We start from the raw sequence: 139,756 nt of genomic DNA, 5'->3' as shown, positions 1-139,756 counted from the left end.
GGCAGGACAGAGGAGACATTCTAAGTTCTAAAGAGAGGCATTTGTATTCCACCATGTAGAGGATGGAGCCAGTGGAGGTGAGCTGGAGTCTACAAAAGGACCTATTAAATGGCTTCCCAGCCAAATCTGTGTATTGGGTAGGGCAAGGGCCCACAGCCAACTACAAGCTAGTCCTGTAACCTAGGAACAAAGAGAACATAGTTTAGCTAGGGGCCAGTAAAAGGAGCTAAGGGGGAGAAAAAGAACGAACTAAAATGAAGTCAGCATGTGACTATGCCTGTGATTGGGTAAAAAGCACAAGGAATGTGTGAGCCCACATCAGCTCGGCCTGTGACATACCCAGAAAATAACCGATTTCAATAGAATCACCTCAGTCTTTGTTCAGTGTCTGCCGTAAGTCCAATAACATGTCCCTAAATGACACAGCTCAGTGGCAACCCTGTCTGGGGACCCCTCCCACTTTAAGAAGCTTTTCTAATTTTTATCTCAATAAACTTTCACTCTGTTCAGCTCTTTGTCCAAGTTCCTTATTCCTTATCAGCTTGAGAGACACTTTCTCTGTGTTGCTCCGATACCCTAGTCCCCTAGGTGAAGTTCACCAGCGCCAGGAAAGACTCTGTTGCTCTCAAAGATCTGACGACAGTATCTCCTGGACTCTGTCTCGTAATTTTCTATATATTGTAAGACTGCTACGGACACACAGGAAACAGCCTCTCTCTCCTCGTACATCCAAACTCGAAATGAATTCATTTTTTTAAAGACCAATTTATTTCCTAATCTCTCTTGGAATCCAGAAAATCTAGGGTGGAGTTTTATGGGCCTGAGTGTCCAAGATCAATTGCAAACATTCTCCCCATTTCTGGTCTTTAACTATAACAGAGCTCTCTGTTGCCATGTGACCATACATACATACATACATACATACATACACACACACACACACAATACATACTAACATATACTAAGTGTTTTCCCAAAGCATAAATACCTATGATAAAGTTTGACTTATGAATTAGGCACAGTAAGAGGTTAGCATTACTTAAAAATAAAATAGAACTATATATCAGAATAAAACTTCCAACTTCTCTTGGGGTTTGGGGCTGTTATCGAGTACACTAACGATTACTTTCACATGGGGTTGAGGATTTAGCTCAGCGGTAAAGTGCTTGCCTAGGGAGCCCAAGTCCCTGGGTTCGGTCCCCAGCTCCGAAAAAAAAAAAAAAAGATTACTTTCACATAAGCACTGCAGCACAACGGTCATCCATGTGATAACCGAGATGACCTCTAAATATTGACAGGAAGGTAGTGTACACAGGATGGATACCCTGGACAAAATGGTGACTCGTGTTCTGCATGGAACAGAGCAGGATGGTGCAGATTCTCTTCGCACTACTCAGAGTGTGCGCAACTTTCAAACTTCAATTGTTTTTGGAACTTACCATTTGATATTTTCAGGCAGTGGTTGACCTCAGACAACTGAAACCACATCAGATTTAAGTTCTGGAGATGGTGGGGGACTGCTTGGAAAGTATTTGTGCTTAGCTCATACAGTTTAGTCACTTGTTAAGTAAGTGGGTGAATAATGTTGTGTGTTCAATGGCTGTATATATTCTTTAATTAAAAACATCATTCCCATTGTAGGTTTATTATAGGTATATATGCTTTGGAAAAACACTTAGGATTTATCAGTATGTATGCATGTATGGTTGGTTGGTTGTCAGGTTGGCTCCAGGGGTCTTTTTTTCTTTCTTTTTTTTTCGGAGCTGGGGACCGAACCCAGGGCCTTGCGCTTGCTAGGCAAGCGCTCTACCACTGAGCTAAATCCCCAACCCTAGGGGTCTTGAAAAGTGACCCTTAGGAATGGGTTGACTACTGACGATTGAATCCCCGGAGAACTCTTCACTGCCTAGCTGATTCACGTTATTCCTCTGAGATACCAAGTGGGTTCTCTATTACTTCTCATCCTGTGGCCTGATCTGTATGTAGGATTCTCCACCAAAACCTATGCCCTTTCTTTTTGTCCACTCTCAAGCCCTGCACTGGAACCTGCCGTGTTCAGAAGGTTGGGGCAAGGTCAAAGTGGGTTATGCTGTGCTATTAGGTGGAGAGGAGGTCTGAGCACAGTGGAGTCCTCAAGATGCCCTCTTCCTCAGGCATTAGCAATTGCTGAGGGTGCCCTATTTCCCAGGCTTTGTTAGCACTGACAGGACTTTGTGGTCCACATGCATTTATACTGCGCTTCCAGAGATGCTGAGATTATATGGCCTTTCTTTGTATTTACAGAGAGATACCTGGAGAAGTTGTGTTTGATTAGTTAACTGACACTGAGTGGAAACAGAGGAGAACAAGGCAGGCCATTCAGAAGCTCTCCTGGAACCTGAATGGAGTGAGGTTTCTAGGCTGAGGGATGTGGATTTATTTGGTGACATGAGCATCTTTTGAGATGCTGATGGGTTCTGGGGCTGGGGGCTAGGATTCAGAACCCCATTGCAACTGACTCTGAGCTTTGCCTCTTTGGTGTGTTGCCATTAACTCCTCTTTGAGCCATACACTGAGACTAGGAATATGCCACTAGATGGCACTAAGTTTGTGTCTCTGCACCTCTACTCAGCAAGGAAAGCCAACAGCAATGATGATAGAGTGAAGACATCCAAATCAACACCAGGACACAGTTTTTAGGGACAGTGAATGCATTCTTTTGGAAGAAATCCCACAACCTCACTGGACAGTTTTCCATGTCATTCGGTCCAAATCTCCCTCTCATTTCTACTCCCCAGAAGACCTAGCCACTAATGTCCCCGGTGTTTGACCCAGCAGGGCTAAGCTAGGAGGTTTAGCTCTATGTCCTGGATCCAGTCACAAGGAAAATATGCCCCCTACTCCTGCAGGGGGTGTGTCCCCATGGAAGGGTGTCTCGGTCTCTACTGAAAATTCAATTGTTTGTTAATTGTGCTTGACTTATTTGCTTGTAGGCAGAAGGAGCAGAGACTGGTTTGGGTTTGAAGGTTGGGTCGCACGTGTGTGTGTGTGTGTGTGTGTGTGTGTGTGTGTGTGTGTGTGTGTGTGTGTGTTGGGGAGGGGCAGCATGCCATGGTGTGTGCCTAGAGATCAGAAGACATCTTTATGGAGTTGAACATCTTCTGGCACTTGTACATGGGCTCCAGGGATCAAACCTGCTGAACGCTGGTGCCCAGTGCTCTTTTTTCTTTTTCCTTTTCCCCCAAATGACACTAGAAGTTCTCATCTGAGAGGACTAAAGGCAATACAAGACCTCATGTAGTGTGCATGGCCCAGTGTGACACTCAGTAGAAGCTTTCTCATGATCTCACTGCTACTCCTGAGGGATCCCAGTTCTGTTTATTTACATCTGTCACCTGCCGACCATCACAGGGCTTGTCATGTGGCTGTCCTCCTTATGTGCTTTTAGCAAATAATCAAACTTGTCACAACTAGAGCTCAAGCACATGGATTTTAACCAACTATTCTTTAATCGATGAAAATGTAAGATTTGTGGAGGATTCAGGTTATATTGGGCTAACTTGGTGGTGTATGCCTGTGGTCCCAGCAGAGGCAAGAGGATCAAGAGTTCAAAGTCACCCTGAGCTACATATTGAGACAAAGCCAACCTGGGCTTACAGGATACATAAGATCTTGTTTACCTTCTTCCCTGACAAAGAAGATTATATTATAAAATTCCCACTGTGGTTCTTGTTTGCTGTACCCACCAGAGAAGACTGCTGGGACATAGGTTTAAGCCAATGGGAAGTCCTTATTAGCCTGTCAGTGGCTATACTGGATGTTTGGGGTCCCACTGTAGTCCCAAGCTTTTGTCAGGGTGAACTTTTTTTTTTTTATTATTAACTTGAGTATTTCTTATTTACATTTAGAATGTTATTCCCTTTCCCGGTTTCTGGGCAAACATCCCCCTAATCCCGCCCCCTTCCCTTCTTTATGGGTGTTCCCCTCCCCACCCTCCCCCCATTGCCGCCCTCCCCCCAACAATCACATTCACTGGGGGTTCAGTCTTAGCAGGACCAAGGGCTTCCCCTTCCACTGGTGCTCTTACTAGGATATTCATTGCTACCTATGAGGTCAGAGTCCAGGGTCAGTCCATGTATAGTCTTTAGGTAGTGGTTTAGTTCAGGGTGAACTTTTAAGGACAAAAACCATGTTCTGGGTTGACACACTTCAGTTAACAAGAAAAGTTAGCCAGAAGAAGAACTACGGAAGCCAAAAAGCAAGGTTCACACATTTAGAAATTTCCCCGAACTATGGACTTTGATGGACTAGGTCTTTGTTTCACTTTTGGCAGGCGGTGCTGTCTGTGTGCTGAATTTTACAGCCGGAACGGCATCAGAGTCTGTTACACGTCACAGTTACAGTCACAGCTGAGGTCTGTGAACCTATGAAGGTCTGGGGTCCTGTCACAGTTCTGATGCTCTAACTGAAGGATACAAAATTAAGACGCAGCTAAAGGGACCAGAGCAGTGACTCAGCTTGCCCTTGTCATACAAACCGGGGACCTGAGTCTACCCCCAGGATCTAAAGAAAAGTAGAAGATTACAACTTCACAAAGTTGTCCTATGATCTGCATATGCACACACTGGCATAGCCCCTCCCCTGTCGTGCATACTTATAATAGTAATAGTTTAAAAAACCCTAAGAGTATACACAGAAACAAATACACAGAAAATGGCTAGAATGTGGAACCTGAGATGTTTAAATGAAACTGATCTTTTTTTTTTTTTTACCAGAGCTCCAGAATGAGCTTATGTCTGGACTTTTGCTGACAGTGAGCTGGGTCAAATGCTGGAAATTGGAGAGAAGGAGGCCAACTGTGTAGCACAGACACTGGGTGGGGGAGGAAGTTTTGAGGGTCTAGACAGTAGTGGGAGAGCACTGGGCTGCCTGGAGGTGGAGTTGGGGTGCCTAGACACAGAAAAGAGATGCGAAGGAGGCACATGCCATTGTCTTGGCACCATTTGGCTTTTGATACTTTTTCTCCTCCAAGTTGGAATAAAGTTGTATAATTAAAATCCAGAAGTGTTATGGCTGCGTCCCATACCCAATATAAGAGGTCTTCATATTACATCTCAAAGTTAGAGCCATCAAATGACTACATCATGAGGCCAAGGAACTCTCTCCCTAGGAGGAAGGTCCATTCCTGCACTGAACACTTCTAAGTGATATTGATACCAACTCTCCTCCTTGTTTTTGCTCAGGGCAGCTAGGGAAATTCCAGAACCATGGAGACTGGGTTTCTTCCCTCTTCCAGGATACCAGTTATACTTAACAGCTGCTTTCATATCTTAGCTTTGTGTTCACAATTGTCACCACTGCCATCAAACTACTATGCAATGACCCCTGGCTTTTCAGCCAGCACCCAGTCTGGTTGCATAATTGGGGTGTCTCCATCCATTCCCCCAACCCCCTTCCCCTGCATGCTTTCCCCTCTGCTTTTCTGCTATGGCATGATGCAGCACTAGGGCAAGACCCCATACAATGCCCCAGAACTAGGCAAACACACCTTGATGCGTCCTAGTCCTGTATTCTTGAGTGATCAACTCCTGGAGTGATTCAGAATGACTACCCTTGATCCCATTTTGCTTTGTGAGGTGATGAGCACATCAGGTGTTTGTCTGTCCAGCATCCAGCCCTCCGTTTCATGACAGCCAAAGAGTTTTCCTCTGAAGAACTATTTTCTCAGGGGATGTCATGTGGTTCTTCTGGACTCTGCCTCTTGCAAAAGTGCCCATATTGACCAGTATGGCCAGTCCAGCTTGGAGTGTATGCAGCTATTGGAACCAGGATGAAGCAGGATGGGGACCATCCATCTGGAGCTGCTGGACAATGTCTGTTGTCACCCGAGGAGAGGCTGCCTGAGAAGGGATCTCAGTCAGAGGACTGAAGACAAGAGGCTACAGGAGAGCTCCTGGGAGCATGGTTTGTGTTGTGTATCTAAACAGGACTGAAGCCAGGAGCTTCTGGTTAACCTGTAAACAAATTAACTCTTTTTTCTTTGGCCTAGTCTAGTTTAAGTGGCATTTCTGACGTTTGAACCTGAGGATCCTAACAGGAGCCCTTGAGTCCCCCACCCTTCCCTTCTGGGGTAACAAGTCATTATGCCCTCTTGCAGTGCTTACTGGGAGACCACCACACTCTCTTGTACTCCCCTCCCCCCTGCCAATACTCTGTCTGCCTCCTTCTCTGGGTGAAATCTGGCTTTTCCTTCAGGACACCAGCTCCTTTGAAGACTCCCAGAATACTATAGTTCTGTGATAGTCACTAAGACAGTCCCTTCATCATGAATGTAGGGTCCATCTTAGCATTTGCTGTAGTATATAGTAGAGAGAAATTGGGATTGGGGTTGAGAAGAAGTTCAATAACAACAGCTACAAGGGAAGGGGCATACAATGGGCCATTCTGTAGTGATTGAAAATTGTGATCAAGGGTCTGGGGAGGTGGCTTAACTAGTAAAAGTTCTCCCTTCACAAAAGCATGAAGACCAGAGTTTAGACACCCAGCACCTATGTACATGTATGTCCACCATTCTATAATTTCAGAACACAGGAGGGAAAATGGGGGATACCTGGAGCTAGCTGGCTGCTTAGACCAGCTGAATTGGTGAGCTCTGTTTGTGATTAAGTGAGAGATGCTGTCTTAGTAGAGAATCATATGGGAAGATTTGTGTTTCAATCTGACTTGCATACATACATCTAAACTTACACACACACACATACACACACACACACACACACACACACACACACACACCCCACATATACAGGGAAAATATGTTTTAGAAACATTCTTAATGATGTGGAGAAATACATTAAAGTAAACAAGTACAATCTTTACATACCAAATGGTTGCGGGATAACAGGGGAAGAAGGGGGTATCATCATGTCAATTTTTTGTAGCTACAAATATTATATTTATGGATTCAATTAACCTCGAGTGCAAACACAGGGGTGGGGGATTATATTTGCGTTGACTATGTAGTGATCTCTTCTTGTTATCTCTTAAAGGACACACTATGGCATTCACGTGGCATCTCTATTGCATTAAACATGGTGTCCTGACGTTCACAGGACAGTGAGCTTAGCTTATGGTCAAAACACTGTCATTTTCTGTAAGAGACTTGAGCATTAGACTGTACAGAGTATGCAGTCAGAGAGTTGTGATTGTTGTACATATACCCACCCCTCGAATAAAGGGATGACTTTATATGAAAGAATTAATCATTTTCAATGGTAGTATTATTAATCATTTTCTATTATTTTTATGTCTATATTTCAATGTTTACAATGAGAATATATTATACACAGTGTAGGAAGGAAACTAGAAGATATCTTGAGATGTCTGATACAGTATTAAGCATTTCATTCTTTTTTAATGATTTATTTCATTGTATGTGCTTTGGTGTTTTGCCTGCATGTATGTTTATGTGAGGGTGTCTGGTCCCCTGAGCTGGCATTATGAACAGTTAGTTATGAGCTGATAGAGGTGTTGTGAATTAAACCCAAGTCCTCTGGAAGAGCAGTCAGTGCTCTTAACTGCTGAGCCATCGCTCCAGATCCAAAAATTTTATTCTTATACCTGTCTTTGTGCTTTAAGTAGACATATTCCACCTTGGAGACTTCCTCTAAGGAAGTAATTGAAGGCATAAAATATGGTGTGTTAATATGACTGAAATAATCGAACATTCCGAAATGACAGAGTGTATCACTTTCTCCAGATCATAGGAAGACTCTTAAGCTTGTGTTATAGAGTGCCAGGCATGGTGGTGCATGCCTTTAATCCCAGCACTTAGGAGGCAGAAGCAAGCAGATCTGTCTTTGAGGACAGCCTAATCTACATAGTAAGACCCTATCTCAAAAGAAAACTGTGTCTATGAAGTTTTTTTTTTATAGCAAAGATAGCTTGTGAGTTACTGTGAGGTAAGAAAATGTAGATTATAATTACATGCTGAGTAACACTATTCCATTTTAAATGCTTATAAAAGCAAGGCAGCAAATGAATCTAGAGTACAGGTTATTTTGATTGGCATGACTCAGGGGGAACTGTAGGATACTCTTTTTATTCTTGTCAACATTTTCAGGTATGATCATTAGCCACTTTTGTAAACAGGAACAAATGTACAATTATTTGAAAACATGGCACACAGAGTTTATCAGTCTCTGGAGAACCTCCTAGGGTTGGGTGGAGACAGAGTGATAAACTACTGTTCTTCAGAGTCCCAGTGATCCCACTCCCACCTGAGAACAGAGCCTCCCCAAGCCACCCCTTATCATACAGAACATACGGATGCCAATCTAGCCTTGGCCCTAGAGCTCTTGCTCAGGGCTAAGATCCTTCCTCAGGTTGTCTACTACCTCGGAGAGCTAGAGCAGAGGCTTTTATCATCTCACTCCACCCAGGCAGCCCCACCACAGCAGGGTGAGAGAGAACTCTTTCCCCGTAGCTTAGTCAACATCACTGAACTCGAGCCTCACCCAGGTCTCCCCACCCTTCCAACAGAATGGTCCACCCAGCTGCTGCCATGGCCTTTCTTATCTCTAGGCCAAGCTGTGCCTTGAAGTGCCTTTGAGTCCCTTGAGCATCTTTCTGGGGGTGGAAGCAAGTTACAGAAGCAAGTTATAGGCTTGGCACACAGAATCAGCTGCCAGGGAGCAGGTGGCTGTAAGAGGACGGTGGTGTTAGGGAAAATCCCATCTACAGGTGTAGCAGGTGAAGCCAGGTCAACATAGACACTGACCAAAGCTCTGGAGTTTTTTGAAATAATAGCCTGTGTTCGAAAGCTGAGTATGGAAACCAGAAAGCCCCTCTACCCACGTTTCCTTAGGGATAGTGTTGGACTTACAGGCCACTTACAGCTATCTGTACGACCTTAAGCCTCATCCTGTTCATCAGTCAGTGTCCTCAAAAGCCCACTGTGGGTTTAGCCACTTTCAAGGGCAAGGGATGATCCTTACTCCTGGTGTCCTGTAAACCTCAATTTTCTTATCTGCAATACAGGGGGCTTGTCCAACAAGATCATAAAAACCCTATTTGCCTTCTTAACATGCTTCACTTGATGGGAAGGCTGGGGAACCAAGGCCCCTGGTTAGGACTATCCCATAAAGTAGGTGAGCACAGCCAGAAAAGAAGACAGAAAAACAAAAGACAGGGCTTACACCCTTGAAAGAAAATTGTTTTCTTACTAAGATTAGAACTTCACACCCTAGAAGGCTTCGATGGGTCCGTAGAAGAGAAAGGGGATGGAGACCTACCACACTAATCCTGGTGTGTGTTTCACCTTAGCTTTTGTATGGTAGGGAAAGGAGGGAAGGATTTGCATGTGTGTGTGTGTGTGGTGTGGTGTGTGTGTATGTATGTGTGGTGTGTGGTGTATGTATGTGTGGTGTGGTGTGTGTGTGTGTGTGTGTGTGTCCCCATGCATGCACGCATATCTTCATGGAGGGCAGAGTTAAATTTTAGGTGTCATTCTTCAGAAGTTAGTCTTTTATTTGAAAGTTCTTTACAATACAGTGATTTTTATAAAAGTTACAAAGTTTTCTATAAGACTTCTACTACTAAGTCTGTCTGTACCTATGAAGAAATGCTACTTAGTATGTTCAACAAAGACTAATACTATTAGCAAGTTAGGAATAAATAGGAAATTGACCCTGTGTTGCCTCTGTGTGCCTTTCCATTCTGATGGAGAATTACCCATATGTCTCTTTTTCATTTTTTAATTTTTGTTTATTTATTTGTGTGTGCACATGTGTATGCACATACCACAGCATGCATGGCGGGGTGTGTGTGTCAGAAAGAGTTGGTTCTCTCCTTATACTATGTAAGTTGCAGGGATCAAATTCAGGTTGTTAGTTCCACTGAGCCATCCCTCTGGTGCCTCCACCTTATATTTTGAGATAGGCTCTCTTACTGAATGAACCAGATGCCCAACATTTCATATGGACTGGATGGCAAGTGAACCCCTGGAATCAGTCTGTTTCCACCTTCCAGCACAGGGCTACGAGGATGGGCTACATGGTGGTTTCTCCATGGATGCTGGGGATTAGGCATCAGGAAAGAGCTAAGTAGTTAGGGCAAGGAAGGTGAGGATCCAGGTAGGGCTGGGTACTCATGGCCTCCCTGGTATTGTTCACTGGCTCTCTGGGGGCTGATGCCATTGTAGTATGAACACCATGTTGGACCAAGGCAGATAAATAGCTTACATCAACTGCTGAGTTAGATATGTGCACAAAAAAACAACTCTTTGCTTGCTTGTTTATATGTGTTTGTTCTTTTCCCAGAAAGAAGAGTCATGTGCCTTTCAGCTTTGAAATACCTCCTGGTTTCTTTGTGCTTCGTGGGTAATTATTATTTATAAAGATAATATGTGTTACACTGGTTAACCTATGGAAATGAACACTGACTATACAAATTGTTATTTGTAGTAATGACCAGACTATAATTCTTTTGTGGATAAATACGGGTTTGAACAATATAATCCCTACACCTAATTGCACAGTTGAGCACGCAAGTTATGGGTGCTACCTGCTTTCCAGAATAGTCAGCCAAGCTGCCAAAGTGCTCATTTAGCTCTCTGGTGGTGACAGCACAGAATGATGGCTGTGGACTCAGCATGCCATTCACGGTCATTTTCCTGGTGACAGGATACCTGGGTTTTCTTGAAACCCCACGTTGAGACAGGAGTCTTAACTGCCACTCCCTCTCCAACCATAGCTTTTACAGAGTGAAGCCACCACAGGAACAAACACTGGCTGCAACGTGTTGGTGTCAGGTTTTCACACAAGTGTGATGTCAGCAGGGCAGCTGGAGGAGGTTCCATGAAGCTTGGACCTAGCAGTTGAAAGAGACTTAGGTCACTGGAGAGTAAACACCCTAAAGATCTGGACTGGCACTTTGCGGGTAAGTAGAGGCCTGTATGTGACAGGCCAGAGCAGCATGGGTGTTGCTCAAGGTGCCTGAGGTCCCAGTGAGCATCTATCTTCCACCCTCTATCATGTCCTCCTGGGAGGACATACATGAATGTCGCCAGAATCATTTATGAAAGGTCTAACTGCTGCTGCTGCTGCTTGCCTCAAGAAAGTGGGGAGGAGGGGGTCAATGTCTCCTGTATCCTCATGCAAGGGACACACCACACTACACTCATTCCCAGTCCGGGCTGGGAAGATGCAGAATGCAGCTTAGAGTGGATCTTGGGGGTGGTACTCTTTTAGAATGACATCAGTTGAATCAGAAGCTGTCCCCTGACTCACTCCCATCACCTCCTCTGGATTTAGAGTCTATGAGATTAAACCATACTCTTCTGTGGCTTGACCCCTCTAGGCCCATAGGAGTAAGTACATCCAATCCCTTAATCTATCAGGGTACTGGGAATGGAACTGGGGTCTTCTGCAAGATTTTTTTTGGGGTTCTATTCCATCTGGGAGAAAAAGCATCTAAAGACCATTTGACTCTGAGGTCAACCAACAGACCAGTGTAAGGACTGGCTGTGGGTGACAGTCACTCAGAGAGCTGGTTGTTCCCAACCAAGCCATAGAGCTGCATTTTCTTCCCACATGCAGACTAACTTCATACATACATACATACATACATACATACATACATACATACATACATGGGACAGGAAGCTGATGTAGCCTGCAAACCCACCCTTTGACATCACCGAGTTGGAAGGTATCTCTTCTCCTATAGACCCAGAAGCAGCCAGCATGAATGGTAGGTTAGTTACTGTCCTGACTGCCTGACCCAAGTAGATATGAACAGGAAGGTCTAGCTAGACAGTTCTCTATGGTCATCTGGCAGAGATGCAGAACGCTCTCCTACTTGGAGTAAGAAAGTCTTTTCACCCTAGCAAGGCAATGGCCAGGGAAGACACTCTGCCTTGGATCCTGTAGCAACAAGCAAGGGGTGAAAGAAGCTCTTGGCCACAACTCCTAAAATCTACCCTGCTGTGAATTATCCCACTGTGTCAGCCTCCCGGTTGCTCATCAAATCCATCTGCTAAGCCTAGGAAAACGCTTGGCTGGCAACTGTCCCTATTGTCTTATCTTTCTCCACCTCCACGTTGTGTTTTGTTGTAGACACACTCATCGGGGAAGTAGATCAGGCCTGCCCAGCTGGGTTGCTTATCAGCTATGGCCATGTCTGCCGTCAAGGCTCACCCTGAACAGATAGCTAGTGAAACCCAGCGATGCTACTGAGGGCCACTGCTACACCGCAATCTGGAGTGGCCCAGCCACCTGTGGACCACATCTGATGGCTGGCCTCCTGCTCCTACAGATTGCTGGGGGTGGCTGATGAGCACTGCTGTCCCTGAGGCCCGGTTTCTTCTCCTGGGGCTTCCTGTTGCTCTGTAGTCAGTGGAAAGGCTCTGTTGTTATGTGACCTTTGTGGCCTTCAGGTTTTATTGATTGTAACACCTAACCCTGTTGTAGCCTGAAACCCCTCATAGCCCAGGGTCCCTACCTAAATCATTCAGTGAGGACAGAGCTCTGAGAGCAGGGAATTAGAAACAAAAGCCTCTCTTTAACTGTTTTGCTGTTTTCAATGTTATGTGTCTGAATGTCAATGTATGTGTGTGTGTGATAGTGTTTCCTGCCTTTAAACAAGTCTGTTCTCATTGGAGAGTAGTACATGCCCATCGTGTAACAAGTGGAATTTGAAGACACAAAAATGAAAACAGAATAATTTCTGTTTAGAACTGACAATATTTTGATGTATATCTTTGGTCTTTTTTAACAAATATACTCTGGCAAAAATAGTACACAGCCTCATGTTTGCATATTTCTCCCAGCTTTCCTCTTTTATATCAATCAGCGCAGACAAATTTTATAACAGTGAGACAGACAGACAGACAGACAAAATGTGTATATATGTGTACATTGCTAGGGCTCAAACCCAGGGTTTATGCATGCCCGGCCAGCACTCCACTATGAGGCACAGGTTCAGCTTCCTTTTTTATAGGACAACATAGACATGTGTTGCCTCTGGTTTAGCCAATCCCATATCTTTGATCTGTTAATTTGGTTTGTATTTCTCCCCATCCTAAACAAGGCTAGTTATTGCCAAACTTTGATGTTTTTCTTATTCAGTTGCAATACTCCTGAGGCCCCCACCACTGTTACCTTTAAAGTCTGTGGCGAGATTGTACCCCAGACTATGATGACAGTCGTATTGCTAGCAGGGTTGTATTGCTAATTTTATGTCAACTTGACACAGGCTAGAGTCACTTGAGAAGAGAGAATCACAACTGCGAAAACGCCCCCACCAGAATGGCCTGTAGGCAAGCCTATAGGGCATTTTCCTGATTAATGACTGATGTTTATGGGCCCATCCCTCTAAGGTGATGCTTTTCCTGGGCTTGTGGTCCAGGACTGTATAAGAAAACAAACTGAGCGGCCATGGGTAGCAAGACAGTAAGCAACACTCCTCCTTGGCTTCTAGATCAAGTTTTGCCTTCAGGTTCCTGCCTTGAGTTCTTGTTCTGACTTCCCTCAGTGATGGAGGGTGACCCAGAAGTTAGAAGCTCTTCTTCCCCAGGCGCTGCTGTTGTCGTTGTTCACAAACTTTATCCCAGTGAAAAGGCCCTAAGTGAGGCTGGGGTTGTCCTGGTGAGTCAATGTGGAGCAAATGTGTATGTGCTAAGGAAAGAGTGTCAAGAGCAAACATGTGGCATTTGTCACAGGCCAGTATCATTCAAAGTGCTTCCCACTGTTAACGGGATACTTGTTTGTATCTTAGTAAAGAGGACCAGAAGGCTCTGAGATATCCCACAGTCTCCTACTCAACGCCTCAACTTCCCATTCCCTAGTGCTGCCTTCATTACAGCTGAGGAACTTACAGGGACATCCTCTCTACCCTGAACCCACTTTACTTCTTTACTGCCTGCACTTTTCTAGAATGTTACACAGCTGGAATTATGCAATCTGTGTGCTTTTTAGATGAGCCTCTTTTGCTTGGTAAAAAGCATTTAGGTTTCCTCTGTGTCTTCTCAAGCCCTGAGAGCTCAGCTCTCGTTAGTACTGAGTAATATTCCATTGTCTGGTTGTAGCACTGCATCCTAACATATTTAATCCCTGTGGTACACCAGTGAGGTAAGCCTGTTGACTAGCTCAGCTTTAATATGATAGCTCGCTAAAGCATGTAGAAAGATAGCATCTTCCCTAAGAACACAGGGTTAGGAAAATGTGGATCACAGAGTCTTATGCAGCAATTCTCAACCTGTGGGTCATGACCCCTCAGATATTTGCATGGCGATTCAGAATGGTGCAAAATTACAGTTAGGAAGTAGCAACAAAACAATTTTATAATTGTGGGTCACCACATCATGAGGAATTGTATTAAAGGATGGGGTTCCCGGGATGGTGGAGGCACATGGCAGGCAGGCCTTAGTTCAACAGCCTTGAGAGTTTGGGTGATGGAGTATCTTGTCATGGGCATGCATGTACCATTTAAAACAAAGACAACACAAGATGCACTCTGTGCTTTGGGGGTTAAAATGACATGATTTTGTTTTAAAATTATCATTGCAGGGGAAGCACGGCTGAATAGATGATGAACGAATGACAGAAAATTAGCCCCAGTCTGAACTCACCAGAGCTTCTCTCTCTCTCTCTCTCTCTCTCTCTCTCTCTCTCTCCTCCTTCCCCTCTCCCTTCCCCTCCCCCCACCGTGTGTGTTGTGTTTGAGTGTATACAGGTACACTTTGTGTGTGTGTGTGTGTGTGTGTGTGTGTGTGTGTGTGTGTTGACTGGAGAACAGTTTTTTCTGGCATCTCTTACTGCCCATCTTCTCTTGCTTTTTAAGACCAGACTGGCCCAGAGGTCGCCCAGAGGATCTGTTTGCACCTCCACAGTGCTAGAATTACTCGTGTGCATCACTGTGCCCAGCTTTTTAATGTGGGTTCTGGAGATGGAGCTCAGGCCCTGGTATGTGAGGCCCTGCTCTCTCGTTTATTATATTTGGTTGAAGTGTTTCACCTAAGTTGAGATACATTTCAACCACTGGATGCTTTATAAACTCACCTTTCAGGAGACTTTCTATGCAGAAGTCAAACACAGCTGTACTGTGGCTTTCTCAAAAGCTTTGCTCATCCCCATTGGTCCAGGGAAAGAGTTAGAAAAGTCATACTTCCTCCTGTTGGATTTGTGGAAAAAGCCTTACAGGTTTGGTCCTTTTGGAGGGATGTTAATTTTTCATCATGGGGACCACTGTGTAAAAATAACTGGATTTGGGGTACTTTAATAGTGAGAAGTTAGATAACAGATTGCTTATCTGTCCAGACCTTAGGGAACATCCAGGCCAGGGCTGCTAATGGTCCGTCACTGTTCCTGCCCAGTGCTGAGCCAAGTCCTGTGGGGAACAGACAGGGAAGGTGCACTGTCTCTTTCTCAGCCATACCCTTTGCATGAGAGAGTGACAGGGCAATGAGGAGACCATGTCACTGGATGCTGATACTCCCCCATCTATTTCTATATCCATGGTCTTGGGCTCTGCTGTCCATGTTTCAAAGGGAGACTGACTTTTCATCTAGTGGAGCCCAACAGAGTCCTTCAACACCTCCCCTCAGCTTTACTGCCTGTCCAACGTTAAGAAAAGGCAGGCTGATTTGTATTTTGTCTGTGATTGAATTTGCCAGAAGAATAGCAGTGTAAGGGGATATGTGTAATGTACTCTGAAGTAATGTATCCTGGGAGAACTTACAGAAGACAAGCTCTTCAGAAGTGAGCAGCTGGGTCCATGGCAAAGAGTGAGTGGGAAAGGTGCTATCTTCAGGCTCTCTCGACCTTGTCTTTCCCTCACTCTGTTTCTTTATCTCCCTTGGAAGCCTGCTCATGGCCTTAGATAGCTCATCCAGCTTCTCTCTTCTATGCCAGGATTAAAGGTAACAGAATCTAGGTGCCTAGCCTTGGGTAAGTCACCTTATGAGCTTTGATCAGAGCCAACAACTTGCTCATTTTCCTGATCCTTTTAATCTGGAGCCAGCAAGGGAATGTGATCAGGTAAGACTAGGAATCCCCTACACCTACCCCTGCGTCTATTTCTTGTTTTGTTTTTTCCCCTTGTATTAAAGATAGATTCTTTCCCCATATACTATATCTGGATTATAATTTCTATTCCTCCCAGCTCTTCCCTGACCCCTTCCCTTTGGGATCCACTTCCTTCCTGTCTCTCATTAGAAAAGAACAGGCTTCTAAGAGATAACAACCAAAGATGACAAAACAAATTATAAGAAACAAACAGTGTCACATTAAAGTTTGAGATGACAACTCAACACTCAACAGGAGGAAGAGTCCCAGGAGCAGGCACAAGAATCAGAAACCACTCATTCTCTGTCAGGAGTCCCATAAAAACACTAAGCTAATAGCTGTAATCTATCTATCTATCTATCTATCTATCTATCTATCTATCTATCTATCTATCTATCTATCTCTGTGTGTGTATGTATGTGTGTATATATGTGTGTATGTATGTATGTATGTATGTATGCATGCATATATGCAGAGGGCCTGGTGTAGACCCATGTAGGCCTTGTGCTTGCTGCTTCAGTCTCTGTGAATTCATTAGTGTCTTACTTAGTTGATTAAGAGGGCCTTGTCTTCCTGGTGTCCACCTTCTCTGGCTCTCATAATCTTTCTGCCTTCTCTTTCTTGGATTCCCTGAGCTCTGAGGTAAGGGATTTGATGGAGACCTCCAATTTAGACTCTCTCTGTCTGCATAATGTCTGACTGTGGGTCTCTGCATTTGTTCATATCTGCTGTCAGAGGAAGCCTCTCTGATGATGACTGGATAAGGCAATTATTTATGAGTATAGCTGAAAATCATTAAAATCATTTTATTAATACTTAAAAAAAAAGGCCAGTAGTCTGGTTTTGCCCTCAGTCTCTGGGTATGTGTAGTCTCTGGTTTTTGGTTCTCCAAGCAGTCTTGGGTATGGGTTCCTTCTTGTGGAGTGGGCCTCAAGTCAAATCAGACATTGGTTGGTCATTCCCACAAGTTCTGTGTCACCATTGCCCCAGCACACTTTTCAGGCAGGACAGATTGTAGGTCAAAGGTTTTATAGATGCCACTCCACATCTTGTTTTATCCTCCTAGGGTCCTGGCTCTAACAGTGGAGTCACCATGGTCTTTGTATGCAGGGCACCCCATCCTCAACCCTGGAGAACATCTGACAGTTGTTGAGAGAGAGAGAGAGAGAGAGAGAGAGAGATAGAGAGAGAGAGAGAGAGAGAGAGAGGCAGAGCCCTGTGCATCAAAAGGATGGACCTGACTCAGGCTTCCCAGGGCCTCAGGGACATTAGCCATGGGCAGCTAGTGTCATGAGTCCATTGCTATTGTGCACACATATGCATAGGTTGGATAGAGACAAGATGGACCTTGATAAAGACAAGTTTATCTTATTTATACTGCAGACATGAGCAGACTCGTCCTGTGTGTCATGAGAGCCCTGAAACTCTCTCCATTCATGAATGTCCTTTCCTACTGAGATTCTTCAAGGTTTTACCAAGGGGCTTTCCCCTTCCTTATCCTTGGCTTGGAAAATCCTTTACAAATGGTTTCCTCACCACGGCCAGTCAGGAGTCCATCCTCTCCCTGTAGATCACCCTGTAAAACACATAAATGGGGCCTAATGGCCAGACTAATGAGGAACTAAAGCCAGAGTTCACCAATCCCCAAGATAGATCAGCCGCAGATGCATTCAATCCTCAATGCTTTAAACCTCGGGTGCATTTGTTTCAAATAAGAAAGTATTTAGAACATAGAATGAGAGTCTCCAATGTATTGCGTCAGTCAGGTGGATTCTGCAAAGCTGTGTTAATGTCTGTTTCACCTTTGAAGGAATAATAAGCCATTTTACAAAGATTCCAGGAAGAGATACTACATACATCAAAAGTCTAAAATATGTGCTCAAATGAAGAATTTGGAGGAATCAGGAAGGAACAGATAACATCGAAGGGGCATGTAAGGCTACCTGCAATTCAGCAAGCATCTTGTCTGGTTCTTAAAAGAAGACAAAGGTCTGAAGAGAAAATACTGGTAGATCAAAGTTGGCGTTGTAGCAGCAAGAACTTTCTAGAAGTTAGACCTGTAGTTATGTGCTGCTTAAAAACAGATCCTATGAGCATGGTAGTCACACAAAACTCCTCTGCATAAAGATGTTCCCAGACGTCCTTTTTTGTGCTAGGACTCTCTGAAGCACAATGAAATTGCCCAATGTATTGCACTAAAAGCAGCTCTGTTATTAGGTGACATAAGAGAACATTGAAAAATGGTGAGAATCAGGGGCATGGTAAGCCAGGGCCTCCTTCAAGAGAGCCACCAGGGCTGGACAGCTACTAGGAGAAACACTACCACAGCACAAGCAGCAGATGAACTCTTTTCTCTGAGATCTAATTCTAGAAGCTCAAGATAGTGAAATAGGCTAAAACTTTCATGCACTCTTAGAAACATTTAGGCTTTTGTAAGTTTATAAATGCAAAAGTTCTAAGTGAATAATTAAAAGCCATGGTAATAGGTCTAGTTTACTTCCAATATTTTGCATGTCTTTATCTTCCACCCTGTTTTGGGTCACATTTTCTTCAGCTCTACCAACATTAGTACATCTTCTATCTCCATCCCCTTCTCCCAGTTCCCTTTCACACAGAATGTTTTTAATCTGTGCTTTGGTGGCAGGGTTTTGGAGCACACAGAGAAGTTTTATGTCTGGCTACCCTTCACATGTCTACATTGGTACCTTGGCTAGTCTAGTCTGGTTCCTCATGTTTCTCCTCTCCTCTCCTCTCCTCTCCTCTCCTCTCCTCTCCTCTCCTCTCCTCTCCTCTCCTCTCCTCTCCTCTCCTCTCCTCTCCTCTCCTCCCTTCTCCTCTCTTCTCTTCTCTTCTTTTCTCCTGTCGTGTCCTGTGGTGTCCTGTTGTGTCCTATCGTGTCCTGTCCTGTCCTGTCCTGTCCTTCCCTCTCCCCTTCTCTCTTCAAGTGATGTTCCCAGATATCCTGGTTTGAGTAAGGACTCTGATGTACAATGAAATTGCCCAATGTGTGTCACCTAAAGCATCTCTGTTATTAGGTGATGTATGAGAACATTGAAGAATGCAAAGAACGAAGGGCCTCCCTTAAGAGGGCCATCGGGGTTGGGCAAGTCATCAGGGCTGGACAGCTACTGAAAGAAACACTACTGAAGGGCAAAAAGGAAAAAATAAAATAAAATAAAATAATGAACACTAGATGGACTTAAATCAGTATATGAAGTTCTATTTAAAGTCTGATTTTTAAAAAGTGGCTTGTTCCTGAAATGGTGAACCGCCAGAAAAAGCTAGAAGCCCGTCTCAGTCTTCAGACTAGAGTAAATTTCCTAAATAAAACTATAGACGTATACAGAAATGGTATGGGAGGACATTTATGCAATCTTTGCATGTAAAATGTTCTTCTCAATCTTTCCATTAACTATTGTATATTGATGTGTGTCAGTGTGTGTAAGTGCTGGCACACATATGCCATAGCACATGTGTGGACCAGACGATGAACTTGGGCGTTAATTTCAACCTTCTGCTTAGTTTGAGATGAGGTCTCTTTTACAGTTTCTGCTGCCTACATAAGACTGGCTTGCCTGAGCACCTCCAGATTTTCCCCATCCGCAGCTTACATCTCACCTTAGGAGAGCTAGGGTTCTAGATGAGCTCCCTGTGGTTTTTCACTTGTGTATAGACTCTAGGACTTGGACCTCAGGTACCAATGATTGGGTGTCAATTGTCTCACTCAATGAGCCATCTTTTCAGTTAAAACTTTCTTTTTTAAAGCATTTTTCCCCTCAGGTAGGGTCTTCTTGTGTAGCCAAGAATGGACTGGAATCTATGATCTTCCTTCCCGAGTTTTTTTTCCTTTGTGTACACATTGATTTTATTGTAACAAAGCAACTTGTACACGGCAACATTTAAAATGAGCATCTTTTTCCTTCCAGTGAAAACCGAAAAAGAAAAAAAAAGAGGAAAAAAAAGGAAAAGAAAAAAATTAAAGATAAAAGTTACAACAGAGAATGCCAACTTCAAATAAAACCCTACAGCTTCTGCTGATTCTCCCACTGAGTGGCAGGGCTCAAGTCTTCATCAGGAGAGAGTTTTATTTTAAGTGTCACCTTAAACGGCAAGGATGTCTGTTAAACGTCACAATGAAACGTGCCAAAGGAGAAGCCATGTTGTCAGATGCCCACTACCCACCCAACACCTCAATCCAACCCTTGCTCACTGTCTATACCCCCCCTTTTTCTTTTTTTCCTTTTTATTAAACAAGAGAAAGTAGATAGATACATGTTGGTAAATGCTAACTGTCTATATTCACATAGAGACACAGTGTAATCTCTGAGCCCAATATACAGAGAAAAGAAAAAGCTAGAACTCTATGCACTACTACACAGGGGCCTAGTACCCTCCAGCCTCCAGCAGAGCCAAGGGAACTGGAGGGCTTTCCTTTCTCCCCACAGAGCATGGTGGTGGTGTTGAATCCACAGTTTGAGACAAGGATAAAAATGAATTTAGAACAGAAACGTGAAGATTCTTTTCCTGTTGTATTTTGCTCAAGGTATTTTCCCCCAAATTAGTTGAGAACCATGATGTTGAGACTTCAAAAACAGGGCGACTGAGCACAGAGGGACTGGGAGGAAAGGACTGCAACTCACTCCCAGGGACTGGGGAAATTTAAAAAAATAAAAATAAAATGAAAAAGAAGGTTGGATCCATCGGTCTTCTGTGCTAGTCATCCTCCCCTTCATCCTCCTCTCCCTCCTCCCCTTCATCCTCATCGTCATCTTCTTCACCTTCATCCTCATCTTCTTCTTCATCAATATCTTCCAACCCTTCCTCCTCTTCATCATCATCATCGTCATCCTCTGCCTCTCCTTCTTCATCATCCATCATCAGAACAGTCAGTAAACCAGGGAAAGGAGCTCTCTGGCTCTTCACGCTGCCTCTTCCTGCTGGCCTTATTCTGCATTTGACTTGAGCGTTTTGTCAAATCCTTTCCAGATTTCCATTTGACTTCGGTGGACTTTGAAGATGGGTCACCACTCTCATTCAGATGAAATTCTTTGGAGAGAACTTTATTTTCAAAGTAAGGATTTTCATCAAAATAAAAATCTATTCTGTAACCTGATTTAATGTCTTCAAATTCTGTTACTTCAACTCTGGTCAAATAATGCAGGGCCTCCTCGTCTTCCTCCCCAAGCAGTGCAGACACTTGTGGATGGCTGACAAATGTTGTTACCCAAAAATTTGGGATTTTGGCGATCAATTCTGACCTCTTCTGAAGAAAAAATGGTTGGCGGAGTTTGTTATATTTTTGTTCTACTTTCAAAATTTCCTCACTGGCTTGTTCATTAAGTCTGTCTATTTCATTTTGTACTTCATCAATATGTTCAATTGCTTCTTGCTATTCTTTTTCTCCCTTCGGCAGGCTGGAGAGGCTGACTTGTCCTCCATCTTTGGGGCAGCAACGGGTCTGGGTTTCTCGGGCTGAGGCAGGATCGCAGATTGCCGCTTAGGGGCCATGGTGCGAGGGAGGTGGCCAGGAGATGGAGGCCAGAGCCCTGATGTTCACAGCAGGAGGAAACTCGCAGGAACTCCCTTCCCGAGTTTTAAAATTACAGATGTGTGCCAAGAATGTCTCCTCTGAAAACCAAATCTGAAATGAAAATTACATATATTTAATTAAAAGATTTCTATGTAAAAAAACCTCAGTTGACATAAAGGTAATTTGTACGTCAAAAGGGGAAATATTAAGAATACCACACAAACACTTGTTGCTAGTTTAGGCAAGGGAAAGTGGACATCCGTGTCTTGACTTGTAGGTGTGAACTGACACTGTTTTTAGATGTGTACCTGGCAATGTAGCTCATGAACTTTGAAACTTTCAGGATCTGACAAAGAAGCTCCAATTATAGGCATGGTTTTCCTCTTTCCCTTCATGTGTACATTCATACATACATACTTACTTATGTATTTAAATATTAATTATTTATAGAGTGTGTGTCTATATAGTGATATGTGTGCGCGTGCATGTGTGTGTAGTGATGTGCATGTGTCATGGTGCACGAAAAGAGATCAGAGGACAATGTATGAGAGGCAATTCTTACCTTTTATCACAAGTGCTCTGGGGATCTAACTCAGCAGGTCATCAGGATCAGCAGCAAATACCCTACCCATCTTGCCAGCCAAGGACATGACTTTCTAAAAAACACAACAACAAAATGGTCTTTAGAGCGATATGTTAATGTTAGCTGTAAGAACTTCTGCCCCAGTACATTTATGATGATTTGAAACTGGAAGCGAGGTTGGCGTCTAAGAAAGGTGATATTGAAATCAGTCTTGACCCAACCATGGAATGCAGTGGTGTTTAGGGCCCAATGCTGAGGAAGGAAGTCTGATGTTGTCATGGATACCTGACTGAAGCTGTTGGTATAACTGTCCTCTATTTATTGTGTTCCAGTTATTATTTTGACATGGAGTCTCCCTATATAACACAGACAGGCCTGTAACTTGTGATCCTCCTGCCTCAGTCTGTTGAGCACTAGCATGTACCACCACACCGAGCCTCATTTGTTGTTTAGTAATAAGTTTGGAGGAGAAGTGAGATTTGAATGGTTAAAGAACCAAAGCAGAATGGGGCTTCAGGGGTCCTTGGTACCTTAGCTCATCTGATGTAACCCTTCATTGAGGAGCAGTCTCTCACATGGAGCAGACAAGGTTAATAAAACTCGTTGGCACAATCTCTCTCTCTCTCTCTCTCTCTCTCTCTCTCTCTCTCTCTCTCTCTCTCTCTGGGTCTGGGCTCTGTGAGGGAAAGGCCTGTGGGCAGGAGGGCTACCTGGAGGTTGTAAGGTAGCACTCCTGGCAATGTCCAGTCATCTGACTTCCCTTCTCTTTCAGGCCTGGGGCTGTTCAAGACACTCTTCTGTGAACTCATTCAAATACCATCTGTCCCACCCTCCAGTTTACAGTAAATACACATTCTGGTACAGTCTGGAAACTGGCCAATGACCCCAGGTCAAGTAGTGAAAAGTAGCAGAACTTTCTTAATGTACTATCCCCACCCCCCACTCCACATCACAAACACAGACGTACACACATACTTGTACACTTTTATGCATCTTATAGAGAACCTAAGAACTACTAATGCCTGCTTTCTTCTCTTTGCCCTCCGGGCCTGTCTTCCTTTCCCTCCTCCCTTTGTTCTCCCCTCTCTATCTCTCTCTCCCCTCTTCCCTTTCTTTTCTTTTGTTCCTTGCCATTCACTTACAGGGAGGCCAACACAGTTTGGTGAATACAAAATTAAGAAATTGAATGTTAAGTACAGGGCCTTGAAAGACATCAGGCAGGTCAAGGACCTGAGGTTAGCTTTGCAAGCTGCATGACAAACCTGCCTTCTACACTGGCTGTGGCTTTTGTCATGTGCATGAATTTCCTTTCGGTTTTTCTAACCTATACGGGAATTCTAAATTATATTACATATTGTTTTCCATATGCTAAATTTGATATAAATAATATTCTCATTCTTTTTGGATACAGGGACTCACTATGTAACTCTAGCTGTCCTGGAACTCACTATGTAGATGAGGCTGGCTGTGAACTCAGAGATCTGACGACCTCTGCCTCCAAGTGCTGAGATTAAACAGATGTGCTACCACTCCCGGCTCTCCATTAAGTTTTTAAGCAACTTGTTTTCCCCATTCAGGGGAAAATTTTATTCAGGACGTTTATTCTTATGGATATATTTAGCTACTCTAGTTTTTCAAATTGCCATATAGGATCCCACTATGTGACTACCATAATTTACCTATTCTCTTGGTTCCATTTCCAATAAGAACAGTCCTTTGTAAGACGAGAAAGCAGACTAACCAGATCCACAGATGCATACTCATTCCCACTGTGGAGCAGTGAAGACAGCCTCATATTGTTGTAAGACTAGAATAAAATTGGGTCAGTCAAACTCAAGTGTTAAAAAAAAGTTCCAGAAACATACCAGCTGTGATGAACTCAAAAACCTAGTCCCAAAGGCTCAGGTAAAGCACTTGCCTTGAAGAAACTGGAGCCTGATCCTCAGAGCCCACCTAGAACCAACAAGCATGGTGGCGCATACTTGTATTGTAAATGCTTTCATGTTGGGATAGCAAGATGTGGGAGGCTGGGGCAGGAGGGTCAAGAGTTTGAGGTTAGCCTGGGACATATGGAGTTTCAGGCCAACCTAGGCTACATGACTCAATTTCAGGAAAGGATGAAGAGGATAATTTGGGTTTTCTCAAGCATATGATACACTCTAGTAGGAATTTAAAATAGAGGCACAGGAAGAGACAGAGGGTGTTTACTGACGTGCTGTTTGTGGTAATAAGAAATTGTAACCATATATTACATGTCTCTGTGCTAGGCTGTTTAACGCCTGTCTCCTCCACTGGACTGTGGGTTCCATGACAGAAAGCCTGCTTGTTTATCTCAGTCTTATGCTATTTCCGGGGTCTAGGATATCAAAACAAGTAGGACAAACAAAAGGAAATTGAAAAATTAATCCATCCTAGCTACTACTCAAGTAAAATCCTTTATACCCATAGACTGGAATACTAGACAGCACACAAAGGACACATACAATTACATAAATACAATTTAAAATTCTGACAGCAACTATACCTATATCCCGAGTGGTTGGTCTTGTGGGTGGAGAAGGACTTGGAATTATGGTAGTTTATTCTGTGAATAAATGTCTACTTCTTAAAAGGTGATTGCATTTATGTATGTCCTGCTCAATTAAACCTATTTTTAGTATAAAAGGAAGCCAGGAGAATGAATATTTATAGACATATTTCTTGAGAATAAAACAAATCATAATTTTCCCATCATGTTTTTTCCTATAAAGTTTTCTAGATTTTTTCCCAGTGTTTTGTCTATCACATTTTTGCAATAATAAAAAAAAGTTCAGTTTGAAGAGATTATTAAAAATTTCAAACATTCTCAAAAAACTAGCGCAAGATCACCTTAACCATTTCCACTCTGTCTCCTGCCGCTTAGTTCACAGAACTGTGCTTGCATGGGGTGCCAACTTTCACTGCAAAATTATACAAGGCCCAGTGTTTAGAAGTATAGAAAAAAGATCTCAAGATTCATTAGCCAATATTGCCTCCCCACATCCCACCTGCAGTCAAATGTTCCATTTTATTGCCTACCAACCAGCACACTCCGAAGATCCAACCTAGGATCGTATGATATTCACTGAGCGGACCTACTCTCTGGCTATGGCTCCCCTCAGATAACAATAGGGTTTATCCTTTGACCCTTTTATTGGCGTCAGATTTCAGGGATTTGGGAGCAGAAATCCTCACAGAGATTCCCTCCAGCCTGCCTCTGCAGAACAGGCATTTCTAAGGGCTGGTGATCACTGTCTACCATTGGTCTCTTCTTCTTTCTCTCCACACCATCATGGGCTCAAAAGGTAACACCGTGGATTGCTCATAAAATACCTAGAGGAAGGGCTTGCACCAGGATTCTCCAAGATGAAGGAACTCAAACTGTGGGCATTTCCTGTGGCTTTCTCAGGTAATGGCTGCCAGTAATGCGCCCCGTTTTGTGTGGAGACATGGCAATGAAAGAAACCCCAGGAGCAGGCAAGGATTTCTTCTCCAATCTAGTCTGATCATAGGTGAATATCAGTATTGTTCCTGGCCATTATTTGTAGAGGCAGGAATTATGCAGAATTAGAGGGTAGCCTTGTATCTTTTCAAAGGCTTAATCTCAGGCCCAATTGACCCTCTGAGGTGCAGTTCAGTCTAGGGCCAGATGCTGTGTAGATTTGAGACATCTGTAACTTTGGCAGTAGCAAGGGTGGTGGTGGGGCACTGTGAGTATGACCAAAGACTTAGGACAGGAATACAGTGCTGAAAGATGGAGATACTCATTCAAGGCTTGAACATCCCATGAGTAAGAAGCATGTTTCCTTCTAGATGCTATAGATGGGTAGTTGCAGGGGGGCTAACACATCACCTGGGGACATACAAAGAACAAGCCCAATTTTTACCACTCTGTGCCTTCAATTAGCCATGGTGTGAGGAATTAGCTTGATGTCCTTTAAGACAATGTCACAGGGTTGATCATTCACAGTAATCAAAGCTCATTTAAGAAATAAACCTTACCTTCTATTTTCCCTTTCTAGGCTATTTTTGCCCCCAGCTTGGCAGTGGGTGTGTTCTACCAACCAGTCCCTCCCTGCTTATCCAGACGCACCTGCCACATCTTGCTGCACACATGTGCCTCTGGCCTGAGAGCGGAATCCACCCTCTCCCTAATCAAGCACCAAGGATGAGCGAGTGTGTGGGAGATAATTGTGGCTGGCCTCTCACTAGAGGAACCTCTACCTCCTGTTATTCACTCTGGTGTGTGAACATTTGATGGTCAGGCCAGCAGCTCTCTCATGTATTCAAAAAGGGCCATTTTAAAAACTGTGATAGGCTGTTCTGGGTACTGTCAGCCAGAATTAAGCTCAAAGATAAAACCTCTGAACTGAGCTGTCTTCTGGCTCCTTTACTGCCCAGAGCCTTAGGGTGTATCTGGCTCCTGGTTCCAGCAGCTGAATGTCCCACCTGTCTCCAGGCAAGGTCTCACTGGATCCATGCAGCTAGACTGAGTCACCACATTAGCATGGGTGACTCTTGTGCTCATACATCCAAGTTGTGCACAACAAAGACAGAGCTGGGCCTCAGGAAGGGAACTACTCACCAAATGAACACTCTTGTTCAGCACACACCACAGAAGCCTCCTTCAGCCTGTAGCTACCTAGTTATTTTTTAAAATAAATTTTATTTCATTTAATTTGTACGGGTGTTTGCCTACATGTATGTTTGGGTATCATTTGTGTTCCTGTGCCTGGTGCCCACAGAGGCTAGAAGAGGCTGCTGGATTCCCTGGAGCTGGAGTTACAGAGAGTTATGAGTTGCCATGTGGGTTCTGAGAATCAAACCTGGACCCTAGAGGAACAGGTGATGCTTTTAACCACTGACCTGCCTTTTCAGCCCTTCACTTTTTTTAAAGATATCCTTGACATCTTGGGGTTGGAAACACATGTTATTTAAATTTGTCTAAGCTGGATTCCCAAGAAGTAGGAGCCTGGTAGCTGTCACCCTAGCTCAGCTCAGGCTGTACATTTTGAAAGTGCTCAAATACTATTTGACAAATGAGTGAGCCGCTCTTGGGTGTTGCTGAAGATGGTTACTTCCTTCTGGGTATTTTTTGCAAACCTTTTTGGTGACTGCTGATACACCATACAGAGTAACACTGCAGACTTTCTGGATTCAGCGGCCTGCTTTGGTGGGTGCACTGAGAAGACTTCAATTTCCATGGTGTGGTTTGTGCTCCAGATTTATAGTTGAGACTAGAAGGCAAGGCCAGCCATGGGTTTACAGAGAGAACCAAGTCTCTGGAATGTGGTGATGAGGAGGAGGAAGAGAAGGAGGAGGAGGAGGAGGAGAAGAATGTGTTGATGATTCTTTGTAGAGTGGCTGTGAACTTACAATTTTCTTATCTTAGGCTAATATGATATAATTTTTAGTGATAAAATACATGTGGCACAGCTATGACTTTCACATTCTAAATGTATAGTAATGGCACTAAGTACATTCACATTATGATGCAACCACTCCCATCAGTCTGTCCAGAACATTCCATCACATCAATCTAAAACTGTTTACTAAACATCAAGTGCTCATTCCCTCCCTTCTCAGGCCTTGGGAGCGACAACTGTTTCTGTGCTTGTGACTCTGACTCTTCTAGGTACCTCATGTAAGTAGACTCAAAACATTTGTTTACAAAGTGTTATTAATTACCATTATGCATGATTGCACTATGTGGGTATGGTGGATGTGCCAGGGCGAGCGTAGCCTTCCTGTAATGCACATCGAATGTCTTTGGGGCCCCACAGCTTCAGAGCTTCCCCTCCCAGAGGAATCACTAGATTTGAAGTGAGGACTTGAATTCTCACATCACCCTTCAAAGGCGCTGATTGTTCATAATTTCCATAATTTCTATTTGCCTCTGTGACTTAAGTCTTTGAGTTTATGTCAACTCACTCATCTCTTTTTGAGAAAGAATTAGCCTCAAACTAAGATGACCTGTACCTGCTCTGGGTACAACTTTCTTTTCTGGACACTTCACTCATGCAGTATAATAAAAAATGCTTCCCCCCCCTTTTTTAAACAAAATATCATTGATTCAATCATTAAACATCTTTTATTGGTTGTCTAGTGAAGGCAATCAATGTAGTACCTTGGAACTTGACTTCTGGACCCAGACTTCCTAGGTCAGGATCTAAGTTACATCCTTAACCATGTGTAACGTTCCATAGGCTTTTTTACTTCTTAGGGCTTCTGGTTCCTTATCTGGCCCACCTCATTGTGCTATTGTGCAGGTTAAATGATCTGCTGGATTGAAAACATCAAAGGGTTTGGCCCTCCATAAATGGGCTATTTCACTGCACAGATAGGGCATTGGCCTGGGTGCTGGAAATGACAGCCAGCCAGGTTGACCAGCAATAGACCCTTTGTGGTTTGCAGTCTAGTGAAATGGCTAGGCTAGTAAGAAATTACATGACAGCTTGGATTTATGCATAGGCAAGTGTGTAATTAAAAGATACATTTTTGTGCAAAGACCTCGGTCAGTTGCACTCGAGCAAATCTTAGGATTAGAGAATTATATAGTAAAAATGAACAATTGTTAGGTTTCTACGTGTATAGACCTTAGAAAATGTCAGTGAACCAAAAGAATCTTTTCCCCAAGAAGCTAACATTGTTTTGGTGTGGGGCAGGCAGCAGCAAACAATAAACATAGACATTCAAATTAATGATGTATGAATCAAGAAATGCAACTGTGTTGTATGAGAGGCTTTACTTAGTTATTGTGTGTGTGTGTGTGTGTGTGTATGTGTGTGTGCTTGTGTAGTGTATGCATGAGTGGAGTGTTTGTATGTATGTGTTGTGTATGTGGTAATGTTCCTGTAGTGTATGCATGGGTGGACTGTGTGTATGTTTGTGTAGTATAAGCATGAGTGGAATGTGCATGCGTTTGTGTAGTGTATGCATGAGTGTGCTATGTGTGTGCATGTTTATATAGTGTATGCATGGGTGTACTGTGTATGTATGTTTGTGTAGCATATGCATGAGTGGATTGTGTGTGTATTGGGTCATATGCCCAGGTATGTGTATATGGAGGTCAGAGGTTGATGTTAGATCTCCTCTTTTATCACTATATTCTCCTTTCCCTTCTTTTTCTTCCTCTTTCTTCTTCTTCCTCTTCTCCTCCTCCTCTTCCTCCTCCTCCTCCTCCTCCTTCTTTTCTTCTCCTCCTCCTCCTCTTCCTCCTTCTCCTCCTCCTTCTTCTCCTTCTCCTCCTCTTCCTCCTCTCCCTCCTCCTCCTCCTCCTCCCCCCCTCTTCTTATTTTCCTTCTTCTTTTTCTTCTTTTTGAGATAGTCTCTGGCTTATCCTGAAGCTTGCTGATTGGTTAGGCTGGCCATCAAACTCTTGTGATCCTCCTGTTTCTGCTCCCAGTTGGTTATAGACACACTTTTGACATGAGTTTGGGGGATCTAAAGGCAGGTTCCCATGCTTTCAGGGTGATCACTTTACTCAGTTCTGGTGTTATGTTGAACTCATGCCAATTTGATTCTTGATAGATGGGGTGAGTGTTTTGTGTGAATAGATTTGAGACTGGGGGATGATTCCAGGGTGTTTGTTTGAGCTACTAGAAGCAAGCCTTGGAGGTTAGAATGGCTTTCTAGGGGAGGCAACTTCTGTACTGGAAGTGGAAGGGGGATCTGTATCCACCTAGCTGAAGAGAGGCAGGAGAAGGGTCCTAGGGCTGGACACCCCACAAAAAACAACAGCAGCCCTGTATGGAGTCCCACCTATTCAGAAGTTCTTCGCCCTGCGTATCACGCTCCTTATGTTTGGATTGAAGTGGAATATCATATATATTTAAAACATATTTATTATGCTTTTAAACAGATGTGTGTATGCACATGACTATGCATGTGGATGTGTGTGCCTGTGCATGTGGAGGCCAGAAGACAACTCTAGGTATTGCTCCTCAGATGCTATCCACCTTCTTTGAGGCAGCATCTCTTTTGAGCCTGGAGTTCACTGATTATGTTAGACTGGCTAGCCAGAGAGCACAAGGAGTTTCTCTTGGCTCAGCCTCCCTACCACTGGGATTCTTAGCACGCACCACTATATGCCTGACATTTTTTATATAGTTTCTGGGGATCAAACCCTGGATTTTATCAAAGCCCTTTACTAAGCAAGCTATTTTTTTAGTCTGTATATCTTATTTTTTTTTTGAAGATTTAAAGACTCTTAACATCCCAAGAAGCATCATGTCCTCTAAGAGGCGTGTGAGTCTTAAATCCGTGACGCTTTCCAATAGTTGACCATGAAGACCAGACTAGAAGAGGGTGTCATCCCTTGGAGCTAGAGTATGGGTGTGGGGAATTGAGTCACCACAACACCCCCCCCCCCGTCCCCGAGATAGAGTCTCACTATAATCCAGGCTGGCCTGGAGCTCTTTGAATTTATTCCATGTGGGCCTTAACCTCAAAATGTTCTTCCTGCCTCAGCCTCAGGAGTGTAAGGATTACAGCTATGCACCACTACCCTCTGTGAGACGGTTACCATAGTTAACCTTTCTTCATCAACCCTGCTTTGTCAGAAGGTGACATGAGTTCCTTTGCCTGATATCTCCTGTGGATTCACAACTGGTCCTCTAGTAGCAGCTGAAAGCTGGGAGACACATGCTATAAATAAATAGATTCTACTGACAGAGGATACCAGTGTGAAAGCCACAGAGACAGTTGTAGGGGCTAACATCCCTGATCACCAGGGGACAGCTCCTCACAAGGACAGCTCTTAGAAGTAGAGGTGTCTCTTTACTAAGTCCTGGTATTGCCTCCAAACCATGTGCTTCTGAGTTTTCTGCCACTCTGTCTTCATTCTCCTAAAGTGTACCCCTTCTATGCTCAGCTGTCTGTCTGGGGCACTGGAAATGGTGTACCTATGCTGTCTGGAATACTGTAACTACTGATTGTCTTATTCAGGTGGAACCTTTGTGTAAACCATCTGGGGGAAGTCAGCCAACATGGCTGCACTCTGATGTGCTGTGTACTTGGCTGGAGTTGGCAATAGGTGACTACTGATTTGTTTAGAGCACATATCTGAGACAGGACTAATGACAGCAATAAAAGAGTCTGATCAGCCTCAGAATTTGTTACAGAAGTGAGGATATTGACCAGGTGGGAGTGGCTCACATTTATAATTTCAGCACCTGGGAGGCTGAAACAGGAGGATCACAGAAAGTTTGAGGCCACAGAGTGAATTCAAGGCTAACTTGTGGCTATAAATGTAGATCTTGATTGAAACAAAACAAAATAAAACCAATACAAAACAAACGAGGAGTGAGCAAGGGAAAGAGTTGGAATCTGTAAAGTTTGGTACCAGCAACCTTGTTTGTACTCCTGGACAAGTTACTTTATTTGGATCACTTTTGCTGGCCTACAAAATGGGATACAGAGAGTAGATGATATGCGAGGTCTCGCACAGGTCCTCAGTTTTGTAACTTCATGTTATCCTAAGAGACGTAGCCTCTTAATTACCTTTTGTAATAGAGACTTTGGAAGAATCAAGTATAACATTTCTGTATTGTCTCTCCATCCTTATTCGGAGCATCTAGACCTGAGTTACAGCATGGTGTTTCTGCTACGAACCATGGATACCTGCAGTACTTTTAGGCTATCATACAGGAATGGAAAACTCTTTACCAAAGATGTTCTCACTGCATTAGGAATATTTCTTGTTGACTCAGTGTGTGTCCAGGGAGTGGTTAGACATACCTGAACCATACCATAGAATGAAAGGTGTCAGGATCAGGGAAGAGACAGTGTCACGTGTCAGGGCTCATCTCTCTACTGAGATGTCAGAGAAGTTCTAGGGAACACGTGCCATGTGTCTAGTGTTGGGACTGGATGTTGACTGCCATTTTGATGGGTAGAGTTGTGTACAGGCTTTTATTTCTAAGATGTCAGGAGATGTAGGGAGATGATGGAGGATAAAAGGGAAGGAATGGCTGGGATTGTGGTGACCTACGTCCTGGCTTTCTCAGGACCCCCAGTGTATACTTTCTGACATGAAGTGATCAATGAGGGCATTTTTTTATTCCCAAGAGTAGCTCCATTTGGGGGTTAAGTTCCAGACTCAGTGTGGCCCCAAGGGATGCTGTTTCAGAGGCCAGAGACACATTTGGCTGATGAGATCTGAGGGGCAGAAAGGGAGAACCAGGAAGTCCATGCTTTTGGATGGTAAAAGCAGGTAAAGTGTGGGGGAAATGGTGCTGGAAGGATGTGGTACCCAGGCTGGTGATCCCAGCTACTTGGGAGGCCAAGACAGGAAAACTTAAGGTCAAGGTTTGTCTGGATAGTGAAGTGAGCTCAAGGACAGCTTAGGTAACATGCAAGACTGTGCCTCAAAATGAAAACTCAGAAGAGGCCTGGGGATTTAGCTTAGTGGTAGAATACTAGCCTTCTAAATGCTAGGCCCTAGGCTCAGTCCTTAGTATTCAAAGGGGAAAAAGTAATGATTGTGGAGAAAGGTGATATATTTAGTCTGAAAACAGAGCTGTAGTGGGTTGTGCACTGACTGAGCCCAACCCTAGGTCAGCATTTTTTTTAAGGGGATAAGGGTAAGAAATACTAATCAGCATTGGATCCCAAGGACTCCTGGATTCTGCCTGTACCTCACTGTTCAGAGCTGACTCATGTCCCTCTACATTCACACCCAGTCAGAACCCAGGAATGTGACTTTGGGGTCTTTGCAGGCATAATCAAGTTCTCATGAGGTCATAGTAGGATAGGATATGCCCTATGTCCAGTGTGCTGATGCACTTACAGGAAGAGCTAAAAAAGCACAGGAAGAAGAGTGCATCGGAGCAATGTGCTTGTGAGTGTAGTATTCACCATGGCCACAGCATTTGGTAAAACTCTCACATTTTGGTTACACAATTCTCCAAACCCAAATGATTTGGCTTCCAGATATGATAAGATATGGTAAGACTCTTGCCTTCCCATCCTGTTGACCCCCTGTCACGGCTGCCGCAGATGTTTATACATCCCCTGACATTTTATTTTAATCCATCACTCACATTATGCCATAGTTAATCATAGCAATGGCCAAACATGGAGAGGGGGAGTTAGTTCCTTTCTCCTGTTTCCTTTCTGTTGTATAACTACCCCAACCTGTAAGCAGAGAGGGGACTGTCTGGTTTCTTAGAGACCTCAAGCCTAGGTGGAGTGTTTTCCTGGGACTGTATAGTCCCTCTCCTTCATGATTCAACTCTTACCAAGCAGAGTTGCTGGGCTGAAGTGTCCTTCTTTTGTTTCTCCTTCCTTACTTGTCTCATTCATGGGCCACCAATCCTCTAAAACACCTAGCCGCTTCCCTTTGGCACTTTTACTCATACAGTTATCAACCCTGTGACTAAAAGGTTCTATTAAGTCACAATGTCTTGTGTTGTACTGTGCTATTGTCCTGGCCAAAGTACCACACTTGACAAAGGCTACTGTTGGCCAGAGGAAAGCATGCTTGACTGTCAAATTCAAAAGAACTTTGAAAATTTTCTCCAACCCAATGGAAAATGGGCCAAGTGTCCCTGTCAGCCTTTGTGAGTCTTTGTTCCACCTTTCAGGTCCTTCTGGTCTGACTGGACAGGTTCCCTAAGTCTTATTCTTCTCTTCTTAAATATGGACACCCTTTGATTTGCCTTTCTCCTTGGATTTTCATCCTGGAGATGTGACTTCTCACCTGCTATTGTCCCACCTCTAATGACAGCACCCTTTCCCCTGTCGCTCTCCACCTCCCAACCTGAGGAGACCACCCTCCCCAGGCCGGGCACTAAGGTTTAACCTACCAACCTCCCTTCCCAAGTCTCTGTCTGTCTCCCCCTGCCCTCCATGCCTCAGACCTGTTCTCTTCAACAGCTCCTCCTGACAAGGCTTCCTCCATTCTTATGCTCTCTAAGGTCACCTTCCTTAAAGGCCTCGTGTTTGTCCACATTCCCTTTTATGTTACACACAAAACAGAAATGTGTTTGAACCTCCTTTTCCCCAACCCAATGCTTATCACAAATGATGTCAACATCTTACCCAGTCCTTTGACCTGACCCAACATGACATATTTCACCTTGAGCACCAGCTCATAGCAACTCATGCACACGCCAACACTCCTCATGCCCAGGGTGAGGATTATAACCCCGTTGGTGCTGTGACAGTTTCAGACACCCACTGGAAGTGTCATGCAGTTCAGATGAATTCCTGAATGGCTGCATGGCTCCCAGCAAGAAAAAGGCTGATCTTAAGTCAGTCAATTACGACAAAAAAAGCAAAGACATTCCTCAGGGAGCTGATGAAAATCCAGCTTTCTTTTTCTCCTGCTTACTCAAAACCATGACCAAAGACACTGGTTTGCGCCCTGATGGGAGATTATATCTCTGCCTTCATTTTATCTCTCTGTCGGTACCCGCATTAGGAAAGAACTCCGAGTAGTAGAGGAATGCCGCTCATACCCTCAAAAGGACATTAGAAAATAGCCTTTAAGGTCTTTACCAACAGAGAGGAGTCTCTTAATCTTGAACACATGAACAAGATCAGGCAGAATACCAAATGCTGGCAGTAGCCTAACTCCAGGATTCATAGAGGATAACTCAAAACAGGGGCGTGACACCCGCCCCTCTCAGGGCTAGCCCACCCAGGGCCTGCTTTAAATGTGCTCAAAGAGGCCACTGAGCAAGAACCCACCTGGCCTACAACTGCTGCTCATCCCTACTCACATGAGAACAAAGGGAGAAAGGTTGCTGTCAAGAAGACAAGACATCGCATCCCAATCCCAAGACTAAAGCTCCGTGAATTTTCTGAGTGACAACCAAGCAACTGAATGGGCCCTTGGAGGTGCAACTTTCAAATGCCCCTCACTCAGTCTGGGGAACACTGGCCATAGCTGGTAAGGTTATTCCTTTTTTATTTCATACAAGAGTGAATTGCTCAGTTTTATCAGAATTTGCTGGATATCTCTCTCTCTCTCTCTCTCTCTCTCTCTCTCTCTCTCTCTCTCTCCCCCTCTCCCTTTCCCTCTCCCCCTCCCCCCCCCTCTCTCTCTCTGTGTGTGTGTGTGTGTGTGTGTGTGTGTTGGGGGGGTCCTTCCTCTATGATGGGGGTGAAAGTCATTCCCAGTTAAGGCTAAACAGACTCTTCAATGACTATGTAACCTTTTGGGTTATCTCTTTCCCTGATCCCAGTTGTCCAACCATTCTCCTGGGACATGGCATTCTGGAAAGGCTCCATGCCTCTCTTATCTTTCCATTACAGAGTCCCTTCAAAGTAACTTACTTCTTTTTTTTTTTTTTTTTTTTTTGGTTCTTTTTTTCGGAGCTGGGGACCGAACCCAGGGCCTTGCGCTTCCTAGGTAAGTGCTCTACCACTGAGCTAAATCCCCAGCCCGAAGTAACTTACTTCTTACTACTTTGAATCAGACCTTACTGGTCCCAGGACATCTTCACTGCTCTTTATTCTCCATTCCTCCTCTGGTCTCGGATCCTGCCTACCACACAGTCACTACCCGTCAAACCTCTATACTGATTAAATTGTAGGACCCCTTTGGGTTGCTTGTCTGTTTTGTTGTTGTTGTTCCTGTTGTTTTGTATGCAAGGCTCAATACCTTCTTACCCCTCAGGGAGTACCCCTTACTGGCCTCAAGGAGTTTAAACCTGTAATTTTCCGAGGCCTTAAAACCTATGTTTTAGGACTTATCAACTCTTCCCAGCACTCCTGTTCTGGCATTCTGGAAGCCAGATAGCTCTTGTCACCTAGTCTAATGCTTGCCTGATTAACCCAGCTGTAAATTTCATTTCCCCTGGTCATCCTCCATCCTTACAGCCATCTGTCCCACACCTCCCTTCCACCGTCCTTGCCCAGGCCTGGATTTCATAGATATTTTACTATCCCTCTTCCCTGTCTTTGTCAAGACCTTCCTGAATTCACTTGGACAGACTCTGACCTCCAAATGTCCACATAGAAAACCTTGGCAGTCCATCCCATCTCTTTGATCTTTAAGTTCTCCTCATGATTTGCTAAGCTTCAACCTCCTCCCTGCACACTTCAACATGTAGACAACCTTCATCTCTGCAGACCCTCTTCTGGCCTGTCTTCACAGTGCATCTCCATCTTCCTTAATTTCTTAGCTGATACTCAGGGATACCCAGGTAGTCTTCTCCCAGGTAACCTACCTTGGCCTGTTGTAACCTCCTCCTCCAATGGCACATCTCAAAGCTGCGAGACTATAATTCAGGACATACTCCATCCATCATAAAACAAAAAACAAAACAAACGGAAACAACAACAAAACTGAATGGGAATCTTCTCTCCTCTCTGAGACTAGTGGGTTACTTTTTTATATGGATTTCCAACTTTGGGGTCTTAGCCAAACCAATTTATCAAACTACTTGTAGTACTCTCTCAGAAACTCTGAACCTCTCCACAACCTATTCAACCTACTTTCTCCAAACTTAAAGAGACCCTTCTGACTTCTTCTGCAGCCCTGCCAACCTTTTGTTCTGTTTGTACACTTAGCCTTAGGTCTCTTATGTCAATTTTATGGAGAAACACCCCCAAATATTAGCCCACCTGACTAAACAGTTAAACTTAGTTTCATAGGATTGGCACTTTTGCTTAAAGACACTCAGAAACTCTCGCCTTAATGATCCAAGCTCTCAGAGTCACCCTCTAACTCATTGTACTGTACTGTACTGTGGAGACAGGCCAGAAGAGGGTCTGCAGAGATGAAGGTTGTCTAACAAGTTGAAGTGTGCAGGGAAGAGTTTGAGGCTTAACAGATCATGAGGAGAACTTTCAGGTCAAAGAGATGAGAGGTATTATGCAATCCTTGGGGAAGGACTGTCAGGGTTGTCTGAGTGGACATCTGGAGGTCAGGGTCTGTCCGAGTGAATGCAGGAAGGTCTTGATAAAGACGGGAAGAAGGATAGTTCGCCACTGTCTCTGCCTACAGCAATCTCCTTGGGATCATAAGTCGCTGATCTGTTTTGTTTCCTTTTCAAGTTCTGTAGATGTAGACACTCCTTTTTATCTCTCCACTGCTACCAGTCACCTTTCAAAGGTATGGAACTCTTAATCCAGCCATCCTCCTTCCTGCATAGTCTTCCTAAAGGAGACTTCATCCTCCTGAGGACTCCCACACTTGCACGGCTCCCTTGACTCTTTGCTCCCCACTTTTAGTCACCAGTAAGATGCTCTTATTGTTGGGGCCTCTAACTGGGTCATTGACGGGTCCACTTTTTAAGAATTTATTTTTATTATTTGTAATTGTGTGTAGCTGTGTGTGCGTGTGTGTGTGTGTGTGTGTGTGTGTGTGTGTGTGTGTGTGTGTGTGTGTGTGAATAGAGGTGCCTGTGGCCTGTGGAGGCTTAAGGCATTAGATCCCCTACAGGTGGTGTTTCAGGGGGCTTGTAGCCTGGGGTCTGGGAACTGAACTCTGGGCCAGCAATGTGCTCTTAGCCATTGAGCCATTGATCCATCGAGCCATTGTCTCTCCTGCCCCATGGGAGGAGCCCTTTTAAAGAATCCTATCAAGCTGAAGGTTGTGACTCTGTCACAAAGAAGTTCAATCTTTCCCTTCCCCCTCCTCCCACCTCATGACAAGCAGAACTCATTGCTCTTCTCTGCCACTCACATTAGCATGAAACCAAAGGCTAACTAACATCTACCTCAATTCCAAAGATGCACTCCATGTCCTAATTCTCATGCCACAATTTGAAAAGAGAGAGAAGCTGTCTGCACTCCCTCCCCCACGTCCCCCCCCCACCCCAAGAACTCCTATCATTATTGACGTTTTTCAAGCTGCCTGGATGCCTCTGACTGCCGCAGTCCTCTACTGCACAAGTCAGATAGCCAAAGGCAACTCTTGAAGCTGACACCCTTATTAGACAGGTAACACTGGCCTCCGCCCCGCATTCTTCCAGCCCTCTGGAGTCTGCTCATCCAGAGTCTGCCTTCTTTGTTTGTTCACTCTCTGGTCTTTCCAGCCCTTGTCCCCTCTCAACATATCCACTTCCTGTGTGTGCATGTATGGTGGTGGTGGGTGGGTGGGAAGTGGGTGCAACCATCCTCAAAGATTCTTAGGAATCCCATCACCCTCTTTTCTGTTCAAGTATGGGACCTCCTTTCCACCCTACAAGATGTGGGATATTCGCTTCTGCTCACCTTACTGGAAGCCTACCTCTACCTTCCCCACCTTGTCACAGACCTTCCACACCACGCCCCCTTCCTCACTCACCAAGCCCAGGGACATTTCCTGGGACAGAACTAGCAGATGGACTTCCCCCACATGCTGCCCTCCCAGTGTCTGCTCTGCTGGTAGATGCTCTTTCAGGATAGGCGGAGGCTTTCCCCACGGGGTCTGAGAGGACACAGAGGCTGCTCACACCTTTCCAGTTTCAAATCACCCCTTGCTTTGGTCTGCTTTCATCGACACTGTCTGACAATCAGCCCAGTTTTTTATTTTTAAGGTAATTCAATGCTTGACTACTTAACTCCCTTAGGCATCAAATACTGTTTTCTCATTCCCTGTAGACCTCAGTCCTCAGGGAAGGTGGGTCAAGGCTTTTCTCAAACAACACTTAGCTTGTGGTTGAAGTCAAACTGTCTTGGCCAGCTCTTCTACTGTTCTTTCTTTCTTTTTTTCAGGTTCTCTCCAGTAAAGCCCGTTGACCTCAGCCTCTTAGGATTCAAGCACAGCTGGCCCATTGCTACCTTCTCCTTAGCACCCCATTCCCATTTCTGGATGTATGGACTACTTTAGATCTAACCAGCCACATTCTGCCAGCATTTGGCTCACAAACACCTCCCTAAAATCATACTCATCCTGAGTCTTCTGGGAAGGGATCTTCCCAGGTAATTGTGACTACTCAATTCAACAGCAACAAAAGGTAAAGGGCATCTCTCACTGGCTGCACTACTCTGAGTTCAGAAGGGCTCGAGATCCTAACTTGAAAACTCAATCCTTCTGGTGACCCTCCTATTTATGCTCCTTCTCTCCCAGGTCTGACCTCTCACCTCATACCCTGCGGAGCCTGCAGCCACCCTGACTTTACCAGCCACCTCTGAACACCCCAACTGAACAAGTTTCAGGACTCAAGAGTCCACGGGATCAACTTCTTTTCACCCCACACTACTGCTGGCCACTCCGGAAGCACCATGACACACCTTTGGGTCCTCTGTTTTGTCCTTTTCCCTTCCTCCTTGTCCTATCCCGAGAGCTGGATGCCCCTTATAAACCTCACTCACCACATCCTACGGGATGCCAACTCTTCCCTGTTTCCCAACTGCTGGGTCTGCTTGTCCACCCAAACCCAACGGTCCCTGGCAGTCCCAGCCCCACTGTCCACTTGGACAGACACACCCATGAAGCTTCACCTTACCTACTCAGTCAAGGCCTTCCCTGGCTCTTTTCCCATTAGCGACCTTGAAAGACGCCTCCGTCTCTTCCACCCACTGATTGCCTCCTATCCCTTCCACAATCCTGAGAGAAGGGCGATCACTTTTCTTCAACTCGTCAGCTCAACAGGCATATTTCGGATCATCACCCGGATAACCTCTGTGATATATCCTGAGAAGGACCGTTTCTTCGAATCTGCCCAGCGCCCTCTCTGGGGACCACTCTTTACTGAGACCGTCCTCAGGTCACAGGCCCCACTCTGCATATCCCGCTTCTTCAAGGTCTCAGCTTATGCCACTTTTGTAGGCAACCTCTCTGCTTCTCTCTGCAACTACACCCTTCGTATTTCACCTTCTACCAGCCATGAAAACCTAGATCTTTCCATCACCCATCCATTCAAACAGGCAATGAAAAGGCCCAATGCCAAATGGAAAAACCCACTCCGTTTCTCCGGGCCCCCCTCCCTAATCTTCTCAAAGCCCTCTTACCATCCCTGCCCAGCAGACAAATACTGCCACACCTCCCCGGCCACTCCCTGGATGCGCTGTCCTCACGCCCCCTCTAGCACCTGCTATAACCTTACCTTATTTGAATCAGATAACTTAACCCATCCTGTCACCATGTCAGTGGACTCTACCCATTTCAAGGCCAAACTCCAGGGGCGCAGAGACCCTTATCCTCTCTCCCATTATCAGCCTATCCCGGGAGCTGCCCTGTCTGGACAGTATTCAGTCTGGGAGAATGAGATCACTATCCAAGAAAACTGGGGAGTCACCTCCAACATTTTCTCACATCTGCTCAGCTTCTCGTACATCTTCTGTCTCAACTCTTCAGGAGTTTTCTTCCTCTGCGGAACATCGACTTATGTCTGCCTCCCAGCCAATTGGTCCGGTGTCTGTACCCTTGTCTTCCAATACCCGGATATTGAACTCCTCCCCAATAACCAAACGGTGCCTGTCCCCCTTTTTGCTTCAGTTCTTTCCTCGGCCTCAGTTCTTCGTCCAAAGAGGTCTCCACACCTCCTCCCCTTCCTTGCAGGCCTGGGCATCTCTTCTGCCCTTGGTACGGGTATAGCTGGCTTGGCCTCCTCAACTCTATATTTCCAACGGCTTTCTAAGGCTCTCTCAGAAACCCTGGAAGAAATAGCTGCCTCTATTACTACCCTCCAGAACCAAATAGACTCGCTTGCGGGCGTTGTTCTCCAAAACCGCAGAGCTCTGGACCTCATCACCGCCGAAAAGGGGGGCACCTGTCTCTTCCTCCAGGAAGAGTGCTGCTTCTATGTAAACCAGTCTGGAATAGTCCGGGATGCGGCAAGGAAACTCCGAGAACGAGCATCTGAACTCAGCCAGCATTCTGACTCTTGGGGACAGTGGCCTGACCCTGGACGCTGGCTGCCCTGGCTGACTCCCTTTCTGGGACCTCTTCTCTTCATCTTCTTCCTACTGACATTTGGGTCTTGTCTTCTGAATTGTCTAACCCGTTTTGTGTCGCAGAGACTTGGCTCCTTTGTCCAGGACACTGCCAAAATGCAGGTGGACAGCATCCTCCAAAATTTCCAATATAAAAAACTGCCTCAAGACTCCCAAGATGAGGACACTATTCCTATGTAACAGGAAGAAGTTGTGAGAGCACCAGCTATACCCTTCCTTCTACCCAGTCAACCAAATCCATATCAGGAGTGTCAGCCGTGGCCACATGTTTGTATCAGTTTTGATCCCAGAAACTATAGTAATTTGGCTTCCAGGACTAAAGTTACTTATTTTTCTAGATCTGAGCTCCTTCTGCCTTATCAGTAGCCCCCCACCCCAGACATAGCCTCTAGAGATGTTTCTCTATCACCTGACATTCTTTAATCCATCATTCATCATTACTACTTAACTACTCTTAGCATTGGCCAAGTGGAGGCCAAAGAAGGAACGTTTTCAGTGTCCTGGCTGTAAGTGGAGAATGAACTCTCTTATATAGAGATCTCTGCTCCTCAGGCCTGTTCTGCCACGGAGTGGCTTGCTCCTTTGTCTGTCTTGTTTTCTGACCTCACATGAAGTACATTGAGGGGGTAGGGAGCTTCCAGAAGCTGGAAGGGGGTCAACAAAGATCCTCTATGACAGTTTTCAGGGAGAGAAAGTAAGACCCCACTCTCCCCTCAACCTTAAACTTTACCCCTCAGAAGATATAATAAACATGTTTCAAGCTGTTAGCCTAGCAGAACTTTGGTATAGCAGGCTCAAGACACCCGAATCAGCTCTGAGCCTTAGGTACAGTAGGATATTCAGGTGGAGCTCTCTGGGAGCACATGAACCAGGTTTGGAGAGTACTGGCTGAGATAAGATGTATAACTGAGTTGGACTTGGTAATTGGGATGGGCAAGAGGACCACAGGGAAGGGAGGAAAGGAGAGGAAGGAGAGGCCGAGGGATGAAAGAGTGGAAGGTGAGAGAGGAGTTCAGAGGTAGGAGTTCATGCTGGGGATGTTACCAGAGTTGTTAGGAGCAGAGCTGGGGCCCTGGCAGCCCTAACAAGCTAACAACAGGCCAATTATTGTCACAATTAATAGTGAAAAGCAGAAAAAACACATTATTCAATGTGGCTACCTTGGGAAGAGGAACAAAGAGGTCTGTGAAGCCCCTCTCTCCCCAAGTCCATGCTCTGGATCCTGACATGAGGTTTGGGTTTAAAGAGAAAACAAGAGGCAGGCATAAGGAAGCAGATCTGTCCAAGGCACAGCCCCTCCTCCCATCATTGTCCCAGTCTGGTCTCTTCTTTGGCAAGGTGGTCAGAGTTGTGTGAAATCTCTTCCTAAGAGGTACATTCCTCCTAACCAGCCCCAGCTTTTTCCTTCAAGGAGCACAGCATTTAGGAATCTTTTCAACAGCCTAAAGGCAAAATGGAGAGGTATAAGTGCCCCTTTAGAGCAGGAGGCAGGTAAGGCCTGGGAAGGGGGTTAGGGGGGAGGGCCTGACTTGGCATTGAAGTCATTGGTGAACCTTCTGAGATTGAGGACCTACAGAAAACTGCAGCAGTTAAAAATGACTGTGCAGAAGTTTAAAAAGTGTGCCTTAAGGACTGAGGCAGATGAAGTGACTCAAGGTCTTCAGGACAGTGCAGGGGAGGGGGATTGGCAACTTTAAAGGGTGAAGCTGGAAGAGAGATTTTATTAGGTAAAGGAAGCACCTGCATGCTTGTGGAAATGGGCTGGGAAACGGAAAGATTACGGAGGTTGAGCTGACACAGTGAGCAGATGGGGGATGGCCCATGGTCCACCATACTGTACAAAGACACATGGAGGACTTATTTCAGCCACAGTCCATCGTTACCTTGTCTCCTCCTAGTACCAGCACTGTTTTGCTATGTTCTTTGGCCACGCTGGGCTTTTAGCCTGATAGAGGTTTGGCTCTGGAGTGAGAGCAAGGACAACAGCAGTGGATATATGCTACTTCAAGCTGGTGTCTTCAGGCCATGCAGCATGGGAGAGGGCACCCCCATGAGCAGAACAACAGCTTTATCTTTCAGTACTTGAGCTTGGCTGATGTCATACGTGAAGTCACATGTCATGGTGACTTGTGCACTTGAGTGGCTGAGTCGGGTAAGGGGCAGGCTCCTGAGAGGTAGAGTGGGTTAACAGGGTTAACATCAACTACTGACAGAATCCTCAACCCCTTCCTGTCACCAGCTGCAATCAAAGCCCGGAAACTGAGGCAGTTATGTCTCACCTCTTCATTTTGTCTGTTTCTTCTTTCATGTCCTGGGGAAAGTTATCCCTTAGGGAAACTTATCCCATAGGTCAAGAGTCTATAAAAAGTACTGTTTTTGGAAAAGCAAGGGATTCTGGGGTTATAAGGACAGATATGTGCAGTTGTGAGAACTGTATATGTTTAGAGGTGTTTGTGGTCTTCTTGATACATATACACTTGAGTTAAAATTAGCCGACAAGTGCATGCTTTCATTCTTGATCTACTGGTATATTTTATTTAGTATGTGATTAAGTATCCATGGCAGTGGCCTTCAAAGGAAGTAGGCAAATTCAGAGGCCAGAGCCCTATTGTCAGTAAATGGTGGAAACAGAGCTGGTACATGTCTCTGAGGCAAAGTTAGAGGCTGTGCACCCTGCATGCTCAGTAACTTCCTCTTTCTAAGCTAAGCTTGGCTTCCAGTTGACCTGGAGCAGATGGCATGCTGATGTCTTCGGACCTTCAACAGTCAGGAACTTTATGCAAGACTCCACCAGAATCAGCAGCTTGTGTCTCTGAACCTGACCCTGGAGAGAATATCATCACCTCGGCATCCAGTTTTCTGTTTCTGAGCTCCTTTCTTTCAAAGAAAGTGCTATTTTCTCCTGTGCAGGGTGTGTCTAAAACAGGGTTCTAGAACTGGAATGTGGACGTTGTCCCAACAGGCCTTCCTCCAGAAGTGGAGGAGCAGGGCTGGCTGCTGGATTGCCATGTCCAGTAGTGAGTCCTTCACCACTGGGCCCTTCTACTGCTATGCATGGTATTGTTGGAGGTGTGGAGAGCAGACTCCAGGCTAGGCCTCTGAGGATAATTCACAGATGCTCACGGACAAGATGGTTTCTCGAGGGAACAGTTAACTCTCACATCCCAGAGGGTGAGGGATCAAGAGGCCATATATGATACTACCGTGAAAGGATTGGGTGGCTGCCATCAATTCTGCTATCAAAGACTCCCAGCAAGCATATGTCTGGTGGCTAGACATTGCAGTTCTATTGCAGAGGGAAGCCACTATCCTCCTGAGTGTCTGCTGCCTTCCCAGGGAGCAGAGAACGGCAAGCAACAGAAAATGGATCTGGTTGCACTTTCTGCTTTCCGGATCTCTCCAGTTCTATCGACTGGCAGAGCAGCACATCTAAACCCTTGGCTGCAAGTGCATCTTAGAGATGTGGCCACAGCAATACACTGAGTATGAGATTAACTTTGAGCCCACAATCCATCATAGAGAGGGGTAGGAAAAAATGCTGAGCACTTGTAGTAAACCCAACACAAATTCGCAATTGGTCCTGACTTGAAATTATTTTCATATTTTGACTTTTTTTAAAAAAAGATTTATTTATTTTGTGCATGTGAGTACATTGTAGCTGTCTTCAGACACACCAGAAGAGGACATCAGATCCCATTACAGATGGTTGTGAGCCACCATGTGGTTGCTGGGAATTGAACTCAGGACTTTTGGAAGAGCAGTCAGTGCTCTTAACCACTGAGACATCTATCCAGCCCCTATATTTTGACTTTTTAAAGATATATTTATTTTGTAGTGCATATGAGTATATTGTAGCTAGACACACTAGAAGAGGACATTGGATTCCATTACAGATGGTTGTGAGCCACCATGTGGTTGCTGGGATTTGAACTCAGGACCTCTGGAAGAGCAGTCAGTGCTCTTAACCGCTGAGCCATGTCTCCAGTCCTATTTTGATTTTTAACATTTATTTTTGTATGTATTTCATATGTAAGTATTGTATTTATATCATTTCCCCTTCTTCGCCTCCCTCCAACTCCTCTTGTGTTCTCTGCCGTACATACTTCTCAAATTCATGGCCTCTTTCTCTTTTTTGTTAAAAAGATTTATATATTTGTGTATCTTACGCATATGGGTGCTTTGCCTTTGTGTACCTTTTAACACCAGAAAAGGGCATCAGACCCTATTGTAGGCTGTTGTGGGTTGCACACGAGTGCTGGGAATTGAACTCAGGACCTCTAGAAGAGTAGCTAGGACCCCTAACCACTGAACCATCTCTCCAGCCCTGTCCTCTCATTCTTTATTATCGTCATACATACACATGTGCGTTTATAAATACACCCTGCTGAGATAACTTAGTGTTGCTCATATGTGGTTAGGAATGACCTCTTGGAACTGGATAGCCTATCAGGGGGCTCATCCCAGGAGAAGACTGATTCTCGGGTGGAGCCTTGTGAGAATTCTCCCATCCGTGCCGGAATGTCTACAGGTGCTGTCACTTTTCAGGTCCTATTTAGTCAACGACATGGTTGCCATTTCCTGGGTGTTGCTTCCCTGTCATGTGGAAGACATAGTCTTCCAGTAGATGTTCTTGGTCCTCTGGTTCTCATAATCTTTCTGTCCCCTCTACCTCTATGTTATGTGAGCCTTAGGTGTAGGGTTGTGTCATAGATGTATCAGTTTAGGTTGGGGCACTCTGAGGTCTGTTGTTCTTTGCAATTTAACAAACTGTGGCTTTCTGTAACGGTCTCTCTGCTTCAAAGAGAAGCTTCTCTGATGAGGGGTAAGAGCTACACCATAGCATTTTTTTAAAAGAAAAATTCAAACATCTTCTGACTCCAAAGATTATAGTCATATTTTCATTGGCAAGAATCTTTTTTTTTTTTTTTTGGTTCTTTTTTACGGAGCTGGGGACCGAACCCAGGGCCTTGCGCTTCCTAGGCAAGCGCTCTGCCACTGAGCCAAATCCCCAACCCCGGCAAGGCAAGAATCTTTAATTTAAAAAAAAATTAATTTAAAAATTTAAAAATTTCTAAGAACACTCCTTGTCACTGAAAGATTCAATTCCTTCCACCAATGTCATGGTTGCTGGTTTCAGATGGTTTCCTACCCACTGGCATGCGGTATATATACGTCCTTTTTATTTTTAAATCACAGAAATAATGTATTAACTGAAACTTGAAAAAAAAATAGTTGCTTGCCATCCCATCACTACGGCAAGTGGTTTCCCTTTCCTTTCTGTGCACAGTCATTTTGTGAGTGTAATGACCCAAAACTGTGCTTTGCTTTTTTGACCCAGCAGGGCATGAATCATTTCCTTCATGATTGCCCAATAGAATCACAGTTTTTACGGGGTGTGTAATATTTCACCAATATACATCGTTGTTTCTTCATTTCCTCTCTTACAGAATGTTTAGACAGCTTGTAAGTATTTGCTACTACAAAGAATGCTTTCAAAAAGTTTTATATGCATCCCGGGTCTGTCTTCATGTCTCAAATCCAGAAGTGGGATAGGGAGTCCATGTGTATTGGTTGAATATTTCCATTTTTGTACGTATGCAACAGGGTCTCACCCTGAGCTCAGAATGATTTGGAACTCATCATATAGCACAAACTGGCCTCATACTAGTGGCAATCCCCTTGCCTCAGACTCTTGGCTGGTGGGGTACATCCTGTGAGTACCAACAACTTCTGATCAACAGTTCTTAAAGCACCACTTTTGTCAGAAGCAGAGCCTTTGTTAGTGATCTGGTATCTACTTTCCTAGTCTCAGGATTCACCTGGAAGCTACCAGTACAGCTTCAGAACACTGGAAAATGGTGCCCTTGGTCTCGACACCTTTATTATTCTCTGCTGAATCCCTGAGGGCTGCTTGGGATGTGTTAACCTGAAGCTTGGCAGGTACAGTGTCTACAGGGTCTTCTGCATCCCTGCATCCCTGCATATCTCATTGCCCAGCCTTGCTGCTCAGAAGTCTTTACACAAGCGAAGGAGGCCCTGGCACTGCCCTCAGCCTTGGGATGATGTCCTAAATGCATCTAAGAACAGAGCAGCCCATAAGCAGGCAGACCTCTGCTTTTTGATTTCTAGTTTTAACTGCAGATGGAACAAGGCAGTACTAAGTTAAAATAAAGTATCCTGGACTCCAATTCATTGAAGAGAGTCAGCAGGGATGGCTTTAAGGAAAGGCAGTGTTGCAAAGCTTCATTCAGTCACTAGAGCACTCTTGCTGTGACATCAGCTAAAGATCTTACAAACCCCAAGAAAATGACCCAGGGAGCTGCTTAGTGAAGGGTTCTTTCTGTTCCTGCCACTATTGTCTTGATCCATCCTGGATAGGGTGGACTTGGATCTTTAAAGAATACGAGCAACACACACTTAGCCCCTTCGTGTTTTCAGAAGAGAAACGCACCTTCCAATCTATGAGGTTCTCCCCAAGCAAAGCTGACTAGAAGCGGGGGACCTTGACTACCTGGAATGTGCCCTAGTGGAGCACAAAACGTGCACATATCCGGGTGTATCCTCGATTCTAGATTCCTACGACCACTCCACCGTCCAACCACTCTGCTTCATAACTGACATTCCCAGTAACAGCCCTCATCTCCTACCAGATCCCCAGCCTTTGGAATGCTAAAGCTGATTAGCGTCTGCAAACCCACCAGTTCTGGGGACCCCCTTCTCCTGATCTTACAGCTCTGCGCATATCCCTTCTGCTGACTCTCCCCAGGGACCTGACTGTCCCTTGCAGATGGTCACCACCCCTTAGGTAGTACAACTTCCCGGGACACCCCAAAGTCTGCTCTCGCCCCCGTCCGGTTGCTTGGAAATGTGCAGCGGGCAGCGACGTCACACAGAGAGGTGGGTGCCCTCTGCTCGGCGCACCAATAGCGCGGCCACCGCCGGCCTCTTCTTCTCCAGCTATTGGTGCTTCTGGCTGCTCGGCTCCACCCCAGCCCGCCATGGCGTCAGCCGCCGCAACCCGGGGGAGGAGGTTCCCACTTTAAGAAGTGAAGTTTTCCTCCCCCTCCCCCTCCTACCCACCTCCTGCCGCCTCCCGCGCCCCACGGGGCCGCGGATGGAGCTCCGCCGTGGCGGCGTGGGGAGCCAGGCTGCCGGCCGGAGGATGGATGGGGACTGCCGCGATGGCGGCTGCGGCAGCAAGGACGCCGGGTCGGAGGACTATGAGAACCTACCGACCAGTGCCTCGGTGTCCACCCACATGACAGCGGGAGCGATGGCCGGGATTCTGGAGCACTCCATCATGTACCCGGTGGACTCCGTGAAGGTGAGGAGCGCAGAGGACTGTGGGGGAAAGGAGCCGGGAGAGCAGCCACAGCAGCGCGCGCGTTTGCATCCCGCGCAGCTCCAGCCCGGGGCAGAGCCACGAAGCCACGCTGCCGGTTCCCCGGGGCGCGGCGACAGGCCGGGACTCTCTCCCGGATTGGGTGCGTGCAGCCGGGGCTCCGGGAAAGCGTACCGTGTCGCTCCTTCCGCGATGTCTCGGGGGAGTGCCCCCAGATCCCGCCAGGGAGTCTTGCACTTCTGACGCCGCCGCAGTCTCTGGGGGACAAGTGGCGAGCTCTCAGTGCGCGGAGGTGACTGTGGCTCTGAGCTGTCCGACCGCGCGGGCACTGCACGTGCGCCGCTACTGAGGGAGCTGGTGGCCGGGAAGCGCTTGCGGCGCTCCTCCGAGAAACTTACACCCCCCACTCCCCGGCCTCCTCCCCTCCAACCCGCTCCCCGGCCGCGCGCCCTCTGGCCCCGGCGCGTGCCTGCTGCTCTGGGGTGGTTTAGGGGCTGGGGAAGAGCCAGCAACGCCTTTTCGCCGTTTCCCCAGGCTCCGGGCAGCTCTTTGGGGGATACTGGGTCAGCGACACTCTAAAGTGACACCTCCCTTCCCACCCAGTTCTACTAGAAGACAGTGGGGACAAACAGGGATCTTGGCTGTCTTTCGCTTGCTGCGACGTGGACCTGCAGACTTGTACTGTACGGCTGTGGGTTGTGTAATAGGCTTCCAGTTTGACCTGGTCACTTCCCCCAGGTAGTTTCGCATGCGCTTCTGTCAAGAGGCGGCTTGAACAGGTGAGATTTGTTAGACCCAGAGCTGCCTGTGCTGGACCTAGAGAGGCCCCACAGGAGTTGCAGGAAGTAATACCTGTACTGATACTGCACTCATAGAGCTGGAACACCGGGAGAGACTACCCTGGGAGTTAACATATGAATAAACCGAGGTGCAAGGAGTAGAGCGGAGAAACTTCCTCTGAGTCTCAGCCACTTGAATTCTGGGCTGCTGTTGCCACTCTGCTTTGGGGAACTTGGGAGCCTCACTAGGTGGCAGTTATTTTGTAAGGCAGGGTGCCAGGTCTGTACACACGGAAACTACCTTTTCGCTGATGTGGGCCCCACCTGAGCAGGTATGAATATCTGGGTTTTCTCAGAGGGGGCAGTCAGTGGCTGGACAGGCCAAGTCCAGTGAGCATGATGCTGGGCATGAGGCCAGCTCACTGCCAGACCTGAGTCATCTTCACCTCTGTCCCTCTACTGTCCTAGTGGGGAATCATGCAGTGCTCCTTGTCTGCCACTGTTGAGGGGGGGCACGGGACTTGTTTTAGATTTTTAAATCACCTTAGAAAGAGCTGGAATTAGTACAGGAAAGATGGATCAAATGTAAGGACGTTTTCTGCAGTCTAATGTATCTTGGTTAGAGACGGGAAAGTTAGGAGCTATATATGAACAGGTCACAGATCTGGAGATGACATTCCATCGAAGGAACCCTTCCACCTGTGAGGACTGGTGTCCCTTTGCTATGAGTTCTAGTTCATAACACTTTAGCTTACTTTGAAGGTTAGAGATAATTATTGTGCCTTTCGGTTTGACAGTCCAGGCATGTCTCTCCACATTGTAAGTAACACACTTTATGCTTACTTCTCCCACTTTCCCCTCCTACCTGTTTTGATTTAGACTCCCCCTTTGTACTTAGTATTTTCAAAAAAAATTTCCATCTGTGGATAGACAAACATAGGCTATAAGTGTGTGTGTGTGTGTGTGTGTGTGAGAGAGAGAGCGAGAGAGAGAGAGAGAGAGAGAGAGAGAGAATGTGTGTGTGAGCTGTGAGGCTGTGAGTGTATGTGTGAGTGTTCTTGAGTGTATGAGTTGTGAGCATAAACGTGAGTGTGTATGTGAGAGTGAATGTGTGTATATGTTTGTATGTTTATATGTAAGCTTGTGAGAATGTGTGAGCTGTGTGAGTACATATGTGAGTGGTCTTGAGTATATGAGCTGTGAGCAAATATACTGTGTGTGTGAGAGTGAGTGTGTGTATGTATATATGTATGTGTGTGTATGTATGTATGCATGCATACATATATGTATGTGAGAGAGTGTGAGCTGTGTGTGAGAGTACATGTGTGAGCGTTCATGAGTGTGTGAGCTATAAGCATATACTTCACACTGTGTGAGGGTGAATATGTGTGTGTGTGTGTGCATGTGTGAGCGTTCATGAGTGTGTGAGCTATAAGCATATACTTCACACTGTGTGAGGGTGAATATGTGTGTGTGTGTGTGCATGTGTGAGCGTTCATGAGTGTGAGCTATAAGCATATACTTCACACTGTGTGAGGGTGAATGTGTGTGTATGTGCGGGTGCGCTATCTTGAGTTGACACTCAATGACTTAGCAAGGATTCACCTTATGAGATTTGCTTGTAAAATGAAGTTTCTCATTGCCAGTCAGCAGGTTCTTCTAGTACTGAGGCTGATCCCATAAGCCAGTCAGTAGTGACCCTCTGGACTCTCTGCTGTTCTTAGACTCACAGGTTGAGGGTGTGAAGTTCCTTCTGTGTTTCCCCTGGAGATTTTTTTGGGCAGCAAGGATTTTTTTCGTTCTTCCTAGTTTTCAAAGACCACAAAAAGGCACAGAGAAAGTTAGTGTCACAAGCCACATGACTCCAAGTAGGCAGCAGGTGAGCCAGCGTCTCCCAAGATCATCACAGTTGTCTGTACCTAACCTGAGGTGGCAGGGCCCAAATATGCTCTAGTCATGGAAACAATTCATGTGGGAAGACCACAGCTGCGTCCATCTTAAAGATTTTGAATGATGAAGACAGAGTAATTGAGTCAGGAGGGCGGGCTTGGCTCATAGCCCTTTAGCTCACTGCTGTCTGCCTCAAGCAGGGACCCGAGCCTTTGTTTTATTGGGGAAAATGGGCAACTCCTTCACCTTTAGCCCCTCCTCCTTTGTATGGCACATCTATTTTCCTTTGGTGTTAATTATTACAGCTGAAACGAAGGGCATGTAAATCATATCTTGGAAAGAAGAAAAAGATTTCTATGATTTTTTAAAAGGCATTCATATTTTTTTTGAACTTGTAAATTGTCCAGTGTGAGTATTGAGTCCACCTGCTTTCTTTCAGATTTGCTATCTGAGGATGTGTAAGCTGTGGGACCCAGGGCGGGTCCTTTGTAATCAAAACCTGCTGATGTCCTTGGGTTTGTGGTCTTCCGTACAGAAAGAGGACTTATGGATGAATCTCATGATCAAATACTGAAGTTGCTTTTTCATGAGGTTCTGTCATTTCCCGATGCTACTTTAATGTCCAGTGTCTTTCAAACTGTGGGTTCTGATGTATTAGTGGGCTAAGCATTTGGAAGACAGATTGGTGACAGTCTGGTATATAAGCAGATATGATTTGGGTAGGAAGAAACACTGTTGAAGTTCTGTTTGAGTCATGTACCCCAGGGACCATGTGAAAAAGTGCATCTGGCCAGGCCAGATAGTAAATGTAAGGACCTGCAATGAATCCTGTGCTTGGACGATGAGATGGGAGGATGGAGAAGTTGAGGTCAGCTTGAATTTCATAGGGAGTTCATTCAAGGCCAGCCTGAGGTACTTAGCAAGACTCTATTTCCACACAAAGTCTGAGCATCATAGAATCTGATGGTCTGCAATTTCTCTCCCAGCAGCAATAGCCTGAGCTTCCTTAAGTTCATATTGGGAAGACTTGCATCAATTTCTCTAACCTTCCCTATTCCCTCTAGTCCTCACAGACTTGTATCAATTTCTCTAACCTTCCCTATTCCCTCTAGTCCTCACAGCTGCCCCATGATTGTAGCAACTGATAGAGGGATACCAAGTCAGGGATCTAGGATGCCCGGGTGTCTGCAGACTCTTGTCCAACTGCGGCTTCTCTCTAACCCAGGCTTGGCAGCATGTCCCTAGAAGCCTCTAACTGGTGGTGGCAAGCGAGTATGGTAGCTTAGACTGGTCCGTGGGGTGGAAGCAAGAACCCCACGTGGTCAGGAGTGCTGGCGACTGTAGGGAACATGCCAGGTGGGTGGAGGAGGAAATTCCATCCAGATTAGGCAGAGACCATGCAAGTCAGCTTGGTAAGCACAGGGAAGAAAGGAAACAGGAAAGATTTGAAGTGGGGAACTTCTGCTGACCCTTTCACAGCCCTTCTTTGAGTGACTTGTCAACAAAGCCCTGCTCTAACCCTTGCTGGGTGAGCCCTCTGTTCTCCAGGCACTGAAATGGCCAACACTGCTTACCTTACTGTAACTCCTCAGGGGGCCCTCATGGGTGTCTGTGGGGGTTGGGGGTGTCTTAAGCATGGATACAGGCTAAGCATGGATACAGCCTTTGGGGACAGTCCTGGTGAGGCAGGTGCCAGGACACCCCTCAGCCCTTGACTTTTTCCATTTGACTGGGAGGGAACACTGGCAGCTGCCAGATTCTCCTGCTCCCAGTTCCTCAGGCTTTAGAACAGAGTGTGGGACAGCTGATAGTGCAACTTCAAGGGGCCACGAAGTCCCAAATTACTCCATTCCCTGGAGCCATATGAGATAGTACTTTCTCTCCCTCTCTCTTCCTTTCCCTGCCCTTCACCGAGGAGCGCTTTTGGATAGGTGAGTATTAGGCAGACAGACATGGAGTCAAAAGAGTTCTCTTCAACTAAGTTCTTCCGTTCTTTCATGACACCCGGGTGCACTCTGATAACCAGATCTGCTGTCTGCATCCCTTTGCAAAGTTGGGACTTGACCCACACATATTCCCCTTGTCCAGGAATGGAGGGAACAAGCTGGGGGCGGGGTCACAAAGGTGGGAAAATAACACTCAAGACAACAGTGAGTAGCAAAGGGGTGTGTGTGTGTCAGCATTTAAAAAATAATCAAACGACCTTTATTTTTAAATTTATACATAAACTTTAGTTAGTTTCTTTATTTATTTAGACAAAATCCCTCGGTGTAGCCCTACCTGGCCTGGGACTCACAGAGTCACTTGACTCTGCCTCCTGAGTGCTGGGATTAAAGGTGTGCACCACTATACCTGGTGTGTAAGTTAGGGTTACAATTGCTGTGATTAAAAAACGACCAAAGAAACTTGAGGAAGAAAGGGTTTATTTGGCTTGCACTTCCACAGCACGGTTCATCGCTGAACAGGGACTCCCACACAGCAGGAACCTGGAGGCAGGAGCTGATGCAGAGGCTATGGAGGGGTGCTGCTTACTGGCTTGCTCCCATGGCTCGCTCAGCTTGCTTTCTCATAGAACCCAGGGCCACCAGCCCAGGGATGATGCCACCCACAATGGGCTGGGCCCCCTACCCCATCAATCACTAATTAAGAAAATGCCTCTTATGGGGACATTTTCTCAATTGAGGCTCCCTCCAGATAACTCAAGCACATCTGGTCACTTTAGCCTTTTAAAATGGAGTGGCATTTGAGGTCTTTAAAGTTTTTATTCATCGTGGTAGGGTGCATGTGTAGGTGGAAGTCAGGGGACAGTTTTGTGGAGTCGATTCCCTCCCTCCACTTTTAAGAGAGTTCAGGGCCTAGAACTCAAGTCATCAAGCCCTTCACCTGCTGAGTCATCTTGCTTACTGTGCATTTGGAGTTTAATGGTGGGGGTGGGAGTTAATAGACTCTTTCTTAAGTCACACAGGGGCAAGCGTTCAGGGCTTCAGGGTGTGTTCTCCAAACTTTCTACTGGTCTTTATTGGCTACGTTTTTGCCACCTTTACCATCTCTTCTTGGATGAGGTTTTTTGATTCTTACAATAATCTACTTCAGGCCCCTAATCTCACTTTGCTTTGCCTTGGGCGTGTGTGTGTGTGTGTGTGTGTATGTATGTATGTGTGCACGCGCATATGCGTGCACGAGTTTGAGTGCATGTGTATGTATGTGTTTAAATATTTTTTAAAATTATGTGTATGTGTATATGGCTGTGTGGTTATGAGTGCTCATGGGGACTCGAGGTGTTGGATCCCCTGGAGTTGGAGTTACAGATGATTGTGAACCACCTGGCATGCATGCTGGGAGCCAAACTCTTGTCCTCTGAAGCTCACCTGAAACATGCCCCCCCCTTTTCTTTTGAGACAGGATAGAGATGGACCTGAAAGTCACTAGGTAGACCAGGCTAGCCTCAAACTCCTTTCAATCCTGCTTTTGAGTGCTGGGATTACAGGTGTGAGCCACCATGCCTACTGAACTTTTTGCCTTCTGGTTGCAGGTAACTAACTGCCTTTCCTGGCTCACTGGGTGAGCTATCCTCTCCTCTCCCTTCCCTGCCTCTTCCTGCTTCTCATTAAGCCAGTAAGGGTTTCTCTGGAACCCCAGTGCTTCCCAGTCTTTTCCTATCTCCCCTTTTACTCAGCTTCCTCTTTGGGAGACATTGATGTTTGTTCTTAATCTGAAGCAGTCTGGCCCCACACGGTGCTCCCCAGGGACATAGCACCTGCAGCCCTGTGGTTTGACCTTGCTATTTCCTGCTCTGTCTTTGGTGAACTCAAAACTCTCTGAAGCTCAGTTTATTTTGTCCTTGGAGTTGGTATCCCAGGGTTCTGCTCCCCATGGCTGAGTTCTGATTTACTTATCTGTAGAGGAAAACCCTAATTTCTGTCTCTCCTTCCCTTTGCTGGCCTCACTGTTTCCTGAGGGCTTCTCCCCTCATTTATACTGTGGGAATGTCTGGTTGACATGGTCCTCTGTCAGGGAAGGCTACCTTCATTCCCTTTCTTTTTCTATCTCCCTTTGCTGTTCTCCTAGAAGTCCGTCTCTTCCTATTGGTCAGGAATTCTCATGACCTTTCACCTGTCTGCCTGGCAGTGGGCTCTGTTCTTACCTGTGTAATCTTGACATAGTTTCTTAGCTTCTCTGTGCTGTTTTCCCACGTGTAGAAAGAAGACACTGTCCCTCTTCCAAGGACTCGACTCTCTGCAATCTACTTCTCTACAGATCTCTATGGATTTACCACCTGACAGTGCATGTGCCTGTCGTGAGTGTGTCTGTGAAGGCACACAATGCATGCATACACATGTGATATCATTGGCCTGGAATTTGGTAGTTCAGCCAGGCTCCAGGGATTAGAAGTACACCACTATACTTAGTGTGCTCTTTCCCTTCCCTTCCCTTCCCTTCCCTTCCCTTCCCTTCCCTTCCCTTCCCTTCCCTTCCCTTCCCTTCCCCCCTCTCTCCCGTATGTATGTATGTATGTATGTATGTATGTATGTATGTATGTATGTATGTATGTATGTATGTATATACACAAGATCTCACTGTGTAGTCCTGGCTTTTCCTGGAAATCAGGATAACCTTGAGTTTACAGAGATCAGCCTGCTTCTGCCTCTCCAGTGCTGGGATTAAAGGTGTGGGTTCTGGGGCTCACATTACAGGTCTGTTAGGACAGCTGCTGTCTGGCCTAAGTTTCTTTGTCTTTGCTTCTTTGTACTTGATTCTAGAAAGCTGCTCTGTCCACTGGGCAGCTGAGTCCTTGGGTAATTCAACATTGCCCCCATTGGTACTCAGAGCTCTGGGTCTGTCCTCCCAAGGCCCCATCAACTGCTTTTCTCATCCCTTCCTACATTACAGAGAAGCCAGGACCCCAGACGGCCTATTTTCCTTCACACTCTCTTGCTGCCCAACCCCCATTATAAGGGAACAGGGCTCTCTCTTCCTCTAGGGGAGTTGATAGTGGTGGAGAGGTGTGAGGGGAGGTGTGACTGGTATGAACCACCCAGACAGCAGGATTGAGTCCTGACTCTACACCCAGGGCACATGACTTAACCTCACACTTCAGATCCCTTCACAGCAGACTGGGGAGCATTAATGCCAGACCCACCTTGTAGGGTTACAGGAAGGAAAAAAAGTGACAATGTATACCACATCCCTTCCTCGTGAAGCTCTCAGTAAAATGATCTTTCTTTCTTTCTTTCTTTCTTTCTTTCTTTCTTTCTTCCTTCCTTCCTTCCTTCCTTCCTCCCTCCCTCCCTCCCTCCTTCCCTCCTTCCCTTCCCTGTCCTTCTCTTCCCTTCCCTTCCTTTCCCTTCCCTTCCCTTCCCTCCTCCTCCTTCCTTTTCCTCTTCTTCTTCATTTTTAAGACAGGGTTTCTCTATGTATTCTCTATGTAGTCTTGGCTGTCCTGGAACTTGTTCTATAGAACAGGCTGGCCTTGAACTCCAAGATCTACCTGCGTCTTGTGTTTCTGCTTGGTGCCCCCTACAGCCTCTCCTGGACACAACCTGTCTGGATGTCACGATCATTGGCTCAACCCCCCTCTTCCCTATCTCAGTGCCCTTCTGAGAGCCTATCCCGAACCCTGTGGTGTGGCCCCTTCAGCTTCTTTCTGGCCTCTGCTTGTGTAAATGGAAGACAAATGTATCTTAGTCCAAGGTGTGTTATGGCTTCCCCATCCCTGCTGTCATGGTTTAGGGTCTTGTCCATGGGCTTGGCTTCCTGGTCTCCCTACCTCCCTTCTATTTTGATTTTTGATTTATTTTTTATCATTTCCTCCGAACTCACACTGTGCCATTTGCTATATAGTGTTTAGATGTTATCTGCAGTTACAGAATTCTTTATTGCTTATTTATTGCGCATTAGACTATCAGCTTCCAGTGGGAGGGGCTTGTGTTCCTTCGGTCTTTGCATTTCTGTGACCTGAAACAGAATAGGTGCTAGGAAGCCTTTGGTGTGTGAATGTCTGCTGTCCGATCTGCGATCTGCGGAGATTGCCCTTCCGGTGCACCTGGCCTCAGAGCCCTCCGAGTTTATCATCTGAAGTCAGAAGAGTGGCATCACATCTGCTCAGACGCTGTGACAGGGATTCCGGGCAGTATGATTTTCAATAGGGAGGTTCTCTGCTGGGGCTACCCATGGTGTTTATGATAGTCAAAGTGAGATCCTGCTGTAGAGGTAAGGTTGGCTGCTTGATGTGGGTCATCTAGCTGGTTTTCCTGGTGCTAGTTAGACCCTGGAGCATGGGGGATGGGAAGCAGCCCTGCCTTCCTACACTCCATATCCAGTGACCCAGGGCTCTCCACACCTGGAAGCCCATTCACAGACAATAATGCCGAGTGTGGCTTCCATGGACTTCCCTCCAGCGTCCTCCCACTTGCCCACCAGATTGGGGCCCATAAAGGCATTCCTGGAATATTATTGGCCTGGTGAGTCAGGTGAATGAAGGTGGGACATGGCAGTTATAAAGAGTTACAAAAACCCAGCCAAAGAGAAGTGAAACAAATGAATATCTCTTGTAGTGAAACAAATGCTAGCATTGCTTTTGTCTTATTCTATATTATATGGAAATCATAATTTGGCCAAAAAAAAAAGAAAAAAAAAGAGAGAGACTACCTTAGTAATTTTGTTAAGGTCCCTTCCTTTTTTTTTTTTCATTTATTATTCTTTTTTTCATAGAACCTGGGAGTAGCTTTGTCCTTGTGGTGATTTAAAAGAATTGCCCCACCCCCCACTGGCTCATATTTTTGAATTCTAGGTCTCTAGATGATATGTCCTTATAAGAGGAGCTGTGTGTGTTGTTGAGGGTGGGCTTTGAGATTTCAAAATTTCACTACAGGCCCAGCCTCTCCCTTTCTACCTCTAACTTTTGGATGAGAAAAAAGCTCCCAACTACTGCCTCAGTACTCGCCTGCTTGCCTGCCAGCCTGCCATTGTGCTCTCTGTCACGATGGCCATGGACTCACGGTCTGAAAGCCCCAATAAACTCTTTCATAAGTTGCCTTGGTCATGGTGTGTCTTTACAACAGTGGAACAGTAACTAAGACACTTGTCACAAAACTGTCCCTTCATCCGGCTGCTCATCTTGCTTCACATTTGCTGACCCCTCTCCTCCCATACCCTGCACTAAACATCAAGCTGCAAAAATAAGAATTCCTGGCCCTTATTTTCAAAGTAGGCATGTTTCTTCCCTGTAACTAGATTCTAAGCAGGGTGAAGGGCTGGCTCCCTTTAAAGAGAAAACTCTTGTCTCCATGTGTACAGTAGCCCCCTTGATCCTGGGGGAGGGTGTGGTGGTGTAATCTAAGATATTCTGCCTATATCTGGAAACACAATCATAAAGAATACTGCACACACACTGTTTTTCCCCATTGGCAATACCTGTGATATAGTATAGTTTATACATTTTACACCTGAAGAGGTGAACACTAACCAGTGGTAAAAACAGAACAGTTATAATAAGACACTGTAACAAGTTATTTAAAATCTTATAAATATGATCCCAGCATCCCGGAGGCAGAGGCAGGAAGATCTCTGAGTATGAATCTAGTCTGATCTACAGAGTAAGTTCCAGGACAGCCAGGGCTACACAGAGAAACCCTGCTTAGGAAAACGAACACCCCCCCCCAGGCCCCTGCAAATAAAAATCATCAACAACAAAAACATGAATCATTTCTGGCATTTTCCATTTAATATTTTCCAAGCACTTTGACTACACGCCCCAACTCCCATCCAAGGCACAGAAACCTTAAAAGTCAATACTTTCACTTGGGCTAGAAGGTGAGGTGGGAGTTGTCGGATTCTGAGCGGCCACACTGCTGTTCTCTTGAAGGTCTGGAGGTTAGAACAATGTCTCCTGGCTTCCTTTGGGGACATTGTTAAATAAAGAAAATCATAGTGGATCCTGACTGCTCCTACCCTGTGATCTTTAGTCATTCTAGAAGGTCACATTGGCTTACAGAGGTGCCTTTGAAAATATTCACTCACCCTGTGTGTAATCCCAGACAGCACAGGATACTGTTGGCTTAGTCACTAAGGGACCATAGCCTTAAACTGGTGTCTTCTTGGAGAGAAAACAAAACGTGTTGAAATTGGGAGAAATCCCAGACTGCTTAAGGCAACAATTGCATAACAGATTTAGGAAATGTCTGTTCTCTAATGGTCAAGCTTAGCCCCTGTCCCAATGGTACTTCCTGTGTCTGATGAGCTCTTGGGTCCATCAGAAGTGGCTGGGCAGAGCCTTAGAAAGTTCCATAGCTTTGTGTGGCTGTCCACACAGTAGGTGCTGCATGCTGTAGCTGGAGGAAGCCCCTGATCCTGTAACTCCAGTGTGCTGATGGTTTTTATTTCCTGGGACATCCAGAAAGGGTATTTCTGAGATGTAGCTATGGGTGGGGCCTCAGAAGAGGTGCCTGTCCTGCGTATGCCAGTGTTGAAGCCATCAAACCAAGAAGACAGCCCTTTAGTGTTTAGTTCTTGGTCTTGTCATTATCCAGCTTCAGTGTTGGGCAAGTCCTTTCTCTGAGCTGGTTTTCTCATAGAACCACATATGAATCTGCTTTTGCTTTTTGACAGAGCTGTTGGGAGGCTCAGGTGAGATCACGTGAGTTAAATGGATTTTGTCAGCCTTAACGTACAAGAGTTAGAACAAGTTGTATGTAGCTTGTCATGTACAATGTGGTTAGCAATTGGAGAACTTCAGGCTTGTATCTAGGGATGGACTCAGCTCTAGGACCAGAAAGAACCTGACTCTACCTATCCAAACCTCCTTGTGCCATACATGTCTATACAATGGGGCTAAGAGTACACATTTCACAATGTGGTCTTGACATGGTGCAGGGCATGCTTAGAGCAGAGCCTGGCTTTGACTCATGCAGAAATAACGATGCACCATGGCTATTTCTAAAAATCGACTTGTCAGAATGCCAGTCTTTCATTGGCTGCGTGTTACCTGTCTATTGGCTGGTCTTCCTGATACGATGATCACTGTAGCCTGTTTGTATTGGTTTTTGCCTCTGTAATTCCATCCTTTTAACTGTCCTTCTGAGGCGTGAAAAGGGAGGTCCTGTTTCTCATTTCATAGATGAGAGAAAATAGAACTTCAGAAAAGTCACATTCCCTGGGCATGGGCCTTCTTTGACTGCAGAGCTGGGTTGAGAGAGCTGAGGCAGGGTGACAGGTAGATACAGTTTGGGATATAGACATGGGCATTAATAATTTGCATCCTTGTTCTGGGTTCCCATGGATGAGCAGAAAGGGTTGACATTGTGATGAAAGCAGCTGCAATCTTGGAAGGGCAGAACTGGAGTCCAGGGGAGTCCCAGTAAGAAGTCCTTTCATAGAATTCGAGGTTCTGATTCATGGCTAGTTCCTCAGTCATATGTTCTGGGGAGGAAGAGGAAGAGAAGGAGGAGGAGGAGGAAGAGGAAGAAGAGAAAGAGGAGGAGGAGGAAGAGGAAGAAGAGGAAGAAGAGAAAGAGGAGGAGGAGGAAGAGGAAGAAGAGGAAGAGGAGGAGGAGGAAGAGGAAGAGGAGGAAGAGGAAGAGGAGGGAGAGGAGGAGGAGGAGGAGGGAGAGAAAGAGGAGGGAGAGGAGGAGGAGGGAGAGGAAGAAGAGGAAGAGGAGGAGGAGGGAGAGGAAGAAGAGAAAGAGGAGGAGGAGGGAGAGGAGGAGGAGGAAGAGGAGGAGGAAGAGGAAGAAGAGGAGGAGGAGGGAGAGGAAGAGGAGGAAGAGGAGGGAGAGGAAGAGGAGGAGGAGGAGGAGGAGAAGGAGGAATGTTTATATGGCCATAAGACAGTTTTGGCTGTCTTTGACTTCTCTCTCTGAAACACACTGCAGTTTTGGTGGCCCTTTCTCCTTTCACCAGGCTGCTTTGGGACTTGGTATATGGATCTGTTTGAGGCTGGTCTGAGAATTTTTCTTTCCACTACAGTGTAAAAGTGACTTGTTTGGACTTGTTAGCACTGTGTTAGAGTTCCGTGGTCCACTAGGGCTGCAGGCTTCTCATCCATAATTGGTAAGTATGGGCACGCTCAGCCTGTCTTCCACTTGATCCGTTTGTGACAGCCCCATATTTGAAATGGGCTTTCATGATCGTAGTGCACACACTGTAGTACAGGCTAGTTTCTGACGCCCAGTCTTCCTGTTACAGCTCCACAAAGTTCTGAGATTATGGGTATGTATTATCACACCATGCAGAGAACACAGCTTTTTCTATCCCTCCCTCCCCTTCCTCTTTCCTAGTGTAGGTGTTGGTGTCATGGCATATGTACAGAGGTTGAAGGACAACTTTGGGTGCTGATTCTTACCTCCCCTCTTGTTGAGACAACTTCTCTTGTTGATCACTGCATAGGCCAGGCTAGCTGGCCCGGAACCTTCCATAGATTGTGTTGTCTCCACCCATCTTGCGGTAGAAGCCTGAGATTGTGCACAGTACTGTGTATGCCTTTATGTGGGATCTGGGGATTAAAACTCAGGTTCTTGCTTGCATGACAAGTGGTTTTTCACTGAGCCACCTCCTTAGCCTGGGAGCACAGCCTTAAAGCTCAATGCAGGTTGTTCCACCATGATATCTATTGTTAAACTGGGCTCTAGGGAAAGGGGTGTAGCCAGACCTGTGTTCATGTAGGACTGTAGGATTCCCTGTGGCTGTGGCCTTGGGCTTTGACCTGTTAACCCAGTTGAGTCCTCAGCTGCCTCCTGGTGTCTTCAGCTGGGACACAAGGGAAGAGGAGGTGACCATCAGAATGCACAGGGTTGTTGCTCAGAAACACTCTATGGACTTCTCATTGCATAGCCTTTTCCTGATTTCGAGTCTGCCCCACGGAGCACCAGGCAGATGAGTCTGGGGATGTCTTGGGCAGGGATACACCCTGAGATCATTTGGCTTCTGTACTGTGTACTGTCCTGATTTCTAAGCTTCTTTGTCTGTGTAGAAATAGGTACCATTGCCTTAGGGTCTCTTGACCTCCCTTTCTTTATGGTTTTGGCTGGTATTTGGCATCAGGAACTGAAGGTAAGGGGGTGAGTACTTATTTGTGGGGCACAGACTTGCCCACACAACCTCTGACTCAGCCATGGCCCCAGTTCTTTGTCTGGACATGGCAAAGCAGTTAGAAGTGTCTGGATTGAAAATGCTAGGTGACTGGTGGATAATTAGCTTTTAAGAAGTTGGACACGAAAGGATGCTGCCTTTGTGTGTGTGTGTGTGTGTATGTGTGTCTGTCTGTCTGTCTGTCCTGTGCATGGTTATGCAAGTGAGCTGAGAGCATCTTAATGAAGAGGTGGATTTTCACCATATCTGGTTTGGTTGGTACCATAGTCTCCAATCTGTTACCTCTAATTTATGTCCCTCCTGGGAAGACTGAAGGGCCTCCATGAAGATGCTTCAGGCCTTGGTTACCATCAGGCTAAGGTACTCATTGTGAGATAGATGCCTCTCCCATGAAGTCTGATGCCCAAGAGGATAGATGCATGTTACATCAAGTCCTCGAAGACAGATGAACCATTCTCAGGAACTTTGGGCTTCAAAGAGAAGGAAAGGAAGGGTCTTTGAGGTCTTGTGCAGGTTCAATAGGATCTCAGTGTGTGTCTAAGCTGAAGAAGTCATGGGTGTTAGAACAGGGATGCATGTATCTTTCCGATGCATCACAGCAGGTCCCGCAGAGAGCAGCTCATCTCGTTCCTTCTATTCATACACATGATGGACACTGACTCCCATCTCTCCTGGAGGCCAATCTAGCAACACGTGCATGAACCTACTGATCAGAAGAGTCTGTAGCTGTGGAGTTCCCTGGCACAGGAGGCCTTGCTGACTCAGCTTGTTTTCTGGGTGCTGTGCTTAGGAACGGACCTTTTTCTATGTCTAGCCAGTGCCAGGTAGTTACTCAGAAGAAACGCTAGAAGGAAAGATTTGGTCTGGTTGTAGTACCAAGAAAGTACCAAGATTGGAGATTCTTTCTTCTGCATCCCTTCTTGGATGTGCATGTGGTATGCGTGTTTACATGTGAATGGGGACATATGTGTATGCCAGATACAAGTGTGTTTTATGGAGGCTTGAGGTTGATGTCCAGTGACCCCCTTAATTACTCAATTATATACTGAGACAGGGTCTCTCAATTGACCCCCAGAGCTTTCTGATTGATTCATATAGTCCAGCTAGGTAGCCTGCTCCTGAGGATAGCTATTTTCACCATGTGCTGGAGACACACATGTTATAGGTGGACCACTGTGTCTGTCTAGCATTTACCTAAGATTCGGGGGATCTGAACTCTGGTCCTCATGTTTGTACAGCAAGTACTTTGCCTGTAGAGCTGTTTTCCCCGCAGTCCTAGAGCACCCCACTCAATGAAACCATATATCAAGCCATTTTCCCCCTTTGGTCTCTTAGCTTTTCCAGAACATCTGAGTATTAAGCACTTGTGCATGCCAGGAAGGGAAGAGGGGCTCCACAAACTCAATTCCAGCATTATTGAAGATTAGCTGTGTGCATCTTAGAGCTTTGAAGGGGTCAGCTCAGAAATGGCCTTTAATTCTATACAGGGCAACTCTCATGATCTGTGAGTCAGACCAACTCTTAGCTACTTCTGACAGACCCTTTCAAATTTGGATTGGAGTAGGAGAAGTTGAAAATGCACTATGCTATTATGGGATGCATAGTGCCATGACTACCGGAAGTGGTGGGCTCTGTTGACCCTCTCAGGTTTGTGAGCAGCGACACGCCTTGCTCTTTGTGTTTTCCGACAGTACTGTCTTAAGAAAGTTCCTGAAATTCTCTGTCAGACCCTGGAATCAAAAGTTCCTGCAAAGCTGGGCTGTCCCCAGAAGCTGCTGCACAATTGAGAACAGATGTCTGCTCTCAGAGTGACCAGGACGAAGGAACCAGGAAGCACAGGGCAGTGCCTTTTCATCCTGTATGGAGGGTCTCCAAAGACTAGAAGAGAAGTCTGTGTTTACTTGCAGTGCAAGGTGACTAGGGGTGCAGGGACTGAGCAGCAAGTGTGACTCGAACTCATGGCCTCTCTGTGCCTCGGGACACTGTGACTTCTAGGTGCTCTGAATATGCTTGGCCAAACATTCTAACCAGAGCCCCCGAGAAGAAAGCTGGGAGGGAGGATCGCTTGCAGTGCATTCTGGGAGAGGAGCCAAGTGCTCATGTCCCTTTTTAGGCCTGCCTTGTCCCTGGATTCCAAAGTGCCCGCCTTGGAATTGTGGTTCATTTTGTGGTTCATCACTCTTCAAGATTGTAGACCCTTCGTTCAAGCCAGCTCCAGAGTGTTGAATGACTCCAGCCCCCCCACTCCCACGAACCTTGGGGAGAAAGTCCCAGAGGTTTCTGGAGGGCTCTGTTTACAGCTTTCTGACTCTTTCCTGCTTGGGGACCTTTCATAAGTTCATCACCAGGAAGCTGAGTCATGCAGGGGTCAGCTGGCGTGATCAAAGATCACCCGGCACTGCTAGCAACTCACATAGGGTTGTCTGGGCATTTGCGGGGAGCAGTGTAGGAATGACAAAGAAGATGAGCTCAAAGGTTCCCTTAGCATGGCCCCTCTGGGGTGGGCTGGGTAGGGTGGCAGGCTGCACATCCTGGAGGTTGCCCATCAAGAGCCGTTGCCCACTTCATTCCCCTGATTTCTTTCCTTCTCTGAATTCAAGGCCAAGGTCAGAACCAAACAGAAACACAGTACAGAGGATAAAACGCCTCTGCCCGTCTCATGTTTGGGGTTCAGCTTGCCCTCTCTGCCCCTGCGCCGTGCTCTCAGGCTCGACTCCTGATACGTAGGAGGTTTATGGGAAACCAGACCCCTCACTCACTCATCCACCTTCCCATTCCACACCCTGTGTGCCTGAGCCCATTTCTTTTATTTGTGTGTGTGTGTGTGTATGTGTGTGTGTATGTGTGTGTGTATGTGTGTGTGTGTGTGTGTGTGTGTGTGTATGTGTGTGTTTACAGAGGCCAGAGGATAATCCTGGCCATTGTTCCTCAGGTACTGTCCATCTTGTCTATGTCTTCTATGCATCTCCGGCTTCACTTGGTGTAGTTGCTGGTTTGAGTCAAGGTCTCCTTATGTAACCATATGCTTGTTTCTCCCTCATGTGTACTGAGATTAAAGACCCGTGCCACTACGCCTAGCATTACCTTGTCTTTTTGAAACAGTCATGAGGCTATGCTATTTGGCCAGGTCTGCTTATCTTCCCTTCCTCTGTGCCCGGAGTGCAAGAGTTGTTTTTAAAATGCGGATTCTGAGGCATCTGACTCATGTCCTTTGCAAGTACTTTATCAATGATCGAGCTGTCTCCCAAGCCACACACAACTTTCTTTTGCTTGCATATCACCTGCTTTACGGTCAGTCTTGGTGTCCCCATGATGGTTCCCCACAGATCTAAATTAGGTGCCCTGCCTCTGATCTGATAGCACTTCCTATTTGGGCATTCAGAGCTTGGAAATTATTTGAGTGAACTGGAGTTTTTTCTTTCTCCCTTTTTCGATAGTAAATATCTCAAAGACCAGAACCCCACCGATCCTGCTGCCCCCAACCCTGCTGCCCCCCAGACCCCCAGAAGTACACTAATGGGTAGGGTAGTTTGTGGAGAGATCTCTGGCAGAACAGCTTGTCATTTTCCCTGCTGGGACCTCTGCAAACCTGACGTCATTGTCACCCTGGCCCTCATCTTCTGTCAGTCCTGGGAACCCTTCTCTAAGTTTTGCTTTAAATCATACACCCTAGTTCTTTCTTTCTAGGGAGAAGATTTTAGTCAGGGTCCACTCTCACCCATAATGGAAGCTTTCTGCCGTGTATTTGCATCCAGAGGAACCCTAAGTCTGTCTTGAATCCGGGGCTCGGCTTTGATGATGCTCGTGGCCTTGGCTGTTTTCCTGTGAGATGTGCCCCAGACTCTGGAGCACACAGATTCATTGTTGATAGCATGTGGGGCTTTGTGCATGTGGGTGAAACCCAGTTGGCCCCTGACTCCTTGGGCCATTGTTACAGTGTTTTAGTGGGGCACAGTGAGCAACAATGGATAATTCTCACAGGAGACAGACGCACAGATGCATCACCTGATATAATTATAAGCAGAGGAATGAGCCTGGCGATGGGACTGCTGTGAATTCTGCTTTTTCTCCTTTGTTTAATGAGCTAATTACCGGGCACACTTTAGAAGGTGTGGCCTCTGTGAGGGGTGTGGAAGCCGGCAGGACCGCACCCAATTCGCAGGCATGCACCGGGTGCCTGGCTCCCAGTCCGGTGTACATTTCAACCGAGCTGTACCCACTGAATCCTGGGGCCCCTTCTTTGTCTGGTATCAACACCAAGAGTTGTGTCGTAGGGCCACTAATCTTGTCACACACTCCCCACCCCCGGTCTCTCACACAGACACATAGATGGTTTTTGTCAGTTCCCTCGTGCCTGAACAGCTGGGATGTGTTCTGGGCGGTCGATGGCTGGGGTGGCAGGAGGCTGGCACATACTGGAGAGGAAGTGCTGTGTCATCAAGTCAAGTTGGCTTGTGGAAGGAGTAGGACTCGGCTTTTGTGGCCTAAGCATTTTGTCTTCCTTTGCAGGAGCCTGAGAGGCCCTGGATTTGGCCTTTCAGAGACTTCCTCTGTGGCAGGCTCCTGGCTTGGGGCAGTGCTCAGGGGGTGAGTGGGTGGGGAGCAGGGGTGGGTGGGGGTGGGACCTGACACTGGGGAGACCCAGGGCAGATGACAGACAAGACAAAGGCCAGCCCCTGGAAGGGCTGCAGGAGACCTCAGGAAATTCTGATTGCAGACTCTGAGATACATCCTTGGAGCAAACTGTAGGTTTCATCTTTTTGAAATTGAGGCTAGCTATATATAGAATATGTTGTTTTGCCCTTTTAAAAACTTTTCTTTGTGTATTCATATGTGGGGTGCATGTTTTTGTATGTGTAGGAAGAGGCAGAACCAGCTCTGAATGTTGTTCCTCAGGAGCTACCCACATTTTTTTTAATTTTAAAAATATATTGTATTTACACACACGGAACATGTGTGCATATGGAGGTCAGAGGACAACTCTTCTACCACGTGAGTTCTGGGTAACAAACTCAGATTGTAAGGTTTGGTGGCAGGCATCTCTCTACATGTTGGGCCATCTTGCCAGACCACTTTTGTTTTTTTTTTTAAATGTGTATGAGTGTTTTGCCTGCATGTATGTCTATGTTTTTGCACCACCTGTATGCCTGGTGCCCACAGAGTTCAGAAGAGGTCATTGGATATCCTAGAACTGGAGTTGCACATAGATGTTGGGAACTGAACCCAAGTCCCCTATAAGACCAGCCAATGTGCTTAACTGCTGAACCACCCCTCCAGCCGATCACATTGTCTTTGGAGAGAGGGGGTTTCCCAGAGAGCTCCCAGGGTCCACTTGTCTCCACCTCCTTGCCTCTGGGCCTGACTTGTGCATAAATTGTGGGGGTTGCAGTTGAGTCTTCCTGCTTCTTTGGCAAGCACCTCACTGACTGAGCCATCTCTTTGCAGGCATACCCTTCAGCAGTATTGAGTACCTCTTATTTATGACGTAGCTGGACTCAGACGTCGTTTCATCTTGCAAAACTGAAACCTGCCTCTTAAATAACAAGTTCCTATTTCTCCCTCCCCCAGACCCTGGCACTCCCCATTTTGCTCCCCATCTCTTTTAAATTCCACTCCTTTGAGTGCCTGACGTAACCAGAATCAGAATAGAGCCGCTTTTGCAATTGTCTTATTTCACTCAGCATACGGTCTTCCAGGCTCATCCATAATAGAACAAGTGTCAGAATTTTCACCCTTTTAAAGGCTAGATAGTATTCCATCGAATGGCTAAGACCACAATGTTTTTTTTTTTTTTTTTTTTTTTTTTTTTTTTTTTTTTCCGGAGCTGGGGACCGAACCCAGGGCCTTGTGCTTGCTAGGCAAGTGCTCTACCACTGAGCTAAATCCCCAACCCCGACCACAATGTTTTTATCTGTGGTGGACAATGGGGCTCTTTCTACCCATCCACATCTCTCTCTGAGGCTCTGTTTTTAGTTTTCCTAGGTGTAGCCCTACTCCCCACAGGTGGAATTGCTAGATCCTTGGGAAGTCTGCAAAGAGCTGCCTTGGTGTCTTTTTAAACCTCCTTACTAATAATAAAGAGTGCCTTTGAATGAGAATGACCCCCATAGGCTCATATATTTGAATGTTAGGTCTCCATTTGGTGGAACTGTTTGGGAAGGATTAGGAGGTGTGGAGCTGATATGGAAGAGGTGTGTCAGTGGGGGTAGGATTTAAGGTATTAACAGCCCATGCCAGGCTGAGTGTCACTCTGTCTCTAACCTAAGGATAAGCTATAAGGTCTCAACTACCGCTCTAGCACCAAGCTTATCAGCATACCAAGACACTCCCTATCCTGATGATTGGCCCTCTGAAACTGTAGGCAAGACCCCAATTAAACGCTTCCTTTTATAAGTTGCCTTTGTCATGGTGTCTCTTCACAACAATAGAATAGTAACTAAGGTGCACAAGGGTTTGCGTCTTTCCTGGTTTTCAGCCCCTCTACCCCGTTGACTCTTTCTGACAGAGTCTCATTATATGTCTCCCTGGCTGGCTCTGAGCTTAGACACTTCCTGCCTTAAGTGAAGCTTCCCAAGTGCTGGGGTTTTAGATGTGTACCATCATGCCTGTTTTAAGTTTTTTGAACAAGTGGAGTTATTTTTTTTAATACAGGTATTTTAAAGCTGCAAATATGTCCAATGTACATTAATGTCAGTAGACTTAACCTCCTTCAACCAAACACTCCTACACACTGATACACCATTGTTTATAGCCAGTGCTACCTGTTAAATAGGTACTGAATGTTTCCTTAGAGACAGTGTAAGCCTTATTTGTTCATACAGCATCTGGTGAACAAAAGCACCAGGAATCCACATGTCAAGCTCCTCTGCTGATCGCTGAGTCCCTGACCTGCACAGGAATTTAGGTCTGCTTGGAGGACTTTTAGTTTGGTAAAGTGAGTCTCACCACATTAACATTAGCTTTGGGTTTGCATTCCTAGACTATCTCAGAGGCCAGAACCCCTGCCTCCCACCTCAGGGCTGTGGAGAGAGAGGTCTAGGTCCTCTGGGTCCCAAGGGGCATGGGCAGGGGAGAGAGGTCCCTTGTGCTCAGTCTAGTAGCTGACCTCAATCCACACCTGGCTCTACCCTGGCTCTATTTTCCCAACACTCCAGAAGGCATTGAGAGAGGCCCAAGGCTTGCCACAGAGGAGAGCTTGCTTATAACAGACCACACAACAGTTTTAGGGTGTCTTGGGACTCAAGGACCCTTTCCAGTCCTAGGCTGGGACTTCAATAGGTATAAAGGTGATCAAGGAGGCCAGGTGAGTGAGCTTCCTGGAGCACTTTTGTTTGTGACTTTTTTAGCCCATGTAAGCTGATATTAGTGACAGCTCCCCATCCCCCATGCTAGTTAGCTGTCCAAGTTTCCTTTGTTACATAACCAGGATTAATTTAAGCAGTTCTTATCCCTTCATTCAGAAGCAAAAGGGAAGAGGGGTGACTGTAGGAGAGTCCGTCATTCCTCTGGGCCTTAGCTTTCCTTCTGTTTAGTGGGATGGCAGAATGGATGGGTTGCCTCAGGTGTGCTGGCGTCTGCAGACGGTGTTTATGGGTGGGTTTGCTCCCACCCTACGCACTGCCCTAGCTGACCAATATGCTTCCGTTTCCTCTTTCTTCATCATGGGAAGCACAAGCACACACAATGGGGTGCTCTGCAGGTGAGGTAGCTAAAGGTTAGAGAGGTGACATAATTTACCAGGTTACAGAGTTGAACTGGGACTTCAGTGAGTGGAGAGCGGAGGATTGGGTCATCTTTGTCTCCTTGGATCTTGAACCAGGTATAAGGCCTCAAATCAACTTGCAGCTAATGAATGAGGAGATCAGCGGGTCGATGAACTTGTAGCTCTTCCTGTCAGGAATGAAGATATTCTAGGGAGCTGAGCCTGCCCCTCCCTTTGGCTGTCAGACTGTTGAGACAGTGAAGCCTAAGGTATTGGGATTCTCCCCAGGGGTCTTATGCTGAGAGAAAGGAGAAAGCTGTTGACTGCCCTAGCTGGAGGGTAAGAGGTTTCTCACTGTTCTGACAACTTGTCAGGCCACCTTGCAGGAGACTGGAACCGAGGCAGTAATTGACAGACTTCGCTGAAAACTGCTTACATGTCTTCCTTCTGTTTAAATCTAAACGCTGAGGCAGGACCCCAAAGATGGGAAAGGGCATTATTTGACCCCCACACATTCTTTTCCTTCTGCTTTTCACAGTGTCTTTGACTTTTTGCAGACGGGTGCCACCTAAGTTGCTGGGTCTTCTTAGGGTCTGACCCTAACTCAGGTAAACTCCCAGCTCTTTCCCATGTCCCATTGTCCTCAGCCTTGTGCTGAGTGCCCCAGAGCGTGTATGAAGCCTCTCCTGATCCCATTTCTGTTTCATCCCACCCCATCTTTAAGGCACTGATATGTTTACTAGTAAGAGTGTCCTCAGACAGCCTGAAATTCCTTGAGAGCCGTGGCTGTCCCTGAGAGACTTTGTGTGGATGGCTGAAGATTTCCAGCAGACTCTGAGACTATGTTTTGTTTTCCAGCTAAATGCAGTTGGAGGACTGGCAGAGGGTCTGGTCCCTCAGTGACTCTCTTACTTCAGCAGAGCAAAGTGGGAAGTCCATGGGAACTCAAATAAAAACTCTCTCACAGCATCCCCCCCAACCCTGCCCATAATGGCCTTTTGTGGTGCTTGCATGGGGACTCTTCCATGTAAATTTCTTTTTCATCGTGGCACGCCAAGCTTACCTATATTTTGCAGAAGTAACATGCTGTTTCTCCGGTTTGTCTCAACATCTTGTCCTTACTTGTGAATGGAGTGTTTACAAGCTGTTCAACCCCTCAAAACTGGCTGAGTCAGTGGAAGGCCTCAGAAGTTCACTTTATTAGCAGGGAGTTCAACTGTGTCTCTTGTGAGCATTATTAGCCTTTGAATACTGGACTGTTTGGAATATCCTGTTAAAACAATGTTGAAATTGAACTGCTGCTCTTTGGATCCTGGTGCTGGCAAGGTGGGCAGTGTCATAGTCTCCTTACTGCCAGGAAGCTCCTCGGTCACCAGTGGGATAAAGAGGCATAATAAACCATATAAGAAAGCCCTTTTTGGCATAACCCTGAATGTCAGTCCTTTTGGAGATGTTCCTTATGCAAAGAGAATTGTTCTTGGAAAACATAGGGGGTGATGTCAAACATCCAACTCCTGCTTCCAGAAAGCATGGCAAAGTGCAGCTCCTCAAGAGTGATAACAAGATCACAGTGTTTGTGCTCAGGGATGGCTGCTTGAACTTCACTGACAAAGACAATGGATTTGGTCGAAAAGGTCAGGCCTTAGGCGATATTGCTGGAGTCTGGTTTAAGGCTGTTAGAGCAGCCAGTGTGTCTCTTTTGGCCTTGTACAAAGGCAAGAAGGGAAGATCAAGACCATACATTTTGACGTCAGAAATACTGATAAATTACATATTCTGGGGGAAAAAGGAAAGAAAAGAAATTGAACTGCTACTGTAGCACAGTTGGGAAACAGGTCCTTTACGGGGAGGCTGGGACAAGGGCTCTGACCTACTGAATGGATTGAGGCTTCTGATCCAGGAATAAGTCTACTACCATGGGAGTGGGTGAGTTCCTGATAAGACTGGGTTGGGCTGGTTCTACTGTCTTGCATGCATTTGGCTTTCTGACTTCCATCATGTGGGAGTCTTCCCCAAATTATCAGGATGTGCTCTTGGATTTCCAGGGCCATGGCACTGTGATGCCCATGAACACTGCTGGTGTTATACCCAGAGGTGTTCCATTACAGCACAAAATATGCTGACACAAATACTGATTGAGGTCCATGCTTTCATGCTTTCAGATACCCTACCTGCCCCTGACCTCAGGGAGTATCTGGCTTAGATTCTTTTTCAGGAGACTGAATGGTGGTATGCAGTTGATCCAGCACTATATTGTGTTCTGTTGGAGATCTGTGGTCGTGAGGTCTATTCGGGAAGTGGCTCAATACTTAGCTGGTGAGGCCATTGGTGCAGGCCCTGCATAGACAGAGCATGCATAGACAGGAATGCCTGGACTTGAACTTGGGGGAGCTTTGGGTGGCTTTGATAGTCATTGTTTTTTTCCTATTCCTCAACACTGGGCACAAAGGAGATGGCTGCATGTAACTTAGTGTGACCATAGAAGCAGAGGACTCTGGGGACAGCCAGGAATTTGGAGCCATGTTGCCTGCTGTCTGGCCCTCTACCTTGGTTTTCCCATTTATAAAATGGGGATGGGTAGCCATTCCTTTTATTGCTTTTATTATAGTATTTTTGGTAAATAGAGACAAGAAAGGCTCGGAGTTTAGCACTGACAGAAGCTGGAATAGGCTGCATCCCTGTTCAGAGTGGGAAGGAGTGACCTGTGTCTCAGGTTTCCCTTCTATCCCTCAGTGAGGTCACCATTGGACCCATGAGATCCCAGCCCTGTTATCTGGTATCCTGGGAGTTTGATCCACCTGAGGAGTAGAGGGCATTTGATCCTTGGGGTGTGCCTCATATGGGGTGTTCTGAGAATGTCCTGAATAAACTGAACTTGGGCCAGGCATGGATTCTTTTATCCCTTCCTGCTTGCCGTAGGACCTTCTAGAGAAAGGGAAGTGCCCAAGTCCAGCTCCTGAGGTCAGGATGGGAACCATATCCTATACTACTGTAAGCTGCTGCCCTAGGTAGAGGGGAAGCCTGAGCGGTGTAACGTTATAGTGGCCACAGCTTTGGACGGAACAGGCAACCTGTTTGGGGATCCTGAAGGGCAGGCTCCAGTTGTATGTGGCTGTCTCTGGATTCATCTGTCTAGCTAAATGTCTGACATTTCCTGCTGTCGATCCTCCCACTGTTATAAGCAGTGTATAGTCATGCGTGGAAAGTCACTTGCTTACATTCCAGATTCATTGGCTAGATTCTGGTCCTCCTCTCCATGGTCTGATCCTAACCGCCTTTCTTTGGGCCATTTCCAGATGCCCGTGTAATAATGATCCAGCTGTTTCTCTGAGTCTTGTTCTGGGGGTCCTGCACACCATGCCCCAGCCACACAATCTTGTTTCCTAGATAGCTGCACAAATCCAGGTGGTCCTATTTTTTCTAAATACTCCCACATGTCCATCTCCCCATCTCAACTATGTCATTGTCTCCTTACCCTCCATGATCGCACTTTCCTTCTATTTTTCTCAGGGTAACATAGTCTAAACAAATTAAGCAGTACAGAAAGAACTATAATGACAGTTCTGCTCTGACAGCTTGATGCTCTGTCACTTCCTAGTGGCCCCTTTCTTGCTACCCTCCACCTTGAAGGTGTGTTTTTGTACCTTGGTGCGCTCCACTGTGGCCATGGGAGGAGAAGCAGGCTTGATGCTGTGGTTCCTTCAGACTACCTGAGGAACTTTGTTACTCTTGCCAAGGTGGAATTCCATCCAACACATGATGTACTTTGTCCCCAGAAACAGTAAGTGTCTTGGCTGGGGGTCTAGCTTAGTCAGTAGAGTGTTTGCGTGGCAGGCATAAGACCCTGGTTTGATGCTTAGCACAGCAATGGAAACAAAGCAACCATACAAAACTAGCAGTAATTCCTACAGCACACCTTGGAGGTTTAAGCATTGTTCCTACAGGGTGAGCGGCAGCTGGGAGGATACTTTGTAATCATAGGTAGCTAGAAATGTGGGACTATGGAACAGTGAACATAACACTTCTGAAAATGGGGATCCCTGGGGTTCATGAGTGAACAGTGGAACCCTTCAGGGACCATACTTCATCCTGACTTCCTTCTCCTCTCTGTATCTAATGCTGTCCTTCTAACTGGTACAGCAGGTGGACTAGCCTTTCTGCTTGCTCCCAATTAGGGGTGTTTCAGGAGGGGGCATTTCAGCATGCATGGGAGGTCTCTGTTCATACAGAATATATGTTCTGGAACGCTCGTTGTGTGTGCTGTTTGAGAAGACAGTAGTGACCACTCTCGGGGAAGTCATATTCTCTTGTTGATCAATAAACATCCAAGGACACAGTTTTTCTCTTGGTTAAATATACACATATGCATGTCTGGATAGGCAAGTATGTTCTCTGTCTGTGGTTTCTAAGGATGATATAAAATCAAAGCACGGGTGATGAATTACAACAAAGTGTATTGACTTGTGGGAAAAGTACTGTAATAAAATTCTTTGTATGTTGATTTTTAAAAACTAACTTAAAAAAACAAACCAGCAAAGCATGAGTTGGAGTTCAGAGCTCGTGGGTAAAGCTGGATGTGTGTGGCACATCATAAATGTCAGTTTCTCCTTCAGGACTTAGTGTACACTTCACCCTCGGTTAGTGAGGGTGTGAGAATGGTACTGGCAGGCCGTATTTTAAACAGGATTTTAAAGGAGCAGGATGATTCCATAAAAGCTTCACTATGAGTCTGTCTTCTGTGGAGCAGCATGAAAAGGGTGTGGGTTCTAATTTAGGGATGCTGGTGAGTTAGGGATGCTGGTGGATTAGAGGTACTGGTGGTTTAGGTGTGTTGTATGGTTAGGGGCATTGGTAATTTGCACCTGAATTTTGAGTGCTTTCACTGCTTGTGCTGTTCCTTGTGTTTTGGAGTTCCACATCTATAGTATGTACTTCAGAAGGATTCTGGAAGAAGGGACATGGCTCTCCAAGGCCTGGGTGAATACAGTTTCACTTGAGAAGACTTCCCACAGAACAATTGTCTAGAGGAGACTCCGATGACCTTGGGCTTGTGATCTGCAGTGGGATGAGTCAGTGGGCGGTCCTGGGGACTGGGGAGCTCCTAGGCCCCATCCTCTGTATTGTGGGTGGCTGTGGGTGGCAGCTGGCCTTGTGTGTCTGCAGAGCTGCCTTGGTTCCTAGTATGGAGGGAACACAGTACAGTGTGTGTGTTTGTGTGTGTGTGTGTGTGTGTGTGTGTGTGTGTGTGTGTGAGTGTGTGAGAGGAGAGAGCGAGAGAGCGAGAGAGCGAGAGAGCGAGAGAGCGAGAGAGCGAGAGAGCGAGAGAGAGACTGGATATAATAAAGTTTCTGCTGCTTGCTGACACCGGTAGACAGCTAGTATGGAAGTTGCCCGTCTGATTTTATATTCCTGAGCTGACCCTAGCAGTAGAAGCTACGGCTGTCCGACCTTTTTCTAGCATTTCCTGGGTGCCTTTCCTTACTTCTCTTTTTCAGGGAATGTCTAGAACAGGGGTACACAGGTTGTTGGGCATTCTAGGATCAGCGTTGGTCCCTGGGGAAGCTGGATGTATGTTCATACCAGGCCCGCACCCTGTCTGTATCCCTATTCTTGGCTTTCATGTTATCTTCTGATCCTGGCAGTGCCACCCACATTTTGAACTAGGGAAGGTCCTCTCCCCACCCTTTGTTCAGAAATTTGAGCCGGGAGGTTGAAAGTCACCAGCTCCTCTGGGTTGTTGGGCAGGGAGTCAGTGGCTTAGCGATGACACACTGGTGCATAGGCTGGCATGGGCCAGCGTCCTGAGCAGGCTCTTTAGGGAGATCTGAGGCCTCCCTTCGGGGCCTTTTCTCTTTTGGGGGTTGAACCCAGCTTCCACAGTCCCCACCCATCAGAAGATGGAGAGGGTGCTTTTGGGGTCCCAGTTTCCTATTTAAATACAGGGTTGAACTCCTCGGGCTCTTCACCTCTGGTTATATGATCCATAAGCTCACCTGGGACAGCACACACATTTTCCACTCTCCTTCCTCCTCCCCCTCCCCCAGGGAAGAGAACAGACTGGGCTTACCTGTCTGTCTTGCCGTCCTGGGGAGGGTTTGAGAAAGAGATGGTCCCTCTCCCAATCTCTCTGGAAGCTTATGGAAGGAACCCCACCCATGCGTGTGTTATTGCCCTCTTGTCATCCCTCTTATACCTTGCACCTGGTTCCCAAGGGGACCTGAGCATGCCACACTCGGAATGACAGAGCTAGGCCAGAGCCCCAGAGCACTCTGCTATTTGCTGCCCCCTTGAGAGTGAATGACAGAGGTGTAGGAGGAGGCTAGGGAAAGCTCAGGTGCAGAAAGACATGCAGTGCACTTGCTGCTGCTCAGGGCTCCCTGTTGTCTCCACACTGCTCCCTGCTGACTGTTCTGGGCCTTCCTTGTAGGGGCTGCCTCAGGGTCTCCGACATAGGCATACTCCCAGTGTAAGAGCCTTAGAGGTCTGTCTGTTGGCCCCAGCTGTGTTTTTACAAGGATGCCTGGCCAAGTGTAACTGCTTGTTAAGTGAAAAAAATCACTCGTGAGGCCAAGAACACATGTTTAGGAAGTGCCTGGTTAAAACTAGCTAAACGAGTTTCTTTCCTGAATGGCTTCTCAGAGCCTGCCACATGCTGCTCTGTGTAATGAATTTCTAAGAGGTAGAATTACAGTCCAGCCATGGGAATGGAATGGAAGGGAAGGCAAGCTCAGTCCAATGCAGGGGCTGACATCCAGATGGGATGGTTCAGCAAATAAAAGGCTCTTGCCATAGAGCCTTGTAGCCTGAGGTTGATCCCCATTTCACACTTGGCAGAAAGGAGAGAATTAATCCCTTACAGGTTAGCCTCTCATCCTCCCGTGTGCAGCACAGCAAATGCTTGCCCACATCCATACCCAAATACACACAAATAAACATAAAATTTAAGATGATGATGATGACAATATAACCCAGATGACTGAATTCTTTCTTGTGTGTGTGTGTGTGTGTGTGTGTGCGCATATGTGTCTTCTCTGCATATTCTTTGTTGTAATTTGTTCATTTCCTTCATTCTCTCCCTTCTCATGTCTTTATTTTAAAAATTATAATTTCATATATAATAAATAAATATATACCATTTTTAAGCTAGGGCTGGAGAGATGGCTCAGTTGTTAAGTGTACTTGCTTTGCAGTCCTGTGGTCTGGAATTTAGATTCCAGCATCCATATAATAAGGCAGTCATTTTGTGCATGCTGCAACCCCAGCTCCCTGGGAGATGAGACAAGATGCTTGGGGCCTGCAAACCTCCAGCTTGAGAATATTGAGTCTCCCAGGTTCAGGGAAAGAAGCAGTCTCAAAGGAATAGGTGTCCAACAATAGATGACAATTCCTGATACCCCTTTTGTGGCCTCTGTGCATTTCAAACACACCTACCTAGACAGACAGACAGACAGACAGACACACACACACACACACACACACCCTTTTACCATTCTTACCATTTATTATACACAGATCAGCATCACATGCACTCATGTTGCTGTGTGGGTATGGCTGCTGTCAGTCTACGGAACTCTTCCTACTGCAGAATCAAACTCCTGTGCCCATAAAGCACCAATGTCCACCATCCACTACCCCCACCCCTGGCTACCCCTCTCTGCCTTGCCTGGATGGATTTGACTAGGGTAGGCCCTCCTATTGGTGTAGTGCTCCGTAGAGTGGATAGCCACATTTTTGCTCATCCTTCATTCTTTCGAGTTGCTTTTACTCACCTCTTCTCCTCCTCTGACCCACACGATAGAGAACACCAGCTTTTTCGTTTATATTTTATAGACAGTTCCCCAAAAATCTTGAAAACAAGCGGTTGAACTGATTATATTCTCTGGCATCCTTCCGCCTCACTCCTTACCCACCTGACTCCAACCTCTCATCTGAAGCTACACCAACATTCATGTCAGTTTCTGAGCATCTTCTTTTGCCACCTCAGTGTTTATCCTTTTCCTTCCTGTCACACGTCCCCCCAGCACACAAACTCCATTGTCTTTTTCCCTTTCTGTGCCATGGCCTGGGTGGTTACTCTTTGCAGGTTGGTGAGGGCCTGACTGGCCCCACTCCATGCACACAGCCAGCCGCTGTACTCCAGGTGAGTAGCATCGAACTTTCCCAGGACTGAAGCATCCACCAGAGTACAGAGATGCCCAGTTGGCTTTCTCTCTCTTAGGTGGTTGGTGCAAGTAGGTTCTGTGGGGTTTAAATAAGCATCACACCTTTATCAGAAAAGCGGGTGGGAATGGATGCAAGGTCAATCCCAGACTTCCCCGAGAAGCATTAGTGTTGATTCTACGATCAAGGATGTGTGTGTAAAGGAAGGCCTTTGGGATGATCTTGCATGTATAAAAGGGGTGAAGGATATATGGTGATTGACTGACAGCCAATTCAGTGTTCCCCCAGAGCTCTCTGGATGGTTATCACAGCTGAAGACAGGCACATTCAAGGGTAAGCTACCTCAGGTTGATTCAGAAGCCTACACTATGGACCCCACTGTCACCCTGCTTGACTCTGTGCCCACTGCTGTCCGTCAACCACCTCTCACCTCCCTCCTCAAAGGACTAGAGGTGAGTCCCATACTGCTGAGGATGGGATTTGAAATTATCAGTGGCCTGGACAGGGCCTAAAGGATCCTTCAATGGGTCTTCCTAATCAGCAGTGATTAGAATCCTCAGAGGAATTTAGGAAATAAAAACATTTTGAATTCATGTGTGCTGAGATGGTACCCATGGTTCTTGCCACAGTTTCTCCCAGGTGATTCTGCTAACACCTCCCTCTCCCCTCCCCCACACCCAGTTTCACTCCTCTCTTTCCTTTTCAAACCAAACATGTTGGGGATCAGGTAAGTTACATCACAAATCAGAACCCACTCCCGGAGGCAGCACCTGGTCTAGCCTGAGGCCTCGCCACAGCTATTCCTAATGCCTCTGTTTTCTTACCTGTTTGCCCTCAGTTTTTAGGCCAGTCTCTGCGGTTTCTGTCTACTCTGGATACAAGGGCATCCTCAACCATACATGGTGTGTGTAAACCCTAGCAGGACCCAGGCCCTATGACAGAAACCAGAGGAGGTGGTAAGCCAGTGTTTCATTCTCTGAGAAAAGGCACAAGACAGCAACTCTCTTTAGAGGTGTGGGCCTGGCCAGAGTCATTCTCTTCCATAAGCCCAGACTCTTCAGGGCTTGTTCTGGAGGGGATACCACAGCTTGAGGAATAGTGGACATCAGTTAGGAGTGGGTAAAAGGTGGCAATGGTGAAGGATGGGTTTAGTCTCCAAGAACACAGTTCTTGCTCAGGGAGGTGGGCTTGGGTGATGGAGAACCACCCGCTGCACCATTAATTCATCCATCCATCTGTTCAGCAAATATTTGTTGGGTACACAGGATTAGTACATCTTCCATGCCTGAGTCTTTGCAATGAATGAGAGCTAGAACCCAGAGTAAGGGTGGTAGTGTCTCAGCTCTCTGGTAGATTATAGCCTATAGATCCATTTAGTCCTCTTCATAGACACCCCCCCAACCCCAGCGACTTCTTTATCACTAAGTATGGAGATGGAGCTAGACACGATGTCATCTTGTTTCCCAGCCACTCTCCCAGGGATCTGACTCACACTTAGAAGATGAACTGACTGACCAGGGTTGCAACAAGAGCCTTGAGATCTGAATTCACCCTAGTCCTAGGCTGCCAAGGCCCGCCTGGGGCTGCAAACTGTGCATTGCACCATCTGTTATGCTGAGATTTTAGCTTTTTGTCACTGACAGCCACAGGACACACGGCCTGGTGAAAGGCAAGACCTCATTTGCTTGAAACTTTGATTTCAACCTTCTGGAAGTTCGTCCCTGACAGCTTCTTCTGTTCCCAGGGATGAACGCTTGCTTAACTCTTCTCCCTGCTTTTGTCTGCTTATAATAGACCCTCCAATTGAACCAGAAGCTAACATATAAACCAGGGACTGTCATTCTCAGGGGTTTCCAGATGCTACAGCCTCCTCAGGGTGGGCCAGAGATGCTTCCCTCAGCCTGTGGGAGGGAAAGGAGAAGTTCTGATAAGGCTGCATTTAACTTGGCTGTGTTGTTGTTATTATTATTATTATTATTATTATTATTATCATCATCATCATCATCAAATATATTTATTTATTCACTTTACACACCAATATCAGCTGTCCTCCCAATACCCCCTCATGTAAGCCCTCCTCCATTCCACTAAGAAAGGGAAGCCCTCTCTGATTGTCAACCCTCCATCCCACTACCACCCCCCCTACCCCATACTCCCACCCATCCATCATAACTTGTCTGTTTTAACAGGAACACGGAGAGGCATCCTTCCTACCTGTTTCTATGCGGTGCTGAGGACTGAATCTAGTACATGCTGGACAGGTGCTCTACCACTGCTCTGTAGCCACAGCTTTGTCATTTTTAATTCTAGACGGGGTCTCACTAAGCTACCCAGCTTCTTGAACTCATTATATAGTCCCAGATAGATGGTCTTGGACTTTGGATCTTCACTTCTTAGTCCCTGGAGGGGCTAGGATTACAAACCCGTACCATTAGGCCTGCTTTTCCTTTTCCTTCTTTCCTCCCTCCTTCCCTTCGTCCCTCCCTCCCACCCTCCATCTCTTCCTTCCTTCCTTTCCCTATTAAGCATTAAAAATGCATTTATTTATTTGAGGAACTGATAATTGTTGCAACGGCCAGTGGTAACTAATACTTCTGTTGTTGGTTGGGTCTTGGTTGGCAAGAGTATGCCCATGTTCTCTGCAGTTTTAGAGTCCAGACTGTTCTGAAATTTGAAAACGGTTTCTAATTGAGGCTACTGTTTTTTACAGTGTTCACCGGGTGAGGGATGGGGAGAGGGGTTGAGGGTGGGAGTTGATGCTCTGTTTTGGGGAATAGAAGGGAAGTACTACAGTGGCACCCAGGGCCCTTTGTCTCATTGCCAATGCATAGATTAGGTGCTATATATGATTTTGCTTGGGAATTAAAGGATACTGCCTCCAAAGGTTGAAGATCCCCCCACCATAGGCTGGGGGTGGGGGTGGGGCAGCTTGTGAAGGAAGGGAAGAGAGGGGAGGAAGAAGGAACATACATTCACCATTTGGCAGGTGTTTCAAGTCTCTCCTACTGAGGTGATAAGCAAGACTCTCCAGAGGAAAAGACCAAGAAGGGTGGGTACCCAGATCTCTTTTTCTGTCTCTAAACTAGGGGTTACTGGAGAACTAGGCTAAAAATCATTTGTTTTAAGTAACTGGCTCACATCACTGTAGGGGCTGTTCATTCTTAGCCTTCATGGCAGGCCAGCAGGCTGGACAGCTACCAACACCACACTAGTGACCTGCACAGTCAGGGGCAACTGAGTTTAAATGTTAACCTTATCTAAACAAAACAAAACACAACAAATATTAGAGAATCATCTAGAGTACACTGATGTTTGATCAGGTATTTGGGTACCTCAGCCTAGCCTTTGGAGTATGAAACGAACCCTCCTATCTGCTCAAGTGCTCTTCAGACCTGGATAGTGTCGGCAGGCAACAGAGCCAGGTAAGCCCTGGTCTCTTCACACACAGACAATTCTATGCATAGGGAGCAGTAAGAGGATGGCTTCCTCAACTTAGTGTTACTTTACAAAACCATACTGTAGAAGATTCTTAAAGGGGAAGATATGGGGGAGGCCCAGAGGATCTGGCACATATAGCCTGAGGAATAATTGTCAGGACACAGGTTCAGGTGAGGAAGGATTCATAAGACTTGAAACCAGAGTAGACAGGAGGAGGATGATAACTCACTTGGCTCTCTCCAGACCAGCAGCTGCAGCCAGCTGTGCAGGATAACTACAGAAAAGATGGGGCTGGAGAGATGGCTCAGTAGTTAAGAGGACTGGCTGCTCTTCCAGAGGATCTGGGTTCAATCCCTAGCACCAACATGGCAGGCAGCTCACAACCATATGTAACTCCAGTTCCAGGGGATCTGACAGTCACACCGATGCACATAAAATAAAATAAATACAGAAAAATGTGCGCCTGTACTAAACAGGTGCAGACCGTTAGAGCTTGCCATTGGCTCCTGAACAGAGCACTCTCATAATCCCTATAGCATTTCTTTCGGTGATGACAGTGCTTCATGTTGTTTGATTTTGGTTGGTTGGTTAGTTGGTTAGTTGGTTCCTTTTGTTCTTTGAGACAGGGTCTCATGTAGCCTAGCCTGGGCTTGAACTTGCTCTGTAGATGAATGTGACCTCCAACTTATCATCCCCTTTCCTTCGGCAACACCTTCTGCATCCTGAGTGTTGAGACTGCAGGCATGCCCAACCATGCTTGGTTCATGTATGTGGTTCTTGGGCTCAAACCCAAGGCTTTGTACATGATAGGCAAACATTCTGCCAATGGAGCCACATCCTCAGGCCTTTACACAACACCTTTGATACATCAGATATCATCTGGAGATGTGTGCATGGGTCACAACTGTTATAGCATTTTATAAAAGGTTGAATGTTCGTGAATCTTGGTATCCTAAGTGGGGACTCCAGGATCTGCTCTTCTCCAGAGACTCAAGAACCCAAGTTTGTGAAGGGGTTTTGAAGGCCGAGGGTGGCTAAAGGCTCTACCAGAGACCACATAGCTTACCTATGGCAGGACTCAGCAGGGATCTCACTCAGTATTCCATTCTCCCTCTCCTCATCTTCACCCATCTTTTCTACAAGCTGTGAGGCTGTGCAAATTCCGAGTTGTGGAGACTGATGGAGGAGTCCGTACATTTCTGTCTCACCACTTTGTTTCCCTTCTGTTCTCTGGGTTGTCCCTTCCCCCTTATCATACCTATCAACTCCCCTATTGATATATATTTTCTGTCTCCCGCAGACACGGATGCAGAGTTTGAACCCAGATCCCAAAGCCCGGTATACAAGCATCTATGGCGCCCTCAAGAGGATCATGCACACTGAAGGCTTCTGGAGGCCCCTGCGGGGCCTGAACGTGATGATGATGGGTGCGGGGCCTGCGCACGCCATGTATTTTGCCTGCTATGAAAACATGAAAAGGACTTTAAATGACGTTTTCAGCCACCAAGGAAACAGCCATCTAGCTAATGGTATTTTGAAAGTGTTTGTCTGGAGCTGGGAAGCTCTTCAGTGCTTGCTCCCTGGGGCTTCTTCCCCGGGACCCAGCAGCCTTCTTCCTCGGCTGTTTGCTCAGGAACAGAGGACTCTAGGGTCACTTGAATGTGCACACACGTTTTTATTCAATCCCTCTTTCTCTGGGGGAAGCTGGTGGTAGATGTGTTTTGATATTTGGTATTTATTATTGTGTGGCCTTTTTCTTTTCTTTTCTTTTTTTTTTTTTAAACACTCAACAATTAATGATCAGTCATAGGAAAAAATTTCTTTTGAATGCTGGATGCAAAACAAAATACAGAAAAGGACAGCTTCTTTGAGACTATTTAAAAACTGGTACAGCAGGTATCTCCAGCACCAGGATCTAACTAAACTTTGAAAGGTCAAGACGGTTTATGCTGACAGAGGACTCCGAGCCACTGTGGAAGGCCATCCCCACTTTAAGCTTCAGGAGATTCGGGCCTTTGATCCCCCCAGCCTCCTCTGTGTGTCTGAATCGCATCTTTCTGCAAGCCAGGGCTGAACTAGTTTGCTGTGGTTGATCTAGGGAGGGCAGGTGGATGGAGATGGGGCATTTGTGGGGCAGCTCTTATATAAGGCAGGAGTCAAGGGACTGGACCAAGTCTTAGCATAGGGTGGCACTTTAATGGGCTTTTCAGTGGGTGGGAGAGGACTGTGGATAGCAAAGCAACACAAAATAATGTTTATTTTGACAAAATTTACTCTAAGGAATGAGGATGTGATCAGCAGTAACTCTCTTCTTCTTTGCTTTTTTATCCTACCCAGAACAAAGCAGTAGCCCTCCTGTCAGCCACCCTTAGGCGCAAGCATACCCGGCCATTTTGCTGACATCCTTTGGCCTTTCAGCTGGTGACCATCCTTTGAATTTATCGCTTCAGTCACCAAGAGCCATGCCCCCATGATTCTGAGAGGGTGGCAGACCCTCATCTCACCCTTGAAGGAGACAGGAGACTTGACAAAACTCAGCCCCCACACCAGGGTCTGCCCAGTGCTATCCCTGCAGCACTGTGGTAATTGCTGTGGTCACTGTCACCTTTCTGGAGATTATTGTGTGTATGTCTATGTCTCGGTGCCTACCTGAGAGGTGGCCGGTAGCCTGTCCCTCATACTGCCCTCTTTCTACTGGGCACTGTAATGATAGCTGCACTGCTGTGACAGGCGCTGGGAAGCCAGAAGCAGAAATTCCAGGGCCAATTCAGGCTTTCAGAACCTGGCTGGAGGAGACTTCAGGGGAAGTTGTTTATTCACAAGGCCGGTCTTAAGGATGCTTGGACGCCAGCTAAGGCAACTAGCTGTATGCACGATTTTATCCCTCTGAGTAGCTTCAGCTTAAGGGCACAGAGAGCGATCTGTACCCAAAGGCTGGAGACAAGGGAGTACAAATCTAGCCAGTGGGAAAGGCCTGAGCTCTAACTTTTCCTGAGGTTGATTGATAAACCACAGGAGTCTCTGAGGTTTAGATGTGATAGTGCTCTGGATAGCTGCCCTCTCCCTATTGCTATTCAGCGTTTCTGCCATCACTTAGAGATTTTCAAGTTTGCTCACCGTGGCTGAACTGCCAGGCAACGTTGAGCCTTAGAAAGCTAAGTCCAGAGTTTTTCTGACTTAAGTTCGTGGGACTTCCCAGAACGACAGGTGACAGTGGGTAATTTTCTGGAGTTTGTTTTGCAGGGATAGCTGGGAGTATGGCCACCCTACTCCACGATGCAGTAATGAATCCAGCAGAAGGTAATGAACGTTCCATGGTTCTAGGGAGGGGCCGTGGGGAATAGGTAGAGAGGCTGGAGGAGCTGGGGGAGGAAGGTGGGGCAAGGGCTGGCTTCATAGGAGCCTATAGGAAGACTGCATTTCTCATACATTGCTGGGGATCCCCAGAAAGCCAGCAAGCATTGGGGCTCTAGAGTGTCCTGCTGTGGAGATAGCTAAGTAGAGCTGTCTGCCTCCCTGCAGCATCCTGGGAAGAGTTAGAAACAAATCTTTAGGCCCTGCCCCAGGCCCACTGGGGCAGAATATCTGGAGATTGCTTTGCGTGTTATCACAACCTGTGTGTTCAGGGGTGTGCACAACACACACACACACACACACACACACACACACACACACACACACACACACACACCCCTGACCCTGTTAATTGTCTCTAGTCACAGATAAATCTAGAGGGAACAGTTCCCATCTCACTCATTGTGGGTTGCATCACCCAGCCCACTAACATAGAATCTCACCATGCAACCCAGGATGCCCTGAAACTCTCTCTGAGGCCCAGGTTAGCCCAAACTCTGAACCTTCCTGCCTCAGCCTCCTGAGTACTGGGATTTTAGGCACATCCAGCCAATTTTTTTTTCTTAATTTGTGAGATGATGGCAAATTTTCAGAAACAGTAACCATATAGGATTATTAATGTGGCCATTTTGAATGGGGCTACCTTACTTCTTTTAAATTTTGAGGGTCCTCATAAAATAAGGCATAATTTATAACCCACTTGGCATCCTTATGCCTGCTTAAGTCATCCCTGGCTTCCTCCTAGGGTTCAGTACAGTGTAAGTAGATGCTGTGTGACATCCCTTAGGGAATAACACTAAGGAAAAGATCTGCTTATGTTTGGTACAGACTCTTTTCTTTCCTGGTTATTTTCATATACAGTTAGTTAAATCTGGGGATACAGAATCATGGTATAGAGGGATTGACTAGCTGTATAGATCTTAGGATTCTTTCTTTTTAAAAAATATCTATTTATTCAGGGACCTGACAGTGACAGTCACTTGGTCAATGTTAACTAAGGGAAGAGTTTGTTTAATTAAACAATTAGAAAAACAACAAGGTGGTGTTGTGTACTCAGGCTAGTCTTGAAATCTCCATCCCTCTGACTCAGCCACCAGATTTCTAGGATTATAGGTAAATGCTACCATACCTGGTGTTAATGTTTTAAAAAGCTTTTTATGTGGATGGGTGTTTTGTTTGCATGCATTTGTGTGTACCTGGTACCCACAGAAGCCAGAAGAGGGGATATGGGATCCCCTGGAACAGGAGTTGCAGACAGTTGTGAGCCTCTCTATGGGTGCCGGGAATCAAATCCAGGTCCCTTGGAAGAGCAGCGAGTGCCCTTTACATGGAGCCACCCATCCTTCCGGCCCCCACACCCTGGAGTTGGTGTATTTGTAGGACTTACATGGTGCTCATCTCCCTTCCCCTCCTTGGCATGACTCTTGACTCGATTAGGTCCCTATTTAAAGACCCAGCGTCTTGGCAGTGTGTAGGGACCACTGAAACTCTAGGGAATACACTTTATTCTCCCTGGTCCTATGAACCATCAGTGCATTTTGCCTTAAAGCCAAGGAGACATCACTCAATTGGGCAGATGTAATTCTAGTGTTGGTCCCAAGGTACTGTGATAGAGACTAAAATCAGAGAAGATAGATCACTGAGAAATCAGGGATACTCTTGTAGGTCAGTGTTTTTTATTTTGAGACAGGTTCTCACTATGTACTCTTAGCTAGCCTGGAACGCCCTGTGTAGACCAGGCTGGCCCAGAACTTCATAGAGATCCACCTGTTTGTGCCTTCTAAGGACTGGAATTAATGGCATGTGCCACCATGCGTAGCCTAGGGACAAGGAGAGAGGGAGGTATTTGCAGGTAGTTTATGGAAGGCTAGGACTTCAGAGATCAGGCCAGCTAATGGAACCCGAAGTGACCGCCTGATTTGGGAATCATTTCTCATTCAAGCTTCAGGCAGGACATTGTCTAGTAGTGCCTATGTTTCTGGTGCAGAGTCACAAAGTTGAGGTGGGCAACCTGGAGCTGGCCTTCCATGGCCTCTTAGCTGGGGCTATACGTGTGCTGTCTTAGTACCTGTGACAGGTGCGTATTCTAACATGCTTGTTTCTCTTTATTGGTTGGCTTCCCATCTCACTCCCGTCTGGGATGGGGCCAAACCACCCACCCATCTGCTGGTTGCTCATCCCCCACCCGACACAGTGGTGAAACAGCGATTGCAGATGTACAACTCACAGCACCAGTCAGCCCTCAGTTGTATCCGGACAGTGTGGAGGACCGAGGGGTTGGGGGCCTTCTACAGGAGTTACACCACACAGCTGACCATGAACATCCCCTTCCAATCTATCCACTTCATCACCTATGAGTTTCTGCAGGAGCAAGTCAACCCTCGCCGGGACTATAACCCACAGTCTCACATCATCTCAGGAGGCCTGGCCGGTGCGCTGGCTGCAGCTGCCACCACCCCGCTGGATGTCTGCAAGACCCTCCTCAACACGCAGGAGAACATGGCACTCTCCCTAGCTAATGTCAGTGGCCGGCTGTCAGGCATGGCCAATGCCTTCCGGACGGTGTACCAGCTCAACGGCCTTGCTGGGTACTTCAAAGGCATTCAGGCTCGAGTCATCTACCAGATGCCTTCCACCGCCATCTCCTGGTCTGTTTATGAGTTCTTCAAGTATTTCCTTACGAAGCGGCAGCTGGAGAATCGAACTCTGTACTAAAGGAACAGGGCAGTGGGAAGTGGTTCCGGCATCTTTTGTTCCAGCTCCATGCTCCTGTCCTTGCACCCAGGTCTTGTCCTGAAGGGTGCTTGCGCCGGGTCCTTCGTTCCCTGGTGCCTTGGAAAGGGAGGACCAGCCTCCACTGACCAGCATGCTGTCTGAGGGGACATCCGAGGTGGTGGTAGGCAGGAGAAACTCAGGGAGAGGGAGAAGTTGCTTTTTCTCCTCCTTCCCCGAGAGGAATGTAGCTTTTCTGCCTCACTGTGGCCTTCTCACTAGATCTTTAGATCGCACCGAAGAGGCAAACAGTGACACAGTAAAGAAAAAGTTTATGTACATAAAAGTACCATTACCCAGTCTGAAATAGGTGGATAATGTTTATCCTTTATTTTTCTACATAGAGATTTTTGAAATTGTGTGTGCTTGTGTGTGTCCATAAATAGTATTAGAGTTGGGAATGATGGGCCTGCTTTTTAAAAAAAGAAAAAAATAAGAGAGTTGAATTCTTCCTTCATGAGAAGTAAAACAAACAACAACAACAAAACCCCCAAGGAATAAAAGTAATAAATGGCTTTATGTGGCCTGAAATTGTGTGTAGTCCCCTCCTGTGGGAGTTTAACTTGAATGTAAAATAATAAATACAAAGTTTATGTTTTGAATTTCTCTTTTCATGGGGAAAAAGGTACGTTGCAAACAAATCAAAATAGTCTTATCACTTGGAGCTTTTTTTTTTCTTTTTAAGTAGTCACCCCGAGTGCCTTTCTGTCTTTTCTAAGACTTCCGGGACCAAAAATGGGGTCCTAGAGCACCTTCCTCCCTCTGTGGACTCCCCCATTCAGATCTCAGCAGCCTGGTTGTCACAGTAGAATAAGAATGGCTGGCCTTAACCTTCCCTGTGAGTGACGTGAATGAATGCCTACCTGGCTAGCTCTTAGCACTAGAGATGCCACCGTCTGCCTAGCGAGTCCATGAGACAGTTCCTGCCTTTGTCTTAGGACTAATTTCTGCAGCAACCTCCTTCCTGGGCACTTCTGCTAACCTGGCCTATAAGTCTTTTTATTAGCCCCCTCTTGACCCATTTCCCCTGCAGTCTAGGGATTTTGAGTATCTCTGGCACTCATCTGTCTCCTGCCCTGTTCCAGCTCTGTGACTTTAGCATCATAGCCTCTTACTGCACTGAGGCTAGCCCTCCAGCTCTGTGACTTTAGCATCATAGCCTCTTACTGCACTGAGGCTAGCCCTCCAGCTGAGACTGAAGCACGCTCTGACCCTCTGCCCCTCCAGAGCTGCTCAGCAGCCTTGTGTCTTCTACATCCTCTCTGCTTTGTTTTCTGAAGTACAGTCAGATCATCTCTGAGAAAACACAAGCCTGTGTTGTCCAGTCTCCCATCTTCACAGAGATGAGAGGATTGTCTCAGTTTCCCTCTTCTGACTGTCTATTAGGAAGCAGGGCTTGCTTTTCCCTGGCCCTGTTTTCATTTGGAAGCCATGGTTAGCATGCTTCCTCACTGGAAGCTTAGACCTTGAATTCCCATGGAACGTCATACTGCCTGGGAAGAAATTCAGCTTGTACTTGGAGAATTTTCACCTTTGGGACCATGTACCATCCAGTGCCCATGGATGCGGGTTTTTGGTTTTGTTCAGGCTGTGAGAAGTTACACGCTGGTCAGCTGACTTTTCTTTTCTGAGAGAATCACCTCTCAAATGCTTTCCTGTGCTCCCTGAGGGCCTCCTGGCTGGTTGCAGGTTTCTGTTTTACTGGTGTTCTGGGCTGGCTGGTGTCCTGTTATCACTTGATAGAAAGAATAGAAAATGTTTCTACTCTTACCCTGCTAGCGTTGAGTAGTGTTAAATCCTATACATGGAGAGGGGAAGTCAAATTGTAGAGTCTAAAGTAAACTTTAAGTCAAACCCTAAACTGTCCCCACACCACCCTTTGATACACGGGTGGCTAATCCTGCTGCAAAAACAAGACTTCTCTTTGGATTTTCTTTACAGCTATCTAATACTTGGCTAGTCTCTTTGCTTAGGGCCTTTTAAGGTAGGATCAGGACTTCAGGACTCTGTGGGGTTGAAGTCCAGGGGTCCTGTTCTGGCTATGCCCTCCCCATGATGATTGGTGGGTCTGCAGGAGGACAGCTTTTTAACCTGTGCCTCCCGTCCAGTCACCCTAAGATTGAGCAAGGGATGTGTCTGTGGAAAAAGTTAAAAGTTGGGAAGCAATCAACAAGAGTTCTGTGGTAGCCAGTACCCCCACTCCTTAGTTCCACAGTTGGAATTCTCCTTGACCTCATCACATTTTAGCCTGTGTGTTGATTGTAATTTTTGACATTGTAAATTTCTAGATAGGAAAATGCTTCCCCTGCCCAGTGACCAGATTAGGAGAGCCATAACCTGGGTACAATGATAATACTTTGACCTGTGTGTGTGTGTATATATATGGTGTGTATGTGTGTATATGTGTGTTCAGGTTATGTGGCAGCCAACCATATTAAATGAGTGTTAATTTATTATAGACAAATATTGATCTTTTTAAAATGGGATGCTCTTAATTCTTGAGTTTTTAAAGAATTTGATTAAATAGAGCTACTTTTACATGAGCTTGGTCCCCTCTGTCCCCTCTATCTCATGTCTTAGAACCATCACCCTCCAATGTCACCCCAGTGCTTTATCTCCAACATACTGCTATGCCACTAAGGTTTTATTTAACTTTATTTATGGATATGTGTCTGTGAACAACAACTGTGCCACTGCTGGGTTGCACAGTGTGTGGGCTAAGAGTGGCCCAATGTTGCTTTTTGAATGTCTTAAAATGCGGCTTTTGGGTCTGGGGAGCAGTGGTGTGTTCACATGTGTGGGTGTCTGGTGTGCTGCTACAGTTGTAACACTGGAGCTGGAGAAAATAAAGAATCGATCCTGAAAGCCTTGTGGGGTCTTTGTGGGGATAGAGAAGGGGCAGGCAAATGGGTTCACAGGAGACCTCATAGGAACTAGTTGAATTGGAAGCTGATCGTCTTGTCACCAGAGGGCGCTCGTGTACAGTCTACTGCCTGGAGGCCTCCTACTTGGATTTAATATCTGGAGGATGGTTCCCTCACCCCCATCCCACTACATCCCTTTGCACATACCTCTGTGGAGAGTCAGTCAGGAACCTATTATAGAGAGAGCCTCAGTCCACCAGAGTCCACACTCCCAAAATATCACAACCAAAGCCAGTGAGTAGAACTTTCCCAAGAGGGACAAGTGAGAAAGCCTGAAAGGAAAAATGTTTGCTTTGAGAACTCTGGACTCTATCCCCTGAGCCAAGGCCAATGATCTTCTCAGTAGGACTGCTGAGTCTCTACCAAATGGTACAAAGTTAAAATGGAGGCTAAGCCGGGGACACAGGTGCCAGGTGGGTAAAGGGTGCTGGGGAGAGAGTGCCAGGGAGCAACTATCTGACTTGTCTCTTACCCATAGCCAACTCTGAGCTACATGAAGTCCCTTGTGGCTTATAGCTGCTGCATATTGGTGTCGGATGTGTGGTGGGTTCAGCGTCTACTCATTCGACCCAGTCTGCTTGCCTGCCTCAGCTGGCAAACACACGGTAACTGGTGAACAGAATTCATGCCAGAACTGTGGGATGGAAGCGTGAAATGTCCTACCCTCATAGGCCATGCTGTCTAGTGGACTATAATGAAAGCCAGCCCTGTTGTTGCAGGCCTGTAATGCCAGCTACCTGGGAGGCAGGAGGTGACAAATTCAAGGCCAGTATGGACTATAGTGACATTAATAAAGACACCTTGAGTAGCTTAGTGGGGGTGGGCCACCTGGCTTTATTTAAAGCACCTAGCATTCTTGCTGAGGACCTGGGTTCAGTCCCCTATACCATAGGTGGCTTACCCCCATCTGGAACTCTGGTTTAGGGAATCTAATGCCTCTGGCCCTTATGAGTCTCGGCGTTGTCGTGCACGTAGCCCTCTGCACATAGACATAACTGAAAACAATTTTAAAATCTTTTAAAAGTTTAAAGTGGACGGGTTAAGCTGAGTGAGTGCTTGCCTAGCATGTATGAGAGATTCTGGCTCAGTCTTCAGCGTCTCACTGACACACTTCAGTACCCTTCTCTAAGATGGCAGTGCTCGGTGCTGTGGAGGTTACAGGTAGCCTGTGTACCTCTTTGTGTTCTGGAGGTTGGATTCACTGGTTCTCTCCAGCCCATGGGGACTGAAGCTGCTCTGACCTGACTCCCCAGTGCTCATATTGTATTTCTTCCCATGTAGGGAATGTATGCTGGACCTTTGCAGTCTGCTCCAGTGGGGCTGTATTCACTACAGAAACTAGCAGTTTTACAGATCTGGGCATCTGCCTCCCTGAGAGCTAGCAGTACACCAGGCTGGCCCCATAGCATGTGTTTGGTGTGAAGTATGATTTTTGTGGAGAGGGATAAGGCTGGTTTTCACCTTGGGGCCCTGGTTAGTGCCTCTCTTAGCTCCTGGCCTTTTTCCTAATACTCAGAGCCCTCTCCAGAACCCAATTCCTGCCCCAAAAAGGTCCTTGAAAGGAAGGGTTTTCTTTTCTCCTCAGCCAACGTCTCCTGTGATGACCTTTAGTTAACTGCTTTCCTAGGAAGAACTCAACACTGATCCATAAGAGGAGCCCTTGGTAGGATGGATGTCTCAGAGGAGGCTGTCATTCTCCCAACGCTGTCCACCAGACATAGCTACGTGTGTGTAGGATAGGGTGGGGGAGAGGATTAGAGGGGGTTATTACCAAGTGTCCTATCTGGTCTATCTGGTCTAAGGCTGAATCAGAAGTCTTAGAGTGGATGTGAGTTGGGAAAGGAAAGCCTGGGACAAAGCCACATTGCTTTGTAGAGCTTTGTCTATAATAAGCTATGGTAAACATCTGGCTTGCAGTTTTTTTTAATTCTAACACAATTTTGTGTATATGTTGAGGAGTTGGGCAGGTGTCTATGGAGTCCAGAAGAGAACACTAGATTCCCCTGACGCTGGAGTTACAGACAGTTGTTAGCCACCTAATGTAGGTATTGGAAAACAAACTGAGGACTCCTACAAGAGCAGCATGCACTCTCACCCACTCTTTCTAGCCTCTAGGTTGTTTCTTCCTGCTGTTTCTCCCCCTCAGGCTCCTCCTACCCCCTTCTTTTCTTCCTCTTCATCTTCCCCCTTTTCACTGTGACAAATGTCTGCTAAGACAACTAATGATGGAAAGATTTTGACTTATGACATAGGGGGATGTGATCCATCGAGTCAGGGAAGGCAAGAGTGTGTGAAGGGCTCGCTCACTTCTGAGAGGAAAGGGCAACCAGGGAGCAGAGAGATAAGAGAAGAGCAAGAAATAGCAAGCAGAACTCTTGGTACCACACCTATCCCCTTCTTACAGGTAGGCTCTACCTCCCAAAGATTCAACAACCTCTCAAGAATGCCACCAGCTGAAGATCAAGTGTTTAAAGACTCATTTGTTGGAGACATTTCAGGTTCAACCCATAACACTGCCTTTGCAAGAAGTTTGACCCTGAATTACCAAGTTGTGGAGAGATGTCATTGGAGAAACCCATGGCATAGAAGTCACGGTGGTGGGGTTGGCGAGTGTCCTCAGTAGTTTGGTAACATAATGAATTTCCTAATGCCTAAGAGGCAGGCAAAGAAGACTGGAACTGAGTGTTAGAGACTGAGTTGCTGAACAAAGTTCACAGGCTGGTGCTTTGGGAGGTGAGGCTAGGTGAGAAACACCACTGAAAGGAAGGGAGGATCTTACTTCAAGGACCAGCAGGCAGCAGCAGAGGAGCTGAGACCCAGGCATAGCATAGGCATAGCTACTTGGAGAGGTTCTGGTATCTCCATGCTGAGCCATTGTTATTGGAAGCAGTGTCCTTGGATGGGCCATAGCAGTCACACTCTTGTCCCTAGTCTCACATCTAAATATTACAGAGCCACTAGAGATCTCTGACATTTGAACTTGCTCCCCTCTCAAGAGAATACCTCACCACCTTGCTGAAGGGTGATATCGGTTGACGGATGCTTTTAGCCTGGCCCGACAGGCAGGCATTCATATGCTATGCTTTAACCGTGACCCTTCACTTCCCCTGATTGCACCAGTGGATAGACTGGGCTGAGATCAAGTTCCAAACATGCCTTTTATTTAGGTAGCCCAGGCTGGCCCCCAACTCATGATCCCTCTGCCTTTGATTTCAGAGTGCAGGGGATTACAGGTGTGAATCACCACCTAGCTTGAAAAAGGTGTCTGGTTCTAGAGGAATACATGGCACTGTGGGAATGATTATTTCAACATTACTTCATATTCATGTCCCATATGTTCTGGGTGGGGCGTGGAGGCCACAAGAACAGAAAAGGGATGGAGGAGGGGCAAGGAAATAGGGTGGGGAGAACCACAAAACACTTCATTCAAAAATATCATAGTGGTATCTAACATATGTTGACTAAAGCACATAATTTAGATATTTTTACTCTGTGTTTGAAGGTTTCTTTTGCCTGTATGCACACATGTACAACACTTGTATGCCTGCTTCCCTAAGAAATTAAAAGAAAGTTGGATGGTTGTGAGTCACCATGTGGGTGCTGGGAAAGGAACCTGGGTCTTTGCAAGAACAAATGCTCTCAGCAACTCAGACAAGTCTCCACCCCATATACTTACTTTTATACTCCACTATGTTCATAGCAGCCTTATTTATAATAGCCAGAAGCTGGAAAGAACCCAGATGCCCTTCAACAGAGGAATGGATACAGAAAATATGGTACATCTACACAATGGAATATTACTCAGCTATCAAAAACAACGACTGTATGAAATTCATAGGCAAATGGATGGAACTGGAAAATATCATCCTGAGTGAGGTAACCCAATCACAGAAAAACACACATGGTATGCACTCAATAGCCATAATAAGTGGCTATTAGCCCAAATGCTTGATTTACCCTAGATGCACAGAACACATGAAACTCAAGAAGGATGACCAAAATGCAAATGCTTCACTCCTTCTTTAAAAGGGGAACAAGAATACCCTTGGGAGGGAATAGGGAGGCAAAGTTTAGAACAGAGGCAGAAGGAACACCCATTCAGAGCCTGCCCCACATGTGGCCCATACATATACAGCCACCAAACTATATAAGATTGATGAAGCAAAGGAGTGCAGGTTGATAGGAACCGGATGTAGATCTCTCCTGAGAGACACACCCAGAATACAGCAAATACATAGGCGAATGCCATCATTAAACCACTGAACTGAGAATGGGACCTCTGTTGAAGGAATCAGAGAAAGGTCTGGAAGAGCTTGAAGGGGCTTGAGACCCCATATGAACAACAATGCCAACCAACCAGAGCTTCCAGGGACTAAGCCACTACCCAAAGACTATACATGGACTGACCCTGGGCTCCAACCACATAGGTAGCAATGAATAGCCTAGTAAGAGCACCAGTGGAAGGGGAAACCCTTGGTCCTGCCAAGACTGAACCCCCAGTGAATGTGATTGTTGGGGGGAGGGCGGTAATGGGGGGAGGATGGGGAGGGAGATGTTGGCCCGGAAACCGGGAAGGGGAATAATAATCGAAATGTAAATAAGAAATACTCAAGTTAATAAAGATAAAAAAATTTATTTATTTGTTTTATGTAAGTACACTGGACACTGTCATTGTCTTCAGACACACCAGAAGAGGGAGTCAGATTCCATTTCAGATGGTCGTGAACCACCATGTGGTTTCTGGGAATTGAACTCAGGACCTCTGGAAGAGCAGTCAGTGCTCTTAACCACTGAGCTATCCCTCCAGCCCCCATATATTTATTTAAAAAAATTAAAAATTGACCAGAAGTGCTCATTTGACCAGAATTACTCCTGAAAATGAAGTCTACTGATATGACAATTTAGAAAACTCGAAGGATTCACCAGCACAGTCCACTGAATTTGTATGGCATTCTAAATATGAATTCTTTTTCCATTAAAATGTCCAAGTTGTTCTGAGCCCATTATTTCATGTGGACAGCTTGTGGCTTGTCGGATGATAGCTTTGCCTCTGGGATGTTACACACTGAAATCGTATTGTCCCTGATTTTCATGGAAGCGTCTGTAGTGTGATCTTTACAGATGAGCATTCCTTCTCAGTGCTTGCCATGAGCAAACCCACAGAGTGTCAGTGGAAGAGGTGATTCATCCCACAGATAAGAGCAGAGAGTTTAGGGGATTTGGAAATGTGTGCACTGTACATATCAGAGCAGAGTATTTGAGATTTTTCTACTTTTACCTTTTCATTAATCCTTTGTGAGTTTCATACCCTGCGCCCCAATTCTGCTCATCCATGCCTTTTTTTTTTACTTTTAATTTTTTCCATCTTTATTAACTTGAGTATTTCTTATTTACATTTCGATTGTTATTCCCTTTCCCGGTTTCTGGGTCAACATCCCCCTAACCCCTCCCCATCCCCTTCTCTATATGTGTTCTCCTCCCCATCCTCCCCCAATTACTGCCCTCCCCCCAACAATCACGTTCACTGGGGGTTCAGTCTTGGCAGGACCAAGGGTTTCCCCTTCCACTGGTGCTCTTACTAGGCTATTCATTGCTACCTATGTGGTTGGAGCCCAGGGTCAGTCCATGTATAGTCTTTGGGTAGTGGCTTAGTCCCTGGAAGCTCTGGTTGGTTGGCATTGTTGTTCATATGGGGTCTCAAGCCCCTTCAAGCTCTTCCAGACCTTTCTCTGATTCCTTCAACAGAGGTCCCATTCTCAGTTCAGTGGTTTAATGATGGCATTCGCCTATGTATTTGCTGTATTCTGGGTGTGTCTCTCAGGAGAGATCTACATCCGGTTCCTATCAACCTGCACTCCTTTGCTTCATCAATCTTATATAGTTTGGTGGCTGTATATGTATGGGCCACATGTGGGGCAGGCTCTGAATGGGTGTTCCTTCTGCCTCTGTTCTAAACTTTGCCTCCCTATTCCCTCCCAAGGGTATTCTTGTTCCCCTTTTAAAGAAGGAGTGAAGCATTTGCATTTTGGTCATCCTTCTTGAGTTTCATGTGTTCTGTGCATCTAGGGTAATTCAAGCATTTGGGCTAATAGCCACTTATCAATGAGTGTGTGTGTGTTACCATGTGTGTTTTTCTGTGATTGGGTTACCTCACTCAGGATGATATTTTCCAGTTCCATCCATTTGTCTTCATCCATGCCTTTGCATCTGCCCCCTGCCCTGGCAAGTGACTGCCGAAAGACAATTAAAAAACAAAAATAAAAAACATAAAAATCTCGTTGTGGAAGCTGTAGTGTATCTCAGTGTGTCCCAGAGTCTACCCTTTTGTCCACATGTCTTTACTTGCAAATGTTCATTGCAATGAATCGTTGGTCCTGTTCGGGGCCTCTGGCTTCCGAGACACCATCAATACTGGATGGAGCCCTGTATTGATTGATATATGGACTCCTCTCAGATATCCTGTTGTTGCCCTGTGTCATGGAGATCCTGTAGCTTTGTTTCTGCAGGACAGACCCTTTCGTTCACTCAGCAGTTCATAGATGAGGTAGATGTTAGGATCAAAGCCCAGTATCTGGGCCAGGGTGGTAGGTGAGTTGGTCAGACCACTAGCTCTCCTACACCCATGACACCAGGGCCAGCTCTCTAGCACAGCTCCACTGGCCTCTCCAGGTGAGGTGCAGGACCAGCTCTCCCAAGTGCTGCAGCTGGTAAGGACCAAGTGCTGCAGCTGGTAAGGAACAAGGCCAACTCTCCTACTCTCACGATCCTGGGCTAGCTCTCCAGACTCTTGCAGGTAGTAAGGGGAGAGGGCATCTCCTACCCCACCTCATGGCAGACCAAAGAAGTGACTCGTAGTTGAAGTTTTTTGTTTGTTTGTTTTTGTTTTTTAATTTTTATTAGTTTTTTATTTACATTTCAAATGTTATCCCCTTTCCCAGTTTCCTATTCATAAGCCCCCATCCCATTCCCCCTCCCCCTTCTTCTATGAGGGTGTTTTCCCTCCCCAACCACTCCCTGTTCCTGGCCTGACATTCTGCTACACTGGGAGGGTCCAGCCTTGGCAGGACTAAGGGCTTCTCCAATTGGTGCCCAACAAGGCCATCCTCTGCTACATATGCAGCTGGAGCCATGGTTCTGTCCATGTGAACTCTTTGGATGGTGGTTTAGTCCCTGGGAACTCTGGTTGGTTGGTATTGTTGTTCTTATGGGGTTGCAAACTCTTTCAGCTCCTTCAATTTTTTCTCTAACTCCTCCAATGGGGACCTCATTCTCAGTTCAACGGTTTGGTGGTAGCATTCACCTCTATATTTGTCATGCTCTGACTGAGCCTCTCAGGAGACAGCTATATCAGGTTCCTGTCAGCATGCACTTCTTGGCTTCAGGAATATTGTCTGGGTTTGGTGGCTGTTTGTATATTGGCTGGATCCCTAGGTGGGGCAGGTTCTGAATAGTCATTCCTTAAGTCTCTGCTCCAAACTTTGTCTCCATATCTCCTCCTATGAATATTTTTATTCCCTCCTTTAAGAAGGACTGAAGCATCTGCACTTTGGTTGTCCTTCTTGAGCTTCATGTGGTCTGTGGATTGTATCTTGGGTAATTCGAGCTTTTGGGCTAATATTCACTTATTAGTGAGTACTTACCATGTGATTGGGTTACTTTACTCAGGATGACATTGCCTACGAATTTCATGAAGTCATTGTTTTTAATAGCTGAGTAGTACTCCATTGTGTAGATTGTCCACATTTTCTGATCCATTCCTCTGTTGAAGGGCATCTTGGTTCTTTCCAGCTTCTGGCTATTATAAATAAGGCTGCTATGAACATAGTGGAGCATGCGTCCTTGTTATGTGTTGGAGCATCATTTGGTTATATGTCCAAGAGATGTATAGCTGGGTCCTCAGGTAGTACTATGTCCAATTTTCTGATGAATCTCCAGACTGATTTCCAGAGTGGTTGTACCAGTTTGCAATCCCACCAACAATGGAGGAGTGTTCCTCTTTCTCCACATCCTCACCAGCATCTGTTGTCACCTGAGTTTTTTATCTTAATCATTCTGAATTGTTTGATTTGCATTTCCCTGATGACTAAAGATGTTGAACATTTCTTTAGGTGCTTCTCAGCCATTCGACATTCCTCAGCTGTGAATTTTTTGTCTAGCTCTGTACCCCATTTTATAATAGGGTTATTTGGCTCTCTGGAGTCTAACTTCTTGAGTTCTTTGTATATTTTGGATATTAGCCCTCTATCAGATGTAGGATTGGTAAAGATCTTTTCCCAATCTGTTGGTTGCCGTTTTGTCCTAATGACAGTGTCTTTTACCTTACAGAAACTTTGCAGTTTTATGAGGTCCCATTTGTCGATTCTTTTTTTTTTTTTATTAACTTGAGTATTTCTTATATACATTTCAAGTGTTATTCCCTTTCCCGGTTTCCGGGCAAACATCCCCCTCCCCCCTCCCCTTCCTTATGGGTGTTCCCCTCCCAACCCTCCCCCCATTGCCGCCCTCCCCCCATAGTCTAGTTCACTGGGGGTTCAGTCTTAGCAGGACCCAGGGCTTCCCCTTCCACTGGTGCTCTTACTAGGATGTTCATTGCTACCTATGGGGTCAGAGTCCAGGGTCAGTCCATGTATAGTATTTAGGTAGTGGCTTAGTCCCTGGAAGCTCTGGTTGCTTGACATTGTTGTACTTTTGGGGTCTCGAGCCCCTTCAAGCTCTTCCAGTTCTTTCTCTGATTCCTTCAACGGGGGACCTATTCTCAGTTCAGTGGTTTGCTGCTGGCATTCGCCTCTGTATTTGCTGTATTCTGGCTGTGTCTCTCAGGAGCGATCTACATCCGGCTCCTGTCGGTCTGCACTTCTTTGCTTCATCCATCTTGTCTAATTGGGTGGCTGTATATGTATGGGCCACATGTGGGGCAGGCTCTGAATGGGTGTTCCTTCAGTCTCTGTTTTAATCTTTGCCTCTCCCTTCCCTGCCAAGGGTATTCTTTTTCCTCATTTAAAGAAGGAGTGAAGCATTCACATTTTGATCATCCGTCTTGAGTTTCGTTTGTTCTAGGGATCTAGGGTAATTCAAGCATTTGGGCTAAAAGCCACTTATCAATGAGTGCATACCATGTATGTCTTTCTGTGATTGGGTTAGCTCACTCAGGATGATATTTTCCAGTTCCAACCATTTGCCTACGAATTTCATAAACTCGTTGTTTTTGATAGCTGAGTAATATTCCATTGTGTAGATGTACCACATTTTCTGTATCCATTCCTCTGTTGAAGGGCATCTGGGTTCTTTCCATTTTCTGGCTATTATAAATAAGGCTGCGATGAACATAGTGGAGCACGTGTCTCTTTTATATGTTGAGGCATCTTTTGGGTATATGCCCAAGAGAGGTATAGCTGGATCCTCAGGCAGTTCAATGTCCAATTTTCTGAGGACTGATTTTCCAGAATGGTTTTACCAGTCTGCAATCCCACCAACAATGGAGGAGTGTTCCTCTTTCTCCACATCCTCGCCAGCATCTGCTGTCACCTGAGTTTTTGATCTTAGCCATTCTCACTGGTGTGAGGTGAAATCTCAGGGTTGTTTTGATTTGCATTTCCCTTATGACTAAAGATGTTGAACATTTCTTTAGGTGTTTCTCAGCCATTCGGCATTCCTCAGCTGTGAATTCTTTGTTTAGCTCTGAACCCCATTTTTTAATAGGGTTATTTGTTTCCCTGCGGTCTAACTTCTTGAGTTCTTTGTATATTTTGGATATAAGGCCTCTATCTGTTGTAGGATTGGTAAAGATCTTTTCCCAATCTGTTGGTTGCCGTTTTGTCCTAACCACCGTGTCCTTTGCCTTACAGAAGCTTTGTCGATTCTTGATCTTAGAGCATAAGCCATTGGTGTTTTGTTCAGGAAATTTTTTCCAGTGCCCATGTGTTCCAGATGCTTCCCTAGTTTTTCTTCTATTAGTTTGAGTGTGTCTGGTTTGATGTGGAGGTCCTTGATCCACTTGGACTTAAGCTTTGTACAGGGTGATAAGGATGGATCGATCTGCATTCTTCTACATGTTGCCCTCCAGTTGAACCAGCACCATTTGCTGAAAATGCTATCTTTTTTCCATTGGATGGTTTTGGCTCCTTTGTCAAAAATCAAGTGACCATAGGTGTGTGGGTTCATTTCTGGGTCTTCAATTCTATTCCATTGGTCTATCTGTCTGTCTCTGTACCCCATTTGTCGATTCTTGATCTTAGAGCATAAGCCATTGGTATTTTGTTCAGGAAAATTTCCCCAGTGCCCATGTGTTCGAGACACTTCCCCACTTTTTCGTCTATTACTTTGAGTGTATCTGGTTTGATGTGGAAGTCCTTGACTTAAGCTTTGTACAGGGTGATAAGGATGGATCGATCTGCATTCTTCTACATGCTGACCTCCAGTTGAACCAGCACCATTTGTTGAAAATGCTATCTTTTTTCCACTGGATGGTTTTAGCTCCTTTGCCAAAGATCAAGTGACCATAGGCATGTGGGTTAATTTCTGGGTCTTCAATTCTTTTTCATTGATCTACCTGCCTGTACCAATATCATACAGTTTTTATGACTATTGCTCTGTAATACTGCTTAAGGTCAGGGATGGTGATTCCCCCCAGAAGTTCTTTTATTGTTGAGGATAGTTTTCCCTATCCTGTTTTTGTTTTTGTTTTTGTTTTTGTTTTTGTTTTTGTTATTCCAAATGAATTTGAGAATTGCTCTTTCTAACTCTATGAAGAATTGAGTGGGAAATTTAATGGGATTGCATTGATTCTGTAGATTGTGTTCAGCAAGATGACCATTTTTACTGTATTAATCCTGCCAATCCATGAGCATGGGAGGTCTTCCCATCTTCTGAGATCTTCTTTAATTTCTTTCTTCAGAGATGTGAAGTTCTTGTCATACAGATCTTTCACTTGCTTGGTTAGAGTCACACCGAGGTATTTTATGTTATTTGTGACTATTGTGAAGGGTATCATTTCCCTAATTTCTTTCTCAGCCTGTTTATCCTTTGAGTAAGAGGAAGCCTACTAATTTGTTTGAGTTAATTTTATATCCAGCCACTTTGCTGAAATTTTTATCAGGCTTAGGAGTTTTCTGGTGGAACTTTTGGGGTCACTTAAATATACTCTCATCTGCAAATACTGATATTTTGACTTCTCCTTTCCAATTTGTATCCCTTTGACCTTCTTTTGTTGTCTGATTGCTCTGGCTAGGACTTTGAGTACTATATTGAATGGGTAGGGAGAGAGTGGACAGCCCTCTCTAGTCCCTGATTTTAGTGGGATTCCTTCAAGTTTCTCTCCATTTTGTTTGATGTTGGCCACTGGTTTGCTGTATATTGCTTTTACTATGTTAGGTATGGGCCTTGAATTCATGATCTTTCCAAGACTTTTAACACGAAGGGGTGTTGATTTTTGTCAAATGCTTTCTCAGCCTCTAGTGAGATGATCATGTGTTTTTTTTCTTTGAGTGTGTTTACACAGTGGATTGTGTTGATGGATTTCCTTATATCGAACCATCCCTGCATGCCTGGGATGAAGCCTACTTGATCATGATAGATGATTGTTTTGATGTGCTCTTGGATTCGGTTTGCAAGAATTTTATTGAGTATTTTTGCGTGGATATTTATAAGGATAATTGATCTGAAGCTCTCTTTTTTGTTGGGTCTTTTTATGGTTTAGGTATAAGTGTGATTGTGGCTTCATAGAAGGAATTGGGTAGTGCTCCTTCTGTTTCCATTTTGGGGAATAGTGTGGACAGTGTTGGTATTAGGTCTTCTATGAAGGTCTGATAGAAATCTGCACTAAATCTATCTGGTCCTGGGCTTTTATTATTGGGAGACTTTTAAGAACTGCTTCTATTTCCTTGGGAGTTATGGGACTGTTTAGATAGTTTATCTGATCCTGATTTAACTGTGGTACCTGGTACCTGTCTAGAAAATTGACCATTTCATCCAGCTTTCCAGTTTTGTTGAATATTGGCTTTTGTGGTAGGATTTGATGATTTTGTTTTGAATTTTCTCAGATTCCGTTGTTATATCTCCCATTTCATTTCTGATTTTATTAATTTGGATACACTCTCTGTGCCCTCTGGTTAGTTTGGCTAAGGGTTTATCTATCTTGTTGATTTTCTCAAAGAACCAGTTCCTGGTTTTGTTGATTCTTTGTATAGTTCTTTTTGTTTCTATAGTTCTTTTTTGGTTGATTTCAGCCTTGAGTTTGATTATTTCCTGCCATCTACTCCTCTTGGGTGTATTTGCTTCTTTTTGTTCTAGAGCTTTTAGGTGTACTGTCAAGCTGATAATGTGTGCTCTCTCCAGTGTGTTTTTTTTTTTTGAGACATTCAGAGCTATGAGTTTTCCTCTTAGCACTGCTTTCATTGTGTCCTGTAAGTTTGAGTATGTTGTACCTTTACTGTCGTTAAATTTTAAAAAGTCTTTACTTACTTTCTTTAGTTCTTCCTTGACCAAGTTATTGAGTAGAGTGTTGTTGAACTGCTGTGTGTCTATGTGTTTTCTGTTGTTTTTGTTGTTATTGAAGACGGGCCTTGTTCCATGGTGATCTGATAGGATGCATGAGGTTATATCAATCTTCTTTTATCTGTTGAGGCCTGTTTTGTGACCGATTATATAGTCAATTTTGGAGAAGGTACCATGAGGTGCTGTGAAGAAGGTATATTTTATTTTGTTTTTGGATGAAATGTTCTATAAATATCTGTTAAATCCATTTGGTTCAGCTCTATGTTCTGTGTTCATGATCTGTCCATTGATGAGGGTGGGGTGTTGAAATATCCTACTATTATTTGTGTGAGGTGTAATGTGTGCTTTGGCTTTAGTTGGGTTTCTTTTATGAATGTAGGTGCCCTTGCATTTGGAGCATAGATATTCAGGATTGAGAGTTCATCTTGGTGAATATTTCTTTTGACTAATATGAAGTGTCCTTTCTTATTAATTTTGATAACTTTTGGTTGAAAGTTGATTTTATTTGGTGTTAGAATGGCTACTCCAGCTTGTTTCTTGGGACCATTTGCTTGGAAAATTGTTTCCCAGGCTTTTAATCTGAGGTAGTGTCTATCTTTGTCACTGAGGGGTATTTGCTGTATGCAGCAAAATGCTGGGTCCTCTTTACATCCGGTTTGTTAGTCTATGTTTTTTTTCTTGGAGAATTGAGTCCATTGATATTAAGAGATATTAAGGAATAGTAATTGTTGTTTCCTGTTACTTTTGTTGTTAGAGGTGGAATTATGTTTGTGTGTCTCTCTTTTGGGTTTGTTGCAAGAATATTACTTTCTTGCTTTTTTCTAGGATGTAGTTGCCCTCCTTGTGTTGGAGTTTTCCATTGTGTAAATTTGGTTTTGTCATGGAATGTCTTGGTTTCTCCATCTATGTTAGTTGAGAGTTTTGCTGGATATAGTAACCTGGGCTGGCATTTGTGTTCTCTTAGGGTCTGTATGACATCTGCCCAGGATCTTCTGGCTTTCATAACCTCTGGTGAGAAGTGTGGTGTAATTCTGATAAGTCTGCCTTTATATGTTACTTGACCTTTTTTCTTACTGTTTTTAATATTCTTTCTTTGTTTTGTGCATTTGGTGTTTTTACTATTATATGACAGGAGGAATTTCTTCTCCGGTCCAATCTATTTGGTGTTCTGTAGGCTTCTTGTATGATTACGGGCATCTCTTTCTTTAGGTTAGGAAAGTTTTCTTCTATGATTTGGTTGAAGATACTTTCTGGCTCTTTAAGTTGGGAGTCTTCACTCTCTTCTATACCTATTATCCTTAGGTTTGATCTTCTCATTGTGTCCTGGATTTCCTGGATGTTTTAGGTTAGGAACTTTTTGAGTTTTACATTTTCTTTGGTGATTGTGTCAATGTTTTTTATGGTATCTTCTGTCCCTGAGATTCTCTCTTCTATCTCTTGTATTCTGTTGGTGATGCTTGCGTTTATGACTCCTGATCTCTTTCCTAGGTTCTTTATCCAGGGTTGTCTCCCTTTGTGCTTTCTTTATTGTTTCTATTTCAATCTTTAAATCCTGGATTTTTTCAATTCCTTCACCTGCTTGTTGTGTTTTCTGTAATTCTTTAATTTTTATGTTTCCTCTTTCAGGGCTTTTACTTGTTTACCTTTGTTGTCCTGCGTTTCTTTAAGGGAGTTTTTTAATGTTCTTCTTAAAGTCCTCTATCATTATCATGAGATGTGATTTATAAATCCCAATCTTGCTTTTCCGGTGTGTTTGGATATCCAGTATTTGCTTGGTGGGAGAACTGGGCTCTGATGATGCCAACTAGTCTTGGTTTCTGTTGCTTAGGTTCCTGTGCTTGCCTCTTGTCATCAGGTTGTCCCTGGTGTTAGCTTGTTTTGCTGTCTCTGATAGTGGCTTGACCCTCCTGTAAGCTTGTGTGTCTTACCTGTTTTCTTACAGCTGGATCTGGCTGCACAGAGCTGTAAGCTGCAGGAGCAGGCAGAAACCTGAAGGATCCTGTCCCAGACTGCTCCTGGGTTTGTGTGTCCTGAGGCCTGCAGGCGGGTTGCTTATAGCAGAAGAATTGGTCTTACCTCTGCTATCAGTTTGTGTCAGTGCTCCTTATTGGAAATTTTCATGTGGTTATGCATTGTTCTCATTGGGCTAGTTAGTACCTATGGAATGCAATTTTATATTTGCTTCCCAACTCAATCCTGAGTTTCTACTTCTGGCCACAAGGTGGTATCTGATCTTCATTAATGCTGAAGTAGTCTTTTGTAGCTCAACCTGGAAACTCACCCAACACCGGACCCCCCCCCCGCCCCCTTTTCTGTTTCTGTACCTGTTGCACCAGAAAGAGTTCCTAAATAAAGTTTGGTTAACTTGCTTTTGTCAAGGAGACTGGTATTGGGTCAATCTTATCTGTGGTAAGATATAAATATGTACTTTCAATGTTTTTAGTTCATCTTTGACTATCTTTTGCAATCTTTTTTTTTTTTACAGCCTAGAGTAGAAGCATATTGTACTTTTCCAAATGCCTGTTCTAGTGTGCACACTGGTTAGCTTGCAAGTGGGATTTTGCAGAGGAGCCTTCTCATAAGCTGACATCCCACCTAGGTATACACAGGGTACACACATGAGATGTCCACTGAGGAAGCACATGAGTCTGGTTGTCTCAGTTCTAGACTTGTGTTCAGATAAGGTCTCTAAATCCATGAGGATTGCATTTTTTAGATCTACTTAGTTTATGCATATGAGTATTTTGCCTGCACATGTGCATGTATGCTATGTACTTACCACAGAGGTCAGGAAAGTGAGTCAGATCCCTTGGACTGGAGTTACAAGGGATGTCTGTAAACCATTATGTGGGTGCTGAGAACTGAACCTGAGTCTTCTTTCTCCAGATCGCTGCCCCATAAGGGATTAAGATCAAGAGGTGCTCCCATATTTTTTCATGGTAATGTTACCTCATGGGAGTAAACCCCCAAGTTCATGGACTGCATAGTTGGGAAAGGTTTCACAGGGGGAGATGTAGGTAGTGATGCTGGTTTAAAATAGTGGATGTGCCACACTCTCTGTAGTGCTGGGATTATAGGCAAGTGTTAACCACCATATCTATCTCTGATCTGTATGTTCTTGGAAAGGAAATTTTGGACAAGGACATATAGATCAGGGAGAGCAAACAGCTTCATGTTACAAGCAGGCCTACGTTGACAGAGCATCATGTAATCATTGAGACAGGCTGATCTTTTTTTGTTTGTTTGTTTTTGTACCTGTGTATTTTCCCAGGTATGTGTGTACACACATGGGAGTCAGGGGACAGCCTCTGGTGGTGCTCTTTGGATGTTGTGATGGCTATCCTTGGTTGTCCACTTGACATAGGTGGAATGAGGGAGCCTCAACTAAGAAATTGCCTCTATCAGATTGTCCTGTAGGCTTATCTGTGGGACATTGTCCTGACTGCTAATTGATGGAGAAGGGCCTAGACCACTGGGTAGAGCCATCCTGGGCAAGTGCTCCTGGGCTACATAGGAAGTAGGTGAGCTGAAGCCAGAGGCCAGGCAGTAAGTAGCTTTTCTCCCTGGTTTTGCTTTAACCTTTTGCCTTGAGTTCCTAACTTGGCTTTCCTTGATGAGGGACTGTGACCTACTATAATATGCCCTTTCCTCCCCAGGCTGCTTTTGAACATCGCGTTTATCATGACAAGAGAATGCAAACTAGAACAGTGGTTGTCCACCTCGTTTTTGAGACAAGTTCTTTTACTGGCCTTAAACTTGCTGCTGGGCTTGCTGGCTGGTTGAGCCCCGTACTGTCCCTGAATTGGGTATAGAGGTGTCAAACCTTGCCTGGTTTACTAATATGGTTCTGGGGTTTCAACTTTGCTCATGTGGCAAGTGCTTTATGGGGGAGCTATCCTCTTAAGCTCCCAAAATGGCCAATCTTTTCAACTAAATGTCAGGAGACAAAGCTGTGACCTTCTGATGTAACTGCAGGAGTTGTGACTTAGTTAATTATGGGCTTTATAGCCATGAGACTTGGGTCTGAATGGTCACTTTCTGGTATAAGAGGCTTTGGGCAAGTTGTCATGAATTTCTGTGCTTATTTTCCCTCTGTGCACCACAAGGATAATAATTCCCAGCTCAAAAGGTCACAGTGAAGATATGATGAGCAGTACAAGTACAACAGATCGATCACAGGTGTTAGAACTCTGGCTTCTATTTGATTCAAAGGTGTGGGGCCACAGTTGGTTGAAGCACAGTGAGCTGACTGGGCCTTGAAAAGAGTCCATTTCTGGATTCCTGTGTGCAAGGCTGCTGTTTGCATTGTGCACTAGAGGTTTAGTGCTTAGAGATAACAGTGTTACAGAGGAAAATAGGAACATTTGAATGCCAAAAAGAAAATAGCTGGGTTTCAAACTGAATACAGACAAAATTCCAAATCACGGATATGTCATGGTATATCATGACAATGCATATCAAACATTTTATCAATTTGATAAAAATGATAAGAATTATACAGTCACAAAGAAATTCTATTTCATATGAGTAATGGGTAAAATTTAAAGTGTTGGTTTGCTATGAGATGAGGACTCAAAAGTAGGAGACCCACAGGCATACAAAGCTCATAGAACAGTTGTGATCTTATGGCTGGTAGAGGTCAGTGAATTATTTTGGTTTCCCTGACCTAGGCTTTTTCTTGGACCAACAGAAAACCGGATGGCTTAGGGTCAGCAATAGGCTATTCATGCAGCCATCACAAATTTATTTATAAGCAAAGAAACTTATGCCATTCTGAGGCTAGAAAGTTCAGGGTGACCAAGTGTCCAGCAGATTCACATCTGATAAAGGCTTGCATAGATGGAACTCTCTGGTCTTCATGTGAGAGGAAAATGAGTCTTTTTTAGCCCTTTTCTGTAAATGCACTAGTCCCATCCATGAAGGCTTCACCTCCTTACCTTATTTATCACCTTCTTTGACAGTTGGTTTTGACTGTCGATGTTCACCTCTGGGTGTATCTGTGGGGGTGTTTCCAGAGAGAGGTGACATATGGGATAGTGACTGGGGGTGATGAGAGAGAGTCACTCTGATTGTGGGCAGCTCTGTCCAATACACTAGAAGTCCAGAAGGAGAAATTTGGGGGTTGTCAGTACATGTGTATATTCTATTCTTTTTGGGTGAGTAGGTTGAACCTTCTCCTGGTGGAGGGTGGCAGTTAAGAGCACTTACTGCTCTTACAGAAGACTAGGATTCACTTCCCAGCATGCACTTGGTGGCTTTAGGTTTAGGGGTTCAAACGCCCTCTTCTGGCCTCCTCAGGCATTACACACTCATGGTGCATATACGTACACTCAGGCAAAACACTCAAACACATAGACCTTTTAAAATTGTAATTAAAAATTCAGTAGTCACTGATCTCATCCAGAAAATGAAGACAAAAAAAAAAAACCCCTAAGCCACAGTAGTATCCATTGTTTGATGTCCTAACAATCTAGCAATTTCTTTTTACTTATTACATATATTCTTTAAGTGTAATTTTCCCCAATGGAGTTATGGTTCCATTTTTCCCTTTAGGGAAGCTGTGTTCTATGGGGTAGAATCCTGATGAATCTATGGGGGCTACTGGGTGGAAGACACAGTGAGAAGACTAGAAAGAGAGAGATAACTGTAAGACAAGTCTCCTAGAAATGGTTTGACATTCAGCAATAAAGTGAATGCCTACCAGCCCCCAAAACAACTTTGTGCTAAGACAGACTTAGGAGCTGGAAGGATTGGCAAGCATGTGTGCTCATACCTATTTGTGGTTCAGGAGAGCTCTAGGCTGTTTCTTTACAAAAAGAGACTTCAAATTGTAGAAGGAACCAACCTGGGCTTGCTTTATGAGGCACTCCCTGGCCATTTATTCTGCTGTGTGATTGGTAACAATGAGATTTGCATCCATTGTTTTTCCCATGAAGTTATTGAGCAAAGTGAGGAACACCCTCCTTGGAGGGGCCAAGGCAGAGGTGTCTTCCAATGTTTGAAGAACCACTGAACCTGAAACATAGCTCGGGCTGAGGAAATGTGTCCAGGATGTACAGAATGGCCAGGTGGAGCACCTGAGCTAACTTCTGGCTTAGAAAAAGCCAGGAATAGGAGTGGAGAGTTTACCTGGTGTATTGAACAGGTGTCTCCGACATACATCGCTGAGCACGGTTCTGAGACAAAGGTGACTTCCTCTTCCTCTTGAGCCTTGTGTTTGCACTTGGCATCTGGGCAATTCTAAAGCTGGCTGGCTGAGAGGAAGGATGTGGCTGTGATCTGGCTCCCTGGGGCTCAGTCCCAGTGACCTCACACTGTGAACACAGTTTGGAAAATGTCAAGGCACTTGTGCTCCATTTCCAGTGTCCTTGTTGCTCATTCTGGTCCTGTGGGGTTTCCCCAGTGAGAGGTCCTGGGTAGTAAAACTGTCCAGCAGGACTCCAGCTCCTTTTCTTCTGGACATAGAGCTCATATGAACCAGACCAGGAAATCTAAATATATTTTATGTAGATAACAGATGTAGTGTATATTCTAACCTGGTTTACATTGCCAGAGTTTCTAATATCACATTGCAAGGTGAGTTCCCTTGGTGACTTTTTAGATATTTAAATTTAGGTGAATTCAGTCAACATTCAGCTCTTAGATATTGTGCATATTGTTTTAAGAGATGAACATATGAAGTAGAAAATTTAACATAACTTTAAAATTTTTATATTTGCATAGGAATAATTCACAGTTTTGGTCTTAGCTCTGTATTTTGAAAATTAGATTAAAAGTTATCTAATTACCACATTATCTAAGGCACACAATTGCTGTCACCTCTCAAAACTCCCTTTTGCTGCCTTGGCATTGTTAATTATTCCTTCTGGCCTTCACTCTGAGCAAACTGTCCTCATTCTTAACAGTCTTGCCTGTTTCAGAATGGTATGTGATGTATAGGCTATCAAATATGCCAGTTTATTAATCTAGTCTGTAATAAAAACTTATTTGTATTGTTCCTGCTTTGCAGTGATTGTAAGTACAATGGATCCAGTCATGGACAAGTAAAATTTTGTGTCCACATATGTTTTCTTTTTTTGTATTTATTTTTATGTGTATTTCTGTGTTTCTGCATGTTTGTATGTGTACCATGTGCATGCACTGACTGTGGAGGCCAGAAGAGGGTGTTGGATCCCCTGTAACAAAAGTTATAGGCAGTTGTGAGCATCCACCATGTGGGTTCTGGTCCTCTGCAAGACCAGCAAGTGTTCTTCACTGCTGAGAAATCTCTCCAGCCCCAAGTTTGCTTTAAGAAAAAAAAATTGACTGTGTGTATCCACTATATATGGTTGTGCTACCTAAGGACGTTTTTGTACATTGAACATGTTCCCTCTGCCTTCCTCCCGTTTCCAGTTGGTTGCTCTGGAGTTTACCTGCTACTCGAATGTCATGCAAACTCACGAAGATATTCTATGCATTTATATAAAATCAATCAGATTTTGTATAGATGTTCAACTACATCTGAGAGGAAAGTACATTTGTCTTCCTGAGACATGCTTAATTCATTTAATATGATCATGTACAATTGTATACATTTTCTTGCGAACAACATAAAAGATTCATGGTTTGGACATTGATCCATTGATCTCCATGTCTGCCTTTGTGACAGTTCTGTGCTAGTTAGTCTAATTAAGAGAGTAGGCACAGTGATACTTCTCATCATATTGTTTTCTTTAGAATTGCTTTGGCAATCTGGGGTCCTTTATAGTTCCATGTGACGTTTAATATTTTTTCTGCTTCTTTAAAGAATGATGCTGGAATTTTGATGGGATTGGATTAAATATAGTCATTTCCCATGATGTTACTTCTTTCGATACTTTTTTGTATTCTTGGAAATATCCTCAGTTTACATACAGGATGGTGACATCTCTCAGCCCAAGAGAATTGCTTCCTGTTGTCCCCGGGGCTTCCGTGGGACCTCTGGAGAAATTAGCAGCCATTCAAATTGATGGTCTTATCGACCATCTGCTGTTTGTGGGGCTGTTTTAAATATTTTCCTCATATTTGTTTTTTTTTAATCAGTTTAATTACAGCTTGTTGGTTTTCACTGAGTTTGTGTTGGGTGTCATTGAAACTTTTAAATGTATAGAATGCTGTCTTTTAGGAAGTTTTTACCCTATTTCTTTACATTTTGGTTGTGCATAAGTCCCTCATATTTTATTCTGTGATACTAATGGCATGGATTTTAGAATCCTTGTCTTGAGGTGTGTGTGTGTGTGTGTGTGTGTGTGTGTGTGAGAGAGAGAGAGAGGGAGAGAGAGAGAGAGAGAGAGAGAGAGAGAGAGAGAGAGAGAGAAAGAGAGAGAGAGAGAGAGAGAGAGACCTGGGGAAGGGGAGACGGAGAAGTAATAAGAACCTCAGGTATCATTTGCAGGAGCACTGGACACCTCCTTTGAGGCAGAATTTCTCCTTATCCTGGAGTTTACCAATTACACTAGCTTGACCAATGAATCTCAGGGCTGATTTTGTCTCTGCCTGTCCTGTGCTGGAATTAGGAGTGCATACCACTATGATCCATTCTCCACACTAAATGTGAGCTCTTTCAATATCATCCACAACCTTCTTAGGCATGATTTCTTTCTTTTTTTTTTTTTTTTTTTGGTTCTTTTTTTCAGAGCTGGGGACCGAACCCAGGGCCTTGCGCTTCCTAGGTAAGCGCTCTACCACTGAGCTAAATCCCCAGCCCCCTTAGACATGATTTCTACCTTTCATATTTTTCCTCTCTTTCTTTTACTTCACCTCTCTCTTCTTTCTCTCCTCCTCCTCCTCCTCCTCCTCCTCCTCCTCTCTCTCTCTCTCTCTCTCTCTCTCTCTCTCTCTCTCTCTCTCTCTCCCCCCTAGACTGGGAAATTACTGTTGATCAACATCAGGTTCATTTATTCTTTCCTTTTGATTTTAGCATCTTGAATCCCGCTATTGGGCATGGTGGCACACACCTGAAGCCCTACACTTGAAACATAGTAGCAGGATATACTGCAAACCCAAGGGCATCCTGTACCTACAGTCAAGACAGGGAGGGAGGAAGGGGAAGGGAAAAAATGAAGGAAAGAACTAGTTTTACATTCTTGTTCAAGGCATTTATCTAATTTCAGAATGTAGCTCTTGTTCCAACAGTTAAGACACCTCCGGATTGGCATCTTTTAGTCCTCTCTTGAAAATAGGTGCTAATTTCCTTGTTGATACTGGGTAACGTTACGTAGTATCTTGAGTCCTTGGAATGCTTTGTTGTGAGCTTGAGTCACATTAAAATCCTCTGTTGTTCTTGTTGTTGTTGTTTAAGTGGACAACCAACCTGATTATGTTCCTAGTCCAGGCTCTGTTCAGTGGAGGAAAGGGATGTCCATTCAATTGTCAAAGCCTTTTTGTTGCTCAGTCTGAACCTTTGCTCTTATGTATGGGACCCAACTATTTAGTCTTGGCTGCGGTCAGTGGACGTTTTAATCACTTTTAAACTTTTTCTTTTAATCACAGTTCTGCCCTCAAAGCCTTTACTGTACTTTCTACTCAGCTCTGTTCCACACCTAGGAGACTGATCCAGTGATGAGACTAGGGTTACTAGTGCTTCACAGAGTTACAATTATTAATTCTCTACTTCTCGTCTGATGCCTGTGGATTTCTTTTTAAAGATTTATTATATATGAGTACACTGTAGTTGTCTTCAGACACACCAGAATAGGGCTTCAGATCTCATTACAGATGGTTGTGAGCCACCATGTGGTTGTTGGGATTTGAACTCAGGACCTCTGGAAGAGCAGTCAGCACTCTTAACCACTGAGCCATCTCTCTAGCCCCTGCCTGTGGATTTCTGTACCGGCTTCTTCTGGCCAGAAGTATGAGTTCTCGAAGAGTCTTAGCCTCTCTCCTACTGTGATGTCACACAGTTGTATGCAACTAAACTACCATGGATACAGAGTAGAGAAAGGTGGTTGGAAGTTGTTCCCACACTTAGTATATCAGGAACTTCTTTCCCATGCTTTGTAAGTCTATGTTACTGGTGTCACTGTAGTGGTGGTAGAATTTTGTGACTGAAGCTGGTGTCAGCACAAGGTCTAGAAGAGAGAGGGAGAGGGAGAGGGAGAGGGAGAGGGAGAGGGAGAGGGAGAGGGAGAGGGAGAGGGAGAGGGAGAGGGAGAGGGAGAGGGAGAGGGAGAGGGAGAGGGAGAGGGAGAGGGAGATATATTTTGGGGGGATCCTTTTGTTCTCTAAGCTGTTCTGAGATAAGCAGTTTCTTGGTGTTTGTGCTACCTGCATCCACTGTGTAGTTCAATCAATGTCCCCCCATCCCCCGTAGGGCCTTAGTATTTGCTGGCAATTGCTCTACCACTGAGCTAAATCCCAACCTCACTGGCCGATCCTTATGTTTGTCTTTCTTGTCTACCTGTTATACGGACTTTTCAGAGCCCACAGGGAGTTGTGTCTATGTCTTGTAGAATTGTAATCAGTGGGAGAGAGTAACTGTACCCAGGCCTGGAATCCTTAGGCTGCTAATATTTGCTGGACAGGCATTGTCTGTCTGTGCTTCTGGTTTGGGCTTCTTAGAAAAGTATGAAACTCCCACTGTGGCTGCTTCTCCCCTGCTCCACACTTGCCTGAGCACTGGGAAACACTGACACCGCTTTTTCTGGAAACTGCATCAATCAACAGACCTATGCCTCATAGCCCTGCTAGCCTGGGTCAGGGCGAGGAGGAAGCATTTCTGATTTCTGTCTTCTCCAGTACTCTCATGTTTGTAATGCTTGGAGCCATTTCTCCATCACCCACATTTCTACTTCCTTTAACTCTACGTTCCATCACACCCCCTGGAAACAAAACAAAACAAAACAAAACAAACTAGCACACCATAGTTCCTTCTCACAATAGCACATTGACCTTCTGGACTTAACTAAAGTTGAGTTTTAACCCAGGGACACTTAGTTCCCTTACGTCTTTCCAAGAAGGGGTTGTTATTCATCTGTGGCTTCTCTCCACAACCCTGTCTTCCATAGGCAAATAAACCACCAGAAGGGAAGGCTCAGGTGCTTTCTTTTTATTAATTTTTTTCAAGTTGGCACACAAAGATAATTTTCCTTACGGCATATATCCATATATATGTATAAGTGTGTGTGTGTGTCTATATGCACACACATATAAAATGCCACAGCCTTTGTCCTTTCTTATTCGTTTTCCTCCCCTCTGCCATTTCCTATACCCCATGCCCCCTGCCTCCTATTTTAGCCTGCTTTCTTTCATCAGATACCCCCTTTCTGTTTCCCTTAAGGGTTTTTCCCCCTTATCTCATGGTCAACTTTCCACGCTCATGACATAAAACCATTTTAGATACACATCACATTTTCTTTATCCATGAATCTGTTATTGGGCATGGTTGGTGCCAGATCTTAAGTTATTATGCATGGTGTGACAAGAGCATGGTGTGACAATAGCTTGGATGTGTGGCACGGTTGACTCAGAGTCCATCAAGGCATACACCCAGGAGTTTTCAGCTGAGCCACATGGTAATTCTATGAGCCCTCACACAGACTTCACAGTGCCGTTGCTGCCTTTCACTCCCACAAGCAATGACTATTTTTTCCACTCATCCTCACCAGAGTTCCTATGTTTTTTCCTGATGATTGCCATTCTGACTCAGTAAGAGAAATTCTGAAGCAGTTACACTTGCATGATGATGTCACAATGAAACCATTGGTTATGTTGATGAAAAACGGTTCTTATTCATGTTTGCCTGATGTTTAAGGATGCTGAACATGTTTTCAAATATTGATCGGTTTTCTTCTTTTGAGAATTCTCAATTCAGTTCACCAGCTCACTTATGGGTTGATTGGTCTTTTTTTCTGTTTGCTTAATTTTTGAAGTTCTTTTATACAGTCTGGAAACTAATCTCTCATTCCATCTGTAGTTGACAAAGATTGATTTCTAATCTGTAGGCTGTCTCTTCACTTTGGTGATTAGCCCCCTTACTGTGCAGAAGCTTTTTAATTTCATGTGGTACTATTTATTGATTTATTCCTGTGCTAATGGAATCCTTTTTAGACAGTCCATACCACTGTAAACATTTTGGAGTGTTTGCCTTTGCTTATAGGTTATTAAGTAGTTAAAACCTCTTATACTGAAGAGTATCAAATGGTCCTTTCCCCTTTAGCATTTGAAAATCAAGTAACAAAAGCCATAAAAAATTGAAACTTTAGAAATCATGTAGTGCATTAGTGGCAGTTCTTCTCTGGCAGTTTTGTGGGGCTCTGTTGTAAGTTTACCTGGGCTGAGTGATCTGTAGCTGGACGCCTTTTCTGTCTCTCAGTCTCCTTGTTTGTGACAGATCTGTTTGAGTTGTTGGTCTCTTCTCTGTTTAAATGTGGTGTTTCAGATGAATCTAGGAATTCATCTATTTCTTTTAGGTTTTCTTTCTTTCTCTGTGATGAACTAATATTATTTATTTATTTATTTATTTATTTATTTATTTATTTATTTATTTATTTATTTTGCTTCTTATTCACTTTACATCCCATTCACTATCTCCCGAAACCCGCCTCCGGTCACCCCTTCCACAATCCTTCCCTCCTCCTCTTCTTAGCAGGTGGTAGTCCCCCTGGGTATTCCCCCTCCCTTGGCATTTTAAATATCTGTGAGGCTAGGTGCTTCCTCTCCCACTAAGGCCTGACAAGGCAGCCCAACTAGTAGAACATATCTTACATACAGTCAACAGTTTTTGGGATAACCTCTGTTCCAGTTGTTTGGAACCCACATGAAGATCAAGCTGCACATCTGCTACATATGAGCAGGGAGGCCTAGGTTCAGCCCGTGTATGTTCTTTGATTGGTGGGTCAGACTCTCAGAACCCCAAGGGTCCAGGTTAGTTGACTCTGCTGGTCTTCCTATAGAGTTCCTGTCACCTTTGAAGCCCACAATCCTTCCTCCTATTCTTCTGTAAGAGTCCCCAAGCTCCATCCACTGTTGCTGTGGGTATCTGTATCTGTCTGAGTCAGCTGCTAGGTAGAGCCTCTCAGAGGACAACATGCTCCTGTCTTCAAGCAATACAGAGTGTCATTAATAGTGTCAGGGATTGATGCTTGCCCATTGAATGGGTCTTAAGTTGGGATGGTTATTGGTTGGCCATTCCCTCAGTCTCTGCTCCATCCCCCATGCCTGCATTTCGTATAGACAGGATGGTATGTATTCACTTATAAGTGGATATTAGTCATAAAATACAGATATCATGTTCCACTCCAAAGACCCAAAGAAGCTATACAAGAAGGCCCAAGAAAGGAAGCTTCAATCTCAGTTATAAGGGGGAATAAAATAGTCATAAGAGGCAGTTAGAGGGAGGAAACTGGGAGGGAAAGGGGATGGGAGGGAAATGGGGGGATTCAGGATCAGGTATGGGGAAGAATAGGAGAGATGACTAGATGGCCATGAAAATGAATAGAAATCTGAAACTGACAGGGGTGAGGAAATGGGGGGCATCTCCAGGATGAGACAGAGACCTGTGATAAGGGAGGTACCCAAAAATCAATAGGGGTGACCTTAGCTATGACCCACTAAATCTGGGTTATTTGGAATCTGAAGAGGCATATCCTGTAACAGGAAGCCCAATGAAGCAATAAAAGCACCACCTAACAAAACTTTCAACCCAATTAAAAAAATTAATGTATGTGAGTACATTGTTGTTTTTGTCAGACACACCAGAAGAGGGCATTGGATCTCATTACAGGTGGTCGTGAACCACCATGTGGTTGCTGGGAATTGAACTCTGGTCCTCTGAAAGAGCAGTCAGTGCTCTTAACATCTGAGCCATCTCTTCAGGTCCTTCTTTTAGGTTTCCTACCTGAATCAAGTATAGAGTTTTTGAGCTATTTCCGTATAGTATTCTGCATTTCTTTGGTATCTGTTGTGATGTGTCCCTGTTCATCTCTGATTCTTTTATGTTAACTTATGTCTCATCTCTTGTTTATCTTTGTGAAGAACCATCTTGGGTTTGTTGGGTTTATTATAATTAAAGGAGATGAGAGTGTATATTTATACTGTTGATGGACGTAAAAGGGAAATACTAGAAGGATGCACTCAACACTGGTAAGACTTGGGAGAAGGGCCATGTGGCGGTTTGAATATGCTTGGCCCAGGGGATGGTACTATTAGGAGGTGTGGCCTTGTTGGAAGAAGTGTGTTATTGTGGGCATGGTTTTTAAGACCATTGCCCTTGATGCCTGGAAGTCAGTCTTTTCCTATCTGTTTTTGGATAAAGAGGAAGAACTCTCAGCTCCTGCAGCCCCTTGCTGCCTGGATGCTGCCATGGTCTCACCTTGATGATAATGGACTGAACCTCTGAACCTGCCACCCAGCCCCAATTAGTTGTTGTCCTTTATAAGAGTTGCCTTGGTCATGGCGTCTACTCATAGCAATAAAACTGTAACCAAGACAGGTTAAAGCCAAGAGTGAAGAGAGACTTCATGGGTGTGGTTGAGTTAAATGATAAATCCTTTTTGCATCTTAAAATGTTGTTCTTGTTGTTGGAAAGCATTCAGTGAAACTCCGTTGGAAGTGTTTGAGTCTTTAAATACGCACTTGTTCATAGGAAATTGTAAAAAATTCACAGTAATTACAAAGAGTGTCCTGCCAACACACTGAGCACAGAGCATCTGGATGAGTCCTGGGGCTGTGAATGGAGAGAAGAGATGTCACAGTTGAACCTAATCTGTAAATGTTCTACATTAAAGATGGGCCAGAGATAAGAACAAGCTTGTGTAAAGTGCCAGAACTCTAGGAGATGGGAATATGATGACAGTTTGGGGAGTTTGGCATCTGCCCTTCACAGGGCTTGGGAGAAGCCATTAGAGCTTTTCAGGTCAATCACCAAAATCTTTGGGAAGTTGTGGGGTTCTAGTGCTTAACTATATGCAGAGAAAGGCTCTGTTTGGTTTGTCACAGTCCAATAGTCATCTTAGAAAGAAAGTCTCCATTGAAGAATTGGCTAGATGAAATTGGGTCGTGGGCATGTCTGTGGGGACTATCATGATTTGATGATTGAGGGCCCAGCCCATTGGGGGAGGTAGCCTGGGAGTATATAAGAAAGCTAGCTAGTGTTCCTCCATGGCTTCTGCTGGAAGATCATGCTTGAGTTCCTGCCCTGACTTCCCTGCGTGATGGGTTGAGACTCAAAAGTGTAAGCTAAATAAATCTGTCCCCCATTCTTTCATTTGGTCAGAGTGCTCTATCACAGCAAGACAAACTAGAAAGAATCCCTAAATGGTCAGTGGAAATGATGCACCCAAACATCTACTGCAGCTCAGAAGAGGATATGGGAGCCCGGTTTCAATAGTGACTCAACCTCATCTTGAACTGCATCATACTCTATGGCCATTCACTTGACTGAGGCTAGCAGAGCCTTTTTCCTTTGCCTGAACTGTGCTTCACTGAAATGTGTCTTCATTTCAACATATGAATAAAGATCACTATATGGGATTTGCAGAGAAGTAGCTATTCCATGAACTTCAGTGTAACCAAGAACATAGCATTAATACATAAGAAACCATGCTAGATACAATGTATTTAAGACAAATGAAATAAAAGCAGCATTTAGATGCCAAACACCGAATCATTCAGGGGAGTTGGATTTCCTGGGTGTATGAGAGCTTGCCTGCTTGAACCCACAGCAATATTCGTGAAGAGCTGTCCTGGTAGTTAGTTCCAATACAGTAGTTCCTAAGGACCTGTTGAAATTTGTCCAGAGGACAATTTGTTTCTGGCATCCAAATCATTTTTGCTTTATGGTGCCTGTATTTTATGGCTCTTCTACCTCTTCCTTTGTAATTGGTTTGTCAATGTACCTTTTAATTTGCTGATAACTATCTACAGTGGGTTTGGGAACAAACAAACCCTTTTAACAAGGCTGCCATGTCAACAGTCCAACAAATTAACCCCAACTAAGTCTATGAGTTTTTCCTCCTGGAAAATGTTAAAATGGCAAACTGACTATTCATAGCTCTCCCTCCTTATTCTCAACCTATTTTCTGATCCTTGATTCTCTTACAGAGAATTCAGACATCAAGTGGCTGGGGCGATGACTTGCCTTACAATCATGGGGACAGGGCATCAATCCCTCAGAACTCACAAAAGGAGAATCCTGGTACAGCAACAGGCTCTTGCGATCTCCATGCTGGTGGGCAGAGGCTGATGAGTCTCTGGGGCTCACTGGCCAGCCATTGGCATCTACCTGGTCGAGTTCCAGACCAGTGTGCTAGAGTCCTCGTTGATGGATGGTACTGAAAGATGGGCCTCACATGAGGGTTACATGAGGACATTAGGATGAGGTTTCATGGTGGCACTGGTGCCTTTATAAGAGGAGGAGAAGAAAAGCTGCCTATGTAATGCGCCCTGCAGCATGAGGCTCTCATCATTTTCTTGACCACCCAGCCTCCATAAATAGGAGCTAGGTAAGACACAATTCTTTGTACGTGGCCCGAAGAGTGGCCTTTCATTATGGCAACAGGAAACAGACCGAGACACAGACTAAATACATTTTAAAATTCCTTTCTTTTGACAAGCTACCAACATCATAAAGAGGGAAAGTGTAATCAAGAGTGTTGCTGGCCTTAAGAAAACCCCCAAATGTGATCTCATAGCTATTGTACGGTGTTCATCAGACCAGATGTGTCTTTGGACCTGAGTGTGGCTAGGAAGGTCTGAAGAAGGTGGGCTCTAGTCCCTATAGTTTAGTCCTAGCTCTACAGACAGATCATAACATATGGGCAGAGAGAAAACGTGAGGGTGCAGATCTGTGTCAGGAACTCAGCCAATGGGAAGGTCTTTGGGAAGCTTTCTATGGGATGTGACCCCCCCAACCCTCACATTGGGGCTTGAACTTTGGTTCTTGTGTTTGAAGGTCCTTATTATCCTGGGTAGGTCCCCCACCCCCATTTCAACTCCATCCATGTCATCAAATGATTTTGGAGTGTGATTTGTGATTGTCATTTTGTTTGCTTGCATATTTTTCTTCATCCGTTGACTATCGTAATGGGAAATTGAAGAAGCCAGAACTATAAATTATACCCAGTTGTCATATGTTACTGCCACGAGATTGTTATTCTTGGCATCTCAGATTCTCTGTTTCCTTCATGGTTCATACTCTGCCAACCTAATGTAAAACAGAACCTTAAAGTAGGGGTTCTCAGGGTCTGGAGAGATGACTCAGTGGTCAAGAACACTGACTGCTCTGCCAGAGGTCCTGAGTTCAATTTTCAGCAACTACATGGTGGCTCATAACCATCTATAATGGGATCTGATGCCCTCTTCTGGCATGCAGGTGTACATGCAAATAAAGCATACATACAATAAACAAATAAACAAGTAAATATACATACAATAAATAAACAAATCTTTAAACAAAATAAAACAAAAAACAGGGATTCTCAACCTGTGAGTCACGACTCCTTTGGGGATTAAACAATCCTTTCTAAGGGGTAGCATATCAGATATTTATATTACAATTCATAACTAGCAAAATTAGAGTTATGAAGTAGCAACAATAATAATATTATGGTGGGGGGTCATCACAGCATGAGGAACTGTATTTAAAGTGTCACAGCATCAGTAAGGTGGAGAACCACTTGTCTTAAAAGAAGAAACCAAACAGTGATTTGCAACAGTTTTGCCATCAGTGACTCAGTCCATCTTTTTTCTCCTTTGCACAAACTGGATTTTAAGACATCACCATGCCTCATGTACTGAAGGCTGGCCTCAAGCTCACTACGGGGCTGAGGATGGCCTTAAACTTCTCATTCTGTGGCTTCCACCTCCTGGGTGATGGAATTGTGAGTGTGTGTCACCATGTCCGGTTTATGTGGTGCTGGCGATCAAACCTAGGGCTTTGTAAATGTCAGGTAAGTACTCTATCAATTGAACTATATCCACAGTCCAACAGCCTAAGTGTTTAATAATTAGCAAAAATTATTTTTGGACATGCCATTGCCAAGCAAAGTTTTCAATTAGCATGAAATACCTGTTTGGAAGTCACCCAATTTAGTGAAAAGAAAAAAACAAAACAAAACAAAACAAAACAAAAAGCAACCCGCCTTAACCAGCATGTATCAGAACTGACTGTAAGCCAAACACTACCCTAAATGCCTTGCCTGTATCCCATCCTGTGAAGGACCCCAAAGGACGTTGGGACATGATCAGATACAATCATGATACATTCATGACTAACACAGAGAAATAGACTGGTGCTACCTACTGTGCTTGCAACCTAACCAGATTTTAGTTTTAAAAGCTGTGCCTGGGTCTGGACTGACAACTCAGACAGTAAAGTGCTGGTCTTGCAAGCTTGAGAACCTGAGTTTAATCTCCCATCCATCCATCCATCCATCCATCCATTTGCGCAGAAGCAGGCAGACATATGAGTTCAAGACCAGTCTGGTCTACAGAGAGAGTTCCAGGACAGCCTGGGCTATTATATAGAGAAACTCTGTCTCAATAAACAGATAAACAAACAAACAGACAGACAATTCAGGTCATGGTGCCACCTTCTTGTTCTGGGGGAAGACAGAGACAGGCAGACCCAGGGGTCTTGCTGTTCAGTTCTTCCTCAGCGAGCTTCAGGCTGATGAGGGTGGACAGCACCTGAGAAGTGACAATTGAAGTTGCTTTGTGACCTTTGCACGTACAAGCACACACACACTATGCTTGCACACATGGTTATACTTGCACTCACATGCATTTGAACACACACACACACACACATGAGTGAGTGAGGTGAGTGAGAGAGAGAGAGAGAGAGAGAGAGAGAGAGAGAGAGAGAGAGACCTATTTGAAAGGGAAACATTCCTGCTGTCCTAGCCTGTGATCCTGCAAATATGTATTCAGGACATCTGTGGTAGCTTTGTTTACCTAACTATTTCTAATGGATCCAAGACAGTGGGACATGTAAACCCGGCTCTTCAAGCTTTCTCGGGATGGGTTTCTGGCCCAGTGGACCATAACCACTGCTTCAAAGAACAGGATTTCCTTGAAGTAAAGTCTGCTGAGCACCAGGCAGGGCACACAGTATTTCGAGCGCTGTACATGCAGCCATTTCAAACTGCTTTTGCCAGAGCTCTCAGAGCTCCAAGACAGGAAGTCCAGCAATTACTCAGTCTGAATATCCGTAAACATGAAAGCTGAGCGCCCCTTAAAACAAATGAGAATGGGATCAGGATGATTCTTCATGAACAGTAAATAGATAAAGGGCAAGAAGATGTCGGTTTAAAAGAATCTGTGCAGCCAAACCAAATACACTGGGCAGCAGTCATGACAACTCTGATGGCAATCAGGTGAGGCCTGAGTTTCTGATCATGCATAGAGCCAAATCTCACCGAAAGTATGACAGTGTCCTAAGACAGGATGAGCTGACCCAGGGCAGCTTACCTTGTGCTGTGTTGTCATGTTTTACAAAGAGTCACCTCCTTTCCAATTGTGTTATGAATATGAGATACTTTACCACGAAGGCCCTCTGCAGCTCATGTAGCTCTCTCCTGCGGTTGTTATTATGAAGATCTCCACACTGCATCATTTAAAATGCATGGACACGTTCTCCCACTCCCTCTCCTTACTCCCTCTCTGGAGACCAGTCTGAATTTAGGGCGTGTTCAGTGCCAACTCTCCATCTAGAACTTTCTTGACCATGTACTAGCTTCTGCTGTTGACTGGTGGTGCTTGACCATCTTGAAATCTGCCAATGGTGTCCCATGTCATCTGTGTGGCTTTTCCACTGTGTGAATCTGTCCTGGTGTGGCATTATCTCACCATGTTTTCCTCAATCCTTCTTAAAAGGATGCCAGTCATTCTGGATTAACCACCCGCCTTGCTCCGGCGTAGTGTTATCTTACCTAATTACATGGGCAAGGATCCTGTGCTCCAAAAGGTCACAGTCTGAGGTTCTGGAAAGGCAGGGAGAAGGTTTTCGACATACTTCTTGAGACATATTCAAATCCATCATAGGTCTTGCCTTTTCAATAGGTTCTTATCACCAGGTGTGGTGGTGCATATCTGCAATCCTAATAGCAAGAGGCCACGAGGCAGGAGGATCATGAGTTCAAGACCAGCCTAAGCTACATTGTGAGACCTTATCTCAAGTAACAAAAACAAAGACATAAGTTGGCACCAGCCAATGACCTTTCCATCACTGCTTTGTATTAGCATTGCCTCTAGTTCTCCAGGCACTGAACAGTGCTTGCTCCTCCCCACCACCCCACAGCTCATATGCTGTCTAGACGATTTGTTACATGTTACTATATATTTTGTATCTTGACTCTCAAGATTTTCAGGTGCTGGTGGCTTGAACCAGGCCCTTGAGCTCATAGGCCAACACCCTACCTCTGAGCTAAACTTCTAACTGAAGTGTTTACCATTGTATTATTTGGTTTTGTTCCTGGTGCTGCAGATTGAATCCTGGACCTTGGGAATGCAAGGCAAGTGTTATAATTTCCTCCTGATTTGATTGCAAACTGTGGTAGGTGAAGGGTTCTTATTGAAACTTACTTCTCCTTTGGCTCTTGAAACAGCAATTTCATATAGACAAGGAGCATCTGTCTACATAGCTTGACACGTTCCAAGCTTCTCACACATTTTTCACCCCTGTTCTTCCCAGTTGCCCTGTGTGATCATGTGGACTGCTGACATAGCCCATGCTCACATCGAAGACAATGAGGTGACGTGACAAGGTGATGAGAGAGGTGGCTGGGATGGCTGCCAGCCTCCTTTCATTGAAAATTTCTTCTTGTTCCTTTCATTCCTAATGACTAGATTATTAATGAGCCAAGACTCCTCTGGGAAAACAAAACAAAACTCCCCCTTCTTGTCAAGGTAGAGAGGAGAGAAAAGGGGAAAACACACAAGGATCTAAAACCCATCTTCTTTGTTAGCACAAACAGGCTGGAAGCAAGGCACAGAGCCACTAGATGCCTCCTGCACCCTACATCAACTCTCAGTCTCTCTGTTTGCTTTTGTCTTTGGGACTGTATCACCTGTAGCCCAGGCTACCCTCTTTATGCAGCCAGACCTTGAACTCCTGATCCTTCTTCCGCCACTCCTGAGTTCTGGGATCACAGATCTGTGTTACTACAACTAGTTTCTTTGGTGCTGGATATGAAACCCGGGAATTCATGAAGACTAGTGCCCCTCCCCCCTTTTACTACATCACAACGACAAAACATGTCTATGTGGCTTAAACTTAAAGATTGTTGTGAACAATTCTTTCCCCGTCTTTCTTTTCTGGGAGTCACCAGGAGAGCTAGAAAAGTTGTGATTTGCTCATGGGAAAAGAGGGGAGTGAGAGAATGAGACCAGGAGGAAAGGGCAGTAGAGAGAAAGAATGAAGAATGAGAGATACTGATGCTAAGAAGAGCCAGTCGGCAGTTCTTCTCTAGGAAGCTGGCAGCACATAGTGTGACTGCAGCTGCCTGCTAAATCCTCAGGGGCATATCGTAGCCAGGCTTTGTGACCTACAATCTCTCTTCTTTGCCTTCAGACTCTCTCTGTTCCTATACAGTGAGCACCACTTATCAGTGACTGTAAGGTATATTGAAGATCTAATTAGGTAGATGGAGGAGAAGGAGGAAAGGGGGAGGGAGGGAGAAGAGCATGTAAAGGAGGAGAGGAAAAAGCATTAAGCAGAGCAATTTAAGCTGCCTAGAAATACATATTCATTTTATATGAGTGTGCTGATTTGCTAAGAATGGCACCCATTGGTCCATATATTTGAATGCTTGATTCCCTGTTAGTGGACCATTAAGGGAGGATTAGGAGATGTGGTCTTGTTGGAATTGGTATGGTTTTGTTGGAGGAGGTGTGTCACTGGGGATAGGCGTTGAGGTTTCAAAACCCATGTCAGATGCTCAGGCTCTGTCTCTCTCCCTCTCTGCCTCCATCTTGCAGATCAGATATAAACTCATCTACTGCTCTCTCTGAAGTTGTAAGCAACTCTCTGATTAAATGCTTTCTTTTGTAAGTTGCTTTGTTTATGGTGTCTCTGCACAGCAATAGAACAGTAATTAAAACAGTCTGTGCATGCGTGTGTGTGTGTGTGTGTGTGTGTGTGTGTGTGTGTGTGTGTGTGTATGTTTTTCAGGAAAGCTCTCTCTGATCCTGGTTACCTGGAACTCATTTTGTATCTGATATGGACTTCAAATTCATGGTGATCCTCCAACCCAAGTTTCCAAAGTGCTGGGATGGCAAGTGTAAGACACCTTTCTCTTTGGTAGTATGCAGAGTAGTTTCCAGCACCATGACTCTAATTAGTAGGGTGAAGTGTCTAGCTTCACAGCAGCTTGCTTCCCTGTATACGATGACATCAGTGAGTGCTATCTTGATCAGTAGGTACAGAAGACAGGGTGTAGAGAGAAACCAATAGCTTTGGCAATAGCCAGTGATGTTTGTTGAGAGTTGGGGGGAATCCATCCTGGCACTGGGGATTTTGCCTGGTGGCATGGGATGTCTAGATGGGGCATTGCCTTCCTCATTACACGGCGATCACCCACAGCATGCAGGTATAAACCCTACAATCTACAACAGTGACCTGCCTGCAAGATATACTGATATAATAACCGCATAAATACTATAGAAATAACCACACTTTGGTTAAATTTAAGGCCCACTTCATGAGATAGACTCCACACCCGACACTCCTAAAGTGGTCAAAAATGCAAAACTAGATAGATTGTGGGTCTATGGAAAAATTAATACCTTTATTCTGCTAAAGGAACATAGCAATACAATGACCCCTAATGACATCCTGCTATACCTTACAGATCAGTGCTTCACTCAACCGTTATCAGAGAAGCTTCTTCTTGCAGTAGATGGGAACCAGTAGATGCAGGCTCCCAGCTAGTCAAAGTGTGGAGAGTAAGAGACACTGGAGCACTCAGTTCTAAATAGGATGTCTTCACCAAACCTTTCCCCTCAAGGCTCAGGAATCTATATGGAAGAGAAGGTGGAAAGATTGTAAGAACTGGACAGGACCAAAAACACCTATAAACTCACAGAGATGTTGGCAAGACTCACATGACCTGCAAACGTTCAAGGCAGATGGGTCCCCAGCATGGAGACAGGGAGTAGACACAGAGGTCCACTCCTAACTATGAAGCTTTTTGCAATTGATAGCAACTTGGAAAGGGAAAAGTCAGTCTTCCACAGTAGAGTGTCACTGGGTATATCAGCTACACTCCAGGGCAAGCCCCGTGACCAGCAGTAGGTGGCCAACACAAAATGAAGTCTATGGTTTCTATTCTCTCTCTCTCTCTCTCTCTCTCTCTCTCTCTCTCTCTCTCTCTCTCTCTCTCTCTGTGTGTGTGTGTGTTGTGGACTTTTAATTTCACTTGGGAATTTTTCTTTTTGTTTTATTTATTTATTTATTTATTTATTTATTTATTTATTTTTGTTTTCTTTGACTTCCATTTTCTGATTTTTTTGAAAGAGGATGAACACAGTTGGGTCAGTAGAGAGGATGTGGGAGAAGTTAGGAGAAGGGAAAAACATGGTCAAAATACATGTGAAAAACATTAATAAAAAGCCCGAATATGAGTCACCACACCAGTCTTAAAAGTGTTCTCTGTGACATGAGAGGACAAGGAGACACATTTTTGAGACTGTATGACCTGCTGAGCTGGCCATTTAGTCCCTCAGAGGAGTGATGAGGGGCAGGTTTGGATAGTCTCAGTTTGCAATAAGATTTCAGCTGCCGGGAGTCCACCTGGCACCTTTGTCTGCGTTGGAAACAGGGGTCGCCTCTTACGCAACTGTAGCCACAGCAGCCTTTGCCAAAATAACTCTCTTGCTCCAGTTTGCCTGTGAGGCTCCTGGCTCTTGCTATTCTTCAGTGTCTTTGAGAAGCACAAAGTACAGTGCAACCCTGACTGAAGGCAGAACTCTCCTACTACCCTGTCTGCTTCAAAGACATAGCATGCTCAACCAAGCCAATCAGGTTATTCCCCCTTCGCCTTCTTTGGGTAGGAATATATTTTCTGACTCTGCCAGAGTGGTGTGTAGGAATGAGCTGATTCATTTCTTGGTTCTCTGTTCTCCAGAACACTCTTAAATCTGTTTCTCTCTGTGACTTTTTTTTTTTTTTTTGGAGTTTTTGGAGTTTTTGGCTTCAGAGATTCAGACTTTACATTGCTTACTCCCCCCACAAGTTAAATGATTAAGCTTCTAGATACAATTGTAGGGTTATTATGTGATTTTTTTCCAGTCCTTTCTTTCTAGTCAAATCTTATTCCTTCTTCTGGAGGAGGCCAGAAGTACAAGCCAATCGCCAAGTCCCTGTGACTTCCCAGGTTACCGTTAATCTTGGTTGCTGAGTTTCAGCGCAGTGTAGGACTGGAAGGCTCTCTCAGCTCACCCATGTCAAGGCTGCTCTCCACTTCTGGTCTATTGTTGGGGAGACATACAAAAATGCTTGTCTTCCCAGCATTCCTGGATTATTCTCTTTATAGCTGGTAAAGGTCAAGGCTAGGAGAACAATGGCCCCAATTAGAAGAAACACCGTAAACAAACTTTCAAGGGTCAGTTGTTCTGGGCTTCTGTGGATAGGCTCCGTGTTAGCTGTTCACTATCTTCTGGGAAGAGGGCTTCTCTCAAGGACAGTCAATTCTGTCTTCTCCAAATAGCAGATTAAGAGGTGCAACAAAGTAGCCTTCAGGGATGACTGGTCTAGTAATGTGGATGGCTGCCACCACAAAGCAGGGAGATCCAGCCTTTGGAGGATTCTTCTAGTTTTAAAAGTCCAAGATTCTGAAATAATGATGATTTTTCCATTTATGTCTGAACCAAATTAAAGGATTTTTTTTAATCTGAGGAGTTTTTGGAGGTAGATTTAAAAAAAAAACACTTCATAAACAATCTATCACTGTCAAATGGTGGTGGGGCCACATCACCTAAGTTTTCCTAATTCAGCAACTTCTTGGTACCCATTCTAAGAAACTCACATGATCTTAGGCAGAATAATATTTCTTAATTATGCTGCCTTACCTTCTGAGCCAGAGTCTTTCACTGGACCTGGAACTGGCTGGTCAGGGAGTCCTGGGGATCCCCAACTCTGCCTCCCCAGCAGGGGAATTACAGACATGAGCTCCTGTGTTTGGCTTTAAAAAATAATTATTATTACTATTATTACTGAGATTATAATATAATCACATCATTTCTCTCTTGCACTTCCTCCCTTCAAACCTTCTTATATACTACTCCTGAATCTCTTTCAAATTCATGGCCTTTTTTTTTAAAAAAAAATTAATTGTTAACATTCTCTCTCTCTCTCTCTCTCTCTCTCTCTCTCTCTCTCTCTCTCTCTCTCTCCATTCCTGTCTTCCCACAGCCCCCTTTGTGAGACAAGTTCTCATTATGTAGGCCCCCACTGGCACAGGACACCCTATGTAAACCAGGCTGACCTTGAACTTGACATGAATTCTCTATTTCTTTAGATTCTTCTGTCTGTTTCTTCTATTATAGAAAATTAGATATTGCACTCTTTATTACCATAGAAGTTTCTGCTGCTCCCTTCTACTAGTTTTTGCTGGTACATTTTTGGTGGTTTCTCCTTTAGGTGCATAACTGTTTACAATGGCTAAATCTTATATCAGATTCTTTAGTAAATCATAGTGGTCCTTGTCTCATTTTCTCTTGATGTAGTCAATTTATGCTGTCAGCAGAGCTGTCTTTATTTTCTTTTGGCTATTGTTTGCAAGGAATTTCTTATTCCCTCCTTTCACTTTCAACCTATTACTGCATTTGGATCTCAAACGAGCCGTATAAACAACATGTCGATGTATCATGTTTTCTCCTTAATTCAGTTCTATCAATCTCTGTCTCTCTATGCATCTACCCCCATCACCTGCCATGTTCATGTGTTTGGTGAAAATAGGAGAGTGCATATACATTCATGGGGAGACCAGAAAACTACCTTGGGTCTTGTTCCTCATTTGCCCCCTGTCCTGATTTTCGGAGACCAGGTCAACTATTATGCTGGCTGGCCAGTGGACCTCAAGTTCTGCCTGACCCTGCCTCCCTAGCACCAGGGTTGCTGCAGCACCATCATGCCTTGCATACACTTTAAAGTGGCTTCTGGGAGTCAAACTCAGGTTCTCATGATGATAGATAGGCATTCAACTAAATGAGTTACTTCCCTAGTTCTGTCTCTGTTTTAAGCCAACCTTGCTGGTCCAGGCTGACAATCCCATCTAATGGGGAGACTACAGCAGAAGGATTGTCCATTCAAGGACTTGCTATAGTCAAGAGTAAGTCCAAGGGTAGCTGGGGCTTCTCTCTCTCTCTCTCTCTCTCTCTCTCTCTCTCTCTCTCTCTCTCTCTTTCTCTCTCTCTTTCACAAATATAAAAAAAATAAAAAGAAGGTGCTGGGACAGAACTCACTGGAGGAGCACTTGCCTAGCACCACATATGAAGCCCTAAGTTTAATCTCCAGTAAAACACACAATGAACACACATACATATTAGCTATCAATCCTTCTGCTGTAAAGCCCTATGTGTTTGGCAAATGTACCTTGTACATATCTACTATCACAGTATCACAGAAGTTTTCCTGCCCTAAAGACCCTCTATGATGCATTTATTTATCCTTCCCTGACTTCCATCTGCCAATCACTGCTAGCCTCTGACCGTTTGCCTGTCTTTCCCAGTGTAATGAGAATCATATGGTCCTTTCTTTCTGCCTTTTACTTAGTGATGTACATTTAAGTTCTGTTGGTGTCTCTTCATGGTTTGGTGGGTCATTTCTTTTCATAGTTTAATAAAAGTTGCGCCAGATGGATGCACTGTGGACACACGTTGGAGCACCATAGTTGCTTCTGCTCTTTGCAAATTAAGGATTAAGGCGGTAGAAACGCTCATGTATGTGTTTTGGTGCGGGTGTGAGTTTTCAGATCTGTTGAATAAATCCCCAGGAGTCTAATGGCTGGGCCTCATGGTCTAGCTTTGATGAAGATGCAGAGCAGCATCCTAGGATAATGGTACCACTTGCACTCCCACACACAGTGGATGAAGTTCCTATTCCTTCATCCCCCATCTGTCTTTGGTTTGTCATCCTTTTAGATTTGAGCAGTTCTGATAGGCACATAGAAATGTCTCATTATTGTTCTGCTTGGCAGTTCTCTACTGGCAAGTGATCTTCAGTGTTTTTTTTTAATGTGCCTATTTGCCATCTGTTTATCTTTGGTGTGGTGCCTGTTCAAGTGTCCCTTACAAATGGACTATTTATCTTTTTACTGAATCCTGAAGATTCTCCCCATATTTTGAACACAAATCCTATCATGTATGTGATTAGAATATTTTCTCTCAGTCTTTGGCTTTCCTCTACATTTGTTAGCATTGTCTTTTCACAGGGCACACAATTTTAATTCTAATACAACATGGTTTCCCCCCTTCACGGATTGCTTTTTGATATTGTATCTAAAACTGAAACCAAAGGCTGTATCGATTTTCTTCCAAAGATTCTGTAGTTTTGCATGTAGGTCTATGATTTATTTTGAGTTAAATTTGGTGAAAAACAGAAGCTCTATGGCTATAAGCGCCCACTCTCCCTCTCTCATTGTTTCAGTTCTGTGTACTAGAAAGCCCCTTTCCACAGAATTACCTTTATTGCTCTTTTGCTGAAGAGCAGCTATTTATGTGGGACATTTATGTCACTCTGTGTGCTGTTCTGCTGTCCTGCCTCTGTTCTTTTTCTAGCATTTCACTGTCTTGGTCACTGTCACTTATATTCAGTCTCAAGGTCAGGCGACATTAGTCATCCCACTTTCTTCTTTTGCTCTTCACTCTGTCACTGTCTGGGATTTTGGGTTCCCATTGTATTTTACATTTCCTGACTCATCAGCTCAAGCTCAGTTTCTTGTGGTCAGACTTTAAGTTGATCATTTGTTGTACAGTAGATTAAGCTGTATTAGTTTCATGCCTGTTGCTGTGATAAAATATCCTGACAAAAGACAGTTGAGGGAGAAGGGCTTGTTTTCCTCACACTTGCAGGTGCCAGTTCATCATAGTGATGAAGTCACAGAGGCAGGAGGATGAAACAACTGGAAACATTCTATCTTCAGTCAGAAATAACAATGGATTCATATCTGCCGCACCCTCACTTTGCTTTTTCCACTCTTAGTTTAGAATCCCTGAGCAGGGAGTGACACTTCCCACAGTGGGCAGGGTTCCTGCCTCAATTAACATAATCAAGATAATCATCCAAGACATGCCCACAGTTCAGCTAGAATACAAATCCCTCATTGAAATGCCCCCTGCCCAGGTGATTCTAGACTGCGTAAAATGGACAGAAACTAGCTCTTACATCGCTAAAGTCATCATTAGACTTGCTTGAAAAGTCTTTTTTAGTTACTTTAACTTTTCCTTTATGGAAGCCTCCCTACACTGAATTTTACATGCAGTGCAAATAAATTATTACTATTATTATTGGGTATCAGATTTCTTCCTAGAGGAAAAATAACATTGCTTGTAAAACATTTTGATAAGCTGCTTAGGACAGAAGGAGGGGTGAGCCAACGTTCCCCCACCACCACCACACATACATATACAAATTTACATTCACAAAATGGTGGCAACATCCCCACTGGAACCAAGTATAGGACTCTGGTCTCAAGGAGAGAATTAAGAGAGAAGCACAGAATCATGAATACTTTGTATAAAAGCCTTATTACATTTGAGGAATCAAGAAACACAACTTCACTTTTGCTCCAACACTGAAGAACAGAACCAACCTTTGAGTGAGCAAGAGGAATTAGTCATCTTGTTGAGGGACTGGATTTTATCATAGCATAAATAATAGCTTGAGCCATCTGGGCCCCTTGTGCACAAGGTCCTGAGCGAAGGCGGAGTAGGCCCTTCTGGTTGTTGCCCTCACAGAGAGCTGAAACCTGGCTCTGAGAAGCAACTCCAGTCCTGAGACCTGAGGTAAGACCAACTTTTCTGCTCCAAGTGACCAGCCTGGTGGACTCAGGACACACAAAGGCAAAATTCCTCTGGGACCGTGCACTTCCGGTAGCTGGGGCCCAAACCTCCCTGATCCTGGCCAACAGCTCCCTGCTCCCAAACCCCATGGGAGAGAGAGCTCACCACCCAGACAGGTGGGCACTCCTGAGACTGCAGGGCAGGAGAGACCTCCAGTACTGCCCACCCTTGCCCACATCCCTGACCCAAGAGGAAACTGTAGAGGGCCTCTGAGAACAGGAAGATGGGGCACTCAATGCTGCGGTCCAGACCCTGCCCGGATCTGAAGGGACCAGTCAAACAGCTCCCTGCACCCAAATCACGTGGGAGGGAGAGCTAGACCTTCAGAGGGGCAGACATGGCTGAGAAGCCAGAGGAGACTACTCTCTGCCCACATTTCTAGAGGAAAACACTTAGCGCCATCTGGGACTCCTGTGCACATGGTCCTGAGAGAGGGTGGGGCAGGCCCTTCTGGTTGCTGCCCTCATGGAGAGCTGAAACCCAGCTCTGAGAAGAAATTCCAGGCCTGAGACCAGAGGTAAGACCAACTTTTATGCTCCAAGTGACCTGCCTGGTAGACTCAGGACACACGCCCACAGGAACACCTGAAGACCGGTAGAAGGAATGACTACAGGCCTGAAAGCAGAACACCCTGTTCCCATAACTGGCTGAAAGAGAACAGGAAAACAGATCTACAGCACTCCTGACACACAGGTAAATAGGATAGTCTAACCACTGTCAGAAATAGCAGAACAAGGTAACAACAGAGACAACGTGAGGGCAAGAGGCAAGCGCAGGAACCCAAGCAACAGAAACCAAGACTACATGGCATCATCAGGGCCCAATTCTCCCATCAAAGCAAACACCAAATATCCAAACACACCAGAAAAGCAAGGTCTAGATTTAAAATCACAATTGATCTTGATGATGGGGGACTTCAAGAAAGACATAAAGAACTCCCTTAGAGAAATGCAGGAAAACACAGATAAACAAGCAGAAGCCTATAGAGAGGAAATGCAAAAATCCCTGAAAGAATTACAGGAAAACACAATCAAACTGGTGAAGGAATTAAAAACAGAAATAGAAGCAATAAAGAAAGCACAAAGAGAGACAACCCTGGATAGAGAAAACCAAAGGAAGAGATAAGGAGCCGTAGATACAAGCATCACAAACAGAATACAAGAGATAGAAGAGAGAATCTCAGGAGCAGAAGATTCCATAGAAATCATCAACACAACTGTCAAAGCTAATGGAAAATGGAAAAAGCTACTGGCCCAAAACATACAGGAAATCCAGGACTCAATGAGAAGATCAAACCTAAGGATAATAGGTATAGAAGAGAGTGAAGACTCCCAGCTCAAAGGACCAGTAAATATCTTCAACAAAATCATAGAAAAAAACTTCCCTAACCTAAAGAAAGAGATACCCATAAGCATACAAGAAGCCTACAGAACTCCAAATAGATTGGACCAGAAAAGAAACACCTCCCGTCACATAATAGTCAAAACACCAAACACACGAAACAAAGAAAGAATATTAAAAGCAGTGAGGGAAAAAGGTCAAGTAACATATAAAGGCAGACCTATCAGAATTACACCAGATTTCTCACCAGAGACTATGAAAGCCAGAAGATCCTGGACAGATGTCATACAGACCCTGAGAGAATACAAATGCCAGCCCAGGTTACTGTATCCAGCAAAACTCTAAATTAAGATAGATGGAAAAACCAAGATATTCCATGACAAAACCAAATTTACACAATATCTTTCTACAAATCCAGCCCTACAAAGGATAATAAATGGTAAAGCCCAACATAAGGAGGCAAGCTGCACCCTAGACAAAGCAAGAAACTAATTGTTCTGCAACAAAACAAAGAGAAGCACACAAAGATAATCTCACATCCAAACACTAATATAACAGGAAGCAACAATCGCTATTCCTTAATCTCTCTCAACATCAATGGACTCAATTCCCCAATAAAAAGACACAGATTAACAAACTGGATATGAAATGAAGACCCAATATTTTGCTGTCTATAGGAAACGCACCTCAGAGTAAAAGGCTGGAAAAGAACTTTCCAAGCAAATGGTCTGAAGAAGCAAGCTGGAGTAGCCATTCTAATATCGAATAAAAACAGTTTTCAACCAAAAGTCATCAAAAAAGTTAAGGAAGGACACTTCATATTCATCAAAGGAAAAATCCACCAAGATGAACTCTCAATTCTAAATATCTATGCTCCAAATACAAGGGCACCTACATACATAAAAGAAACCTTACTAAAGCTCAAAGCACACATTGCACCTCACACAATAATAGTAGGAGATTTCAACACCCCACTCTCATCAATGGACAGATCATGGAAACAGAAATTAAACAGAGACGTAGACAGACTAAGAGAAGTCATGAGCCAAATGGACTTAACAGATATTTATAGAACATTCTATCCTAAAGCAAAAGGATATACATTCTTCTCACCACCTCATGGTACTTTCTCCAAAATTTACCATATAACCAGTCATTAAACAGGCCTCAACATATACAGAAAGATAGAAATAATCCCATGCGTCCTATCAGACAATCACGGGCTAAAGCTGGTCTTTAATAAAAATAAGGAAAGAATGCCCACCTATACATGGACGTTGAACAATGCTCTACTCAATGATAACCTGGTCAAGGAAGAAATAAAGAAAGAAATTAAAGACTTCTTAGAATTTAATGAAAATGAAGGTACAACACACCCAAATTTTTGGGACACAATGAAAGTTGTGCTAAGAGGAAAACTCATAGCTCTGAGTGCCTGCAGAAAGAAACAGGAGAGAGCATATATCAGCAGCTTGACAGTACACCTAAAAGCTATAGAACAAAAAGAAGCAAACACAACCAGGAGGAGTAGAAGGCAGGAAATAATCAAACTCAGAGCTGACTGAAATCAACAAAGTAGAAACAAAAAGGACTATACACAGAATCAACAGAACCAAAAGCTGGTTCTTTTAGAAAATCAACAAGATAGATAAACCCTTAGCCAGACTAACCAGAGGACACAGAGTGTGTGTCCAAATTAACAAAATCAGAAATGATAAGGGACACATAACAACAGAGCCAGAGGACATTCAAAAAATCATCAGATCCTACTACAACAGCCTGTATTCAACAAAACTGGAAAATCTGGAGGAAATGGACAATTTCCTAGACAGATACCAGGTACCAAAGTTAAATCAGGAACAAATAAACCATTTAAACAACCCCATAACTCCTAAATAAATAGAAGCAGTCATTAAAGGTCTCCCAACCAAAAAGAGCCCAGGCCCAGATGGGTTCAGTGCAGAATTCTATCAGACCTTCATAGAAGACCTCATACCAATACTATCCAAACTATTCCACAAAATTGAAACAGATGGATCACTACCAAATTCCTTCTATGAAGCCACAATTACTCTTACACCTAAACCACACAAAGACCCAACAAAGAAAGAGAACTTCAGAACAATTTCCCTTACGAACATCGACGCAAAAATACTCAATAAAATTCTTGCAAACTGAATTCAAGAGCACATCAAAACAATCATCCATCATGATCAAGTAGGCTTCATCCCAGGCATGCAGGGATGTTTTAATATATGGAAAACCATGAATGTAATCCACTATATAAACAAACTGAAAGATAAAAACCAAATGATCATTTCATTAGCTGCTGAGAAAGCATTTGACAAAATTCAACACCCCTTCATGATAAAAGTCCTGGATAGAACAGGAATTCAAGGCCCATACCCAAACATAGTAAAAGCCATATACAGCAAACCAGTAGCTAACATTAAACTAAACGGAGAGAAACTTGAAGCAATCCCACTAAAATCAGGGACTAGACAAGGCTGCCCACTCTTTCCCTACTTATTCAATATAGTTCTTGAAGTTCTAGCCAGAGCAATCAGACAACAAAAGGAGATCAAAGGGATGGAGATTGGAAAAGAAGAATTCAAAATATCACTATTTGCAGATGACATGATAGTATATTTAAGTGATCCCAAAAGTTCCACCAGAGGACTACTAAAGCTGATAAACACCTTCAGCAAAGTGGCTGGGTATAAAATTAACTCAAATAAATCAGTAGCCTTCCTCTACACAAAAGAGAGACAAGCCGAGAAAGAAATTAGGGAAAGACACCCTTCATAATAGTCCCAAATAATATAAAATACCTCGGTGTGACTTTAACCAAGCAAGTGAAAGATCTGTATGATAAGAACTTCAAGCTTCGGAAGAAAGAAATTGAAAAAGATCTCAGAAGATGGAAAGATCTCTCATGCTCATGGATTGGCAAGATTAATATAGTAAAAATGGCCATTTTACCAAAAGTTATCTACAGATTCAATGCAATCCCCATCAAAATTCCAACCCAGTTCTTCATAGAGTTAGACAGAACTATTTGCAAATTCATCTGAAATAACAAAAAACCCAGGATATCTAAAACTATCCTCAACAATAAAAGGACTTCTTGGGGAATCACTATCCCTGAACTCAAGCAGTATTACAGAGCAATAGTGATAAAAATTGCATGGTATTGGTACAGAGACAGATAGACCAGTGGTATAGGATTGAAGACCCAGAAATGAACCCACATACCTTTGGTGACTTGATTTTTGACAAAGGAGCCAAAACCATCCAATGGAAAAAAGATAGCAATTTCAGCAAATGGTGCTGGTTCAACTGGAGGTCAACATGTAGAAGAATGCAGATCGATCCATGCTTATCACCCTGTACAAAGCTTAAGTCCAAGTGGATCAAGGACCTCCACATCAAACCAGATACACTTAAAGTAATAGAAGAAAAAGTGGGGAAGAGTCTTGAACACATGGGCACTGGAGAAAATTTCCTGAACAGAACACCAATGGCTTATGCTCTAAGATCAAGAATCGACAAATGGGATCTCATAAAACTGCAAAGCTTCTGTAAGGCAAAGGACATTGTTAGGACAAAATGGCAACCAACAGATTGGGAAAAGATCTTTACCAATCCTACAACAGATAGAGGACTTATATCCAAAATATACAAAGAACTCAAGAAGTTAGACTGCAGGGAGACACATAACCCTATTAAAAATGGGGTTCAGAACTATACAAAGAATTCACAGCTGAAGAATGCCAAATGGCTGAGAAACACCTAAAGAAATGTTCAACATCTTTAGTCATAAGGGAAATGCAAATCAAAACAACGCTGAGATTTCACCTCACACCAGTAAGAATGGCTAAGATCAAAAACTCAGGTGACAGCAGATGCTGGCGAGGATGTGGAGAAAGAGGAACACTCCTCCATTGTTGGTGGGATTGCAGACTGGTACAACCATTCTGGAAATCAGTCTGCAGGTTCCTCAGATAATTGGACATTGAAGTACCTGAGGACCCAGCTATACCTCTCTTGGGCATATACCCAAAAGATGCCCCAACATACAACAAAGACACGTGCTTCACTATGTTCATAGCAGCTTTATTTATAATAGCCAGAAGCTGGAAGGAACCCAGATGCCCTTCAACAGAGGAGTGGATATAGAAAATGTGGTACATCTACACAATGGAATATTACTCAACTATCAAAACAATGACTTTATGAAATTCATAGGCAAATGGTTGGAACTGGAAAATATCATCCTGAGTGAGGTAACCCAATCACAGAAAAACATACATGGTATGCACTCATTGATATGTGGCTATTTGCCCAAAATGCTCAAATAACCCTAGGTGCACAGAACACATGAATCTCAAGAAGGATGACCAGAATGTGAATGTTTCACTCCTTCTTTAAAAGGGGAACAAGAATACCTTTGGGAGGGGATAGGGAGGGAAAGTTTAGAACAGAGGCTGAAGGAACACCCATTCAAAGCCTGTCCCATATGTGGCCCATACATATACAGCCACCAAACTATATAAGATTGATGAAGCAAAGGAGTGCAGGCCAACAGGAACCAGAAGTAGATCTCTCCTGAGAGACACAGCAAGAATACAGCCAATACATAGGTGAATGTCAGCAGCAAACCACTTAACTGAGAACAGAACTTCTGTTGAAGGAATCAGGGAAAGGAGTGAAAGAGCTTGAAGGGGCTTGAGACCCCATATGAACAGCAATGCCAACCAACCAGAGCTTCCAGGTACTAAGCCACTACCCAAAGACTATACATGGACTGACCCTGGGCTCCAACTGCAAAGGTAGCAATGAATAGCCTAGTAAGGGCACCAGTGGAAGGGGAAGCCATTGGTCCTGCTACAACTGAACCCCCAGTGAATGTGATTTTTGGGAGGAGGGTGGTAATAGGGGGAGGATGGGGAGGGGCACACCCATATAGATGGGGATGGGGAGGGGTTAGGGGGATGTTGGCCTAGAAACCGGGAAAGGGAATAACAATTGAAATGTTAATAAGAAATACCAAAGTTAATAACGATGGGGGAAAAAATAATAGCTTGAGATAAGTTCATATGGCTCTCAAGGGACCTCAGTAAAGATGGCATGTACATTTTATCATCTCCATCACACCAGTATCTCCCTCACACCAGCATCTCCATCACCACAGCATCTCCAGCACACCAGCATCTCCATCACACCAGCATCTCCATCACACCAGCATCTATATCATGCATCACAGTAAAAGACTGCTATTAAACAACTATGTGAAACTCTTCATTTAGATCGGACAAATCTTAGTTGTTTTTGTCAGAGATAGAGACACAGCCCCACCGTTAAAAGTTCGCATGGCTCTTACAAAGAACCAGAGATCAATTCTCAGCATCCATTTTGTATGCTATGCCACTACCTAAAGTTGTCAGCTTTTCCTGAATTCCTCTGTGTAGTCCAACATCAGGGGATTTTTTTCTCACATGGGGCATTGGCATACAATCCTCTCCCAGGCGTGGGAAGGCCAACTGAAAACCAATCAATACATGTTTCATTTTTGTTTTCTGTATAAATAGTTGTCTTATCTGAAATGACCTTTTACCAAGAGCTAATAGTCATAAATTTTGCAGCCAGACATGTTTAGAAATGCCTCTCAGCTATTTTTGTTGATTTATTTTCTTTGTATTTGTGCAATTCAGCTTAGGGCACAGAGACAAGCAGCTCTGGTCTCTGGTCCACCCACTGATGATTTAAACTCAGAGGACAGAGTCCTTCTCCTATGGGAAAGGCCTCAGTGGACATGCATGGAGGTACAGCTCAGCCAGGAGAAATTACTCCATCTGGGAGATGTGTTTGCATTTCTCTTTGTGATGATAACTTTTGCTGCATTTTCCCTTAAGTATTTCTGAAATATCCACATACCCACAGTCTTTTCTACAGCATGGTGATTCTATGCAAAGGAGTATTGGTCTTCTGACATATTAAATGCTCACAAAAAAAGGAAAATTTGGGGTATAATTTGATGCCTTGATAGAATTTTATTTGGTTGTTACAAAATCTGTAAGGATGTGTATAATTTAGAAATAAGGAGGGTGTGAAAGGCAGGCAGAAGAGCAAACTTTGTCTTCAAGGGATCTCTAGTGTGAACCAGCAATTCTTTGTGGATTGGTATGTGCTGGCTTTAAACTTTAGAAAACCTCTATGAATGAGGTGCTCTTTTCCCTGAAGATGAGGATTCTGAGTCTCAACCAATCTAAGGTCACATAACTAAAGTGAAGCTACAACCAGGGCACCCCATTGCTCCAAAGATACAACTCACATTTGATGCATTATACCATGTTATATGCAGAGAAGCCTATGTTATTCCTAGCTCAGTAAGGGACTTAGAACAATAGCAGTTGAATATACATATTATAATCTAGTAATATATGGAAT

At 44.8% G+C, this 139,756-nt stretch overlaps 2 protein-coding genes and 2 pseudogenes across 6 annotated transcripts; 3 read left to right on the top strand and 1 right to left on the bottom strand.

Moving 5' to 3' along the window:
- Positions 1–19,894: 19,894 nt before the first annotated feature.
- Positions 19,895–21,646, bottom strand: Set-ps13 (Set nuclear proto-oncogene, pseudogene 13; annotated as a pseudogene). Its single transcript, XR_015638903.1, has one exon. The product of XR_015638903.1 is annotated as a Set nuclear proto-oncogene, pseudogene 13 (transcript).
- A 17,688-nt stretch (positions 21,647–39,334) lies between these two features.
- On the top strand, positions 39,335–41,204 carry Synb (syncytin b). Its single transcript, NM_001024239.2, has one exon. The coding sequence runs from the start codon at positions 39,335–39,337 to the stop codon at positions 41,186–41,188; it is 1,854 nt and encodes a 617-aa protein (NP_001019410.2). The 3' UTR covers positions 41,189–41,204.
- A 6,778-nt stretch (positions 41,205–47,982) lies between these two features.
- Positions 47,983–90,395, top strand: Slc25a37 (solute carrier family 25 member 37). Of its 4 annotated transcripts, XM_087585777.1 has the most exons (5): positions 48,198–48,332; positions 80,156–80,227; positions 82,705–82,933; positions 84,648–84,704; positions 86,953–90,395. In XM_087585777.1, the coding sequence occupies exons 3-5, from the start codon at positions 82,711–82,713 to the stop codon at positions 87,471–87,473; spliced, it is 801 nt and encodes a 266-aa protein (XP_087441903.1). In that variant the 5' UTR covers positions 48,198–48,332; positions 80,156–80,227; positions 82,705–82,710; the 3' UTR covers positions 87,474–90,395. The 4 variants fall into 4 exon arrangements, with proteins under 4 accessions (NP_001014018.1, XP_087441906.1, XP_087441903.1 ...); NM_001013996.1 differs by lacking the exon at positions 80,156–80,227 and having other exon boundaries at positions 47,983–48,332; positions 86,953–87,891; XM_087585780.1 differs by lacking the exon at positions 80,156–80,227 and having other exon boundaries at positions 48,078–48,332; positions 82,705–83,440.
- LOC148001020 (small ribosomal subunit protein uS12 pseudogene) lies at positions 71,084–71,701 on the top strand (annotated as a pseudogene).
- Positions 90,396–139,756: the final 49,361 nt, after the last annotated feature.

This window comes from Rattus norvegicus, chromosome 15, assembly GCF_021556685.1.
Source record: "Rattus norvegicus strain SHRSP/BbbUtx chromosome 15, alternate assembly SHRSP_T2T, whole genome shotgun sequence".
NCBI lineage: Eukaryota > Metazoa > Chordata > Mammalia > Rodentia > Muridae > Rattus > Rattus norvegicus.
This window is presented reverse-complemented; position numbering and strand designations above follow the sequence as displayed.

Bases quoted from the DNA above. Each gene is read 5' to 3' on its own strand.
- Slc25a37 (NM_001013996.1), top strand. From the start codon at position 48,123: ATGGAGCTCCGCCGTGGCGGCGTGGGGAGCCAGGCTGCCGGCCGGAGG. The intron at 48,333-82,704 runs GTGAGGAGCGCA...TGTCTCCCGCAG, and splicing joins ACCCGGTGGACTCCGTGAAG to ACACGGATGCAGAGTTTGAA. The intron at 82,934-84,647 runs GTATTTTGAAAG...TTTGTTTTGCAG, and splicing joins AAACAGCCATCTAGCTAATG to GGATAGCTGGGAGTATGGCC.
- Synb (NM_001024239.2), top strand. From the start codon at position 39,335: ATGACACACCTTTGGGTCCTCTGTTTTGTCCTTTTCCCTTCCTCCTTG.